This window comes from Alosa sapidissima, chromosome 19, assembly GCF_018492685.1.
Source record: "Alosa sapidissima isolate fAloSap1 chromosome 19, fAloSap1.pri, whole genome shotgun sequence".
Taxonomy (NCBI): domain Eukaryota; kingdom Metazoa; phylum Chordata; class Actinopteri; order Clupeiformes; family Clupeidae; genus Alosa; species Alosa sapidissima.
In genome coordinates, this window is record NC_055975.1 from 10,570,236 (window position 1) to 10,681,630 (window position 111,395).

Below are 111,395 nucleotides of genomic sequence, written 5' to 3' on the forward strand. Positions count from 1 at the left end.
CTTGCTCTTGGATTATATTTTGGGACGTTTCCGCTCTCGTTTGGAGCTTGCTCTTGAGCGTACACCTATCGACAGTGACTTCTTGGAGTTTATCTGCACACAGGAATTCATCTTTTTAAGTGCAATTTCAGAACAGACTCCGATTGATCCACGGATTGTATCTGAGCTTGGAGATGTTCTAACACATATTAGAGCGCAAAGGTCACATACAGAAGCCCCCACAGTTACAGTACAGCAGGTACAAGGAACTATGGGACGTCCACTTCTAGTGGTTTCACCTGAGCACATAGGAAATTTGTTAGAGGGTACCAGTGTCAACCATTGCCGGTCTGCTTGGGGTGGGCAGAAGAACACTATTCAGACGGATGGCTGAGTTTGAACTGTCGGTTCGTGGCAGATGCAGCCAATTGACTGATGAGTTGGACGCTGCTGTAAGAGCGGTGAAAGCAAGTATGCCTCACTGGGGATATCGAAGTGTAAGATCAGCATTAGTGACAGTGAATTCGAGTACAGTACGGCAGAGTATGAGCGGCAATGCACTGAGTTGATACGGTGGAGGTGATTGCTCGCCTGTCACAGCTCGGCTGTGTGGTCAAAAGAACCTACTTCGTCCCTGGCCCAAGATCCCTAATGCATAAAGACACAAACCACAAACTGATACGGTAGGCTATGTATGCTATCCTTAATCATTGCTTATTATAATAGCCTAGTTAGTTTTGCTGTTATTTTAAATGTGTTAATGCGTATTTTCAGATATAACAGTCATCTTTGGAGGCATTGATGGATTTTCAAGAAAGGTATCCAGACCTAAATATTTATAGATAAGTGACTTTTCATGAGAAATGTAGCCTACATCCTCTGCATGTGGGACGCCAAATGTAACGTGCCTTATTCCATAGACAGAAGGACTTTTGTGTGACGAAATAGGCTACATATATTCATTACAAAACCATGTTACATTGTAACACCTTTTGTCCACGGAATACAGAAATTGGTTTGCATTGTGTCCACGACACACTGAAGAGAGCACATTGTTTCGTGGACCAAATTGACTGGTGGCCTTTTCCTTTAGTCTATATAGAAATCAAATCTACATTTTAAAAATCCCATTTCAAACTTACCACTAGATATGAATTGTCTAAAATAAGAGCAGATCTGGATCTTTGTTTCAGGCGAACATTCATCCTCATCGTCACGGTCATCATCATCATCTTGACCATCTTATGGCCATATGATACACTTAAGGATCAACTGGAGTTTTACAAAAAGGGGGCACAAAAAGGGAGCCTGACACATTCAGCTGATAGGACATTGATAATGATTAGTTGTGCAAAAAAATGAAAAAAAGATTATAACTTACCTCTGGACTCAGGTTTACTGCCGCCTCTTTCGGAAACAGCAAGGGCACCGCGTCCGGCCGTTGAGTTAATATTTTTTATTTAACATGTAATTTTGTTTTGAAAACTTCTGGCATCTTTGTCCCTCCATATGGAATCGCGGCGCGCTCCCGTCAACTAGATCGTTAAGTGTAAGGTGCCAATCTTAGCGGTTTTAAGTCAGTCGGAGTCAGTCTTTTTCTAGTTTTGCCGTTACGACAATATCAAACATGTTTGATATTATCGCAAGTCTTTCTAGTTGTGGCTCATGCACATAGTGACGTGAATAATATAAAACCAATAGTGACTTCTCTCCAACACCTACAGAGCCATAATCACTCTTCTAGCCAAGAAAGAGTGACTGACTTAACGAGAACGACAGACCGAAGTGAAACAGGTGGGGGGTCTTGGTGTGAGAACGAACGAACGAGACAGATTGAAGAGACATTCATTAACCTGGCATGACACAGAAAATACAAAAGACAGCATGCATTTACCATTTGACAAATATTTAAATGTAAATGCCAATATTGAAATGCAAAATGGAATTGTTAATGTAAACCATTATCGTTATTTTTTTATCGTATGCTCTCCCACTAGTCTCATTAGCCCATTTGTTTTTTTTTTTCATGTAAAGGGTTGCTATGCGTTCATGCCTCTCATTGGCTAATTCGATGAGAACGTTTTAGAAACAATACAGACAACAGCATACGATTGGTTTGGCTCTCGCCTTAGGAAGCTGGGCCATAGGCATTCACAGCAGCACTAGGTCAGTGTGATTCAGCGACGAACAACAGAACGAACAAGAACTGGAAAGGCGAACCAGTTCAGGTCGTTCATTTTAAAGACCCGTTCGAACGAACTAGTTAGTTCGTGACAGACCCACCTCTAACTGACATGAAAAGAAAACTGCTTGAGAGGATTGTCACTTGTGCTCCAAAAATCGGACTCATGCTGGAGGCATGGCACAGGCTTAAATAAAAAGAACGCATTAATAGTCTATTTACGAATGCAGTTGCCAGAGATGGAGACCCCGTTTACACGAAGGGAAAACGCAGATATTTCCCTGCGGTTTGGCCTCTCGTTTACACCAAAACCCTGTTTTTAATCACAGAAAACGATTATTTCTAAAACCTCTGGCCAAAGTGGAGATTTCTGATAACGCCAGTTATGTGCTGCCGTGTCAACAGGGATAAACGGCGTTTTAGCTTCTTAAACGTCACATTATGCGCCAGAAAATCCTTAACGTCATGTGAGTGCCTGATGTTTACAGTTTCTTTGGCTACTGATCAGGATTATCATGGATGTTGTTAAAGTGCTACTAATTTTTACTTTTGTGCAAACGCTTCTGGCCTGTTTGCATTTGTGACTTAAAAACTCTACTACCTCTCTTTAGATGTGAGACTGTAGTCTTTCAAAAATCTTCCAAATCTTTGCAAATCTTTCCAAAGTCTGTCAGTGTAAGGAGGGCTTTTGAATGTTAGTTACTTTACTGTAATTAATTGGGAACACATCTTGACTGCGCACCACAGAGAGAGAGAGAAAGAGAAAGGCTGGCAGGTTCCAGGTCCGGATTTTCTCAAATCAAATGTGGCAACCTTACTAGCAACATCTTCAGCAACGAAAGACATTAGATCAGCTGTATCACCAGCCCCATGCTGCGTGGTCTAGGAGGAGACGGACATATTTGCGTGAGTTATTTTATTTTATTTTTTTGCTGTGGTACGGCGCGAAACAGCCATCTTGTTTCTGGTTCCACGAACGCAAGCCACTTTAAAGGCCTGCAGCTCAAACTCCTACTTACTGGTTCTTGGGTACCCATTTACTTTAGTTTAGTCTTTGCCGGCATAGGTTTTAGGGTTTTTATTTGCTTTTGAAACAGCAAATAAACAGTCGACCGATATGCATTTTTAAGGCCGATACTGATATCTATGACTTAGCATGGCAGACAACTGATATTTGGCCGATATTCTGGGCCGATATTCATTGATCTGTTGCAATAACAAAATTACATACTGAATTTGATTTGAATACTTCTATGAGAAAAAAGGGCAAATACGGAGTTAACAAAGGTTAATTGAGTAAATGTTTATCCTTTTACACCTTAAATGTACTAAAAGTAGGCTAAGACAGGCTGATACGGGTTAGGGTTCTAGGGTTCTCCACACTGACAGACTGCAGAGAAGAGGCATGCACTCTCTGGGGAGCACACACATGCAAACCTTGAATGCTGACAGCTTAAAAAGCTAGCAGCTAGCTAGCTTGCATTTATGGAAGGGGAGTAAAGTTAGAAATTGGTGTTATGTTAGCTAAGCTGCAGTTGCCCATCTACAAGGATACAAGGATGTTTATTTTGTCACATACATACTGTAGATTTACAGGTGCAAAACTGCTGTTGGTGAGCTAGCAAGCTAATGCTAACGTTTGCTAATGCTAAACTAGCTAGCTACCTTGGCAAACAAGCTGGTTTACATTAGCTAGCTAATGATTTGTAAATTAAGTATACCAGCTCTATGTGCTTCAACTTACCGAACTCTTCTAGTACTGGCGTCTGTACATTTACGTCTTTTTGGGCGCCATCACCGGCTTCAAATGTCCATGCTAAAGAGGTGGGTTTTGATTGGTCTGTCTGTGTTCATTCAGGGTTTTGATTGGATATTGAATCTACCGGAGCTAGAACCTTATAATCCCAACTCGGTTTATGTTTTGTGAGATGGAACCTTTTTATTAACTAAATAAAAAAAAAAAATGACAAAAAAAAAACCACCACACAGGCATTAATGGACACCTAATGGATCAGATTATGTCAAAAACTCAATTTCGACCAAAAGTGGAGATAGAACCTTATCATTTTAAGCTCACGCAAATTTAAAAATGGCAAAAATATCGGTCTAAGCTTACCTCTACTTGAGTGTTGCATTTGCATACATAAACATACATATATTTCAATGTGAATACATGAAGTCTATTTTTCAAAGTAAATAGTTAAACTTTTTTGTGTTTGCCTTTTTGAATAATTTATGTTGGTTCCATGTAAATGGGAATTGATAGTGTATTAAGTTAAATGTAACATTCCTGTATGGAATCAAAACATCGCCATAAATATGTTGTACCTGTGAAAAGATTTCACATGTGTAATAGAGTTTTGCAGCTGTATAAAACAATTGTTAGCCTGACGAGCCAGACCCACATTAAAATGTAGGGTCTGGGCACTCACTATTAGCAATGCTCAGTCCGAGGGGCGGGATAATCGGTTGTCTTTCAAATTCCCTCTGCACGCAATAGGACAGCGCTGAGTCCCATGCATTTTCCCACCAGCGGAGCTAGTTCAAACTTTTGCCATCTTAAAACAAGCTTAACTCGTGTCACACTGTTGGCTAGCAGCAACATCCATCTTCTTTGTTTTCAAGTAGCAGGGAATTCAAGTCAAACCGTTGCAACTCTGCCATCAATCATTACGTTAAGCCCGCCTAACGACTCTATACACGATTTAATTGGCCTGATGGAAGTTTAATTTTTCGAGCTCACAAGCCAAAGGAGAGTTGCTAGACTAGCCCTGGAAGCAAATGTAATGTGTTGCCGCTAGGGTGCGTCTAGATTTCTAGGCTAACAATTTGTGCTTGTGCACGGAAACTTTGTACTTGTTGAAATATTTTGTGCATGTGCGGAAATAATTTGTCTTCAAGGATATGATTTGTATTGCACATGTGTAGAACCGTTTTGTAGCTGTGGAATTAATTTGTCTGTGTAAAAAAAAATTAAAAAAAAATAGGCCTACCTGTAGAAATATTTTGTGCACATGTGGACTTGCTGGCCCTCAATCTGCCTGAACGGAGCTCAGACAGGCACAGAAAAGAGACTGACTGCAGAGCAGACAGAGAAATGGCTCAAGCACAAGTAAGTGTATTTGGAGTGGTTACCAAGGTCATTGTAAAACGCAGAACACAATCAGTGGGTTTTCACACCAGTTCTTTCCACTTGTTTCTCGTTGTATCGAGGATATGGTCCGATTTGGTATCTAGCTAGATTTTAAACGAAAGTTTGACTGAGGTACATTCACAAAAAGACCCTAAGTTGCATTTTGGTGAGAGTTACGCTTTAATGTTAATTAATGTTACCAATTTAATACTTTACTTTTTAAAATAAATAAATATATATTGTATATAGCACATTTCTTTTTTTTTTTTTTTTTAAAGGTACAATGTACTTGCTTTAACTTGTTTTGACAGATTTTTTTAAACAAATATTGAAAACTAAAAAGTGCAACAAAAAAACATACAATGGATTACTAGATTTTGCATCTAAAAATAAAAGATGGATGGATATCCAATGTCCTATTCAATATGTTCTAGGAGTACGAGGGTCTCAATGGGGTTAAATTCGCATGGTTTGAGGTGAATTATGTTGTGGTATGTGTCACAATGATGGATTTCAAATCTAGGAAATGTCCCTCAATGTCGTCAGTCGTGGTGTGATGAAATGGGTATGATGTTAGGCAGTGAGCTATGGCAAGGTGTGTCAGTGTAAATGTGACATTATTAATGAGGAGTTTTCCACTGTATCTTACGTCATAGGTGTTTGTGGGCATGAGGAATTTGCAGGTGTAAAGGAGTGTAGAAGAGATCGGCATACCAATAAGATGCTCTTCTGCTTCAGCCAGCCAGGAAGCTTGGTAGTGCGCATCAGCGCCTGGTACAAGGAGGCTCGCAGGGCACAGTAGTTGTCTCCTCTGACCCGCCGGAGGAACCCAAAGCTCTGGGAGAGCACGGCGTAGCCCTGGAGAATGGCCCACACAGAGAAACAGAGTGAATGAGGATTAGTGGCAGGCTGGACAGCTTCTCTCGTTAAACTTGTGAACAGTGAAAATGCAAAGCGCAACATGTAAAACAGACCCTTCTAATGATGATGCTCTTGGTGGTGATGGTGGTCTGCCTTTTCCATTCCCTCTCACGGTAAATTGAAATGCCCACAGGCAGCCCAAACCTGTATTGGTCCTGTTCTGTCTCCAATCATTTAAGATTTACCAGTAATTTCCATGAGACCTTGCCTCTCCAACACATTTTCAATCTCCTCCTCACTATAATAGATATTCTTTCACTCTAGAGAGAAAGGTTGAATGCTTTTGGTTAAATATTTTAAGGACTGACTTGATCTAAAACTCTCATCCATCTGCTATGGTAAATGATTGTGCAACTGACATACCAAGTAAACCAGGCCTCACTCCCATCTGACACCGGGCTCCACCTGCCAGCACTTCCTGGTCTCTCATCTCTCAACAGGTCACCCTGTGAAAACTCAGTGCACTGGCCAAACACCACATTCTGAGGGGCAGAGGCTGCAGCAGAGCCTCTGTACACAAACAGACAGAAAATGAATGCTGTAATTTACTAGAAACCTACTGAGATAAACTCATTAATAATTGTGCATTTCTGCAATCATGAAACAACTGAATTGTATTGTGAAAGCTGAAAGGCCCCTTTAAAATGTCTTAAACCTTAAAATGTGTCTGTTATGGAACTATGGTCAGGGGAGCTTGCAGGAATGAATGCTAGTTAATGAATGCCGGTTAGGTTTGTTCATTTATCAGCTGAAAAGTAGCCTACATAGTACTTAGCCCTTAGGGGCTCCGTATATCCATGACGAGTCTTGAGTCAGGTGAATTAGCTTAACATTGTGGGCTGATAACCAGCAACTATAGTTAGTAAAAGAAAACAACTAGCCTAGCCTAAATTATGTAATGTTACGTGCGTATCCTGTCTCCTGCTCAAACGAAAGGTGTGCGCGTGCATATAGTTTTCCATTAAGTTGATTATAAAAACGTTTTCAAACTTTGCAGAAAATTGTAAATAGCCTACTGTCATGCAGTTAATGGGATACTCTATGCAGAGTTGGGACGTTATGGTAGGCCAATTTGGTGTGAATACAATCACTATGGGAAATTCTCTCTTGTTGTTGAGTAGCCTGGTGGTACACACAGTGCTTACGGCCGTATACTGCAGGCGCGCCTGACTATGGTAATCAAACTATTCCTGACTCACCTTGCAGAAGCATCAGTGGAAGCAGAGTAGAGTTCAAAGCCACTTTCAGGTTGCTGTCGCTCCATGCTGAACGAGTGACCAGTATCTGCTGCAAGACAGTCTCAGCAAGCTTAGCATCATTCAAGGGAACATCCTCTTCCTTAGGGCTGCAGCTATCGATTCTTTTTGTAATCGATTAATCTAGCACTTTATCGATCGATTAATCAGATTTTTTTTTTTTTTTTGCATTTTTAAACAACCAAAACAAATAATGCATAACGAAAATGACATGGCTGTAAAATGATCAAGCAATTGGCACAGAGGTATTTATTCTAACTCCAACATCAGGCTACAAAACTAAGCCCATTTATTGCAATTTACCCATTTAGTGTTTATAAGTGCCAGTGCCAACAATTAAATAATGTTCAAAATGCTCTGTAAAATTGCAGCCTCATGTGCATGACTTAGCTGGGCGAACAAAGCTGTCCATACTATGTTGTGAAGTGCTTGGAGGGAGAAGAGGGAAAGCAATTTAATGTATTAATATGCACAACAAGTTTCATGCTGTAATCTAGACCTGACATCAAAGTAAATATCTGTTTTATGTAGATTTCTACACCTGCAGCATTTACCATTAGGCTACTAACAAATAATTTTACAATTAGGCTACTAAAAAATAGCCTACCATTAGGCTACTAACAAATAATTTTACTATTAGGCTACTAAAAAATAATTTCTAGGGTAAGCCTATTTGCTATGGTAACCTAGCAACCTGTGTGTGTATGTGTGCACGCGTGCGGTGCGTGAGGGAAGATGAGGATGCATGCATGTGTGTATAAGGGGTTCTTTTTTAGGCATACTGTCTTGCAATTGAACGTGAATAAGTTTACTACTTAAAAACATCAAAGCTAAACATTATATCACGACATCGCTACAAATACAGTATGTGATTAAAATCAGCCAACATCAATGTAGGCTATAGGCTACGTAGATGATAGATAGGCTACTTTATTGACGCTTGGGTGAAACAGCATGGAGTGGATGTTTTCGGTTCAGATGCTTGTTCTTTTCTTTTTTGAGTATGTAATGATCCAAAACTTTACTTGAAAACTTTAGACATTCTCTGCCATTTATGGAAATCTTGACTCCGACATAGCGGCAGCTAAATTCAGAATGTATCACGATTCACGCGCTAGTGGTGTGCTTCCTGAACAACGGTCCGTGTGGAACAATCAGATCCCTGCGCGAATAGTGCGCGTCATAGGAATTTAACGAGGCTTCGAGGCAGGGTTTTTGCCTCGAGTAATTTTTGTAATCGAGTTATTCGAGTAACTCGATGAATCGTTTCAGCCCTACTCTTCCTTTGGCTTTAGGCTACAGTGGAATTTATAGGTGGATGTGCTCAAACGTTTGAAGACAAGATTAATGAGGACTCAAAAATATATTTTTAATCTTCATCACCATCATCATATTCATCCAGACCGGCATTTATGTTCTCCTCATCCTCCTCTTCCTCCATCTGATTGCTACAAGTTTGTAACCTACACAATTCCGTGCACTTTAATTTGTTTGAAAGGCAGGAGCAGTCAGGAAGTTTGCTAACCTGATGAGCCAGACCCACATTAAAATGTAGGGTCTGGGCACTCACCGTTTGCAGAGCTCAGTCCGAGGGGCGGGATAATCAGTTGTCTTTCAAATTCCCTCTGCACGCAATAGGACAGCGGCAGCGCTATGAGTCCCATGCGTTTCCCACCAGCGGAGCTAGTTGGCTAGTTCAAACGTTTGCCAACTTAATAAAAGCTTAACTCGTGTCACACTGTTCGCCAGCAGCAACATCCATCTTATTTGTTTTCAAGTAGCAGGGAATTCAAGCCAAACTGTTGCAACTCTGCCATCAATCATTATGTTAAGCCCACCTAACGACTCTATACACGATTTCATTGGCCTGATTAAGTTTCGATTTCTGGAGCTCACAAGCCAACGGAGAGTTGCTAGACTAGCCCTGGCAGCAAATGTAATTTGCTGCCGCTATGGGCGCGTCTAGATTTCTAGGCTAGAAGTTTGCAGGTCTGTACACATTTGCAGGCCAAGTTAGTTTCATCTTTGTCTATGTCTGAATCTTCCTTTGTGTACGCCCTGTAGCAGGATCTATGGGAATGGCCTTCTGCTGCTACTAAGTCACGACTGGCTATGGATAGTACTCTTGTAACCTTTCCTGACGGCTGCTCTATTTTGTCATCAGGTCTTAACTCTGCTTTTTTTGTTAAACACTCTTTTGTCCTTTGACCTTTCAAATACTTGCTACATTTGTCACAGAATACAGGTGCTGGTCATATAATTAGAATATCATGAAAAAGTTGATTTATTTCAGTAATTCCATTCAAAAAGTGAAACTTGTATAATGTATACATTTATTCCACACATACTGATATTTTTCAAGTGTTTATTTCTTTTCATTTTGATGATTATAACTGACAACTAATGAAAACCCCAAATTCAGTATCTCATAAAATTAGAATATTGTGAAAAGGTTCAATATTGAAGACACCTGGTGCCACACTCTAATCAGCTAATTAACTCAAAACACCTGCAAAGGCATTTAAATGGTCTCTCAGTCTAGTTCTGTAGGCTACACAATCATGGGGAAGACTGCTGACTTGACAGTTGTCCAAAAAACGACCATTGACACCTTGAACAAGGAGGGCAAGACACAAAAGGTCATTTGCTAAAGAGGCTGGCTGTTCACAGAGCTCTGTGTCCAAGCACATTAATAGACACCCATTCACAAATGTGGGGCAGATTCACAAAGAGTGGACTACAGCTGGAGTCAGTGCTTCAAGAACCACCATGCACAGACGTATGCAAGACATGGGTTTCAGCTATCGCATTCCTTGTGTCACGCCACTCTTGAACAAGAGACGGCATCAGAACGACTCGCCTGGGCTAGAGACAAAAAGGACTGGACTGCTGCCGAGTGGTCCAAAGTTATGTTCTCTGATGAAAGTAAATTTTTGCATTTCCTTTGGAAATCAAGATCCCAGAGTCTGGGGGAAGAGAGGAGAGGCACAGAATCCACGTTGCTTGAAGTCCAGTGTAAAGTTTCCACAGTCAGTGATGGTTTGGGGTGCCATGTCATCTGCTGGTGTTGGTCCATTGTGTTTTCTGAGGTCCAAGGTCAACTCAGCCGTCTACCAGGAAGTTTTAGAGCACTTCATGCTTCCTGCTGCTGACCAACTTTATGGAGATGCAGATTTTATTTTCCAACAGGACTTGGCACCTGCACACAGTGCCGAAGCTACCAGTACCTGGTTTAAGGTGGGGTATTGTGAAGAGGAAGATGTGATACGCCATACTCAACAATGCAAAAGAGCTGAAGGCCACTATCAGTGCAACCTGGGCTCTCCTAACACCTGAGCAGTGCCACAGACTGATCGACTCCATGCCATGCCGCATTGTAATTCAGGTAAAATGAGCCCCAACTAAGTATTGAGTGCTGTATGCTCATACTTTTCATTTTCATATTTTTCAGTTGGCCAACATTTCTAAAAAAAACTTTTTTTGTATTGGTCTTAAGTAATATTTCTGAGATACTGAATTTGGGATTTTCATTAGTTGTCAGTTATCATCAAAATGAAAAGAATTAAACATTTGTGTGTGTATATAACATTCAAGTTTCACTTTTTGAATTGAATTACTGACATGATTGAACTTTTTGATGATATTCTAATTATATGACCAGCACCTATATACCTTTGGCCTCATAAACTCTTAGTCGTTGGACCTTCCCTTGCGGATTTTCTTAGGTCCTCTGACAGACGGTTCTGCAGATATGTCTTTTGCAAGGATCTTGTCAAGCAGTTTCTTCATAGTAAAGATGCTACGGCATTTTCTGTGATACAATATGGATGGTATTCTACCCTCAGGGAGACCTTTAGCAAGATCAAGGATGGGGCTCTTATTTAAGCTGCTCTCAGTAGTGTGTTCCATGACTTTATGTTCATACAGTAGGTGCCACAAGGTTTATCATCTGAACAATGTATTAAACACTCCCCCTGAATACCACTACTTCCTTCTGTCATGCTTCTCTATTCTGGGATGTACAACAATTTGAAAGCAACAGAGATATATCAGGAATGATGTGCTAAAATGAGGCCTTTTCCTACTCAGCAACAGTGTGTGTGTGTGTGTGAGAGAGAGACCGAGACCGAGGGAATATGAATGTGTATGTGAGGGAAAGAACATGTTTGTGTATGTGAAGTATGTGACGAAGAGAGTGTGAGCGCAGTGGCTTGATTGTGCATCATCAGTATTCTGCCACTCTTATCAGTATTCTAGCCTAGCCTACCAATTGAAACTGCTCTCTCACACATAGGCTACGTCTCTGTATATTATTTAAATATACATAAAAAGTATATATATACTCTTTTGATCCTGTGAGGGAAATTTGGTCTCTGCATTTATCCCAATCCGTGAATTAGTGAAACACACTCAGCACACAGTGAAGTGAAGCACACACTAATCCCGGCGCAGTGAGCTGCCTGCAACAACAGCGGCGCTTGGGGAGCAGTGAGGGTTTAGGTGCCTTGCTCAAGGGCACTTCAGCCATGCCTACTGGTCGGGGTTCAAACCAGCAACCCTCTGGTTACAAGTCCAAAGCGCTAACCAGTAGGCCACGGCTGCCCCTAATTTTTGTCCTTTCTTTTGTTCACACACAAATTGGGGAAGTCTACAGTACGGTTTACAGCAGACATCATTGCTTGATAATGATGTTAGTACCTTACATGGGCCAGTTGGGTTATTATATCTAGTCTTTCACAAGTAGCCTAGTCATTGGTCATATCCTTACTCATTCTCACACATCTGAATCATAACACAAATAAAAATAAACAGGACTCACCTTGTAATCTGTTTTTGACACTACAACAGCCATTGTTGTTCTGTAGCCTAACTAAACTGCTTCCATCCACATACTGGCCCAAACACCAACATCAGTGTTGCCAGATTGGGTTGAGTGATTTCCGCCCATTCACGCTCAAAAACCTGCCCTCTTTAGCAAAAAAACACCCCAACAACGATTTTGTCATAGAGAACCATTCAACTCAAAATTTTATTTGCCCGTCTAAAGCTTATTTCCCCCCGCCCGACGAAGTCAAAAGAAGCCCAATTGGGCGGGTTTGAGGTATCTTGTCAAGTTACCATAGCACTGAAATATTTCACAGGTCAAAGAACATAGACAAATTTAAAGTCTAGAAAAAAAACTGTAAAACACAAAAAAGAAAGGAAAATAGCAAACTCAAGTGTTGCAATATAAGCTTGTGAACTCAAATCCTTGTGCTGTCCTTGTGTGAGCAAAGGAGTGTGTGCTTTATAGCGAGTTAGATGCATGCCATCACAGTGTTTCACAGAAAGTATTTAACAGTATTTTGAAAATACAAAAATACACTGAAGTATTTTGATACAAAATACGAAGGCATTTTTATAATTTCAATAAAATACAAATTACAAAATAGTATTTTGTATTTTAAATACATGTATTAGAAATACTGCCCATCCCTGAATATGAGTTTATAAAAATAAATGTGACAATGCTATGTGGTTAAGAATGAACAAGTGTTAATTTGTTAAAGTCAAAGAAAGAGAAAGGTAGCCTTACTGCATGATTAAGAACATAGCAAATGTACCTGACACTGTAGTAGGCTAGTGTTGACAGAAATTAAGAATGACACAGATTACATGAGGTGTTGGCTACATTAGGCTAGCAGACAGTCTTGAGATTTATGTTTAGGATAATAATTTAATAATGTACTTAAGTGTAGCCTTGTACTGCAGCCTGTTTCTCACTCTAACCGACAGTTCTAGTTAGGCACGCACGATTCATACGCACATATAAACAATTCCTAGGCCTATACTTATGAACCATTTGAAGCTTGCAAAGATATTTCAGTTCTCTTTCCGACGAGTAGATGCAGGTTTTTGAATGTCTGTCTTCTGCTTATGCCGAATCGACCTGTCACTAATAAACAATAGGCCTACCCGTTCATATGCATATTCAACTGCTTCAGTGACCTTTTAACCAAGTAGGCCTTGGCTAGGCTATTGTCATATCTCATTATCACACATTATAAAAACGACTTTGGAAGTGAGACACAATTACGCCAATGTAGGCCAAGGTGATGTGTAATAATGTGTGTCTAGCCTGTTTCTTAAAAATGTGAACAGGGGTATTATTTTAACCATTTGCTTCATGATCTGCAGACCAATCAAAATTTGCAATTCATTTAGGAATCATGGACTCATCTGGGCTAAAGAGGACAGGGCCTATCCAACCTATTAAACTTGCTCAGTTCGAAACCCAACATCTATGACAGTGCGGGGGTGCCAAAATGAATTCTGCACAGTATTTCTCCATAGAGGAAGAGTCCAGGTACTAAATGGCCTGTCTGCAGTCCTGTCAAATTAGGTGTTTCATGGAATGAAAAACATGACATGAAGAGTAGGCCTATCCCATACTGTTGAGGAACTGAAATCCTATATCAGCAGGAATGGGACATTTCATTTTCAAAACGTCCCTGTCCCAACATTTTTAAACATGTTGCTTTCCATGAAATAGTAACATTTTTCATTTTCAACATTTTATATGTTGTCTATGTCCTTTTTGCTGCTAAATATGGGTTCACAAGACTTTTAATTTATCACATTCTGTTTTTAATTTGCATTTTACACTTTTTCTGATTTGGGGTTGTAGCCTAAATTCAGAATAGGCCTAAAACAAAGCAGCACCTTTTAAAAGACTCCTTTTTCATCTCTCTTTCAGCAAAATTAAATGTAGGCTAATTGTCATTAACACAAATGTTTGTTTTTTGGTAAACTACTCAAAAATAGGAAAACTGGTCCTATGAAAAACATTCGACAACAACCATATTTTTCATCTGATCAAAATATAATATAGGCCTATACATATTTTTTACAACCACGCAGTGTCAGATGACTTCTACTACGCGGGAATGACGTATTTCACAACTTCAATGAACAAGCAGACGGGCATGAAGCGGGTCGTCCTCAGATTGGGACTGGGATCCGACCGTCTGCCTCTGCATATTCGCCATAACCGCAAAAGAGAGATGCCGCTGTGAAATTCCCGATAGTCCCAGACTAGGCTACTGCTGTTGAACATGCAATGTGAAAGAGGAATATGGGCGATGTGGTGCCAAATATGTTTGTTCTTGGTCACCGCAGTCATAAGCCTGTCGGAAAGAACAACGCGTAAGTAAAGTTCGGCTACTTCAACTTAGATCTTTTATAATACGTGAGTTACAGTGTAGGCTATATCGTTCTTGAATTCTAGTTAGGCCAACATATTTGGCTATACTCTTACGTTTTGTTGCGTTCTAAAGATAGCATTGATGGCATGAAAACTTTATTTTCTATTTGTTTGAGGCTACTATTGAAGGTTATGTGTGTGTTATAACGTAAGGCTACCAGATTATTAACTTGTGTCCATTTATAACATTACGCCTTTAAGTTAATGCCTGCTCAAAAAGACGTTATAGGTTATACAACAGAAAACGTTTTTCAATAGCCAGTCTGGCATTGTCATATTTGGGCGCCTTTTCTGGCATTCATGAATGAACAAGAGGGGGCGTTCCCAGACATTTGGCACAGATGGATTACATTACAACCACATGGACTCAACGGAACCGTAGGCTATCAGATGAACGCACAGAATGTAAACACATGTCACTGAGCTAGATGGGGAAACTCTGGTCTGTTCAGAACTAATGTGTTCCATTGTATTGTTGATGGTCACATTAGTGTCAATTTTTTTGTATCTTTTCCAGTGTTCTTCTGTGTGGTTTACTTCTTCTTGATTGGCCGAACACTGTGGGCCTGTCTCTCGCTTGGCCTGATAGTATTAGGGTCAGTTGCGCAGGTCCTCAGTTTCAGGTGGTGCATGTCTGATGGAAAAAAAGGGAGAATGTCAATGATCCTCATCCATGTCCTTCACATGGGTATCTTTACAAGGTAAGACTCAAAACATTCTTCCACCAAGGTAGAGGCAGCTGACTTTAGCTAAATAAAGTTAAAGTAAAGTAAAGAAGAAAGATTAATCTTAATTTGGCAAGAAACAGTTTGTCTCGGCCATCCTGTGCATAGATACGTATATATATATTATATATTCATCGTTACCAGGAACAATTGCTTGAGGTTATTACTGGGCTTCAAGGGTTCACTTACTTTTTTACACCTGCACTGTGAATGTCTTATGGGTGTTTTTGATAAAGAGATGAAAGATAATTTCTTTTGTTAGCTTCAGCACATTGCGTTTGTCTATACTAGTGACTTAGATCACATTCTGTGACCAATTAATGCAGAAGACTAGGTAATTCCAAATGATTCAGATACTTTGTCTTGCCCCTGGAAAACAATAATTACACATAACAATCAATCCCATGATCAATTTTTAACAAATTATTTCCTGTTATTGCTGATAACAAGCACAGTCAACTTTAAACTTCCAATGTCACAGTCCAAGTCCCTCTCCTTGTGCAGGCTGTTGAAGTGTATGAGGACCCTGTGGCGTCAGCAGGACAAAGACGTGGGGGTGGGCAATGTAGTCATGCAGCAAGCAGATGTGTCTGCTCTTGGCCTGCTGGAGGCTCTGCTGGTTAGCCTCCCACAGACACTGCTGCATACGTACATCCTCTTCAGCTCTGACCAAGGCCTCTCCTCACCTGGTGAGTGATCACACTTTAAAAAGATGCCTTGGGGACCACTGTGGCACATCTGGTTACAGCGCCCATATCATATTCGGATCCATGTGCCCATGGGGACCTGGGTTAGAGTCTGACCCGGGTCATGTCCCAATCCCGCCCCATCTCTCTCTCCCACTCGCTTCCTGTCATTCTGTCCTGTCAATTAAAGGCATAAAAGCCCCCCAAAATATAAAACAAACAAAAAAACATGGCTGATATAGAAGTTATACAAGTGAATGAATTAGTAATAGATGAGGTATTTTTTTGCTGGAAATGTTGTCCAATGTAGCATATTTGTCTATTGAGTGTGTATTTATGGTATTTATCAAGTTGTTTATTTAATTAAAGTTCATTACAGTTACAGTTGCACTGAACACATTCACTGATTCACTGAACTGAAACGATTTACTGGGCGATTTACTGGACATGAACTCAGCGATTTACTGGACATGTCAGCAATCTTCAATGTGTGATTTGTGTATGTATACCTCTTGTACAGAACAACACCTGCTTCTTTGTGGTCCTCTCTCCTCCAGTGTCCCTGGCGTGTGGGCTCTGCCTGCTGTCCCTGTGCTGGGCGCTGGTCCTGTACGGCCGGGCGTGCTCGCTGCTCCGGCCCGGTCACGTGCCCATGCCGCCTGCCGCCATCGTGTGCCAGCTGGTGTGGAGGGTCAGCATGCTGGGGGCCAGGGTCACAAGCCTCGTCTTCTTCACCAGGGTCTTCACCTGGTGGGTCTGTGGGATCGCAGGTGAGGACACTGGGTCAAACCACACACCACACCGAAGCTCAACGAAGTTTTAACATGTGAATGGGAGTGCTTATTTTAGATTCTTTTTTTTTAATGATTTTATTGTTTTGTAATTAAGAAATAGAAAGACTTAAAGTAGGCTGAAAATAATGCCACTAGTAACAGGTAAACTTACTGTCTAAAGTAATTTAGAAAAAAAATATGATAGAACAGATTTCTATTGGTAAAAAAACATTGATAGTACACATCCCTATTTAAATATGAAATATATTCTTATGTACTTGGACTTTTTGACTTTGCTTTTGACAGGGTTCCACTGGCTGGTTGCATCCTTCTGGCTGGTCTCCCAGCAGACAGATATCTTCAGAAGCCCTGGGCGCTGGCGTCTCTTCAACTGCATCCTAGGAGCTTTACATGTCTTCTTTTTCCTCAATGTGAAGGACGGCCCCTGCCGGTTCCGCATGGCAGCCTTCTACGTGGTAGGTCTGTCAGGGTTCCTCTGTTGCAGGGGACACTTCCGGACATTTGCATTTGGTTGCTGGACCGATGCTTTCATTCAAAGAAATGTCATCTTATCTTTTATTACACATCAGTTTTGGTAGATAGCCCAGTTATGACCGGTTTGTGATTTGTTGATATAAGTGGTTTGGTTGCAAAACAAATTTCATTTTCAAGACCTTTATTTTCCAGATACATTCAATTAAACAAAATCAAATTTCCGGTGTTATATTGTGTTGTTGGTAACTTGGTGAATTTGCAAAGCAAACATATTCATGGCAGAATAGAAATATTGTCATGACACTAGTACTGATGTTTTTCATCTGTATTGGTTTGTATTTCAGGTGATGTTGCTGGAGAACTTTGCTCTGCTGCTGTCAGCTTCTGACATTTTAGCTGAAGCATCCTGGGCCAACCTGTGCATCCCCACAGCTGTTCTCTGCAGCTTCCTGATAGGTACAGAGCTCATGCTAACTGTTCTGTTGATGCTTGTTGTGTTAAATCATTAAATAAATAGTAAGTAGTTCATAGGAGCACAGGCAAATGAATATGTTGTACATTGTAGTGTTCAATCCTGTGGAGTTGTAACATCTCTATACTTTTCTTATTAAAACACTTGCATTTAAAATATATGTTTCACTGAGGCAGTAGAATCAGACATTTTTGCTCTCATAGGGATATCGTCTTGGGTAATGCTTTTTCTGCTTTGTGTTTCAGGTGTTATATCTGTGACGGTTTACTACCGTTTCCTTCACCCCAAATCCACTGAGATCCTGCAGAGTCTCCACCGAAGCCAGGCTGCCCAAGCCAGCCTGGAGCAAGGCTCCTTTACTGGGGAGAAAACTGCTCCTGAGCCCTCCGTCCACAGGCACGGCACCTTCTCCATTACTGGCTATGCCCAGACACTGGGCCAGTCAGAGCACTCCGAACTGAGCACAAACAAGCACAGTATGACTCCCAAACACCATCACTGGTGGTTAATCTGCCTTGCTGTCAAGACAGGAGACTGGAATAAGGTCAACCTTGTTTATGGTCCAGAGGGATTGGCTGCTCTGCTGGATGTGAATGGAGGTCCGAGGTGCCTGGACGATGAGCCCCCAGACTTGGAGGCTGCACCAAAACATGACAACGAGGAGCAGCTCTCGGAAAAAAGAGAGAGCCAATACTTCACTGTCAGTACGTCAGTTCGCCAGAGTCAGCCTTCAGAAGACCACAAGGAGGCCATTGAGAATGACCCAGACAATTCTGGTTCCATTGAGAATGACCCAGACAATTTTGGTTCTGGAACCAAACGGGAATGTCCAGAGGGGAGGTCAGGTTTGGAGGACAGCGTGGAGACTGACTGTGACGTCGATGACTCGGACACCACGCTGTACTTCAGTGCTGACCCCACCTCTCCTCACTGTGTTACCAACGTGCCTGCTGTGGCCAAAGACACACACCTGGAGGCCATAGCACAGCTGTCGCCCGTTCCCAACCGAGAGCCACTTCAGTGGGGAACCAAGGAACTACTAAGCAGAGAACCATGCTTTACGTCCACCCCCAAACATGACCTCAAGGCTAAGGAAAACATCGGACCTCGGCCATTAGGTTTCAGAAGGCAGGTCCAGTTTAAGTAAGGTTGCAGCTTAAAGGTTCTTATTCTCTTCTTATAGAATGAATAATTTAAAAAATAGTATACTTTATACAGAATCTGCAGCAGTGACAATATCATATGCAATTTTAGATTAGATTAGATTCAATTCAACTTTATTCACAATCCACACACAACCTCCTTTGTGCTATGTAATGGTGTAATAGTGACACTTATAGGTGTATGCAGTTACTATAAAGACTCCTTGGAGTACGTAAACATTACCCAGACCTGTTGAACTGGTGGGGAAGATTAAGATGAACATTTGTGGTGTACACATATTAGCACAATACACAATCAGAAAGTTCATAACATAATATACTGTCTATACCGTTCATAATATGATATACTGTCTGTACAGTTCATACTATGATATACTGTCTATAGTTCATACTATGATCTACTGTCTATAGTTCATAATATGATATACTGTCTATACATAATATGATATACAGTCTATACAGTTCATACTTAGATATACTGTCTGTACAGAGGTACTCTGTTTGAAAACAGAAAGACATGCACACTGAGAGGACATGCCACCTGTAGCGCTGCCCTGAGCTGAAACTATGGAATACTTTTGGGATACGGAATACTTTTGGGATATTTTTCATTTTGGGAAACAGGTTACCTATGTTTGCATATGTTTGGACATACCGGTACAGCTGCTACACTCAATAAGCTGCTTTTTGTAGTTTCTTTTTTTATGTTTGACTGTTTTCGTAATGTATTTGTATATACAAGGCACTTTTATTGACAAACTGCAAAATGCAGTGTAGACCCCTCTTTTGTATGAGCTGTGTGTTACATTGAATATGGGAAAAACACACATTCTGTGTTCAAATTTACTGTAAAATGTATATTCCGTCCTCCTGATACTCCTTCATGGGAGTCATATACTTAACGTAAAAATACATTACTTAAACTATACATTTTGGTATGTATCTATTTAATGGAGTGTTAATTTTGTATGATTTTGTACGTCTTCGCATTTTTTTGCAAGTCATGCCACATGTAAGTCATGACCACAGGACTTAGTTCTAAATAAAGCAAACTATATTTACCTTTACAGCGTTTGTTTCTGTTTGAGGGATATGACTTTTTGAACTGGAATAAATTAATGAGGGCGGTTCTGGAGGAATTCCACGGTAGAATAGGCACACTGCATCGATACAAACATTTAACCTGGAACATAGTTTGGGTGCAGTTATTCACATACTGTAAGAGAAGATTTAAAACAAAATAGTTGGCCATGATACTACTTCTATTACCACTACACTACTGCACTGTATGTGAACCACAGTGTGTGTGTGTGTGTCCATGTTAGCTAATGACACCAATAATATAGTTAGACTGCAGGGGGCAGCATGTCACAACCGGTATTAAATACAGGATACCCTCACGTTCAAAGTGTAATGTCAGTCACACACACAAACACACCTTTTCCACCTTTCATTTCATGTTCAATTTAGATAAAAAGAGATTATTTGCCCTCAAACCCCAAACTCACCGCACACAATGTAAACATGTAGCAGAGATTTCATCACCTTCAGAGTTTATTTCATGTGCAGAAACTATATTTGGTCTCCTCTACCAGCTTTTGGCACATATGACCTCATTTCCATACACGTCTCGCGTTTGTCTTCTGTGCCATACAAAAATGATCAAAAGGTTGAAAAACGTGCTACTTCACCTGAAGTGATTTTCCATGTCATCATTCTTAACTGTTCAGTACATTAGGTTTACCTCACCTGCCCAGCAATGGAGATATATGATGTCAGCCAGGTGAAATCTGAAAATTACATGAAACCTACCAGAAACCTTCTTCTGGTCTAACAAAGACAACAAGTGGAAGAAAATCCTCTGGTATTTTTTGTCAGCTGTCACCATGTGTGGATTTTTCTGTTGGTAATAGATAACTTATGAGAAATCAGCTACAGTGCTTGAAGGTCAAGTGAAGGGCTGGAGCCGAGGTCCTTTCTGAGCCTGAAACTTTTGGCATCTCTTCTGACAGTCTTCGTCCTTGAATCGAGACACACAGAACATTTTGTGTTTGCACAAAATTCAGACGGGACACATCTGAAGGACAACAGAACCTACAAAACTGGTCTGCCTGGGAGAGGACAAAAAGGCCCAAATGTTTTGGCGTTTTGCTCATCTTTCCTCTGAACTGCAGTGCTTATAGAGCTCAGGGACACAGAAGAAAGGGCTGGAGTTGTTTCCCAGAAAGCCAGATCTTATATATGGAATATGGTATAATAATATGGTATAATATATATGGTAATCATTGGTGAAAGAGGTAAATCAGTGCATGGGTCTATAAACACTAGAAGGGATGATTTCACAGGTGCTTTTTATAGTAATTTTGTGGAGAACAATACAATACTGAAGTTGTGGAAAAATAACAAAAGCAGTGCATCAATAATAGCCTGTCAATATTCCATGGATTCCATGTATGTTGCTTTTGTTTCAAATATTTCTTGCATTTTTTTTTTCACATCATGACGAGAGGAGTACAGAAACAGAGAAAGCATAAGAATTCTGACAAACTGTGTCTTCTGCATTACAGTACAGCACATCAAGCATTACAAACACTACACAACGTAGCCCATGAATTGCTCTCAACTAGAGCTCTGATGTGAGCCAGCCAAACCAACCTGGATCTGGTCCGCAGACTTTCACTATCCGGGACGCCATGAACCCTTCTGTCCTTGTGTACATATAGGAGCAGGACATGGCCCAATCCTAGACTGAAAGTTCTTACAGTGGAGATCTTCATTGAAGTCATTGCATTTAGTGGGGATCTTTATTGAAGTTAGTGAGGATATTTATTGAAGTTAGTGGGGATCTTTATTGAAGTCCTAATTGTCCTAGAATTGTTGAGAAAATTGCTTTAAAAAGCTTAAACTGTTAACCATGTTGTTAGTCACTTTGGTTAAAAATGCGTCAGCCAAATGTAATGTAATGAAGTTAGTGGGGAACTTTATTGAAGTCATTGAAGTTAGTGGGGATCTTTATTGAAGCCTGGTCTAAGACTTTTGGTCTGTGTAGAAAAAGACTAGACTTTTAGTTGAGGACCAGGCCTAATCCATGTCTGGAAACACGACACCTAGAGTATCTGTATGCGCTAAATAGAGCTGGTTTACATAAGCTGACATTGTGTTACTCACCATATTATTCTTGTTGTTTTTTTTTGTTTATTCATTTGTGATGGCTTAAGGACTTAACTCCCCTTCATCCCTCTAAGCATTTCTTCTCCACTTTGGGAATCAACACACAAAAATAGATCTATTTAAATAAACAGAATATTCATTAACAGATGAGATGTCCTCAGGCTGCGTTGTCTGTTGCGGTTCATCTTAAATAATCATCAGGAGGCCAAAGGTCAGTATGAATAAAAAGCACAGTGCACGAGCCATATATGTTTTCAGTTTTTCAGTTCACAACATGTTTCCAAGATAATACTGGAAAATGTTCTCAAAGCCAGCACCTTCAAGCAACGCCTTTTTACTTAGTTCCCCGAAAAAAAAGCAACATTGTTTTGAACAGTATATTTTATCTCTCTCTCTTTCTGTCTTCATGGAGTCTGTAGACTATGAGCTCTCTCTCCTCACTGGAAACTAATGCAAGAGCCGGCAACTTCTCCAGCACAGCACATCCTGCTGGGTTCTGCACACTGGGCTCTAGTTCTTGTCCCAGCTAACAGAGGGCCGGGTGTGACAAAGGTCCGGAACCGAACCGAACCGATCCCCTATCAGACAAACAATATGTCCCCCCTCTCTCTCTCTTATGTCTCTCTGCCCCCCCCCCCCCCCCTCAATCTCATCAGACACCCTGCAGTTCTCTGTCCGTGTGGGTGAGAGTGGGCAGCAGTACCAGCAGCAGCGCCCCCTGTTGGCTGGGCTCAGTAGTAGCGGTTGAGGCTGCGCGTGCCGGGGATGTCGGGCTGGCCGTTCATCCAGATCTCGCGGATGATGCGCTCGCGCTCCTCCAGCCGCTGGGCGCGCTCCAGCTCCTCGGCCGACGTGAACACGTTGGTGTTGAGCGTCCGTTCGAAGCGCCGGTGCCGCCGTGCCGACAGGTCCGACGTGGTGTCCCAGTCCGACTCCGACTCGCTGGTGCTGCTGTTGCCGGGCTCCACCGCTGCAGTCTTGCCCGGCTTGCGGTTCCGTGGGACCCGCCGGGCCCTGCAGTCCGTGCGGCAGGAGATCTGGACCACCAGCGCCAGAAGAGTGACCACCAGGCCCAGACAAATACCACACACAAAGTACAGCGCCGCTCGCTCCGGGTGGTCTGTGGGGCAAAATCGATATTACATTAACATTCACATATAAAACAAACTTCAGTATGCTTGCGACTGTTTTTACCTGACTTACAGTACATGATGTCATTGATATTACATTATCATTCACATATAAAAAAAACCCTTAGTATGCTTGGGACTGTTTGTTCCTGACATACATGAGGTCATGAGGACATTTGCGGGGCAAAAGGTATACAATACAAATCCACTATGAAGATTTAAGCAATATTTTATTGTACACAGCTCTTGTTACAGAGTAATTAAATCATAAAGCTTTAATTATGATCACTATCAGCACAAACTCTGCAGTTCCATAAACTTCACTCTTTAACCCCAGTATTTGTTAGCATCTTACACTCCAGGCCTAAATGTACAGTTACAGGGAGGGTACACCGGACACGTAACTAAAGCGTTCCGTTTGCATTGCATCTGCTGCAACCATTAGCTTCCCCTATAATCAATGGAACTGGCTACACCAGACGTGATAGCGGCACGTACATTTGAAAAAAATGCCTAAAACTATTTCTACGCTAAGCGAACGGAGCGCTTCAGTTCATTTCAGTTCAGTTGCGGATCCGGTGTAGCCTTTCTGTTATGCTCTTAACATGGGCTATGAGATGTGAATTGTGTCCCACAACTCAAATCAGCTTTGATTTAAGGAAGATGATCGGTCAATGTCAGAAAATGGATAGTGTATAGTGTACTCACATAAGCATTTAAGAACATTAAAGGATCTACAGTCAGTAAGAGAACACAATGAGGTTTTGGGGCCAAGGAATGCTAACGAAACAGATTCTATTGTCTGTGTGCAGCTGGGGAGGAGATCTGTTCTGGCTGCATGGCTTGGTTATCGTACAGGCAGCCACTCAGGACATGAGCAGGAACATGAAGAGCCTAGGGTGCTTTTTGTGTGTGTGTGTGTGTGTGTGTGTGTGCCGTTACTGTGGCACATGTAGCTGCCACCACAGCTGCCACCAGGATGCAGACGGGAGCCAGAGCTGAGCCAGAGCTCCACGGTGGCCGGTGTCAAAAGCACTCATCATTTTCAGATGGTAATGTGTGTGAAAAACAACCGCGCAAACACCCAACAGTCCAACAGTCCAACAGTCACCCAAAACATGACTACAGAACATTAAATCTGAGAATAAGTTTATAATGACAGTCTAATTGAAGCCAGAGCTGATACAGTATTTCAACATGAACACTGTCAACACTAGAACTGTTGCGATTCCAGTTCCACAATACAGGCAGCACACATATATTACATGCATAGGGTGTGGGCCACATGACACAAAGACAATACACATCGCATGGGTTCCATACATTGATTAAGCTTAGCTAGTTTACTAGGGCATATTGCTGGATTTAAAATGGTCAGGTCTGCCCTTCAATATCACCACGACCACTCCCCACATCTTACTATTTGGCAGAGCATCGCCAGACTAGAATCCGAAGGAAACCTAAAGTGCATTCTGTTTGAATGCATTCATTCGCAAATATTTAGACTTTTTGCACTCTGCTGTCAACATTATATTCTGCAGCATAACATGTCAGAATAGTTGTCATATGCCAACGACTGTCACCCATTCTTAACAGTGTGTTAGGTAGACAAAGTAGATCCACATTTGAGCACATTTAAACACACATATTAAGGAGCCGATATGTTTAAAAGTCAGAACTGGCTCTGTTCCCTGGGTGTTGGCCTTCTCTGTGTTAGGAGTACGGAGATGGAGCTACAGGGCAAGGGTCACACTCACCTGCTATGAACGAGCAAGCAGCCAGCGCGTTGCTAATAATGGCCATCTCCTTGTTGATGACCTTGGTGTCCAGGTCCGGGCTCAGCGTGCTACCGGACATCTCATCCAGGTCGCGGAACCGAGTGGTGTCCTCCGCAGCGTAGACCCCTGACTCCCTCTGCTGCTTACCTCTTCTCACTGTGGAACCACAGAAACATTGCAGAACATTAAAGCTGCAGTTGGCAAGTCTGACAGATGGGACTTAGCCAAAATGTTGAATGTTTACAACTCTCATGCCCCTCCCCCACTACCACCAAGCACCCTCTTATCGAGTTTGTGCTCGTCAATGCGCACCAGACTGCACCAGACTGTGATTGACAGTCAGATCTCACACAGCCCAGAAGAACTGGGAGCTATGGATTTTTGCAAAACAAATAACAGGCTCTAAGGAACCCACGAGAACAGACGTGTGTAGAGAACTTGTTGGTGAACACAGTTTCATGGGCAGGACATTCTCTCTTTCAACACAACAACATCTGCACACAAACAAACCATACGTAATTAATTTCTGATGCAGCTCCTCAATGTTTCCTCAAAACAGGACAGTGGCTCCGATGTCAATCAAAAAGGAGACAACATAAACATGAAAGGCAAACTATTTTTTTTTCCACTGCAGTCAAGAACATTGAGAACAAAAAGATGTTTTTTCATCCACACACCTCCCATATATTCATCAGTGACTTGATTGATTGTGGCTGTCAAGACGACTGCAAGTAAATTACAGGCTTCTCACAGGCAAATGCATAGAATACCCTCTAATCACGGGCTCCAACTTTCTTACTTGTGAAAATGCCAACGGTTGCGTCTTAACAAATAGAGCCAGAGCGTCTTTGAGCACATTTGTTTACCAAGAAAAAAACACAAGACTCAAAGAAGTTAAAAGAAGAGGAAAGTGCTGTTGATGAAACGCATTGTAAACACTTAATAAAAGTGAAAAGACTTGGCTGGTGGAATCTTTCCATAATTTGACTTTTCCAGTTGTTCTGCTCGGGGGGACAGACTGTGGTCAGATCTGGTCAACTGTGAGGCCACAAAGGCATGTGTGTCTGGGGTTCTGTCTCCTTCCGAAAGAAAAGAAAGACAGAAAGAAAAAAAACAGCCCTTTCCTTTCCTACTCCTCGGAAGTGCTCAGGACATTCAGACACACAGCTTCTGTTTCCAGATTCTCCCAAGACCCCTTTGGCCTGAATAAAAAAGTCAACCTCCCCTCCCTCCCTCCCTGAGATGCCTTGTCTACTTAGCCTGCATGACTTCCTCATATTAAGTCAAGGGTTCACCTTCACGTCTCCTTGAAAGCTACTTGGCACAAAACATCTCGGTTCTCCTGGAAGTTAAATTCCTTACAAGTACCACAGTTTGCACTGTACTGTTAAAAGATAATGAGCTCTGCAGACTGAATTCACATGGTCCAGACAACGTAACAGCCAAATTCTGAATTCAAACCGAAATGCACAGGTCACACCAGGTCAGTAACTGGGTTTTTGGGTCCAAAAGCAGTGACGTTCACTGAAGCCAATGACAATATCAGCTTTCCCCTTGATTGAGTCCTGATGAGTGTTTACACGTTGCAAGGCTTTCCTGTAAGCCTCCTTAAACACAGACAGTTACTCACAATACATTGCACAACACATCATTCACATCATTGTTCAAATTAAGATAAGGCTGCTATTGACCTCGGTAAATCTCTTCTGGCGTATTTTTGTTGTTTCTGTTCACTAAACGCAACATCGAAAGAGCCAGGATGAGGAGGGGCTCCATCACGTCACCTAAACATCATCACCCACTGGAGATCCCCCAGCTTCCCTGACACCCCCAGCCCCCCCTACCCCACTTCCCTCCCCTGGCTTGCATTACTATCCCAACAGCCTCAGGGGGTGGGAGAGGGGGATTCCAAATCAACTCCATATGCTCCCAGCAGAGAGAAGCCATTTCCCAAGTTCACTGTCAGCAGCTCCAGACCCCATGGATACCACAAAGGCCCCTGCCTGGCTCCCAGAGCTGTTTCTGAGGGGCTCCCCAGCCAGCGTGTCCTCACCTTAACACTATGTTAACTACCCACAGGTGGTCAGCACTGGGCAGTGCACACAAACATCCCAAATCTAATATCCCAAAAGCATCTGAGTGAAATTGTGAAGTATGAACATGTAAGCCTACAGTACACAGGCAGCTTAATAACAAGTACCCAACAGTAAGTAGAAGTCTGTGTTCAGGCCAAACTACATGTACAGTATGCATGTCTTTTCTAATGGCAAAATGAAGAACAGTTGAAAAAGAAAGACATTGAGTGCATTTTTCAAATTCATGGCTAAAAACATGGCAACATTCTAATGAGGTGTTTTCACGCGTTACGTCCTGAAGCTCTTTTGTACATTCATGCAGAGAAGAACCCAGGACAGGAAGTGAGTTGGAGAGATGAACGTGCCGGTGCAAACTGACTGGCAATGACTCAGCCACCGCATCACTTGGCTGGCGTAAGCAGATGATATAACTCCACCGAAAGCCATAGTGTGAGGGCTACACATCACACTGTGTTATTAACCCTTAAAGGTGTAGGTTTAGAAAACGTTCTAAGTTCCGCAACAATTGAAGGTTCTAAAATTCTATGTTGAATTCAATGAACCCAGATATTCTTTAGAACGTTCATTTCTCAACATTCCCTCCTTTAAGGGTTAAGTGTACTGCTGCACAAGTAGTTAAACGGGACACAGTTGCTTCCAATTGACTACGATTGTATAGCTGTGGTTATGACTAGTTATATAGGCATCATGTTAATTGCAATGACTGTGTTTATGGCTAGCCCCTACTTGACTCGCAGTGAAGCCTGTTGTGTTCGGTTGTCCTCGAGGGACCTCACCTGTTCTGGCGTTTCCTAAGAGCGGGGGTGGGGGGCCATCCGGGGGGGTGTCATCTGTTGCTGTGCTGAAGCGCTCTTGGGGGAGGAGGGAGGCTGCGGACAAGCGCTCATGGGTCTCCTCCAGCAGTCGTCTCAGAACTACACATACCAGGGCAGAGAGGACATGACCAAAGACAGAGGAGATGAAACGCCGTGAAGCCCCTGTGCTGAGTCACACCGTACCGACTAACAGAGAGAATCCTCTTACTGGCCCTTCTCTTCTCCTAATTCCTCCATGTGGACTCAGCTTGTCTGAGCCATGATTTTTAAAAAGGGATAAGGTGCATCTGTCTTTGCAATGATCATCAAAGCATGAAATGAGATTTTTTTTTTTTTAACTAAACAGCCCCAGTAGACAGTCAAAGCTCTCATTCAGGAATGAAAACATAAGAGGTGATACCTAATTTTCTTCATCATCAAATTTCTCCTCTGTGTCAGAGCACAAGACTAAGAAGACTCGGAGTGAGACAAGCAGTCAGTAAGACTACCACAGAAAGCTCTTAGAGTCCCAGGTCAAAGAAACTGGCATAACTAGCAAACTTGAGGTTCAAACAGATAGACTACAACCATGTTTTCTCTGGCCCTCAGTCAAGGGTCCTGATGCAGCAATCAGCTATACAGCCCAGAACAGAGCCATTTCATTAACAGTAACAGTTTTAAGGTTTTTTTGTTTTTGTTTCTGCTATCCAACCCTTTTTAAAATACTCCAGTCATCTATTAATAATACAATCAAGACGGCCAGAACAAAGTGAGGGTGCCGTTTGGCAGCAGACCACCGGGTCCCTGGGCCAGAGGCCTGTGGCGTTTCACGAGTTTGACCAGCGGTGCCTGGCGTCAGTCAGGTCCGCAGCCAACAAGCTCAGATGAAACTAGAACATCAAAGCCCACACAAACAATTTTGCTACAACAACCCCGCCCCCCCCGCCACACACACACACACACACACAATCTCCACACACACACACACACAATCTCCACACACACACACAACACAGATAACATTAAAATGGTAGACACAGCCAAAACGACATCAGCCCAAGTTGGGATTTGCTCCTTCACCCTACTCCTTCATGGTTCCTTCTGCGCTGTTTAGCTCATTACATGCAACTTAATCCGACAACATTGATGACAGGAAGTCCATACAACCTGATATGCATTTATACTGTATATTTTGGCAAAGATATAGTAGAGATATGTAGCTTATAATTGTATGTATACAGTATGACTGAAATGAGAGTCTACGGGCTGGAGAGTTTTGGTTGCACAACTGCCTTTCCTGGGGCTCCCTGGTGAGCACTACTTTCACAGTATTGCATTAGGTAGAACGTCTGGCACGTTTATATGGACTGTGTCTGTCTATTAAAGGTTAAATGTCTGCTTTTGATTTAAGTTTTATAGTGAAGTTTGGTGCACTGATGCCAGCCAACAATAACGAGCAGAGTTTTTAACCAGAGTTGGCATTAATCAGTTTCAGGTGGTGTCATTATACCTGCTGTATGAAACCAGAGTCAGAGTGAAATGTGAGGTTGACACTAACCGATCTGCCACTATTGCACTGGGTACCCAAAGCAGACCACCCACTGGGCAACACCGTAAACAGCGACTCAGCTCTAAAAACAGAAGGCAAAAGTCTAAGTCCCTGTTGACAAAGCGTGTCAGCTTCGAGCTGGCCCAGCATTCTTCAAGGCTCGCAGGTCCTCTGGTCAGCACCCGGAACAAAGTGCGGAGACAAACAGGTGGAGCAGCTGCCAGACTGGGGGAGAGGCAGCCCAGCCGGGAGGGCACGGGAGACTTTTGTGCTTACTTCAACTTCCCTCATTTTCAACGGGCTATGTCTACCCTCACATCCCCAGCCTTCAAAGGGTGTACACTTGGCTCGTAAGTAAAAAAAAACGCATACAGCACACTCATGGGTAAGACTTTGATATGGAAATAGGCAAGACGGCCTAATCTGGTCAGGCAAAAAAAACTGTGTGATGGCGGAGTTTTGAAATCATGAGGCTGGAGAACTATTAGAAAAGCTGTTTGCCAGGGGCAATGAGTTTCCTCATGAGAAAGTCAAGAGTTTTCTCAGAGAAACAGAAACACGACCCCTCTCCTATAGCCCCTGTTTCCCTCATCGGTCTGTCCGAGTGAAGAAAGCAGCAGGCTGACGTAAGGCCTGCTGGCTCCAGGGTCAGGCTGTGATGATGATGGGGCGCAGTGTGCGATCATGACACCCTCATCCCAGATAAACAAAAGGAGCGAGAGGAAGTGTAGGGAACCGGAGTCAAGAATAATATCGGAACAATTGGAAAATGTTATCTCACTGATGTCTTTGGCTCGTCGTGCTGGAATGGTGTTGAGCAGCTCAGTGAGGTCCCTGTATTTTAAATGAGCGGGAGAGAGAGAGAGAGCAGGAGAGGGAGAGAGAGCAGGAGAGAGAGAGAGAGCAGGAGAGGGAGAGAATTGAATCCAAATGGGAAACCTAAAGCCACGGAGAAAAGGAAACACTCAACGCTTTCATCTTTGTTTGCACAGCGGATGGAGATCAAACTACCTTCCACCAGAATGATCCTTTTTGTAGTGTTAGATGTCCTATTTTAAGGAGAAAGGTTTTTAAAATAGTGGGTGGAACACACACACACACACACACACACACACACACACACACACACACACACACACACACACACACCACAGGCTGAGACCTCGCAGCTGGTTGTGATAAAGGGAATGGCGACAGTACATTGGGCTCATAGAGAATGAGCTTCCTGCTGTCCTCCATCATACTAATGCTGACCTCAGTCATCCATCATACTCCTCCAAGACCGACACACCCGAGAGGAGAAAAGGGGAAGAGGACCAGAGGAAAGAATGACCGATGAGGACCTTGGAGAAGAAGAAGAAGAAATGGAGACGGGACAGTATGATGGAGAGACACAGAGAGATGTGGATGAAAGGAGAGAGAAACTGAGTATATCTGTTGCTAGCTGATCGTGCTATTTGCTTTGACACAACTGTCATAAGATATAGCCAAACCAGTGCAACACTGGAATTTAAGTTTGTTTGAGTGAGGGGTTGTACCAAGACAGAGACAGAGGGACAGAAACGTGTGGTCCACACATGACAGTGTATGTGTGTGTGTGTGTGTGTGTGTGTCTGTGAGAAAACACACTGTCCTCGTCTGTTGCAGTGTGTGACAGTTTGCACTTGATGTCTGAGCAGACAGCCCTGCCAGCACGATCCTCTGGCACATCCTCCAAATGAGACATAAACAGAGAGCCAGAGTGAACTCACACTCACCCACACACTCACAGTCACACACACACACAGCTCTCTCTCTCCCGCGCAGTGACAGTAGCTGTAGCCAAGGCGACGGTGGTGACTGTGTTTTTCTCTTGCCATGGCCAGCTCCACGCAGACTGCTGACTGAGCCTGTTTGCTTTGTGCGGGAGGACAGGAGATAGCTGTGCCACTAAGCACGCGTTGTCATCACATACCTACACTATGAGCACCCCACACACACACACACACACACACACACACAAACACACACACACACACACACACACACACACACACACACACACACACACACACACACACACACACACACACACACACACACACACACACACACACACACACACACACACACACACACACACAGCTGCTGATGATAGCATCTGATACTAGAGAGACTTTGGCCCTGATCTGGCCCTGATATTGGACAGAGTCTCGTCCTGATTCTCCCAGATCTGGTTTGGTCCTGATCCACCCTTCATCTGGTCCGGGCCTGACAGAAGCAGAAGCAGCTGATTCTGGAGAGAATCTCGCTTTGGCTCGGCCCAGATGTGGCCCCAGTTCGGCCCAGAGTGGCTCTCCTATCTAGGCCAGGGTCTGCAGCCCTGTGTGAGTGCAGAGGAGATCTTTGGAGCAGTGGAGGAGGCATAAAGAGGGAGTGCTGTGTCTGCATGATCTGCTCTGACGGGAGAGACGAGGAGGAGGAGGAGGATGAGGAGGAGTCAGGAGCGTGTGACCTGAGACAGAGCGTCTCCACAGAGATCTTGTGACCGTGACGACGAGGATGAGTAAAAGCTAAGCTCAGAGCGATGCCCTGTTACGAGATTAAGAGCAGCAGTCCATGCTGACCTCGTCTGTCGGAAACAATACGCCAGCAGAGAGAAATGCAGGCCAAACAACAAACCTCCACTTCCTCCGCACGATAACACTGGAGTCTTGGTTAGCCCACTACAATACACACACACATACACACACACATACACACACACACACTCAGAAACACTCGCAATCTCACAAAAACAGAGCACTCCATGCACACACAGATTCAAATACACAAGGAAACGGCACTTTTGTTATCTTGTATTTTTGGCTAACCAATGAGAAAGACACACTGGCCTCTACTTGCTGTGACACACTTGATTTATTTCCATTTCACTGCCCTGAGTCTGTCCACCTCAATCTCGTTCCACTCACAAAACACGGCTCTGAGATTATCCAGTCTCAGGAAAGAAAAAAGAATGGCAAACATCCTGTATAAACCCCCCCAAAACTACCACACACACACACACTCTCTCTCTCTCACACACACTCTCCTCTCACTCACACACACTTTTTCTCTCTCTCTCTCTCACACACACACACACACACACACACACACTCTCCTCTCTCTCTCTCTCTCTCTCTCTCTCTCTCTCTCTCTCTCTCTCTCTCTCTCTCTCTCACACACACACACACACACACACACAGCCACAGCCACACCACCACCACCACCGCCCTGCAGATTAGACATGGGAGCTGTATCCTGCATGCTAAGCTCCTGCATACTGGGAGAGTCACTGGCTGACAGCACACTCTGTCAAAATACCCCTTTAACAAACTCTGTGTTATGTTATTCAATGAAAATATGTTTTCAAATGCAGGTCGGCTTGTCTTTTGGAATACAGCATCCTTAACGATCATAGAGACCCTCACAGTGAGGGCTAACCACTGCAAATAAACAGCTCCAAATTTCAGACAGCTTGTTGTGTTTAGACAGTTGTGCAATTCTGGGAAAACCCATCACATGGTGAAATAAAAAATCCTTGATTTCTGCTCCATTTCAACCTTCTCTGGAGAAATTTCACCAACTGATACCATCCTAGCAACATCTTGGACACCGTCCCCTAGCAACATCCTGGATACCATCCCCGCAAAATCCTGGGTGTTGCTAGGATGGCATCAGAATCGTGTTGGTGAAATGTCATACTCTGGTCATGCAAGGGGCCAAACACAGTTCAATGGTTTGGATTCACATGGAGCACAGTGTGTTTACTAAGGACATCAATGATCAGATGAGGATTAGTAATGTCCAAGTGCAGAGAAATGTGATTGAAAATCCAGAAATACAAATATAGACCATCCACAGAGGTCATCTTCCAATATTTTTATCTTTTCATTATTTTTAAAAATAATATAATGCTATTATTTTGCAGCAAATCATATAATTTTATATTATTTGGTGCAAACCTCTTTTTTTGTGGACGTTAGACCATGTTATTTCTCGTTTGGAAAAATGCGGCCTAAAGGTAAAGTCAGAGGATGTCAGGAGCATGTCAGGCTGGTTTGATGGTGAGGAGCTGACTCTTCAACACACACACACACACACACACACACACTCTGTCTCCACCTGTTTCTCCTCTCTCTCTCTCTCTCTACCTGTTTCTCCTCTCTCTCTCTCACTCTCTGCCTGTTTCTCCTCTCTCTCTCTGCCTGTTTCTCCTCTCTCTCTCTCTCTCCACCTGTTTCTCCTCTCTCTCTCTCACTCTCTGCCTGTTTCTCCTCTCTCTCTCTCTGCCTGTTTCTCCTCTCTCTCTCTCTCTCTGCCTGTTTCTCCTCTCTCTCTCTCTCTCTCTCCACCTGTTTCTCCTCTCTCTCTCTCTCTCTCCACCTGTTTCTCCTCTCTCTCTCTCTCTCACTCTCTGCCTGTTTCTCCTCTCCCTGCTCCCAGTGTCAGGCTCTCCCTCCTCAAACATGCCAGGAATGCAGCACCTTGATCTGCATGTGGTGCATGGAGAGGGGGTAAGGGAGACATGGAGGAATGGGGGTAATAAGAAGAAGAGGGGAAAAAACTACAGAGGGCAACAGAGTAGACACACTGAGTCAGTCATTTCCTCCAGGCACAGCCAGACAGATAGACAGACAGGCACACACCCACTGTCTGTTCTGTTTTTTTTTTATACCTTAACCCAGACATAAGACAGACACAGAGAGAGAGGGAGAGAGAGAGAGAGAGAGAGAGAGAGAGAGAGAGAGAGAGAGAAGCAATGAGGGGCAAATGAGTAGAGGGTGGAGGGAGAGAAAAGGAGATAGGGGAGTCATAAGAGAACGAGTTCCAGAGACACTGAGCTCAAAGAGATGTAGCGAGCGATGGAGGAAAGAGCCAAATTCAGATAGACAGAGAAAAAAAGACATCAAGATAAAATGGCAGACAGGAAGAGATAGTGCAGGGACAAAGCGTGTGGAAGATAGAGTGAATGAGAAACAGAGAGAGAGAGAGAGAGAGAGAAAAACAGAGAGAGACAGTGACACAGTTTCCTCTCTTGGGCATCCCTGTTCAAACAGCAGCAGCGGTGGCAGTGGCAGCTAACATGTCCGTCTTCCCCTCTAGCATCACTAAACAAACACACAGGGAGTCTGGCTCATGCATGCATACACACACACACACTCACACTCGCACACACAATACCTCTCTGTCTTGCTTGCTCACACACATTCACACCCCCCCCCCCCCACCCACAAACACATACACAAACACACACAGCCTCTTCTCCTTCCTGACAGATCACATTCATAACACACCCAAACAAACAAACACATATCCAGAGTGGCGGCCCCCCTAGGCCCTTTCCAGGGGAGTGCCGTAGCGTAGCGTACTACGCTGCAGCAGAGCCACGCTTTGTGAAATAACACCCTCGCTGTGGGTGGACACAAGCTCCATCAAGCCCTTTAATGATATCATAACCCAAGTAGACATTAGTCAGAGAGGCAGTATAATCACTGAATGAGCACGGCTGAGTGAAGTCATGTCCGACTGTCTCCAACGCCTAGAGAGGCCTCTTTGATAGTCACGCCTAATGGTGACCAAATGTGGTCATCTCATGTCAGGATAATCAGGGAACTTTTGTCCAATCAGATCAAGGACGTCTCAATCAGTTTGTATATCTTGGCAATAAGATCCTTTTATCCATGTATCGACATACAGTAACTTCCCCCTTTGTGTTTAAGTTAAGCACGTATCGAGTTTTGTATGGGTGGTGAATGTGAAGTCTGCTATGTTCAAGACAGAAACTAGCAACATACAGTATGTTAATTACTCAATTTCAGGATGTGATGTGTGCTGTGCTAGAACACTGGGCTGTCTTTGAGACTCTAAACTCAGTCTCAGTCTCAGTCGGAGAGTTTTCCTGCTCTACAGTAAGTACTCCAAAAATGAGTAGCCTCCCATTGAATGAGATGACGCTGAACCTGAAGGGAGAAACACAACTATACTGCAATGCTCTTTATGTAAGAAACGCATGGGTGTGTTTCACACTGTGAACAACTCAACCACCAGCTCATTGAGTTCCTAGTGCACCTGTCCATAGCTGACGGAGAGGCAACAGTTTGAGCTTCTCTGTTTGAAAAGCACTGAACCTCATTTGGACATGTAGGATGCCAAAGAAAAAGCAAAATGTGATCATTTTAAATATTCATACAACAGTATCCCTAAACAATATACGGGTTTAATTTAAAAAGATCCTCAGAGGGGGCTATGCAGTTTGCTGGCTCTTAATAAAACAGAAGAAAAGAAAAGAAAGAAAAAACGTAAAACCCAAATGAAATGCAACGGACGATTAAACCCAGTACATCGCTGGACATGGAGAGAGCAGACCCAGGGATGACCCCAGCCCTGAAGGACAGGTCAGCGAGTGCAGGCGTCAGCTGAGTCTCTTCAGCGGGCCGGCGGGCCATGGTACACTGCTGGCAGACCTCGTAGCGCAGCAAGGATGTCTTGGGTGGTCGTGGAGGAGAAAGGAAAAAGGCCGGAGCTCTTTTAGTGTGAGTGCACCACGCTTCAGCGGCCTTGACGGAACTTCATCTTTGTGAAAGTGACACTTTCAGACCATCAAGTTCGCTAATAAAGACTGGGCTTTGTGAGGAGAGCAGCACAATGCCAAAAATGAGTCAGATTTTTTTTTTTTTTATCTGTGTTTCAAAAAAGTCAAAAAAGCTAACACACTGCACGACCTGATTGTAGCAACTTGTTGGACAAACTATACAACTATTAACTCAAATCCATCAGCACACCAAAGCAGCTACTAGTAGCCCACCCCTCCCCTCTCTCTCTATCTGCCTGCAAGCTCATTTCTCTTTAATTGCTGAACTTTCCCTCCCCTCTGGTAAAACTAGCATTGGGGAGTAGATCCATGAAAACATATTAGAGGAAAGCTTTTGGTATGCCCTGGTTTCCTTCCCCCCCCCGCCCCCCCCCCCCACGCACACACACAACCACCAACAACTCCCCTGCCACCACTGTAATGTGTGGTTACACACACACACACACGCACACACACACTGAAACCCCCTGCTTTCCCGAGCAAAATGGTATTTTAATGAGGGTATTGGGTTGGGGGATGGGGGTGTGTGTGGGTGCCCTCATAAAAGTGACCACATGCCCACCGCCGGGCCCCTGTGTTCTGCTTGAGTGTGATTCCTTCTGACACTGACCTTTCCCTAACACACACACACCAACCACCAGCTCCGGTGCTACATCTTCAGCTGATTAGTCTACTCGCTTGCCCCAGCCGACCAGCGCTGCCAAAGGTGCACTACACACACGCACACACAGAGAGAGAGAGAGAGAGAGGAGAGAGAGAAAGGGGGTAAGTGAAGTCACACACACACACACACACACACACACACACACACACACACACAGGAGCAAAGAAGGCGAAACCCAAACTACAAACATGGCAAAGTCTATCGTTTAGCACTGAGGACCTGTGGCCGGTTGCACAAAGCACCTTAAGTTAAGTTTTTCCCTTAAAATCTGATTTAAGGGTCCCTTAAAATAAAAACGGTTGCACAAACACCCTTACGTTTTCTCCTTAAGGTTTCCTTAACATGTTCCCTTAGTATTTAAGCGATTGTCCTTATCTTGTAACAAATCCCTTAAACTGTTGCACAAACGACCTTAGTAGTCTAACTAAGGGGAAAAACCTAAGGGACATCTGACTCTACCTTAACCATATTATTAACTGAATTGATGCTGATAAATGAAGTTTATTACTTGCTACCTGGATAATTTCCGCGAATATTATTAAGGTAAGATGAATGATAAGATCATTAAGCTTTAGGCCTACTGTGTTTGGTGGGTTAACTAACGTCATCGCGGCAAAGGCAGTTAGCTGTAGGCTACAGCTGTTGAACAATCTCCGTGGAAACTATAGAATGTTTGTGCCGGAAAATCCCTTTCAGTGCAGTAAATCCCTTGACATTTCTCCTTAACTAAGGAAACATTTTAAGGTATTCTGTGCAACACCCTTAAGTAAATCCCTTACCTAAGGAGAAATTAAGTTTTAAGGGTCATACTTAAGGGAAAAAACTTGAGGTGCTTTGTGCAACCGGCCACTGAAGGAGAGAGGGAGAGAGGAGAGAGAGAGGAGAGAGAAGAGAGGAGGAAAGAGGGGAGAGAGGAAGAGAAGGAGAGAGGAGGAGAAGAGGGGAGGAAAGTGAGGAGAGAGAGGAGGAGAAGGAGAGAGAGGAGGAGAAGGAGAGAGGAGAGAGAGGAGGAGAACGCAAACACAACTCAAGTAAGTCCAGCAGCTCAGCTGAAAGGAGCAACTCTTCATCTCAGCACTCCTGGTCCAGCAGCTGGATCACTACTCTGTCCACCCTGGACAAGCCCTGCCTCTGTGTGGCTCCTGCGTCCCTTTTCCACAGGCCAGTAGGTTGACCAATCCCAGCCCAGGGCTACCCAGCCTTGAACAAAGATCCCTCTGTGTCCCTGGTCACTGCCCCCTGGGCAGTGAGGTGAGGAGACAGAGAGCAGGGTGTGTGTGTGTGTGTGTGTGTGTGTGTGTGTGTGTGTGTGTGTGTGTGTGTGTGTGAGGTAGCCTCTGTGTCCCTGGTCACTGCCTCCTGTCTAATGGTAGCCCAGGGCGAGGTGAGGAGAGAGAAAGTAGGGTGTGTGTGTGTGTGTGTGTGTGTGTGTGTGTGTGTGTGTGTGTGTGTGGTGTGTGTGTGTGTGTGTGGTGTGTGTGTGTGTGTGGTGGTGGTGGGGTGGGGCTGGGGGCTGCAGAGGACGTGACACAAAGCTGCTGCTACATACACATGCGCACACCACACCACACACAGGCACTTACAGATTCGCACCAAGTAAGCATATGCAAAGGCAGAGAGATGCACTTAGTCACACAAAGATACACAATAGAGTAATATACACAACAGACCACACCCACCCAAAGGCACAAACACACTTATGCACACACTTGAACTCACTCATTCATACAAGCTTGTATACAAGAGGACAAATCCACTCACAGAAAAAGAAGCCACACACACACACATACACACAAACATACACATACACACCAAATGCCAGGAAGTAGTGGTTCACATCTGCTCTTTTTATCAGAGCCCCTCAGAAAAGGCACCAAGAGTAGGGAGAAAAACAGAGCGAGAGAGAGAGAGAGAGAGAGAGATATGGAGAAAGCTGAGAGAGAGAGAAGGAGAGAGAGAGAGAGAGAGTGTGTGACGGGGGATGGAGGAAAAATAAAAGGTAGAATGTGTTTATGAGAGAGACAAGTTCAGGAAGAGAGCCCTGGGAGAAGCGCTCCCTCCCATATGGATGACTGGCAGCTGGGTGAGTACAGCCCAAAACACACAGACAGAAGGTGAAACACACAACAAAGCTGTTCAGAGACACAAACTGAAGCTCTGCTGCGGGGGTGGGGGGGTGGGGTCAGGTGGACTAGTCTCCCACAGGATGCAGGAGAGTTTCACTCTAAGGAGAGCCTGTTATCAGCCACACAGGCCCAAATGCCTACTGATAGAAGGATCAGGACAGATGACATGATGGATATCACTGCATATGCCCCAGCATGTGGCTGTGTGTGTGTTTGCTTTTATGTATATACACACACACATATCATGCATGTGTGCGGTGTGCATGTGTGTGTGTGTGCGGTGTGCATGTGTGTGTGTGTGTGTGTGTGTGTGTGCATGTGTGTGTGTGTGTGTGTGTGTGCGTACTACACTGTACATCTGTGCTCCTCTGTGTATGTAGCTCTGGCCCCCTGGGGTTTTGTCCCTCCTGTCAGTTCTCCACAGAGCAGCACACAGGGAACGGGAACAGGAATGATTTAAGGGCACAGGGGGGCAAACACCTGAACTTTTTACACACTACACTATCTCTCATCTGTCCAAACACCCTGAACTTTTTACACACTACACTATCTCTCGTCTGTCCACGAGACAGACCCCCGCCCCCCAACATTCTCACAAAAAAAAAATCACTGGCAGCTGGCCTATCCCACCCCCCACAACCCCCTTCTGAGGGAATGTGACTAAAATTGACTCCCAGCGGGTCTCGGGAGACTTGACCCCCCCCCCCCCCCCCCACACACACACACACCTCCTTACACCCCACCCCTCCCCCAGCCCCCCTTCAGTAGACTTGCGTGAAGGCAAAAAGATCTCCATCTTAACATGAAGTGTTAGAGGAAGTCCTGATAGCTCTGCAGTGTGAGCAGACGAGCCCAGAGAAGAGCTCTCTCCCTCCCTCTCTCTCTCTCTCTCTCTCTCTCTCTCTCTCTCTCTCCCTCCCTCCCTCTCTCTCTCTCTCTCTCTCTCTCTCTCTCTCTCTCTCCCCTCCCTCCCTCTCTCTCTCTCTCTCCCTCTCTCTCGGAACCCCCCACCATGTTGTCATTACACGCACAAAACCACAGAGTTGAATGGCAGGGAAATTGGGGGGCGGGGGGGGTCCTGTCTTTTAAACTAACTCAGTAGGCGTGACGTGTCTGTGTCTGGTGAAACACACACACACACACACACACACACACACACACACACACATTTCCTTCCCTCACAGTTGTGAACAGTTAGCGGTCATCGCTTGTAGATAGATAGATAGATAGATAGATAGATAGATAGTCTCTCATGACAGAGGAACAGAACACTGGAATTCAGCATCTATTGTCTGTATGTTTGCAGTGTGGTTTCCCTGACCATTCATTTGGGTATAACTGATGCTAGTGACCAGGCTGAAGCCTTCTGTTTGACGTACACCATCAAACGCGTAATCTGTAATTCTCTCTTCACATTAAAAAAGATCATGAATGAAATGACCACACATTACAATAGACCCACACAGAACACTCAATCAGCTGAACTGAACTTGCTTAACATCATACCTACATGGAGATGCTGCATGACACAGACAACGAAGTTACCAACAGGAAAAAAGGGTATTATTATATTACACAAGGCTATTTTGTCCAAGCTAATCTACTTGGCGTCATAATCAAAAGCATCACTGTCATTCTGGGGCTGATTCAAACAGTTGACAATATCGTCTGACGGTGCAGGAGTATAGTATAAGTATAAGTATATATACTTTTTCGATCCCGTGAGGGAAATTTGGTCTCTGCATTTATCCCAATCCGTGAATTAGTGAAACACACTCAGCACACAGTGAACACACAGTGAGGTGAAGCACACACTAATCCCGGCGCAGTGAGCTGCCTGCAACAACAGCGGTGCTCGGGGAGCAGTGAGGGGTTAGGTGCCTTGCTCAAGGGCACTTCAGCCGTGCCTACTAGTCGGGGTTTGAACCAGCAACCCTCCGGTTACAAGTCCGAAGCGCCAACCAGTAGGCCACGGCTGGCCACAACAGGAGCAGCGCTTGGCCATCAGGCTGATTCACTGAACTGACTGAGCTCCCTGGGAACAACCTAAAGTCAATTTCTTAACCATGAATACCCTTATTGTAAAAATACAATCGCCGCTACAGTTGTTTACAAGTGAGAGCAGGGAAAACAAATCAGCCCTCGCACAGTACAGATTCCTGATGGGTGCTTGCTCGCTCACTCGCTGAAGTGAAAAGTTGAAACTTACACTTGGTCCTCGTCCTCACCTCTCCAGATGGTGAGCGACTGGGTTTGGAGCTGACAGCTCCACAGAAGAAGTAATCCACTCGGGCAATTCCAATTGAGTGACAGGGCGCTTTCAGCGGAGAGAGAAAAATTAAAAGCTAGAACGAAAAGATTCCCTCCTGATCCCCGATTGAAAAAACACAGATCTGGTCCTCGGAGAAGAGATAATAACACACACTCTCGCTGTTGAATCAACAGAGTGGTTCCCAGCGCTGAGACGGCAGGCGGCTATCCACGTTCGAGGGAGGGAGGGGGGGGTTAGTTGCAGCGGCACGGAGCGCGATCATGTCGACCCAACCTCAGGCAGCCTGTTTCGGGCTCAGCTGGCCCCGTGTGCGGCCGGTGGGGTCAAGCCACCGGGGCTGCAGGAATGTGACACAGAGAAGGAGGGAAGGAGAGACGCCGACTGCACGCACGCACACACACACACACACACACACACACACACACACAAAGCTCCACACACCGAGGAGCTGAGTGGAGTGTGTGGGAGCGAGTGGAGTGAGAAGCGAAGGGAAAGAAAACAACTAGTACACAAGCCGAGTGGAGAGAGATAAAGAGAGAGAGAGAGAGAGAGGAGGAGGAGAGAGAGGAGGGAGTGAGAGAGAGGCGAGGGGAAGTGAAGTGCACTGCTGACAGAGCGCACTGAGAGAGAGAGAGAGAGAGAGAGAGAGAGAGAGAGGGAGAGAGAGGGAGAGAGAGAGCGTGAGTGAGACAGAGAGACGGAGAGAGGGAGTGGAGTGAGTCAGATGGAGTATGAGGGGTTAGGGGAGGGGGGGCAGAGAGGGAGTGGAGTGTGTGTGTGTGTGTGTGTGTGTGTGTGTGTGTGTGTGTGTGTGTGTGTGTGTGTGTGTGTGTGTGTGTGTGTGTGTGGCGGGGGGGTGGGGGGGGTTGGGCAGCAGTGGTAGAAACACGACATGACATGGGAATTTCATTCAGCTCCGACTGGGAATTTGCTTGCTAACTTTCCTAGTAAATCTGCCCTCGGGCTGAGGGAAAACACACACACTAACATGCTCTCTCTCTCTCATACACACACTAACTCTCTCTCACTCTCTCTCTCTCACACACTCTCACACACACACACACACACACACACACACACACACACACACACACACACACACACACACACACACACACAGACACACTATAGCTCTCTCTATCTCTCAACAAAGACACCGACACACTCAAACAAAAATGGAAAGAGTAAAATGGAAGAGTATTTTCCCCACAGGCATCAAAAAACTAACACGGAACAACTGAAACTGAAGAACTCACTCAATATATACCATAGAATACACTACACCAGAACACACACACACACACACACACACACACACACACACGCACACACACACGCACGCACACACCAAACTGCAGTGCTCTCACCTTAGAAACAGCGACCTAAGAGAAGCCATAAAGGACATAAAAGTCAGCACCGACCCAGAGCAATTTTCCAACAGTCCTTTTAAAGCTACAAACTGGGCGCCCATGTGCGTCCATATGACCTTTTTTTTGTACTTTGCGGCCGCTCATTAAGTGCTGTTCCCAGTGCTTTTTATGGCCTCTTGAGGAGCCAGATAGGCAACAGCCAGACCGTGCCACGACCCTCCTCACCCTGCTCTCCTCTCCTCTCCTCTCCTCTCTCCTTCAGTCAGAGTGGCTGAAGCCAGATGCATCCAGGCAGAACACTTCACCTGGCCCCAGACGTCTGATTTTGGCTCTTTTGATCTTTCTCCCCAATCCGCCCGTCCTCTGTGTTTGGCAAAGAGGAGCACACGGTAGTGGTTGCGGCGGTAATTGAACGCCACCGCCATGATCAAAGGACTGATCAAAAGAGGTCTTGTTTCAATGGGCTGCTCTATTCTGCTGATCAACGTGACACAAGCAACAGATAAAAGCATCTCTCACACACACACACACACACACAATAACAGAACTCCTACGCTTGATCAACAGCATACCAGTAATACCATCAATATCAGTGAATACCTTCTCAGAACAGTATCTGAATAGCCACTTAGTTATCCCCCAAAACTACTGATCATATTATATATATATATTCCTTTCATCTAAACTATTGATTTAAGATAGCTTTTGGTCCATATCACACCATATCTGTATCATACAGAATTCTATCTGTCCATCTGGTACCCCAGTTTAACAATTTGGTGTTTGGAGGTCTTAAAGCACTGCTTTGATAGGACAGTGGATGGATGGATATTGGTATTCTGACCTAAACTCACTCTTCTTTTCAAATAAACATTCTCAACTAATAAGTGGATAATTTGTAGATGAAATACATCTGTAATCAATGTCCCTACAACAATCTAAGGAGTCTAGTCTCAATAGCATATTCTATTTTAAGACATTTCTTGTTGTACACAAAACAGCTCTTGCATTCTGATTATGTAAACTAGCAATTCAGGTTTGCTTCTTGAGCTACATAACCCCAGACACTGAGGTCATTACGTAACAGACAGTGCCATCATCCAAAGGCCAGTGAACCTTTCCCACCTCCAAAATAAAAACATTCACGTAAGACCACTTTTTTTTCAAAGAGAAAGAGAGAGAGTGATAACACTTTCATTTTCTAAAAGAGGGAGAGATAGTGAGAAATACTTTATGATGTGATCAGGAAAGACAGAGGAAACAGGAGGAAGAAAAAAAGATAGCGAGACAAAAGTAAAGGAGACAGAGAGATAGAGAGATAGATATAAAGAAGGAGAATGATAAGAGAGAAAACGTGAGACACAGCATGAGAGAAAAAAAAAGAGTTGGAGAGAGGCAGGAGTGGAGAAGGGTGTGAGGAACGAGGGAGAGAGAAAGTAGAGTGGAGAAGGGTGTAAGGAACGAGGGAGAGAGAGAGTGGAGTGGAGAGGAGTATAAGGAGCGCGGAGCAAGCAAGCGGGCCGAACGCAGTGCCGTGGCACACAGCAGATTGCCATAGCGACCGCGGCCCCGGCTCACTCATGGAGATCATTTGATTAGCAGGACGGTGCACAAACAAAGCCTTACGTAAGGCCTCCTTACGCATCTTCCCCATAATGAGCGGGGAATATATGCGGCCGCACTCACACTAAAAAGGTTCACATTGCAGCACAGTGTAAAGATGCTGAATGGATTCATATCAGCACACTGTATGAGTCACGGTGGAGCCACTTAGGGCTTTATGGTTACAGATCTAATCCTGGACGTTTGATGATGTCCTCTAATGCTTATTGACCAGACAGCAGGCATATTTAGATGAATTATTTCTGTTCTGAGTTTCATGAATGATCCATAGAGACGACATTAGATTAAAATAAGGAACACTATAGATACATTATGTGGAAATGCATGTCTGTTAGTAACTGTGTTTGTGTCTGTCTCTCGTTATGTACAGCATGTGTGTGTCTGTCTGGGTACAGTATGTCTATATTTGTGTGTGTCAGTGTGTGTGTGTATGTGTATGTGCATGTGTGTTTTTGTGTATATGAGAGTTTATGTCATTCTATCTGTGTGTGTGTGAGTGTGTGTGTGTGAGTGGGAGAGTAGATATCTGGATGTGCTGAGGAGGCAGAATCCCACGGCAGGAGCTCAGTCAGCTGTTGTGTGTCTGTGCCCTCCCTGCTGTGGGTCTGGCCACTGTCAACAAGGAAGGCAGCCCCCGAGACACACACACATACACATACATACACACACACACACACACACACACCAGAAGCATGACAAACAGCACCTGAGGGGACAAGAGCAACTTTTACTACTCACTTTCTCAACTTCGAACCCCTCAGCCTCAGCTCAGATCACCTTCCAGTGCCCTCTGTATTGCTACACTATAAAGCACAATGGAGTCACATTCAACACACACTGATTAGGAATTAATCAATATGGCACGAGTGAGAGTGGCGTTGGTAACAGATATCACCATGTCTGTGATTCAATTAATGAAATTCACTGATAATTACTGGTGTTATTACAAGGTATTGATGATACTATATGAAACATTATTGAGTTTTGTTTTCAAAGCTGGTTTAAATTAGATGTACTGGACTGGATGTTTCAGTTTACCTTGCGAGAGTGCATTCTCCAATACTAAACAAGCACTCCATTCACCTGGGAGAAAGCTTACCACTTTACCTCTATAACAATAGAGTTTTTGACGTTAGCATGGTTAGGGCCACGCCCCAGCAGAATTTCTTAAGGCTCATTTATGGCCTATGTAAGATATGGCTATGGATATGGATACAGGTGGATACTCAGTGCTCATTTTCTCTGTATTTTGCACAGTTTCTGCAAACTTTTCTGTAAGCAACGTTTGAAATGGATGTATCTATTCTCATACAGGCTTGAGCCCATCACTAACTGGTGAATGCTCACATTAGTTGCTCTTGAACGGAGCAATCTGCCACATTCCTATCTGTTAATGCATGGGGCTCTTCACACTTCAGTGCCCAGTAATATTCGCCTGGGCCAAGGGGGACAGAGGTGGACTTACGCTTAGCTTTGCTCAAGTCTGGGGAGATCCCTGCCTGATTTTTTCCACATGCCCTCGAAGGCTACAGAAAACACTGCCACCCATGAAAGAAATTACACAACCAGTTTAACGCTCAGTTTCAAACACAGATGGCATCAGTTATACACTCTGGGAATTACATTTTTGAGCGATTCACCGTAAGCCACCCATAATGAAATTTGGAAAGAAGAGCCTAGATACATGTGTGGCACTGTGATAGAGAAAGAGAGAGGAAGAAAGTGATAGAGAGAGACTGTGATAGAGAAACAGAGAGAGAGAGAAAGAAAACAGAGAGAGGTTTCAGGACGAGAACTGTCTAGCCTGGTATAACAAGAACAAAATTCACTGTGTGAATGGGGTCTGGCCTAAGAGGGGGCGAGAGAGAAAGAGAGAGAGAGAGAGGGAGACAGAGACAGAGAGAGAGAGAGAGAGAGAGAGAGAGAGAGAGAGAGGACAAGAACTGTCTAGCCTGGTATAACGAGAGCAGAATTCACTGTCTGAATGGGGTCTGGCCTACATCCACTGCAGACTGTTTCTAGTCACTGAATGCTAATGAGTGAGCAGCACTTGGAACCATTGGACCAGCCTTTGACCAATTAGCATTGACTACCACCGGACCGCTATACTTCTTACATTAAGTAACTGACAAGTAAGCTGATACAAAACCTGATACATTTTCCTAAACCCCCGTCGGCAATAAGGCAACAACGTATTTGCCCTCGATGAATAACTGTATTATTTTTGCTCCACTTCAGTTATTTCATGTACAAATACACTGAGTTCAGTTGTCTAATGGGTCAGGCTGGCAGCTGAACGAATACCAGTATTGCCACTTGATATTCCATATATGCTATGTGCTCTGTCTCCACCAAGCTACTGAATGGGAATCAGCTTAAACACAAGAGAATGTTTTAAAGGTTCATTTAAAAACTTTGCGAGAGTTCAGTGAGTGGTTTAATCGGCATTGTGAATACAGTTGGCTGTCACTCTATACGGGCACAGTCGGTCCCCTGTCCACTCTCCCATTCCACTGTGGACGCATTTCCACGTATGGCACGCGAGTCCCCTGAGTATTTTCTTGGAAACAAGAGCGACATCAACAGCCAGATGCCTCGGAGGGTGGCAGCTCTGTGGGAGGAGATGGCACTTAGCTGTCTGAGCGATCTGCACTCGAGCGTTTAGACGCTGTAATTACTCCCCTTCCTGCCGGCAGGCCATCATCTGGCCTCAGAAGAAATTCTAGTCATCTCCTCTTCCTCCAAGCCCTCCAACAACCTCCCACTCTAAACGGCCCTGTAACTGTTTGGGACGTTGGGTTTAGTCAGTGTGGAGGACATGGATGGACAGGTGCATTCCATGAGTGCCATACAGGTGTGTGTGTGTGTGTGTGTGTGTGTGTGTGTGTGTGTGTGTGTGTGTGTGTGTGCTACTGACATGCAGTAGCACGAGAGTCTTGGCTCAATGCTCTGGCAAAATGCTGAGGCTGTACCTGTAGCTGGTCAAATGTGTGCAAGGCTAGTTTCTGACAGCTCAAAAAGCACCCAACCAGTCAATACTTTGTCTCACAATTTCAAGTTTTATAAGCCCAAGTTATGGATATGATATACTAGTCCTATTACTTCCAGAATTGTGCCTATTTTGGAGTGTTCCTCAGTGGTGCATCAGCTGCAGCTGCAGTGTGCTGCTTGTTTTGATGCCCAGACCTCCCCTGACGCTCCAGCTCCTTGCCCCCGTGTGAAGCCTTCCCTCTGGGGGGGAAGCAGATGCACGCAGCCTGATATGACGTCCTCTCCTGGAGCCCTGCGGGTGTTTCCTCACATCCTCACGCTGCGTGATATCAAATCAGATGAGACCGCGTGATCAAACTCCCATCAGCCCCAGCTGACTGATGAGTGAACGAGTGGGCACGCTCCCTCCCGCGGCCTCCCACTACCCGGAGGGGGCGAGGAGGGCCTTCCTCACGTCGGCCCGCGTCAGACGAGACGAGGATGCAACGTCTCCGCTAACGTCGGACAGCGCGGGCATAAACCTGGAGCCCACATGGCAACCATCCCAAAATAGGAACTAGCTTTTCATATCGTACAGTTGCACCCTGCCATCCGTGGGCATCAGTGGCGTCCATTCCACAACGAGGAATGAGATGAGGCAGGACAGGATCACAAACACAGAAATGCCCACCACCACGTCCATGTTAAATCTATCGTATTGTCCTTTTTGGTGTAAGAATGGACGAGGTGAGATGGTCATGTGACTGTTAGCCACCACACTACACAACCACAATCCTAGTCATAAACTAGTCCGCTAAACAGACTGTCTGTCTGTGGCAGAGGCCAGTTCAAGACCATTAACCATCTGATAAGCTTGGCCTTACCTCTTATCTGACATCATCTGTGTCAACACTCCAACGCTCTGGCAAACACCCCAATGAGAGACGAAGGCCAGACAACTTCAGACGACACCGGATTTTAACGAGAAAAAGTAAATCAATCACTTTGCTGGCCCTGAGGGGTGGAGGGCGGCACAAGAGTCTTTGAGGCTGAGGAGAGGCAGCACTCATCAAGCCCTTCCTCCCTGACAGACTGAAAAAAAGAGAGCGCCCTGGCTCTCCCGTTCCAAGGAAACACGCAGTCACGGGAAGCCGCTGGCTACAACATCCCAGCTGACAGAGGAGGAAGAGCGCCTTTGATGTGAATGCCGTGTGACACTCTGATATATGTCATCCCGATAGCATGTTCTCCTCTCACATGCATAGTCAGAGGGGGCGTGCAAAGCCTATCTTTTACACTCTCACCCTAATCACCAAGGATCTCACAACATTTTTCAGATAATTTCGACAGGATTTGAGCAAGTTGATGCAAATAACTTCCCACGTGCAATGCTTGAGTTGATTATCATAAACTCAACACATTTCATGCTGCAATAGAGCCTACATACATACTTTCCATAGATATTTTTACACCAATAAAAGAATCAGAACTTGTCGAGCTACTTTAAGGTTTCTATAAAATTCTATGCTGGTTCGTCAAGTCATACAGGCGATCTTCCCTTTCTAACACGTAACGGGTAGACGCATCGGTTTCATCTCTTTGGAGCCTTCAGAGCAGACCGCAGTTTGATTTTCTGCCTCAGACCAGCGGCCTGTAATTAGCATGTGATTGGGGGCGCTCAGCGAGTGGAAGAGCTATATTTGCGGTTGAGGCAATAGGCTGCTGAATAATACCCTTGGTGGAGCAAATTGCCCAAATTGCCGTCGTTGAAATCTGGAGCGATCACCCTGGGTCACCGTAAAGTGAATCACTCGGTAGGGCCAGCACACACAGGAACACTTTATTTCAGGACTTGCGATGACTAATGTATTACCAGATGTGCTCCTTTTTCATTTGCTGCCTGACCAGGTAGCCAAGGACTTTGGAATGCCAACCTTGAACATATAGAATGGTAGAATGGTATGTGCACATAGGTATGTGTCTACAAAGTTCTGTGGTGCATTATTTATATGTCTGCCAAAGTGCTGTTTGTGAAGAACTTCAAGGCATGGAGACATTTCATGGATAAGTACTGTAAGTGATCTATGAAGTTGTAAGAGAAATTTGAGAAATGACCACCCCCTAGTGGTCAAAGCCAAAAATGCTCTCACCACAGGTGTAGATGATGCTGAGATAGTTGTGGTAGCCAGGGGAACAGGCTTCTCCAAATTCCTGGCTGGAGACCAGGAAGGAACAGCTCCCTTTGCCGTGGCAGTGAGAGGCCACAGCCTGGACGCTGGACAATGACTGGCAGTCTGGCAAGACAAAAAAGACAGAATTCTATAATCACATTTCTCCACGTCAATGTGCTTAAGAATTAAACATGTAAAACACAAAAAAAGACAGAATTTGAGTCAGTCACATGAACTCTCTAGCACACACCCACACACCCACATCTAAATTCAACAGTTGGCCGTTTTTTAATTCTTCCATTTGCTGGATGGGATTTCCTTTGGGAATGCCGAGGATTCGCACGGACAAAAGCGTATTTGATTTAATGAAAAAAGAGCCGGGTATGAGGTTCATAATAAAGTCTCATAAGGTCTCAGATCTACCTGTCTTTGAAGGGTTTATTTGGCATCAGCGCTTCGCATGGACAACTCATGCCAGAGCAAATCCTAAAGACAGAACCCCGCGCTGGCACGCCTCTCCACCTGGCAGCACACTGCGCTGCGTTTCACAACCCACCCTCGGGTGCCCTGCGGTCACTGGGTTCACATGCAGACGTTTTCACAGTGGGGTGCGATTCATCGTAAATGTGAGTCAGGATGTTCTGGCCACCGCGTGTTCCTCTTCCCACTGTTTGCATTTAAATTTAATTTCAGTGATTTATAGGGCCAATGCATCACACACAGGAGCACAGGAAGTACCTTTTCAGGCGCACAGGAAGTGAGTTTTGGTACTCTGTGGCCTGGCCCTCTCCGGTGGCTCTGGGATAGGATGGGGGTGGGAGGTCAGAGGTCAGGGGTCAGTTAGGGTTCTTACCTCCGGCGTGGCCCAGGTGGGCAGGAGGGGATGGCGGCGTTGGAGGGCACTCCTGTGTTGCCCGCGGCAACCCCTCGAAAGTGGCGGACGAGACGGCGATCAGTGTGCCACGCCTACAGCTCAGCCTCATCCTCTCCCCTTCACACACCACTTTAGTACGGTAGTCATCTGCACACACACACACATACACACACACACACACACAGATGCAGTCATGGGGGACAATAAAAGACACTCATACACACACACACACAGATGCAGTCATGGGGGACAATACGTAAAAGACAAACACACACACACACAAAGACAGAGTAATAAAGAACAAGAACACACACAAACAAATAATTAAAACATCATCATTTTATAAAGAGACATAAATAACACACAGGCACAGAAAGACACTCCACAACACATACATGCAGTTATGCACAATAACATTCAGCGCAACAGACATCTGTTGCCTTGAGACCTCTCCTCTACACATAATTAAAACATACACATCTAGCTTAATGCATATGTCAACATGCCATTAAAAAGATGCAAAGTATGCGCCCCCAAGGCACATTAAAGTTCTGCAAATGGCACACAAGAGCATTAGTGGACTAGCATACAGGACAAGATGTACTGGTCGGAGGCGACCCCTGCTAGAGGGGCTGGGGTAGGAATGTGGGGCAGTGAGGGGTAATCCTGACAGGAAAGGGCAGGAAGAGGGGGCATCTGGGTCCTATTTCTGCTGATCTGCCTCTACACAAACACTCAACACTGCAACAGCACACACACACGCTCAGATCTTAGGTCTCACCTGATCCTCAGATCTCAGGTCGGTTTGGAGTATAAATACACAGCAGAGAATGGAGCATGCGGAGAAATATTGAGAGCGAGAGAGAGAAAGAGAGAGAAAGAGAAAGAAAGAGAGAGAGAGGGGAAGAGAGAGAAGGAGAGAGGGAGAGAGAGCGAGCAGGGAGGCAGGGGTATATCCACAGATTGATACTAAAAAAGGAGATGCAGTAGGGGAGGAGGAGAGCGGCAAGCAGGACACGGAGGGCTGGGGGTCACAGGAGGGGTCCTTACTTGGCCTGCATTTGTACCACACAATAAGGTATTTGCTGTGAGTGGGACAAGGGTCCGTCCCAAAGACACGGCCGCTGACTACTAGATGACAACTCCTTCTGTCCTGGCATTCATCCAGAACCTTCTGCGAGATGGACAGAGAGGTGAGGAGGGAGAGAGAGAGAGAGAGAGACAGATGAAGAGAGGGAGAGGGGAGAAGTGAATAAGAGGGTGAATAATGGCAAGCCAGAAGATAAAAGGAGACAAGGACATAGGAATAATGTTGTTGGAACTCTTCACCCACAAGATCCTCCTCACTCCTCTCCCATATTTGAATCCAAATTACAAGCTGCCATTTTGTATTTAAAGACAGAAACAAAATTAAAACAACAACATTGTCCATTTTTAATGACATACAGTCCCGGGCCACCCAGCGCCCTCTCGGATCTATTTGCCATTCAAACGACATGCAGAAAACAGCCCCTAGGAATGCAGCTGGTTTGAATGGCCATAGACAGCATTTAAATCGACTCTCTCTCGCTCTCTAGTCATTCTAATGAGAGCAGGGGCTCAGGCCAGTCAGGCACTCCCACATACCCATAGAACTCAGACATATGTCATTTGGACATGTTGGATTTCTAAATGCTATCTTCATGCCTTACCGTGATGCTACAACACATGTTTATTTATTATATGTTATTACTTTATTCAAATAAACCCACACAACACACTATTTGTGAAATATTTAGAGAAATGTAATATTAATTCATGCAACACGTATCGAGAAATAGATCCCGCTTCAGATGCCTGACAATATCATGTCTTAAAATATATGTAACATTTTGTACAGCCATGTCCTGCTACTATAACATTTCCATGATGCAATGTAAAATCAGTTCATATAACACACATATAGTGAAAAGATGCTTCAGTGTATCATGTCTTTGCATATTACATATTATTTTGTTAAGACCATGTAGTGCTACCATATTATTTCCATATGATCATCGGTGAGCGTTACCTGCAGGACTGTCTGCACAGTGCTACCACATTATTTCCATATAATACATATTCCAAATGGTCATCGGTGAGCGTTACCTGCAGGGCTGTCTGCACAGCGCAGTAGAGGTCCTCTCTGACCAGACCTGAGTGGGCAGAGGCGGTGGGGTCGTTGCTATGGACACACTGGAGGGGGATGGAGACCCTGCGGCCGTAGAAGGCCGACTGGACACTGATGGTGGAGCGTGGTGGGCAGCGCATGGACAGCAGCTCCCCGTCGCATGCCAGCTCAGAGTAGTTCCTCTGAGTGCTGGAGAGGTAGCCTCCTAAGGTCAGTAGAGGTCAAGGGTCAATGATTAATGATCTTTAGTGTGGTGGGTTAGGGCAGTGTTTTTCAACCACTGTGCCGGGGCACACTAGCCGCAGAAAATTACCTCACTGGTCCAGAAAAGCAACTGTTGCATCAAAGAATTTATAACCACATGCTCTCATTGATTGTATGATTGCACTATTTGTGGTATGCAGGCATTGTACAACGGGGGCCCCATATCCAGTATTCACAGAATCATCACATATCCAGTTCATAACAACAATTAAATTAGATATAGTCACCTACAAATGAAACAGAGGGCGCTTGTTTTATTGAGCAGGTCTTGCATAGAAGCCATAATAAGGCCATATCTGTGTATTATTTGAAATATTAGGCTATGGTATGTTTATTTTTTCTTCACACAGGATGTTAGTGTGCCGTGGGACATTTTAAGTGTCAAAAGTGTGCCGTGGCACAAAGGTTGAAGGTTGAAAAACACTGGGTTAGGGGGTGAGGAAGAAAGCATATCAGATCAACACAAGGCTGTCACATCAGCTTGGCTGACTTTTTAAAAAGAGACAAAAGTTGATGACAATAAATCCCAAGCAACAAGACAGTTAAAACACTTCGTATTGGGTCTAACAGTGCATTGCATCAAGTTACATCTGCAATAAAGTGCAGTTTCTTAGGCTTATCACTTCAGTCATACAGATGTAAACATGTTTCCTCTACACTGACTTTATGATTGTGTAACTAAACTGACTAAACACTGGTACATTCATGGACACCATGAAGACACTGCTGTCATAACTCTGCTTGACTTGTACATTGCTTGTTAGTTAGTTGTCTGCTATTGTTAATCTTGTTTTATGTACTTAACTTATTCTTATTTATTAGGGACCATCAACCTGCTCAAGGGACTAAAGATGGAAATTAGCCACTGGCTATAATCTTACATATTTAATATTTATTAATATCTGCTGTCCCTGTTTTAAATAAATAAATAAATGACAAATTACAAACTACACGGTAAACACACATTTACCCACAGGTGATGCACTCGTGCTTTAGAGTGGAGGCTCTCCATCAGTGTGTATTAATAACATGCAGTACAGTAGTCATATGGCCGTCTACACAGCTGCCTTTCAGTACAGTAATCATATGACGCACATCAGCTGCTTTACCTCCCAGGGCCGGCGTTTCCTTTACTGTCCAGTCTCATGGTATACATTCAGTATGTAATGCCAACATACACGCAACATACAGAGACAGATGAGGACAGGCCACACTAAGTGTCCATTAGGGCGTGTGGTTATCTGCATTCACGCCAGCGTCTGATCAGCGAGACATAATATTCACCATATATTATGTTCTTTCGAATATGAATGACTGACGAGATATATCATTTTGATACAAAGTTGAGGAACTTTTTATCTGAATCTAACGTGAGGAAAACAAGCCTCTCTCTCTCTCTCTCTTTCTCTAGTTCCCATAACATTTACTGACATGACTGAAGTACTCTGCATTGGCAAAACCTTCCCTAAATCAAACAAATCTTAATTTAACAAGACTACATAAATGGCATTAATTCATTATAATACTATAGTATGAAAGTGTAGATCCTTTTTTTTCTCTCTCTCTCTCTCTCACACACACACACACACACAAAAACATTACAATTTAATTCTAGGTCATAATAAAAACTAAAAACAATGTTGCTAATCCACTTTTAGGAAATGTTACACTAATCTCCAGGTAATCTGGGAAACTGGGAGAATGATCAAAGGTCTATGAGGTAAATTACACAGGAAATAAATGGCAGGACTGAAACATGAGCTTACAGTATACTGTATGTTGACACTAATGCCAACAGGAAATTAACCATTTGCTGTGAGCTTACATTCAACCGTGTGTACAACTACAGTAGTTTGTAATAACTACAGTGTAGTGATACAGAAAACAAAGCAGCTAGTATTTGTATTTAGTATAATCTCAATGATTCTTTTAAAGAAAAGATTATCATGGAGAGTATGAAGCTGCAAAAATTAATCAACAACTATTTTGGTAATCCATTAGTCGGTTTGTACCAATTTTAAGGACAACACTTCAAGTTTAAGTATTATATTTTCAGCTTTACTTACTCTTCAATGACAGTAAAGTCAATATCTTTGGCATGTGGACAGAGCAAGGCATTTCACGACATTATCTCTGGCAGTGGGAAACACATTTATTCACTATTTTCTGACATTTTATCAATCAAACAATATCAGATCAATCGACTATGAAATAGACTACTGATCCTGGTAAGAAGTGGGTCAGTAGTCTGAGTAGAAACCTTTAATGGCTACAAATGACCACACTGTTCCATCTGCTCTCTGTGAATGACACTGGTTCTTAGTCAATAAACGACAAACACAGGGAGCAAAGATGTGTTGACGGGCAGATTTACTCCAACTACATTTGAAGCAAACCAGAGCAGACTTTTCAGCAAGTCAGAGTGCCAAAGCCGTAGCTAAACTTCAAAGGTGAGTGCATGATGAACAGGCCAGCTTGCAGGATAACCCCACTCTGGCCAAACACCTCTGGGGCAGCATGTGCGTCTGCCCGTGACGCCTGGTCTTCGTTTGCATTGGAGAGGGCGCGGAGGGTCTGTCATCAGCACTGGCAGCGTCTGAGCTCTGGAGCAGACCCCAGTGCAGTCCAGCCACCCCACCCCACCGGCCAGACCGTCCATCACTTTAATGGCGGAGTTTACTGCCTGCATAACATCACCTCGGGGACAGCCAGACTGCCTACTCCGAATCAGCCGGTGGGAGACCCACAGCTCTGTGTGTGAGTGTGTGAGTGAGAGAGAGAGAGAGAGAGAGAGAGAGAGAGAGAGAGAGAGAGAGAGAGAGAGAGAGAGAGAGAGAGAGAGAGAGAGAGAGAGAGAGAGAATAAAAGAGTGAGCTGGAAAGATTTGTGGATCTGTTCCGGCAACTTGCCCAAAGATTTACAGCTCAAATTCACCTTTTCCAGCCTAATGTCTTTTTCATTAAGCGGCTTGTTTTATTCTGTCACTTAATAGAATAAGAATTGAATAAAAGATTATGGCCCTGGTGATGTAACACGTCGTGTAATCTGCCTCAGGAAGGCCAGGATGTGTCAGAACAATACCGAGTGCACTGATGAGCAACACTACACCGATGAGTTATATCACCTCTGTCCATTCAGGGGCGCCATGACGCAGGCTCCCCACTTGGAAAGTTCTAGAAACTCAGACGCCATCTTTTAATACCTTCGCAAGTTGACAAATGGAATATCTGACCTCTGGACTTACGGAGGACAACTAATTGAGGTGTGTATAATGCCAGGCGGGGATATGGAGAGTTTAATGAAGGCATGGAGGCATTCGTCCCCCTCCTGTGCTGGAAGAGTTGGCCAGCTACAACCTGCTGGGTTTCGCCACCACTTTCTCACGCCACAGCGACCCAACGATGGCTACACTCCACACACACATACACACACACACACATACACACACACATACACATACACACAGACACATACACAGACACACACACACTCTCTCTCTCTCTCTCTCTCTCACACACACACTCTCATACACACACACCCCAGTCTTACACCTTCCCAGTGACTGGATGCCTCACTGTCACAAAACTCAAACGTCGTCTCTTTTTCCCTTTTGTCTAAGGGCAGAGTGCACTTTGATAACATTTCATGGCTACTTTTAATCCTGAGCGCTTAATGGCAGAAGAAGTTAAGAGTGTGGCAGCACAAGCTGTTCAGCGAGGACAGCGGCATAGGCACGGTGTGGTGCTGCCCGGCGTGGTGCTGTGCAGATCTAACAGTATGGCAGCAGTGGCATTGTTCCGTCTCCGGAGTTTTTCAGAGTCACAAGAATGTCTGTAAGCTGCGATGTGAGGAGCACAATGACATTCTCCAGTCAAATGGATGAGGCGAGAAAAAAATGCCTCACTTGCTGTTGCCTAGTGACAAAAGAGATCATACTGGCAGCCCGATCATGCATGACTCTATAAAAAAAAAAAAAAAAAATGTTTACTCACTGGAAATAATGTGCTGGCATTTCAGCACTGTCACACACTAAGAATGATACAGTCGGATATAGAAAAGCCGCAATGAGACGCTGCTAGGCCACTGAAAACAATGTGATCACATTCCAGTGTTTTGGCACATCATAAGACTATTTTGACAGCCGTGACCTGGGGATTCTGCCATATATCGCAGAGCAGTGGCAACCGGAGCAAAAGGTGGAAGGCGTACAGTCCGCCCACATCACAGACACACACACAGTGTTTACATTTTACAGGTTGTCCAGCCCTGTGTTCTCTGTCCTACCTCTGGCTTAGAGGTTCTGTTTAACACTTACCAGACAGATGAGCATTATAGCGAGCAGCACAATTCTATAGGAGGGATCCTCTGAGCTCAGTTTCCCCCCGAAATGGTCCAGTTATGTGTCAATACAACACAGAAAGACAGTATGAGAAGAGCTACAGTATATTTGGAACTCAAACTCATAGGCCTATATGGAGTCTCATGTTAAATCTATCAGGGAGGAATTTTTAGCTTTGTTATCTTTTATTTTTTTTAATCAAAATTTTAGCAGTTATCAAATGTTAACAAGCTATTCTTCTACAGATGAACAGAACTTTCAGAATTGTGTCAGACATGCTTCTAAAATTATTTGATTTGACCAAAATTCTCAATAACATAGCTAAACGGGGTGGAATTCTAAGAGTGCCTTAACATGAATAAAATTTCAAAAACTACTACAGTACAAGAAGGTAGGAACTGCACAGTTGAATTCCCACTGCAAATAATGTCTTTTCTGGAAGGTGGGAAAGTACATACTGAAAGTACATAAAGTTCATACTACTAACATGGTGGAAGATGACCTCAAGGGGACACGGTAAGTGAAGAAAATACTGAAAATAGAAAATAAGCTGTAGTTACACATGATTCATTTGTTTGATTCAAGACAGTTTAGACTAGTCTGTAAAACATATTTTAAATATTTTGAGGTCTTTATTATATTATTGGTTCATAGTTGTTAAGAAGTGCATCATTTAAATGTCAATTATTTCTGTTGTAGTTCTGAAATGAAAACACCTTATTTGTTATAAAGAGTGGACATCAAATGTTATTGCATGCCAGGAATCAGGTAAAGGACTCAACATGTCAGGATTAAACACTCTGACACTTCTTTGTCTGAATATCTGTTTAAAAAGGTGAACTGAAGGTGCACACAGCAGGGTTTAAGTGGTCAAATCCACTTATAGAAAACATGGATGTGATGATTTGCAACCTGACACTGGCAGTACTATGTCCACTGAGTTTAGCTTACCGGTATTTTACAGAGACAGAAAAAAACATGCAGCTGCCTTGAGAATACGAAAGCTAGGCTACTGTTTGTTGGTGAAACATTTTGGATAGAATAAGTGTCTGTTTCTCAAGACACTTGCTATCACACACAAAAGCAGATACTAAAAAGACAACAATCATTAGATCCAGAAATTTGGATGTGAGATATAAATATAGGACAAACATTTTTAAAAACCCACATAATAAAATGAATCAACATATTAAATTTTAAATATCTCCAATGTGGGATAAAATAAATAAATAAATAAATAAATAAATAAAAGACTGCTCCAGAAATTAAGCAGTGATGCACAAGGAATATATAGCACAGCCCTCTCAGATTTCATCTTGAGCTTTCATGCCAGGCTCTCATTTCACCCAGAAAACATTTTGCAAGGCTTTTGTCATTTCTGAGGGTGAAACCTTAAACCTAAGTCACCTCCAAGATAAAGGATGGAATGGTGGCAATTCTAAAGGGGTCAGATGATGAACTGACCTTTGCCACTTTGCCACTAAAGTCAGATCTTCATGACAAAGTCCCATGGCTGCCTGCTGCCACCATCAACAAGGACCACTAAAAAGGGATGAAAAACGTAGCACTTACCCTGCCTAGCCCTCCAGTCTTTTGAATCTGAAGTAAGGACTGTTGCCTACAAACCCAGAAAATGTTACCAGAATGTAGCTATGGCCTGAAAATACTAAGGTAATAAAACGGGAATTTCTTGATGAAGTTGGCCTAATAAAGTTTAGCCTACTTATTTGTCTAATGAGCAGGCACAGGGGGGGGGGGGGGGGGGGGGTCTCTGTTGGTGGTTCCAACACAGAAGACCGAAGTTCATGACACGGTCATGCCTGCTTCGGTGGTGAAATTACATTATCGCGCAAATAGGATGATTTCAACGTAAATACGTCAATCTGCGCTGAGCCTTTTACAAGCTTCATATTGAGCTGCAGCAGAATGTCGGTAGACTGAGAGATCTGTCAACTCTACTTTTCAGTAACATGAGCACTTCAAGTTTAGGCCCGTTGACAAACTTCAGGGAGAAAGACATTTATTCAAAAATTATTGGATATAATCGCTCGTAATGAGGTCGTGATCGGTTTCTTCAGAATTGCAAAAATAAGTCAGTGCACCCACTACATAAAAAAAGAAATCTGTTAGGCCACCCATAGTAGCCTATCAGTGCCCGCTCAACGCAATCAGTGAAGGGGTTTTCCCCATATACCTACTCATTGTTTAATGTGTTAATTAACTTAAATTACACACTAAATAGCTTAATACATTCAGAATTTCTCTATTTATTTATTTTTAAAAATCACTACTCATTTCCAGATTCAGGCAAATTCATGAATTTGAAGACATTAGTGACTGGCTATGACGCAGTCACTTCATCCATTCCAGGAGACAATTAGGTACTGTAGGCTAAAGCAATTTAATTTATTACTCTTTATAAAGAGTAATTCGACAAACAATATTCATCCGTTTCTGCATACGAATAACTGTTTTCACTAGGCTATTCATCGACAGAGTTGACTTGTTGGTACTGTAGTTGCAACACGTGAGATTTTGTTGTCGCAATATTTAGCCCTACCTTTCAAACGACAACCACAATTAGCCTGTTTCAACAAAACAATGCGTCAATTAGGCTACACATTTCGTCTACAACTTAGCGTAGACTAAGACAAAACAAGTTGCAGAAGTTTGTCTTAATAAGGATGCTGGATTACCGGAGTCCTCGAAACTTTGAGAGTCAATGGATGTAGCGCACAGCATTCCGAGCACACACGTATAATAGGCAATCGACGATGAGGTCACATCGTAAAACGACATTGTCTCAGCCGTTGGAAACACGGAGATATAAATGTGCGTTTCAAGCTGTTGTTGTGAATGAGTTGTGAAATGAGAGCACGTCCATCACACCAAGGGCTTCAGCGGCGCACGTGAAGGAACGCAGTGAAACAACGCTCACTCTGCGCGCACTAAGAGGTGCACCATGGTCCTAAAGCTACTCAGATGTGTTGCAGGCTAATTATCACAACTTTTCTGCTTTACATATTGTCCACGTCCATTGTTTACTGTTGCAAAGTATACCTATTCCTATCGAACGGTTCTTGGTGTACATATAGTACAATAACATTCCTTAATTGGTCAAAATAAGTGTGGTTGTATCAATGGAAACAGATTCTATGACAAAAGGGGCATATTATAAAAAATAATGTTTATTTTCAATTAAAGATTTTTCCATAGACCGGTACAAAAGTAGCATTTATGATTCTTATGAGGACTACTAAAAGGTGAATATTTTTTCACCTTTTAGAATAACTGACTCATTAAGTCTGTGTGGTGGTACTTTTCTGCTATTGTAGTCAGGTCATCCCATGCCTTGACATCTGCCATGATGGTGAACAGAGTTTTCAAAATGTCCCTGAAAAATGAAAGACAAACTTTATATTCAATATGCTTTATATGCTTATTTTTCTCTCTTTTTGTCCAGCTCTCTCCACTCCCGCGCCACCATGAGCCTTGCTTCTGCTCTTGGTTTTTTTTTTTCCGGTTACATTTTTTTTTGCTTTCCCCTTTCACTTTGCTTGCTACAGGATAAAGGGTCTGAGCTCTAAAGCGCCTTGAGACCATTTCAGTTGTTTCTTAGAGATACATACATAAACTGGACTTGAATTGAAATAAAGACAAATCACACAGCATATTACACAGCATGAGGATTTGAAACAACTACATCTCTCATTTTGTAAACCTATAGGGCACACATGTTTCCATGTAAACTAATAAAAAAAAAAATGCATGATCAAATCTTCAAGTCATAAGTAAATATAATTATGCACCGAGTAAACATGTTGCTTGTTTGCCAACTTTGTGCTAAATGAGTGCCAATGAGCACAGAGCAACTGAGAGCAGTGGTTACCTTGTCCTGTCTGGAGGAGTATTGTCTTTGCAAACAGAGTGCCCAGTTTGCAGCAGATGACTACAGAAACTCTTCAGCTGAGGCAGAGATGATCTTGTGTCCAAGTCCTCGAACCAGGACTTGGGAAAGCATGCTGCCACCTAGTGGTAAAGATTGGACATTGAAACATGACTTCAACAAAAGCTTTAGTAAATTTAACATCATTGTATCGGCAGTCAAATTAAAAGAAAGAGAAGCCGCACCTTTTTGCATTTCTCCACGGTGAGCTGGCTGTCGGACTCGTTGAGCAGGGCCATCATGAGGTAGCGATTAAGGAGTTTGTCCAGAGCCAGCTCCTTCAGAGTGTGCTCCGTTAGGATATCATCCCACAGGGTGATGTTACCGAGAAGCTGGAACATAATCCAGAGTCCATTTCAAATGAAGTAGGTTACAGAATATAATGATGCACTATTGTGTGTTATGAATTATGATTGTGAATTCAGAAGGAAAATGGTTGAGTGTTACCTTCACTGCTGACCAGAACTGCTGTGTTTGAAATCTGTACTGTGGTGAAGCCCGGTCATCCAAGTACCTAATAAATAATAAAACAATCAATAAAAACAAGAAACCAAGATCAATACTATCTCCATATCATGAGAAGTGATTTGTACAAAAAAGGGAAATGTGGGGAAATATCTAATCAAATGGAAACAGCCTGGTAAATTACAGAATTACAATGTAAATGTGTTAAAAAAATGGCTTTACTTCTTTGGATAGAGAGGGATGAAAACATCTTCATCAACTGCACTTTTCAGCCGCGAGGTGACCGACATCAAGAAGGCCTGCCAGGGAAGCAACGCCAGCTACATATTACACACTAGGACTAAGCACGTTACAAACTTGGTTGAGTCATTTATCAGTCTTCATCTGCAATGTTTGAGTGAACTCTCAACAGTCAAATCAGAATTGTCCATCATACTTCGATCATACTTCATAAGACGATCTTACACTGCCTTCTGTTCAGGACTATTATTGTAACCAAAGCTGAGAATAAGGACTGAGAGCCTTGGCATGGTTAATCAAAGTTACTCATCGTGTATGGTAAACCGGGCTGACATCACACATATACATCCTATACCAGCAGCCAATGAATCACTTTTTAACTGCCTCAAAAGCACTGAACAGATTAAAAGTGACATTATCATACCTTGACAGGCTTGCTCTGATCGCCACTGAAGATGGAGTAATCGTCCTGTAGTCTCCTGCAAAGGACTGTAAGACACTGGGTCTGTCTCAGAGATAAAGGGTCCCACACCAACTCCACAAAGCCTAGGAGTAATAGGAACAAGTGGCCACGATATCATTTAAATAACAGAAAAGTACAGTAAGACACAGATAACATAAGACAGATAGATACAATCACTGGTCTTGAATTATTCCAGATGTTTTTTAATTCTGGAATTAGAATTACTAGTGCAGTGCCCATTCAAACATGCTAACCTGTAGCCCAAATACATGCCTGCAGGTAGGCATACTTTAAAAAAATAGGATGATAGGGAAAAACATAATTCCAGCTACATTCAATAATGAATACTGAATATTATATCATAATATAATAAATGTGCAGTGAGCAGAATTTAAAGTATATATTTTTGGGGGGCTTTTTATGCCTTTAATGACAGGACAGTGGAGGAGTATGACAGGAAGTGAGTGTGAGAGAGTCGTGGTGGGATCCGGAAAGGACCACGGGGCGGGAATCGGTTATATATGTTTATATGTTATTTTAAGAGCGCATTGTCAACAGTCATATTGGCGGGTGCACAACGCACCATCCCTCTATCATCCATGAACGCACACCAGCGCACATCCATGCAAAACCCTCCCAATATGGACTGGACAATCCTACTAAATTTGAATAAGCTTTTGACGAGTGACGATGCGCTTTTGACTGTCATGATAGGGCCCTGTATGTTTAGCCTATTGAATAACTTGATGATAGAACAGACAAACTGTAAAATGATGCATCATCATATGAAATTTGCAACGATGCAGCTCAAAAACTGGTCTCTATAAGTGACATCACGCTCTATCTGCCTCTCGTTGTCTGTAGCTGATCATGCTTTTATGTCTGGCACTCTGAAACGTCTTTAAATTCGGGACCATTATCACTCATCTAAATTTGGGACCTTGCAGTCGGGATTGTCGTTTGTTTATTCAAAATCTAAAGACTGTCCAACGTAGCCTGGGCTATTGGAAGTGTCAGTTTATTGCACATCATGTTTTACACCGTTTTGAATAGCCACTGCATACTTGTGTTTGTTGGTGTGTTGTTGCAAAATCCGCTGACTTATTTTAATGTAAGCAAACCGCATTTAGCAAAATCCACTGACTCATTTTAATGCAACGGAGTCTTTATTGTTGAGGTCAGACATGATAATCACCCGCATATCTTACACTCGCTTTTTACCTGCGGATTCAATTCTACCAAAAGTCCCGGTTATCCTCTCAGATCCCTGTCAAGTTTGAAATCAATCGGACCATCGGTTCGAGAGATATGCGAATAACACACAGACAGAGTTCCTGCAATTTATAGATAGATAGATTTAAACGTTCTTGTTTTTGTATATTCCAGCCCTGACCCCATTTGCATTGCAGAACACAGATTACTGTAAGCGAAGACTGTGGTGGACAATTCAGAGTGTTAGCTCTGTGATATTCTGAAGATGATGGACAGACCTTGAATCTTGGGCAGGACAGTCTTCTCTATGATTGCAGGAATGGTTTTAATGTCCGCATTCTCAGACTCCTCGTGTCCTTGTCCGTGGCAGAACTTCTCAACTGCAGAGTACCAGGGCCGGCCCTCAAAGTCCTCACCATCTGACTGGAAGCACATTTCACAAATGTAAACAGATTCAGCCCTAAGAGTCCAATGAAGCCGAGAGAACTGGCATAAAAGTAAACTTATTTCGAATGTCAGTCAATAACAGCGTCAAAGTTTCAAACCGTACCTGAAGAGGGTTCCAGCCAATGAGCTGCTGCCTGACGATGGGGCTCAGGAGTTTGGGCAGGCACAGGCCGATGTACGCATTGTTGTAGGAGTCTGCGTAGGAATGTCTCCACTCATCAAACCTGGAGAGGATCTTACTGATGTCGGAGAAATCCTTATGGACGTCTGAGAAAATGGCTTCCGCTCTCTTCAGGATGTCCGCTAATTAGTCAAATTAGACATATTTACACATTTGCTTATTTCTACTAATGATCTTTGCTAGGTTTATAGACCTCTTTGGAATTCTTAATTAAGCCAATGAATGCCTCAACTTCTACAATTTGTCATCACATTTGGTTTGAATATTGCTTACATGACCACACAGAAACATGGTAATATAGGGAGGGAAAGTAATCTCATTGCCACCTACTGGTTGCGTTCCTAGAGTTCAGCGGAGTGGATGGGATTTTTTTTTAGAAAAAATATATCTCAGTGCACATTGGGATCTTAATTTAATGCTTTCCACATGTTAGGCACTGGGGTCACCTCTATTGCTTCTAGTGGTCATACCTTATTTTTAGGATCAGTTGAATTGTTTTGAGTTTTTGTCTTAACATGGTGATAACTAACTAAAGTTGCATGTGACATCACAGGTTTGGGCGCTTAATCTCTAACTGATCAATACGGCAATTTGCTTAACTGGCTTAACATATTGTTGTAATAACTGAGCGTGATGTAAACCGCGTGGTGATTACCTTTATGTCTGGATAAGTGGTGTTGTGTTTTGACTCACATGAAGAACTGGAAGAAAGTGTTAAGTGTCAATGCTAACTAGGCTAATAAACAAACCATGCTAGCGTGAGTAATGTCAAAGGGTAAAGTCACGTCACTTCTTTAATTGTAGTCCATTTATGAAACAAAAGGAGCAATTTCGATTTTTTAAAATAAGGCAAAATAGGACCTGACATTTGCACAGTTAGAAGATTATTACTGTATACACACTGAAAAATATTTTTGGTGGATAACTTCGCTGATTTGGCTTCACAATATTTAAAAAAATTTTTTTTTTTTTTTTTTAAATGGGACTTAACATTGGAGCTGCTCTTCGATAGGAACGCAACCACTTGGGGCACTGGTTTTCACTTTCCCTCCCTATAACCACACAATGGAATACACAGAAAGCAAACCAAACATGCAAATGTTACACACCCACGTTTTTGAATATTTGCTAAACTTGGGTCACAATATCTGGACTTATTTTCTATACCACTGCACACATTAATCTTCATATGATTATAGTCATGGTGGTAATGTTCTGCAGCAGCATTAGATAGAATTACACACAGTACAGTACTATTAGACATTATTCTCAAAAAGAAAACATAAATAAACATATCATGTTCATGAATTTGCATAATAGAATGGCGGGAACAATTTAACCCGCCATGCACATTTGGTCTCCCCCAATGTTGTCTCCATGCCTACGGCCTTGTAGTGTACTAATGAACGTGTAAATATCTCTCTCCCACACACACACACACACACACACACACACACACCTTTCTTCCTCTGAAGCTCTTCCTGCTGTTCAGGTTTGTCCTCTGTGTCGGCAGGCAGGCACGCAAGCTCCAGCTGTCCCTCCGAGATGCTCTCCTCTCTGCAACAGTTCACAAACAAACCACCTAAACAACCACATTTACAGCTACTGCTGCCGCTGCACATACAGTACAGTGCACTTCCCCTGTTTGATTACTTCAGTAATGTCACAGTGAGTAGATTGAGTGAAACAGCAGAAGTAGATAGAAGTAATTACAAGGTGTCCAGTTTCTAACTTAATGGGCACATCAAAACTGAGACCATTCATGAATTAAATGTTAACACTGAAGGCAATTTATATAATTAAATGATAAAAGTCCATACCTGCCCTGAGCTCCCATGGGATCGTCACCAGTTGTATCTGTGTTAACTATGGAACACACAACGCAGATGGTTTAGGTGAACAGGACAAGATAATACTCAATGGAATAAACTCAACAGATCGAAACAGGTCTTTACATGTATAGGCTGTGCTTTGCGTTGTAAATGCTGATTGCAAATTACTTTTAGCAGAATTTTGCTGGAGTGAAAGTTCAAGTCTAAGTATAAATAACTAATAACGTTTATTCTTCACTGAAGGTTGAGGTTTAGTCCCTGCAAGTGTCCACTGCTCCGGGATCAGTGTCTTGCCTACTCACACGATAGCTGCTGGAGACGAGAGGACTCCTCCCTCACCACCTCCTTCCTTTTGGTGAACAGTGCATCCGCTTGGTCGATGTACAGAGAGTGCATGTCCATCTCCACTGAGTTGATCAGCACCATCTAGCACAGACAGGTAACACACAGGAAGAGCAAAGACATATAAGGTCAGACCATCAGCCAGGACTGGTCACATTCCACAGCGACAATGAGGGTCCAAGCAATGACATTAGGGACACCAGCATAAACAGTAATGATATAGGCTTGTTTATAAGTAGGGCAAACTACTACTATTACTATAATGTCCAACTACTATTACTATAATGCTTGGACAAAAAGTGACCATCGTCACAAGGCAATAACTAACCAATTTCTGTGGGCCCTCAACAAGATTAGAGATTAAGAAATATTAGGCACACCACAAATATTCTCTCGATTTCAAAAGGCTCAACATCCGACACAGCCTGCAACGATTACAACAATCATTCTGCGTGTGCACCTTCTCTGTCAGACATTCGATCAGGTTGTCGGCATAGACACGCATGTTCCGGTAGAACTTGAGCTGTTCCTCAGCAGTGGTGTTCTCCAGGTTCTCCAGGGTGCTCTTGGCCTCGTCCACATCAAACTGGAGCTTCCGCAAATCCGCCTCATGGGCCCGGTGAACACTTCTCAAGGACTCCAGTCTGTGTTAAAGAGGGGGGGGGGGGAGAAAGACAAAGAGAGAGAGAGAGAGAGAGGGAGAAAGAGAGGGGGAGAAAGAGTGTCATAAGGCAAAGGAAGCAGAAAGACAGCTCAAAGTTAGAAGAACTGAGCCTTAAACACTAAACTGAGACTTAGAAATGCATAATATATATTTGTATCAGAGCCAGATCCAAGCTATTTTAAAACTATGTGCATATTAGCCACCATTACATTCAGCAATCACACACACACACACACAAACACAGACACAGACACAGACACAGACACAGACACACAGACACAGACACAGACACAGACACACAGACACAGACACACAGACACACACACTTCTGTTTCTAATTAACCTCTGCTTCTATGAACTCAATCATGGTTGAAAAGCTGTGAAATGAAAGGCGCAGCTGAGGTAGTTCCTACTTTCCAGTAATCCTCTTCTTGATGATGCTGAAGCTCACAGCAGGAAGTGATTCAGGGATTTGCAGTCTCTTCCTCTTCCCTGACTCTTTTCCCGGTTTGGAGATCTGAGCATTCACACAAAGAGAACAAAAAATAAGGATGAATAAACACATGATGGACAATGCAACCTCACTAATTATAAATGATGATATTTTACCACACCAGTACTAAAACTCTGACAACTTCCTTCTGGTCTCTGGTAAACCTGAATCCGTTTGGTGACAGACAAAGTAGTGTGAACAGGGGTAATGCCTTATATGACAAAAAGTTGTGTATGTTCACATTATTTGACAGGCATGTTACCAGGTCTGCCTCACTTGTTCTGGCACCCATGCATACACCCAACAGGTGATTTTGAATTACTTCCTGTGTTTAGACACCATCAATTAAAAACAGCTAAAAGCTTACCTTTTTGATGACATCGAAAAATTTGACATTTGAGCAAAATGACTTCCATGAGTCAGACAATAGAACAAACACACACATAGTCAAAAATGTGTATGCCTTACCTGCAAAATATTCTGGAGCAGCTCATTGAGAAGCTCACATTCGCCTCTACTTAGCTAGAAAAGAGATGCGACAGCAGGAATCAGGGATTCATTCAGATACACTCTCTCTTCAGCAGGACAGAAGAAAATACCCATATCAACAGCTAATGGCATGATAGCTAATACTGAGGGCTGGGAGTGGACATGCACTCAGTGTCAATTAACGTACTTCCGTCAGAACATTTTAATGCAGTACGCTGTGTGCTTACTCACATAGTGTGTGAATTTCAACAGAATAGTGTTGCTTTAATCGAACACCAACTCAAAAGTGTCCATCGTTCCACACTAAACCTTTTGATTTGCAAATGAGCTTTCAGGGGAGAGAATATCTGAATATCCCAGTCTGACTGTCACATCTCTGTGTACGTAATGCAAAGTTATATATGATATGATGTCCATAATCAGACTCACCTGTGGCCTTTTCACACCTTTCTCAATTTGCTGGGCCTCCCACAGGCTCTGGGCCTCGGCCTCCTCGCTGTCATCAGAGCTGTCCTCACTGTCACTTTCACCTGGGGGTCAAACAGTAACACATCATCAACATAAACAGAGAGTAGAACTGAATAAACATGCGGAGTCTAATTTTTTTCTACATCTCACAAAGGAGGGCCATTAGTTTAGTGATAGGGTGGTGGTAGTGTAGTGATTAAGATGCTGGGCTAGCATGTAGTAGCCTGAAAGTTGTGGGTTTAATTCCCGACTTCCACCGTTGTGCCCTTGAGAAAGGCACAAGGACATTGGCCCTCGTAATATAATCAATATATGGATATCACTTTAGATAAAAGTGTCTGCTGAATGTACAGTATACAGTACATGTAAATATAGCGGCAAATAAGATTTGATACTCTGATGCCACTAAATTCTGCTGAAAGGAATGTGAAGCAGCCCGTTGTTCACTAAGGACACTTGCATAACATTTGTTTCAGTGCAGTCCAGTATCCATTTCACCGAACTTAAAATGCTAAATGGCAGGATTTATATAGCACCTTTCTACTCTTCCAAGTACTGAAAGTGCTTTATAATTTCATGCTTCAAATTCACCCATTCACACACACCGACGGGGCAGGCTGCCTTGCCAGGCTCCAGCCTGCACATCGGGAGCAGTTTGGGATTCAGTGTCTTGCTCAAGGACACATCGACAGGCTCAGAAGGGGTCAGGGTCGAACCAGCAACCCTCCAGTTACTGAACATTTTTGCAAAATGTTAGTGTCTTAACCTCTTAAACTGTTCCTTTTAACTTCAAAATTAGAAATATACAAAAATGTTGACAAAAAAATGATATTTAGAGGTAGCTCAATCATGTGAAAGATTGCCTATGTTAAGCTGTGCTGCGTTATTGTGATATGCAAGTAATATTAAAAGTTGCTGCAAATGAACTACATTATTGAAATCAGCAACACTGACATGACAACAATGACAACAATCTCAAAAAAAGCACAACGTTTTCAACAATCCCTCATTTCTGATGCTCAGCAGCCAGTGTTGACTTTTTGCAGTCTGGATAGATCCATCAGTGATCTTCCATTCTAATACATGGCAGATTTGATCCAACTGGTAAGGTGGAACCAATCAAATAAACTTCTATTCTTGTTTTTGCCATGATTTTTCTCTTGGTACACAACACAACTGCAAGCAAAGCTGAGCAAGGAATGGTGAAGGTGCCTTTTCATCATACAGTTTTGTGGCACATATTTAGGGTTTCGTGGATACAATTGTTTGAATATTTTAATGAAGACTAAAAAAAATGTGCTCTAAACCCAAACAATAACCAAGGTGATCATCAATAGAAATATGTATTGATTTTACCAGGAAAGGTAAATTGGCATGCTGTATTTTCTTATATAAAGGAACAATTTGAAGGGTTAAGAGCATGACAATTGGAGACTTAAAAAATAAGGACCACCCTACTGAACAGCTCCTCTACCTCCTTAGCCGCCACCACCGCCCTGAAAAGCTAATGGACGAACACTCGGAGCTGCGACGCTCACCCATCTTTTCCGCTATCCTCTCTCTGAGCGTTTGGGGTCGGGGTGCAAACTCGATACGGCGCTCGTGGTCATCAAACTCGTTGTCGCTGTCTCGCTCTCGCTCCACGTCGTCCAGATCCTCGTCCTCTCCCGTGCCGGGGGTGCTCTCTCGATCTCCGTCCAGAGAGATGTAGTCCCTTTGGGCCCGTGCCCGCTGACGTGCTTCCTTGGCGGCACGGATCTTCCGAGCATCAGGGATGGAGACTGGCACTATGCAAAGTGATAATGACACAAGTTAAAGGAGAATTCCGGCCATTTTTCACATAGATCACTGTTTCTCGAGGTCACCAAAACTAGCTTGAGTTGCTGCAGCCAACAGCTAGAGTAGCCAGGAAGCTACAGTGCTACACTCTGGGGGCATGATTTGACCTCGAGTAACAGAGATCTATGTGAAAACTGGCTGGAATTCTCCTTTAAGTCACACTTATTCACACTTGTTATTTTTGTATTTGATGGTTAAGTACACAAATCACACAGACCTGGAGACCTGGGGATCTGGGCAGGCGCTGAGGACTGAGAGGACATCGATGTCATAGAGCTGATGTCGCTGTTGTCACTTTCACTCATTTCCTCTTCTGCAGAGTCACTCTCTGACTCTACTGTGGGCTGCTTTTTCCGGGAGACATCTTTTGCTGTAGTTTAAGGAGAGAGAATTGCAACTCTGAATGAACTGGTCTCACAAGCAATTATGAAAGATCATCAAATGCAGAGCAAACAACCCCATTTACTCAGCGGCAAAACTGAAGGTTTACTAATCGGATACTGATTAGACTTTACCTTCAGAAATCTTGATTGGTGAACCTTCTTTTTTCCGAGAACTGAATACAACCAATTTGTCTTTGGCTTTCTTTATTTTGAATTCAGACTCAGGGCCTGTTTATAGAAAATCAGATAAAAAATGAGTCAGGTTGTTGTGTGAAACAAAAGGCAAGTTGAGATTGCGAGGTCAGATAAGTTTCCAAATGATGTCTACTCATGACATCTTTTTTTCACTGTGTGCTCTGTGTGTTCACAAATTCACAGATGGGATAAATGCAGAGACCAAATTTGTATAGCCTACTTGTATACACAAGTATACTTCGCCGAGAAAAAGTTCCTCTGACCGCAGTTCCTATAAATATTTAAGCTCTTACTTTGGGGTAGGGTCTTTTCCCTGAGCATAGGAACCATGGCTGATTTGCATTCCAAGGCAGCAGACAGCAAAATAATTCAGCTTCTCTTTAAATTGGCATAACATAACTGCATGGGTAGGCAGACTGCCTAATGTCATGCAACAAATGCCTTCAGCTTCTGGACAGATAAGAAAGTTATGGAGCTAGACTATTACTTAGGCTACCAAATACATGTACATACCCTCCTGCAACTTTTGGAAACTACTATATAGGAAAGGTGAGCGTGATATTATCTATGGCATTTACAATGATTACGTTTGACACATAATATATGAGCATAACGACATCTTCCAGAGATAACCGTAACAATAATGAAAACAAATAACATTTTAAAAATGTCAGATATGGGGACAACGCCACTGCAGCGACTGGGGAGTTTGGGGGGTTAAGAGTTGTTCCATATTTGATTCATGGTTTGTCCTGTCAATATAGGCCTATCTATCTGAAGCATAAACACGTTTTAACATGTTCCTACTTACTCACCTTCGTCATCGGAGAAAGTAAGCGTCTTTGTTTTGGTTTGCTCTTTTGGAGGACCTGGGCTGCTAGCAGAGTAAACCATTCCGTCATCGTCCTCTCCACTAGAATCCGATTTTGCGGGAGCTTTTTGAGCCTTGGAACTACAGGTTATTCCTCTGGTTTGAGATAGTTTTGATGGTTTGATCTGAAGAGAAGGTATTTCACTCTCATCCTCGTCTTCTTTTCGATCGTCTTCACTGGAATCGTCTTTCCTTTCTCTAATATTTCTCCGCGTTGCCTTACGAAACATTTTTTTTTAAATGTGGTTTGCTAAATGATTAAGAAATGTTTACACTCGAGTCTTTTTACCAAACCTGAACGAACGGCGTTTTTGATATTACTTCCAGGTAAAGATTTCTTTCCAACAAAATAAAAGCCCCCATTTTCAAAATAAAAGCCCTTTAGCTAAAAGAAAATAGTGGCAAAGTCCTTTCATTTAAGCTAGCCTTTTCAGTTCTATGGCAAAATGGATATGGGTTAATGTGCTGATGGTTAATCTAATGCCAGAAAGATGGTGTGGCTCTCCTACTCAGTTTCATCAGATAACATAGACTGATAAGCAAAACAATTGTGTATTTTATGACTAAAGCATGAAAGTTTCACATGTAATCTTCAATCTTCAGGTTTAATTTCAGACGTGGAGCCACTTCATATCTGACTTCTGGGGCTAGATATTTGCTGTATAATATACACATGTTTGAGGAGTATAATATTTTTACAAGTCATTCCAGAATTCTACTGTGATTAATATAAGATCTAGAACTTATATTAACTGCCATTCAAACTGGTTGCTTGAGTTCATTATGACAGTTTCAAATGGAACCTTTAACTGGCAACATTCTAATCACATACAAATGTGATTTCTTTTTTCACCTTTACAGATAGATACATAGTGGAATGGTAGATAGTAGGAGCAATTTAATAAGGAACCCCTTTCAAAAAAATACACAAGTAGCCTTTTTGTCTCAACAATGTTTTCCTTTTTTAATGTCATGTCTCTATTGGCTGTGTAGCCTTTATCCAGGCTAACAGTCTCCTGAGCAAGAGCAAAGATCAGTGCACTTGAGGGCAGCCTTTTTGCACCTGCAATGCATAGTACACCCTTTTTTGCAGCAACAATGGATCAGTTCATAACAGCCATGGGAGGCCTCCGGAAGAGTGGTCTAGAATGGCTCCCATCCTGTCTCATCCTTCACCCATGCTTTGGCCTATAGGACACTGACTGGATCTGCTCCCTGCTATCTTAATTCAATGATCAAGATATTATATCCCTAACCGCACTGCAGTCTTCTGATGAGCGTCTGTTGTGTCGACCAGCCATAAACACTAGGTCAGATTCAAGACTTTTCCTCGGTGGTTCCTCGTTGGTGGAATAAATGCTCTCCGTTCCTGTGATGGTTTTGGGTCTTTCTAAAGGCATATCTGTTCAACATGCACTTAGTTTATTAAACCTTTCTTGTGCGTTATGGTTTTATATTATAGTATTTATTTATTTTTATTAGGATATTGATTGAATTGACATTGTTGTTTATTATTGCTATTCTCCTTAATGTAGTCTTAAATTGTTCACTGTTACTTTGTATTGTTGTTGTATGTATGTCACTTTGGACAAAAGCGTCTGCTAAATACCATAACCATAACCCAGCCCCAATCAGAAGGCTTTTGCTCAGGATCAAGCACTAGGCCTAAAGCTTGGTACCAGACACTGGCTTGATAAGTGGCCCGCTTAAGTTAATATGTTGCTCAAGTGCAGCCTTTGTGGGTGGGATGTTCTCTAAAGCTCTAGATTTCTGTGTGAACAGGTTTTCTGGCCTCATTCACCTCCATGATGTCACTTGTCCTATCATACATTAGTACTACAAAGCGCTCCAGCAGTGACATGGATAGTTCACTCTGATCATTCTTCAATTGCATGAGCTCATTGAAAACTTCAGTTACTTCTGTGAAAGATTTCCATGTCGCCCATGCAGTTTGATGTCTTTGGTATCAAGCACTAGCAGATCTTGGCTCTTCAAGAAATGGGTTCCCCATCTCAATTGATTCACTGTTAACAGGGACCTAACATGCTTCTTGTGCTGCTCAATGCTGCTCATGGTGATGGTTTTCAGGTTGTGGTGACGTTCCATTTTCAAATTCAGTAATTATTCTGGCAATTTCAGGGCCAGCCACCATCCAGCATCACAGTGCCCCGGGATTCTCTGTTAGTCCAACTGCTCCACCAGATCCTTTGATGAGTGCATTGTTCTGTTCATGACACTGGTCTATTGCCATGGCTGAGAACTTGTTGTATGTCTTATGCACAATGAACCTCCCAGCATGGAATTCTTTCAGGATTGCTGGGTGTTTCTCTGAAATGTTTGCAGTCATGGTGGTCTGTGTTGAGCTTGTTCAAATAATGGCCATAATAATCTATGATATGACCTAATTGCTTCGAGAAAGAAGTTTTTTTTCACAGACAAGGCATTTCAGGCCACAGATATAACCTACAGGTAGGGGACACAATGAAAATAAATTAACATTTCCCTCAATGTCAACACTATTTCTTTGCATTGATGTGCGACTTTAGAGTTGACGAACTCCGGTGATATGCAAATTCCTTGCTGCAGACATTGTAGAGGACTATTTTAATCAACACCTTTATTTTTATCAACACCATCAGGCCGTTTTTTAAAAGTAAATGTTCCAATCAATGATCTAGTCAGCACATTTTCTTCTCTCTCCTTCATTTTACAGTCTAATGGTTACTGACTAGGATGGCTCGGGGTCAAAGGTCATACGGAATCGATTAATCTGCGTTATTTTTTTTAATCAGTTATTTTTTCTCAAATTAATTAATCGAAATTAATCAGTTATTTTGACAGCCCTATTAAGGATAAGTTGGACAAGGGTAATGTTGTGGGAGCTGTGTTTATACAGTAGACCTCAAAAAGGCCTTTGACACAGTGAACCACAGCATACTCTTTAACAAGCTCACCAATTTCAACTTCTCTGAACATGCCATCGGTTGGTTTGCCTCATACTTGGACAATCGAGAGCAACGTGTTAAAATAAACACAGGACTCTCAATGACACTTCAGTCGACAATGGGTGTTCCACAGGGATCCATCCTGGGGCCTCTGCTGTTTAGTCTGTATATCAACGACCTACCAACATGCTGTCAGTCAGCAAACTGTCAAATGTATCCTGACGATACAGTCTTATATGCACCAGCTAGAACACCAGGTGCAGCAGCAGAGGTCTTGACCAAGGAAATGTAGGAGTATGCCAATGGCTCAAAGATAATCACCTGATGCTTAACATTAAAAAGACTGTTTCAATGTGCTTCTCTATAAGAGGTAAAGCCAAATGTACCATTAAAATAGACCAAGAGGCTATAGAGGAAGTGGATGAATTTACATTTTTAGGTATTATTTTAGACTCACAACTTAATTTCAAAAAACATGTTAAGAAACTCTGCAAGACTGTCCGGACAAACCTGAACTGCTTCAGAATGATAAGACATCACATCCCGGTCAAGGCAGCTTTATTGTTCTTTCATGCAATGATACTCTCTCACTTATCATACTGTATTACCGTATGGGGACAAGCCTCCCAGACAACAGGCACTGAAAATAATGGACCAGAAACCAATAACATCACATCACTGTTTAATTCTACAAAAATATAAGTTATTAAGTTTTGATAATTTCATTAAGCCTGGCTGTTTGCATAGGTGAGAGTTTGCGGGCGGTTGGGTATCTGGGGGTTGTGTAGTACCTGATGTTTTGTGTCTGTGTTATTGCATGTTGTATGTGACTGGCTGTTCGCATAGGTGAGAGTTTGCGGGCGGCTAGGAATCTGGGGGTTGTATTGTATGTGATTTGCTGTCTGTGTTATTGTATTTGTGTATGTTGTGACTGGCTGTCCGTATAAGTGAGAGTCTGCGGGCAGTTGGGTGTCTGGGGGTTGTGTTACGTGACTTGCTGTTTGTGTTGTTCTTATGTATGTTGTGGTTGTCCTGATGTGCATGATTAGGGTATGAACACTAACATTTCATGTTTTGTTGGTCTCTATGTGAATAGAGAGGTGTATGTACACATATATTACACTTTTTAGAATACTTTTAGATTACAATATGCTTTTAGAAAGGTCTGACCAGGGACTGGGGTTGCAAATTAGCCAACTGGCTAGAAACCTTTTATGTAACACATCTACAGACATTGTTATGGCATTGACTGTGATAGCTATGTATGTAATAATGTGCGCTACATTGTCCCTGACAAATAAACTAATAAAAAATAAATAAAAGTGATATTAAAGATAAGCAGAAAAAGGGAGAGGATAGGGCCAATAAAGAAAAGCTCTTAAAGACACTACTCTTCCAAGAACACCTCCTCTCCTAGCACTTCTCACAACCTCCTCTACCTCCTTCCTTCTCTTCCTTCTTACTTCTCCTACCATACTTTGACTAGTACTTAAAATGTAGGCACTCCTATCCTCTAGTATTGACGAATGCAGTGGTAATTCCTATAGCTGTAGCTCTGTAGTACTGTAGCTTAAATGTTATTCTATTGCTGCAAGTTATGATAAAACATCGCCAAATTAATCAATGTAAATGTACAGTAAAGTCACATTTAAAAAAAAAAAAAAAACCTGTGTTATTTTAACAGTTTCTGCAGTGTAGTATTATGTTGAGTCTTGTCATGATTCAAACAATAGTGTTTACTCTACTTAAAACTGTATTTTACATTTTAATAACAATCTAAGTATTATCATCTTTCCCTTTCCCTGTGATACTCAAACTATAACTATTGTTTTACCTCAACCTACTGATGAAACTAGGAAGCTTTTATTCAAAAAGGGATGCTTACATTATGTAAAATGTAATACGGTGACATGAAAGAATATGCAAATAGCAAACTTCCTTTTTCCTTTCAAAGAACATGCTGTCGGGTGACCTCTTCCCTGGTACGCACATTAGTCAGGCCTGTTGTGCTGCTTGGATGACATGACTGAGTTTCTGTCAACTACATAACAGATATGGGTCTTTTCTGGTTTGCTGTGAGCCTGTGGAGCTGCTGTGGACCGTCTGTGTCCCTACATCTGGGAGGAGAGACCTCTGAAGTATCTCACCCAGGAGATGTCATGATTGGCGGTCTTTTCCCTATTCACAAACAAGTTTCTTCAAAGGAAACACATGGCCCTATTACAAATTGTTCTGAGTGAGTATATCTTTTGATTTTATAGGTTATATTACAATCATGTATTTTATTGCTGTATATTAAAAGCACTAGCATGTGGACATGTAGATAGTGTTTTGTTTGAAGTGACATTTTTGCATAAAGTTGTCATTGTTTGGTGTCATTGTCAGAACTTGGTGTTCAGTTTTGTTAGTGAATCTTTTGTGGTCTACTAGCTTTGGAAAACCCCACTGCTCACCTGAAAGAAAACATTTACATCATGCTGTGAATATTTCTTTCTGTCTGCAGCGTTGACGTGACCATGTTAATCCGTGCCCAAGCCATGATATACGCCATCGAAAAGATCAACGAGTTACAATATCTGTTGCCAAATGTGTCCATTGGCTATAAAATATATGACACTTGTGGGGATGTATCTATAGCAACTAGAGAAACGCTAAAACTCCTTGAACAGTCCCTTGGAAACCAAAATATGTGTCCTCTCTTGGAAGAGACCCCTGGCACGGGTGCAGAAGGGGTCAAGGTAGTGATTGGAGAGAGAGACTCTGAGACCTCTGCTGCTGTGGCCCGCTTGCTGGCGCTGCCCAAAATGGCACAGGTACACAACCAACATCACATTGGCTGTGTTCCAATTCACATACTTCTGTACTTACAATACCTAATATGAGGGCACAAGGTATCATAGTACATAAGTATGCAAATTGGAACACAGTTATTGACTCTATCTTGTCTGTCTGAGTGAGTGGAAATAATGGCAGCAAGTCTATGTTGGATTGGCTTAATTTGAGTCAGAAAATGTACAAATGACCAAAATGATATTGATGCCTTGGCTTTAACCATTTCATTTGAGCACAACATGAAAAGTGTAAAAAGACTTATAGTACTATACGGAATTGACACTGAATTAATGTGAAGAGACCTAAATCAAAATGAAGTACAAAAAAATAACACCATGTTCCTCTCTCAGATTAGCTATGCTTCGACAAGTGAGCTACTAAGCAGTAAACTGAAGTTCCCATCCTTTCTCCGCACTGTCCCGAGTGACAAACAGCAGACCAAGGCCATGGCTGAGTTTGTGAGAGAACAAAGGTGGGACATAGTAGGTGTCATTGGAAGTGATGATGAATATGGCAAATATGGCTCTGAGACTCTCATCGATCTCTTCACTCAAATCAAAGCCTGCATCGCATTCAAGGAGGTTTTACCAGCTGAGTTCACTCAAAATGAGTCGCTCACTAGGATACAACTTGACAAGATCTTCAAGAAGATACAAACCCATCCAACTGAAGCTATTGTGATTTTCACCAAAACGAGAAATGTGAAAGCCATCTTAGAGGAGGCCGTTAAGCGTAGGGTACACAGGACCTGGTTGGCCAGTGATTCCTGGTCCATCTCCACAGAGATATCTGGACTCAAGAACATCACACAGATTGGGAGAGTCATTGGTTTCATTAACAAAAGAAATGTAATCCCAGATTTTAAGAAGTATGTCCACCAGCTGGTATCCCAAAAGAGAAAAAGCACAGGAGACAGTTTTCTCTTGAACTACCTGTCACGGTATCCCATGTGTTCTCATGCTTTAGAGGAAGACGACAGAGATAGTCCTTCATTGTGCGAATCCAGTGATTCTGGACAGAAGTGTCTGCAGTTGCACTGCTTACGAAATAGTATTGACCATGATGAATCCTATAGTGTTTATCTAGCTGTGAATGTAATAGCCCATGCCTTGAATAGTCTTCTTGAATGCAACAATAGAGATGGATGCAAAGGAAATACACCCTTTCCTGCCTGGGAGGTAAGCCATCTTTTGTATCAAAACCTGAAGCTTAGCTATTCTCAACACATTTGTTTTAAAAATCTACACAGTATGACAAAAGCAATGTGTTAGAAATAACACAAACTGTTTTGTCCCTATCTGGGCATAGAGATGTGTTAAAAAAAACAACAACACAAGTTGTGTTATTTTCAACACATTCGTTTTAAGAGTGTAGTTAGACTGTTCTGACCAAGATTTAAATGAAAACGTGAAGTACTCATGGTCATACATATTCACAACTTTATCAGCTTATGATTCTCTTCTGATGTTTGCATATATGCCTATACTGTTGTATTTTGTTTTCTTCTAGCTGTTACAAGAGATAAAGAAAGTCAACACTACAGTGGACGGAAACACTCACATATGGTTTGATGAGAATGGGGACCCCAGTACTGGGCAAGAAATTCTTGAGTGGAACATTGAAGGTTCAAAGGTTAACATCAGCTCCATTGGAGAGTATGACACATCAGGAACCATAAAGCTATACTCTAATCACTCCATGGACAACTCCATAGTATGTTGGCTATTTTAAAATTATAAATGTATATCACTGTTGCACTATGTATGCTATATCAAATTATAAAAGTAATGCAAGTTAGCAGTCACTTCAGCTTACCCGAAAATTTTTAAATCCTGCTAACTGCTATGTGTTATAGTCAAATTATGTACCCAATATTATAATGTCAACCAATTATTAAACCAGTCAAAGATACTAATACCGATGATAAAATTGATTTGGCATACTTTTAGGAAACAAACTGCTCCAAATCCTGTGAGCCAGGCTACGAGCTAAAACAGTCAAATACTACCTGCTGCAAAACATGTCTTCCCTGCAAAGACAAGCTTTACTCTAATGGGGGTGGTAAGTACTTGGCACCAAGCGTTCTGTGCACTTGGACATACAGTAGGCGTAGGTGTATATGCTTCACTGCCATATGTTTCATATATTTATTTAACATACTTTACTTTTTGGAAGGAAAGGTGGTTAGTCTGGCTGGCATTTGACTGCATGTAAATGTGTGAAGAGTTCAATTTGCATCATCCCATATCAACAGTTTTTCATTAAGTTTGGTTTCCCTTTTTACCTTCATTTAGGTTTTTCAATTTGCACATGGTCTTTTTTTATTCTAGAAGCCTTTGTACTGTATGTTTATGTAAACAAGCAATGATTGACTGACATATACATTATCCATACATTCCATATTCATATGGTCTGTGTAACCAATCAGAAGCGGAATGTCAGGCCTGCCCCAGTGGCCAGTACGCATCTCCAAAGAAGGACTGCTGTCTGCCAAAGGAGATCACCTTCTTCACGTGGGGGGACGGCATCGTCATAGCCCTGGTGGTGTTCGACAGCCTGGGCGCCGTGCTCACTGTCCTAGTGGCTGTGCTGTTCACCGTGCAGAGGAGCACCCCCATCGTGAAGGCGGCCGGCGGCTACCTATGCTTCCTGGCCCTGCTGTCCCTACTGGTCTGCTTCGCCAGCGTGGCCGTGGGGCTCAGCGAGCCCTCAGACGTGACCTGCATGATCGAGGTGCCCCTCTTCCTCCTGGCGTTCACCCTCTGCATCTCCTGCATCCTGGCCAACCTGCTCCAGGTCTTCGTGGGCTTCAACTTCCGCCTGACAAAGACCAGCACGCTGAAAAGCCTCTATAGGCCGGCTGTGGTCATTTGTGTTTGCTTCGGGGTTCAGGTGTTACTGTGCTCACTGTGGCTCATCCTTAAGCCCCCAAACAAAATCACATTGAATGACCATGAAACCCAAATCATAATTGCATGCTTTGAAGGGTCCATGTTTCTGTCCATGGCTGTGTTTTTGTATGTCTGCCTGCTTTCTGTGGTATGCTTCATATTTGCCTACAATGGAAGGCAACTCCCAGACCTGTATAAGAATGCTCGATATGTTGCTGTTAGCATGCTGGTCTATCTTGTGATGTGCATCATTTTTCTGCCATTCTACATGACTTCTTTTAACAAGTACAGGCAAAGCATTCAGGCTTGTGCACTCATGGTGACTACATACAGTGTCTTGATCTGCCACTTTGGCCCAAAATGCTACATCATGCTGTTTAAGAAGGACCTGAACAATGAGAGTGCCATAGCAGAGTACATACGTAACCATTACAACCAAAAGAGCATAAGGGTTTTAAGCTCCTAAGGTCCTGTCAGTCAGTCTACAATGTATAGTCTACAAGAGAGCATAGAAGAGCATATATTGTTCTATAGATGCAAGACTGAAGGACCAGATACAATAGCATCTACGTGCCCTTTGTATACTCTACACAATTGCTCACACAAAATGCAAAATGCCTCAAATCTCCAGCAAAATGACACACAACATTCAAAATGTCGTAAACACATCTTTAAAGCAAACATTCGCCTCACATTCTAAACACTTTTGTCATAATATGACATTTTGGATACATCATGTACACACTGTTGCTCAAAACCTAAAGGTATTCTGTCTTTCATAGGCTTTATGTATTTCCATACAAGAGTGAAAGTTACGGTATTTACAAAGAGAAGTTGAAATACACAGTAAAAAAATTGAAATACACAGTTACTGTGAAATACACAGTAAAAAAATTGAAACCAAAAATAGTGATTTTTCCCAAATAATTTGCTGTTAAAATACAATGACCACCAGATGTACTGTACATGGAGTTTTGAAAACACTGATTTTGCCTAAGACGGAAATGACTGACTACTATCAAATTGCTTTGCTTTTTCCAAAGAAAAGTTTGTGTGTGTGTGTTGTTTGTGTGTGGAGTGTGTGTGTGTGTGTGTGTGTGTGTGTGTGTGTGGGGGGGGGGGTTGGAGTTGTGTACAGTATGTATTCATAGGCCTATAGACCCTTTCAACTGCAGAAACAAACAATCCTAAGCGTTCCTAAGGCATTTCTGGAGGCACAGAAAAATGTATTGAGCTAATGGTAACATGGGGACAAACAAAATTAAAAAAAAAAAAGAGTAAAAAGACAAGTTTTACATAAAGTCGACTTTTTGTACAACATTGTAATTTTCCTTTCAAAGTATCTGCATTGGTTCTGAATATTTCAACTGGAAATCCTATAGGAGCAGATTGAAAGGGTCTATACCTGTATAGAGAGTATAATCTATTCATAGGTCTATGTTCTATACTAAGGCAATGATTGGATGGAGTTCAGTAAAGTAATGAGTGTTTACACATGTGAAGAGAGAGAGTGAAGCACTGGTGATTTAGTGTGGCATTTTGATGGGTTGTGTTTGAAAAAAACGAAATCAAGATACTTCCTGTTAGATTTTTGTGTGTTAGGTGGAAAATTGTGTGTGGTGTGTTGCAAAATGTGTTTTAGTAAATTCAAACACTGATAATTAGTGGTTTTGCAGATTTGATGTGGGGTCATGATGTATGGAGGACATGTTTAGAAAATTGTGTGACAAGCAAAGATTTAGTGTGTAAGCAGCTGAAAAAAGCCATTCCTCCTTTTGGATATTCCCACTGCAACATCATAAACACAGAGCTATTCTTTTTATGAAAATGAGTAGAAGTACAAGAAAGTAAGTAAGTAAGAAAGAAAGAAAGAAAGAACACATTTTTGTTATCAGCGATTGACCAGCTTTAATAAAGACCTTACAAGACTATGGGCCCTATAGGCCTACATCATCGTTTAAATGCATAGGATACCTACTGCACAAAATAGAAATGCCAAAATGCTGGCTGATTGCCTCAGATTTCTTTCCCTTATTTTTTATAAATAAAAGTAATTTACGAAGATTATAATAGTCTGACAATGATGCAGTTTCACCTGTAATATTCCCTATGGGTTGGGTAATGAGGAACTTGCTCAGACAGCGTTGTAAAGATTTATTAGCCTACCACTAGATGGCGCAGCACACTATGAGCGTTACATTACCAATCTTTATGTGGTGATAACGCTAACTGTCTGGATAATGGTAATTATAATGAACTGTTAATTAACTGGCGACAGTGCCAAACCATACCCATAAATATTTTGATGTGATGGAAACTTCAAAAGCTGACATTCAATTAATTCAATCAATTATCTTGATTACCTCCCCCCTTCAAAAAACAATAATCTTGATTAATCTTCTTTTTTCTTTGACTTGCTGTCAAAGGAAAAGTGCAATCATTATGCGAGATGCATTAGACCTGTTTTAATTCTAACCCGATTGTAACTTTAATTCTCACCTATAGGCCTACCTCTTTTCAAGTTCACGTTAAGTCTCAAGTAAAACAGGAACCAGAGAACAAATAGCAACCACAAATGCTGGATAAAGTATAGTTTGCATATAGCCTAGCCATATAGTCTAGTCTATTTGAGGCCGACAGTCGTAAGTCGTAATTCATTTGACCTGCTGCTGATCATGTGGTAGGCTTAATATGCCTACAAGGTTTTGATACATTTGTCTAAGATTCCTTGTCTGAGAACTTCCAAGATCAGTTCATAAGACAAATAGGATGTAGCCCATCCAAGTCTCGAACCAGATGATAACATGGTCATGCTGTTTATGTTAAAATGTCTATAACAATTGCACCCTTTCCAAAATCATATTTGACTTTCTTAATTGAAGGTTCTGAAGTTTGCTGAAGATCTTGTTCATTTGATGTGTCTTTTCTCAGTCGCGAGGGGGCGCCGATGGCATTCAGTGCAACAGGCAATTTACTGACTCAGTGTCAGTCAGATCCATGATATTAACATTATCTATAGAGCAAAGGGGAGTTTCCAAAGTCATCAAACCCTTCCAACTTTCCCATTTCGGCCAGAGACCACTGAAAATGAATCCTACGAAGGCTGCTGCTCTGTCTCTTTGTGTTTCCTTCCTCTTTGCGAATGGTCTTTACGCAGCGGTCCTTGGGTCACTGAAGTACCCTTTCGCCGCGGATGACCACGGGCTTGTCTCGCATCTGGATGTGCAGAATCGAGGACAATCGAGTGCTATCCCCAGGAGTGAGACTCCGCGGAATGGTACTGCAGTACACATACCGTCGTATATGATATCACTGTACAGGACTCTGTCTCAGCTGGAGAGGAGAGGTAATAACAACGTCTCCCGTTCAACGAGGCACGCTAACACGGTCACCAGCTTTATGGACATTGGGAAAGGTATGTAGTAATGAAAATGGACCGTTAATGTTTGTGTGAAATGAAAACGATCCAGTGGCTATTCATTTTTGTCGCAAAAATACTGGCGAATGTTTTTTTTTTTTATTACTCGTTAAATTAATACTAGATTAATGCGAACAAAAGTAGGACTTTCATTAGGTTATCTAAAATAATAATAATAATAATAATAATAATAATAATATATAATTATATATGAAAACATTAGGCTTAAAACATTAAGCAATAATTGGCTGTAGACTTTTTACTAATTTGATGCCTTTTTACTCTGGATCGTAGAACATTAAAATAAGTTGTTTCAATATTCTTCTTAGTGTTTATGAGCGATTTGCTTTTAACAGGCCTACAATGTGATCAGTTTTCAGTAATTTGTTGAATTCAAACTTAATTTAGGAGCATTCTGCCAGAACGTCCACAGACTTTTTCATATTAGTTGGGGAACATTTTCTGGACAGCAACTGTTTTTAACTGAAATAGATTATTTGTCTTGCTAGAATAGATATTCCCTTAACAATCTATTTAGGTAGCTTGTTTTATTTAGCCTAGGCCTATGTATAAATATGAGCATCTCTAATTTTCATGACATAATTTTTTAGAGTAGTTTACAGGGTGCTGAAAGGTCGTCTTATTTTAGGGTTTGATGGTTAAAATTCGCAGAATTTCAGTGACACTTCTTTAACATTTTTACGCCCTGGATATTTACTTACGTAAAACCCTACCTTTAAAGAAATGTGAAGTCAAATGTCTCGAATTTCCAACATCTGTGATAAATAAACGTCCCTTGCACCTAGAGCTAAACAGTGTGCCTTGCCCCGCACAGGTGTTGCTGATAAAGACAGAGCAACATAAAGTGTAATTTAAAACCGATGCTCAAATAAAGATTGTCACGTAGAGTATGTATTTAACAAAATACTCTTTGTCAGCCCTTTCGAGTTCACCGAACAGACTTCATAGAGTTTTATGCAAACTTCACCATGTACTGAAGTCATTGTGAGGAGAGGGATTGTGTGGCATGCAGCCTATCATAGACACCTCTACAATAACAGAAAATAACTGTAGCCTAGGCCTATTGGCTACTCTTGTCATTTTTAGTAGGCCTATTTCAGTTAGAGAGAATCGTAATTTTGTTGCATTGTTGTCTTTAGCGGTACAATGACAATAATCTTGAATTTTGTACTGGCTATATTGAACCGTCTTTTGGACCTGTCGAAGTTGGAAACCGCGTAATGACAGGCCATCTTGAGTTTAATGTAGGCTACTGTAGCATAAAGCATGAATGTGGACTTGCTAATACAATGTAACAAGGGTTCACTATGGTTTAGTTGAGCTATGGAGCCATCAATAAGACTCAAGTATATCACTTTCACTTCCGTTTGTATTTAGGTCTTCTAACAACAGGGGCAGACAAGAAATATATTTTTTATTTTCGATAAAAAACGATAGTAACTGTCTTTTGGTATTCCTCTAATGTAGGCCTCAGGCCTTTCTAACAAAGTATTTCTATATTTCGTAGACTCCAACCCCCCCCAACAAAGCAAGCCAATCAGTCTGCAAGGTAGCATATCTAAAACCAGACAGACCCTCTTGATCCAATCTGTAATCATTAGGTAAATAAAAAAGGAATCCAGACAGAAAATGACAGTAATAACAGAGCAGCGAAACCTCATTTCGAAGAGCACTTTTGCTGGTTATGTCACAGTTTAGTGGACAAGCGGATATGAGAACCAGTTGGATGGTACACTGCCCTGCATGCTCTCTCGCTTCACCTTTTACTCGAGTAGCATTCCATTTTGTTCTGTTTTTCTCTCTTTCTGTCTTCACCTTTGTACTGGACTATCTTTCCCTTCTATGCTATTCCTCTCTCTCCCCCTTTTGCCTGAGTGCTTTTCCATTCCTCTCTCTCCCTCCCTCTGTTTCTGTCTCATAGATACATATTCACCTAGTATCTGAGTGTCATTTCTTTCCTATTCCATTAATCCCCCCCCCCCCCCCTCTCTCTCACAAACACACACACACACACACACACACACACACACAGATACAGAGTTTCAGTCTCTCTCCGCTGTCAATGTGTCATCTTCCAGTCTCAGTGTGTGTGTTTCCTCTCTCCTCTTTACACATCTCATGTCTCTGTCAGTGCTACAGGCTGACTGCAGGTACACACGTCCTGTGTGGCAACTGGTTGGAAGCAGTTCCACTCGATTCCGTTGTTTCTCTTTCTCTCTTGTGAGCCCTTGTCTTCCACAACAGCCCGATCTGGCCTATAGGTCTCCATCTCCCTGCGTGTGTTGAAGCGATTCCCTTCATGTTTTAAGCATGAAAACTGCGGTTTGGGTTTCAGGTTGCGTGGCTCTTTTTTTAAAAAAAAAGGGCCTTGTTTGAGTTGGACGTCAAGATGTCAACATCAAAATTTGTTTTTCTCCAAGACAGTCGGTCTGGTCTGCCTTAGCCAACCTTTCTCTCTGCATCACTTCAGCTGTCCAGGGGACTTGCAGTAGAGCAGGGGGAGAAGTGGGACCAACACACAAAAAAAAGTAGTTTCTGGGAACCTGTGTGCACAAAGGTGAGGGGAGAGGACAAGTATAAAACATCGACAGCCTGTCATACTTTGACTTTCATTACCGGCGACAAAGACAAAGCGCTCAGTGAACGCCGCATATGGCAATAGCGCGCAATTAAACGTAGCAGGCATCCATCTTCATCGGCAAGCTCTTTCTTGTAAATGTCTCAAATTTAGAAGCTCACAATCCCCCAGCCACCCACCACTCCTTTACGATTTACAACCGCTTCATGAGGTTAGGGAGCACAAGAGGAGTGTGTGTGAGTGTGTGTGTGTGTGTGTGTGTGTGAGGTACAGGAGGGAACAGACCCCGAGGCCCCAGTGATTTCCAGCATCCCACCAAAGCCTCTTCTCACTCAATCAGCGTAATTAGCAGACACTGCCAAAGGCTGAGAGGCCGACCGACGGGTCAGCCAAGTCCTCCCCACCTGGCTGTGTCCAAGCGTCCCCCCCCCCCCCACCTCCTCTCTCTCTCTCTCTCTTTCACTCTCCCTCTCTCTCTTACTCCTCTCCAGTGCTTGCATTTGGAGAAACAATTCAGGCCCCAAATGTTATTCTCATTGAGGGTGGAGAGGGCTTGCCATGTGTATGGCATTTTCAACAAAGCCCCTTCGGCAGACTGTAAATAGTGCTGGCTGGAGAATGTGTGATATGCTCTCTGAGTCACTGTGGGAATTGTCTCTCGCAAGCACGCAGACTTAGACAAAGTCCTGATGCGTTGTTTTGGTTTGGGAGGATCCCTGGCGACTCGTTTGTGCGCGGCTTATCATTCTGCACCTTTGATTTTTCTCCTTTTGTCGTCTCACTTTTGTTTTGCTTTCACTTAAATGATCATTCCACAATTTTCTCTTTCTTTTCTCTTTTCTTGGACTGTTCACAGACTACATCCCAGCTGAGAGCAGGCAGCGCTACGTCTTCGATTCGTCCAGTCTCTCCAGAGCAGATGACCTGGTGGAGGCAGAGCTGCGTGTTTTGCGGAAGGCCCCGCCGGACTTGCTGCGCGTGCTGTCCAGAGGAGGCAGCCTGTACCGTGTGCTGCTCTTCCTCTGCTCGAGCGACCCGGAGGGCCAGCGACAGCCAATCAGCTCGCAGACCATCGACATTCTGGACTCTGGCACAGGGACACAGTGGGATGTCTTCGACGTCAGCGCCAGTCTGAAGATGCAGCGGAAGTCGCGCTGGAGCAGCGGAGGTGGTGACGGCGCGGTCAGCCCACTGTGCTTTGACGTGGTGGTGGTTTCGGACGCGACGGACGAGGCCGCCGCGCCCTGGGCAGTGGGCTACGGGCGGCATGGACGGGAGCCCCAGGAGAGGGCCCTGCTGGTGGCCTTCACGCGCACCCGCCGCAAGGAGAACCTGTTCCGGGAGATCCGCGAGAAGATGAGGGTCATGTCGGGGGCCAGTCTGCTCACAGAGCTGCCCTTCGACCCCGGCATGGAGGGCCGTCGGCCCCGGAGGCGCAGACGCCGGAGGACTGCCCTGACCAGCCGCGTGGGGGGGACCGGGGGAGGGGGGGGGCGGTGGAGTTGGGGGTGGGGGGGTAGGAGGTGCCACCGGGCCTGGAGGCGGTGGAGGAGGTGGTGGCCGAGGTGGTGGAGGAGGAGGAGGAGGAGGAGGCAGCGGTGGCGGAGGCCGCCGGCGCACGCGCTGCAGCCGCAAGCCGCTGCACGTGAACTTCAAGCAGCTGGGCTGGGACGACTGGATCATCGCGCCGCTGGACTACGAGGCGTACCACTGCGAGGGCGTGTGCGACTTCCCGCTGCGCTCGCACCTGGAGCCCACCAACCACGCCATCATCCAGACGCTGATGAACTCCATGGACCCCGACGCCACGCCGCCCAGCTGCTGCGTGCCCTCCAAGCTCAGCCCCATCAGCATCCTCTACATCGACTCGGGCAACAACGTGGTTTACAAACAGTACGAGGACATGGTGGTGGAGAGCTGCGGCTGCAGGTAGCGCTGAGGGACGCGGGCTGAGACACGGGGACGCCAGCCCTGGACTCAGACTGTCCCTGTCCCTTTCCTCTCCTCCCTCCCCTCCTCTCTTCCCCCTCTCTCTCCTCCCTCTCTCTCCTTACACTTTTGACACATGGCATGCCTATGCTGTGGAGACGGGGCGCGGTGTATGGATCCACACGTGTGTGTGTGTGTCTATGGTAGTGTGTGTGTGTGTGTGTGTGTGTATGTGTCTGTGTGTGGGTGTGTCTGCGTGTGTGTCTGTATGTGGGTGTTGCTGTGTTTATTTGAGAGTTTGTCACTGGGCATTCTGATTGTGTTTGAAACAGGCATAAGGTCATAGACAGCCCCCCCCCTCCCCCCCAACATTCCCCCATTTTTTTCTGCCTCCCCCAACCAAATTTACTGAATGAAAAAATAACGGACAAGTCCATACGAGAGTTAGGTCTGGAGTTCTTAATGGCTACAAAGCATACTGTCAGAGGTAAACTGCGTGATCGAGTGCTAATGTCTCTTGGCAGCGGCAGAACATTGCTGAACCATCTGGAACATAACCATCATTCAACAAGGGCAAGCAACTGTAACATATATAGTTTGTAAATGGAGGAACTTTGCTCCGTGAACTTCGAAAATGAGCTGAGATAAAAAGGAAATGAGAAATGTAGCTGTCTGGAGTTGGTCAAAGCTCAAAAAATCATTAGTGGCATTTGAGCGGCATTCGTTATCCCCATGCTAGTGTGTGCAGTACAGCATGATGCATCGCGATCGTGGAGCATGTACTTTTGTCAGTTTACAAGAGCACAAGCAGTGTGTTAACCAATGTGTTAATGTGTTAATTAGACATTACTTTAGATACTAATATTTATCCGTGACCAAACATCTATTCAACAACAGATTTAAAGATAATACGTTGTGAAAGTATACTAAATCATTGGTTAGTACCGATGATTACCACGATTACAGCAAAAATTCTATTCCCAACCATTTCTTTTGGTTAGTACATTCAGAGACATGGTTTAGTGTTGCCACTGTGCTTGCTTGATGAAATCACTAGTTTTTTAAGCTTTTTTGGTGGTCTGCTGTTGAGATGCGAATTTGAACCAGATTGGTCAACGCTGTTCGGTAGTGAGCAGAACACGCTGTGTGCAGTACTGGAACTGATTATTCCGACTATGCCACTTAACAGGGTAAAGTAAGCAGTATTATGCTACCATGTCTCTTATTTTTGCCTTTGTTTTTATCATTCCTTTTTGCCAAGGAAAATGCCATGTGGCTTTAGAAGCATTAATGAAATTCCAGTGGCAAAGATTTATTTCTTATCAAGTCATCGAGTCGTTCTGGTGTTGAGCTTAAGTTTACTTTCCTATTTCTTTCCCCTTAGGAAGTAGCCTACATACAGTACACACATACAGGCCCTGTTTTCTTCAGGACTGCTCAGATCATTTCTTCTCTCTTCTCTAACTAGCATCCAATTCAGCTTTTTTTTCTCTTTTGTTCTGCATCATCATAATTCATAACAGCTCTTGTTTTTTTGCACATCTCCATTTCAACATGCATTACATTGAAAAAAATTTTTCTTTTTCTTTTCTAAATACAACTAAAAAAACTGTTTACTGTGGCATTAGGAATTAGGATCCATATCCCCAAACGAAGTGACCACAAGCCAATCAGTGTCTGATCCATGCACAGTGGCAGAGGACAGTGAGGGTATTTGGCATGAATACTGACGGCTAGCGCCATCATGCCTTTTCTCACAATAGAGCCTCACATTGATGGGCTAACTCCTTCTGCTTGGGAGCTCTTTTGGTATTAAGAAAAGCGATCAATCAGTTTGGTATACATTGAATGGCAAACACATTGTTTTAGAGAATTGTGTGGTAGGAGCAGGCTTCACTCAGTCTGTTGTTCGTCTTTTTAGAGTGCTAGGCCAAACGTATAACTGATAAGAAAGGAGAAAAAGGCTGCAGTTTGCACAACACTGCCATGTGCGCCATTTTTTGTCCTTTCTTAAACACATTGCTTTAATGAAAAAATTTGGAGTGGCAAAATACAATGTTGACCTTTTCTGCTAATGTGATCAGGAGCCATACGTGGGCAGAGGAGCACTTTTACATTTGTATGTGATAGAAAATGTGGCCATAAAGTTAACATTCATTTTGTGAGAGGTGTACAGAGTATACAGGCATACACTGCATATGGATGTTGCTTCATTAAAAAAACAAAGGCATATGACCTGGATATCCCATCTGAATTAAAAACGCTCTGGGGCCACTAGATTCCTAACTGGGAGCAAGTAGTAGCATTAGCTACAGGGCCTATTTACAAAGCCCATTGCCTGAACTCAAGTTCTCAATGGAAGTGGGAAGAAACGACTATGAGCTGAAAAAAGTTCATATTAGCTTATTTCCGGAGAGATACTTTGGATGCAGTGGAAAACTCATTTTGATGGAGATGGATTTCTGTCTCCTCCTGAAACAGACAGAACACCCCGCCACCACCCCCAACCCACCCTGCCCCGTCACCCCCCACCATAGGTGTAATTTCCTGTCACGGCAGGTCGCCGCATCTTTTTCATGCTATCTTGTGTAGGCAGCACTGTCGCCATGGTGACTCGCCAGCCATACTTCCAGCCCCTTGTGAAGCTCTCCCATGTCATTCAGATTTAGGTCAGGGGCCAGGTAGTCGAGAGTTGTCCAATTCTCAACATGTTTCACGCTGCAATTATATCCTAACTTTACCCGAAAGATAGAAACCCGTTTCCTACTAGGCCCATGTGGCATAACGGGGGTGTCGGTGTGGGGGGTTGGTTGCGCATCACTGGTTTAAAGCAACTCTCAGAAGGCAGACGAGGTTATCAGGACTCTACCTGCTCCAGGGACCTCTGCCCCCCCCTCTCTTTCTCTCTCCTTCCATCTCTCTTTCTTTCTTTCCCTCTGTGTTTTGCTCTGCTGAGGACTGGCACAGAGGAACCATAATTAAGCGTGCCAAGACCTCTCTGGTAGCGTAATGTAAAACATGCATGATTGACACAGTCCAGCAAAACAATTAGACACACCTTCGTGCCGCTGGCTCACTGCCGTTTCCAACAGTTAAATGTCAAACACACATTTCAGCAGAGTGTTGTCATCGCTGCCCTTTCATGAGCTATTTAACGGACTCCACAAAGAAGTTATATGTGGCCTTTGGACGGTTATGTAGTTTTGTTGTGTCTTTTTATAGGAAACAATGTTTTGCATTATGTCTTTACATATGGTAAACGTGTATGAATGTTCATTCACGTCAGAATGTAGAGTACGCTGAAAGGTTCTTTTTATGATGTGGTATTTAACGAAATTAGACCAGCATTTTCTCCAGTCTGTTTATTTATAGTATGTTCATCTCAACGAAAAAAGAAACAACACATGACATTTCGAGCCCCATCTATTGAAAACATTAGGACTATGCGCCAATGAATGTTTGCCAGAATCTCAAAGGAAGTTTGTCCCCATTGTTTATAACTTTAAAAAATGCACTGTGAGAATGTTTTTGTTGTACGATTTATAAAGAAGTGTATATAATTTAATTGTAAATTAACTGTAAACAGCAATGTATTTGTCTCTCCTCTGGAAATATTATTTAGTAGTATATATATAAATATAAAATATAAATATATTTGAGACGAAACACATAAGCACATTGTACCCTCTTTTTATGTTAAAGTTTTCAGTTGTTTTTTTTTAGTTTTTTTTTTTTTTATTGTGGTACACATTTTGTACAGATGTTATAAAAAGAAACGTATTGACAATAAAAAGGTGCCCCCGCTGTGAATCTCTTTTCCTAGACAGGCATGAGAACAAAACCCACCGCTGCCGTCTCACTCCAACAGTCCTGCCATCGTTATTATTATTTGCTTTGGACTTTGTCTCATTTTTTTGCCAGCAAAGCAAAGGAGTCAGGAAGTTTCCAGGTGATTCAAGATTCCATATTGCATGCTATGACAGAGAGAGAGAGAGAGAGAGAGAGAGAGAGAGAGAGAGAGAGAGAGAGAGAGAGAGGCTAAAAGAAAAAGAGACCGAAAGCAAGACAGGGACCGAGATAGAGAGCATGGAATGTAGAGGGAGACAAAGTCAGACAGGACAAAGGAATGAGAGTTAAAAAAAAACAAAAAAAACGGGCGAGACGGGAAAGAAGGAAGTAAGAATAAAGGCTATCCAGTATTAGTAGGGGAAGTAATGCTTTTGGAATTATTGGATTCTCTTGGGTCGTTCGGCCACATCGCTCCATGAGAAAATACAGTGATGTAGGAGGCTATGGCAAGCTGTCATAGGTTTATAAAAAAAAAAAAGTTGACTTGCTGCCTGAGCAGGAAGTCCTCTTCCCACAGCGGATTGTGATGCTCGTATAAGAGATGTGAAGCTTAAAAATACATTAGTATTAGGTGACACTCAATGCGTCTGAATTGGTATAGCAGTCACAATTTTCTTCAGAATGATGCCATTTTCAGTGCTGCATTTATTTTTGTGGATACTCTCTTAATATACATTAATAATAATAATTTACGTCAGACTCCCTGTGGAATATCTATTTAATCCTGCAAAGAAATTTGAGCATTTAGATGAAGAAACAAATGACGATGGGTGTTTAAAAGATCATTATTGTCATAGACAGATCAACTAACAATTCAACACGCAGTTGCTAAAAGCAACTGACAAAAAGAAAAAGAAAACAACAGTTATTCTGACATCTGTGAGAGTTTGATTACGAAAGTAAATTTGCTTGAAATGACTCCAGTGCTCTAGTGGACGATGAGACAAAGTTTCCAAATTTGCAAATCCATCACGGATAAAAAATGGCCCATTTAAACTGCTTTATCTCCAGCCAAGCTACACGACAAAGTAACCGATTCCTTGTTAGAGGGTAAAACCAGAATCAACAGACAGAAGGGTGGGTGGGTGCATTTTTGTTATTTAACCTTAAATTGACATTGTAAACACCTTTGTATGTTTTTGTTTGTGTGGTTAAAGAGCATGTGAATGTGTTTTTTTGTTATGCAGCTTCCAGTAATGAAAACTAGAATTGTAATCATAAACTTCATCCAAACAAGTTAATTTAGCCTAATGTAGATTGACTTATATATATATACTTAATGTTCTTATATACAGTCTAGCAATTCCTCCGAGGAAGACTGCTAGAAGTCAGCAGTTAAAACATGTTAAGATAAAAGCTTTTTTGTAACCTTTTTTCTAAACTATAAAATCCTAGAACTTGGGTAAGTGCTAATGATTTCACTGTATGGAAACATAAGTTGTTTGATACTATTGTTGTAAACAAACAGTGGCCCCTGACAAACATTAAACATCCCGTTAGTGATTCGGAAAAGGATCTTTCCAAAGGGAAGGCTTTTTTTTTGTTGATGATATCTAACACTCACTCACTCACACCCAAAGTGTTGTTTAACGACTTGCCATCGTTTGGTAAACACGCAATTCTGACTGCTGTTTACCTCAAAACCACCTACAAACAAACACACATGACAAACATGAGGTCATCTACAATCAGGAGCAATTATTTTGTCTAATAAACACGACCATGGCATCACAAGAAAAGGGCACAGCAGACTAAAGTGGTTCAGTATGTGGTAGAATCTTCATGCCTTATATGTCCTTCATGGTGATGACATTTTACATTTTGCAGCTATCTAAAAATGAAGTCACTCTTGAGGACTTGACTCAAAGCTACTTGGGAGACAGCACAATGGTGGAACATGCACTTTTTGTCAAAACAATAGTTCTTTAATAAACATGCTCTGAGAATTTTGATCTGCAGTTCCAAAATGTCTGTGCTTCTAACTTTGTAAAAGAAAAGAAAGAGCTCTGGAAGAAAGCTCAAAACTGTAAGAGTGATGTCTGCTTTGGCTTCTCATGCACTTCATCCTCGTGATCGCAGAATCCGCAGCAGGGCGATAACATTTTATTCACCTGAGAGGGAGAAAAATATACATGCGACCCTGCTGTGCCAATGTTCGACCACTCAGGATGTATCGAATGATCCTCCACCGGTTTCAAATTCACGGGAAGGCCAGGATAAGAGATGCTATTACAGTGTCAAAACAAAACATAACAAAGGACAGAAAAATATGATCCATCGCAGATGATGCTTCTTGGAAGGAGAGAAAAAAGCCCCATCAAGCCAGAATCTCTCTGGACGGGATCCTCGTCACCACAAGAGAAAGCAACCCACTCTGGAGACGTAAAACAGTAATGCTTGTTTGCTTTGCCACAATTCAATCCACGCAGGCGGGATTACTCCGTTTCCTTCTATGAAATGCTTCTGCCTCATGGTTTAAATCATGAATAAGCAAATTAAGGCGCTTTGTCGTTCTTTTTGATGAGGCCTGGGAGGGAGATTAAAGGGACTCGGCTTCATTGACTTCTTTTAGCTTTACCCAGCCAACAGCAGCACTGAGTGACACGTCACAGGACTCTACAGTCAATGTGGAGCGCCTATCTGTAGGGCAAAAAGTCAAGAAAAGTGAGTGGGATTTATTTTATCCAAAGTGTCAGGGACTAGTGATATTAGGTTTGTGACTCGACGGGTGATGCTACCGCTAGTTCACCACGCCCCTGAATGCTCACGGTGGCAGAACCTGGCTCATGGACAACACTTCCTGACTAAGCCTCGTGTTCAGTCAGTGCAGGGGCTAAGGGCTCAGGGTCTGTTTATCCAGAAGTACGGTAGTTTGTTTAAAAGACCTGATCGTCCTTTCCTGTTGAAATCTCAAGTCGTTAAAGGATTTGGCAGTATCATTCTTCTTCTCGCTCTCCAGCTGAGTTTAATTAGGGATTGACGACCAGGAACCCATTCTGGAGATTTAAACAGAGAAAGACAAAGTCGTGCCATGTAAGAAGCTAGCCTACTTCCCTGACAGACAGCCTCCAGTAGGCAATATCTAGCATGCTCACAAGAGACAGCCTCCAGTTGGCAATATCTAGCATGCTCACAAGAGACAGCCTCCAGTTGGCAATATCTAGCATGCTCAGGGGTGACAATAACCAGAGAGGCCGCTGATCTTCTGACTTTTTGAGATAAAAGATGTCCTTTCAGGTGAAAGCAATGTTTGTGTGAAAAATCTGAACAACTCTTACAATGTGTTTTTTCTTCTTCTTGAGGACACTGATATGAACTATAGGCATGGGCAACGTAAACAGTGTGATTTAAAATCTTTAATAATCATATATGACATCTTAAATATTTTGTACAGTGTTTTAACCACGGCGGAAGTACAACATATACATACAAGTGCTCATTATTCATGATCTTTTGGAACACAAAAATGTTAGGGGTTTAAGTAAATTCGGCAGCTACAGTGTCACAAAAAAAATCTTTCATCACTTCCAAGACACACACACACCACTAGCTTAATATGAGCCCCTTTCTCATTTTATTTGACCATAAAAAAGGCTGGAAATGTATTTTTAACCAACAGACTTGAGGGTAGGGGTTCACATGAAGGCCACAGGTTGTAAACGGTGACCACCATTTTAACCCTGAGGAAATGACTTGTGTCAAGCTGTGCTCTAAACCACACAGTGCGCCTTTCATATGATGATCAAATGTCCATGGGTTTTCATGGTCTTTTCTGGACAAATGCAAGTATTGGAAAAAACAAACTAAAAAAAAAAGAGAGAGGGAGGAAAAATCAACCAAATGACTACACAAATGGCCATTTGCCTACGTTTAAACTTGTCAAAAGGAGTTCAAATTAATGACTGAGAACTTTGATGCTCATAATTTATGATTCACGAAGGCTGTAATTCTTAGCCATGAACTTAAGCTGTTAACCTAACACTGTGTGCTGCGTTGCCTGATGGCTGGAAAGTTTAAGCCCTTAAAAGATCCAGCGGGTGCTCCTTACAGTAATGTGGGAGACACAGTGAAGAGTGAGCATGCAGCATGTGTTGACCAGCTCCATCTCTCCATCTTCTCACACAAGTCATTTCCATGGAGATAAAATGGAGCTGTGACAAAAGGCTACATGTGCATGGTAAACGGTCCTGTTAATAGTAAACAAAATACAGTATAAATTGACTACACAGCTTCATATTACACAGCCACTGTCACAATGTAACGGTACTATTTCAGTGTGTAACATATCGCACACACTGGTACTTTATAATAGCAATAGCATAGAACTAAGATTAGGCTTTGAGCTACTAACACCAAACTAGGGTTACAGTTAGAGCAGGGTTATGTATTGCAAGTCCAGTATCAAAGTGTTGCTGGCATGTTATACTGTATTTGATGGTATAATTACAATGTAACAAGAGCTTTGTAATATTCAGTGATAGCACAAAAAAGATCTATCTAAAAGCATTGTTGAATAGAATGTCCTATAATGGCCACAGCAACGCTATAGGTCCTTGAGGTCAGTATGGAGCCAGTCAGTGACCATGTCTGCCATTTGTTTCCCCGCATCCAGAACAAATGCGTGACGAAGTCCGTTCTCACACAGGCGGATGTCTCCAGTGGGAAAGTCTCTTTTTATATCGTGGTAATACTGCACCGGGCACCAGTGGTCAGTCGCTCCGTAGTAGAATATAAGCTAGAGGGTAGACAGGACAGGATTAAGGGTACAGCAGAGGGCTTGCTGGGTAAAGAGGAGAAGGAAAAAAGCACATGCTAAACTGGAGATCCAATTGCGATCCCAGTGATTTAAACTCCTAACCAGATTAGGCTTTGAGAGAATGCTATGCTCTTCCATGGCCTGCAGGCTTATAGCTGTACTCCGCGGTGGCAAGTCTATCTTTATGATTAATGTCCTGATATCCAAGCGGATTAGGTATCAGTGTTCATGTGTGAAAGTCAGACAATTCCAAAATCACAGTCCAGTTAAACAAGACGTCAGGATGAGATTCAACAGTCAAATCCATTTCATCCATCTAAATACTGTTCAAAATTTAAACAGGAAATAAGCTTGTGAATGTCTTTGATTGCTAGCATTGTGCACTGTAAAGCAAAACGATGACTCCAGCAATCCCCCTGGTGTAAGGCTGTGCAGTCACAGCAGTTCTTAACAGGTGGCTGTGGGAAGAGGCTGTTTATATAACAATCAACACCTCCACATGGCTCCCAGGGTCACATGGATCATGGTAAACATATACAAGATTACATGAGCAGAGAGCCCAGCCTGCCCGGCTGCCAAGTCTGCAAACCAAACCCATATTTCTCATGTTTTGGCAGCTATCTGCTCTATTTCACTCTCCTTTTGCTTCCCCTCCCTCCTCATCTCCTGGTAACGAGTGCCCCCCCCCCCCCCCCCCCCCCCCCACCAAGAGTCTTGCCCTGACGGGTGAAGCTAGCCAGGGCGACGGCACGCATCAATGGGAAAAGACTGCCATGCTATCACCTTTTTAAGCGACAACAGATCAAGTCAACAGGCCATCAACAGCTGCCCCCACCAACACCCTCTCTCCGCCCTCTTCCCCTGCCTGTGCACGTGGTCTCTGCTTAGCATCAGAGAAAGGGCGTTCCACGCACACCACGGCGAGAGAAAGACAGAGCAAAGGGTTCGGCGCTTCCATGCACTACCCAAAACTTGTCTCAGACAAAGTGGAACGCCAGGGAAAGCTTGTGCAGTTAGAGAGGGTTGTGGTGTGTGTGTGTGTGTGTGTGTGTGTGTGTGTGTGTGCGTGTGTGCGCATATGTGTGTGTGATATAGACCCTTCACATGGAGCTGTCGGAGACGCTGGGCCTCCCCTGACTTAGCCCCTGGCTCGTTATCTGCTCCTGCTGGAGGGGTCAGTGGGGTCGCCGCCTCCGCTGGAACATCTTCAGTGAGTGCCAAGTTGCCTTTGATCACGGCGGGTATGCACACCGACAGCACTCGCTCCTTTTTACGGGCAACTTTAGGGCCTTTTCCGGTTTGGGATTTTCCCTCAACTTGCTGTGTATGTATGTGAGTGTGTGTGTGCGTGTATATGTGTATCTGGCCTTTGTAAATGCCAGCGTTGGTTTCCATGCCTTCCTTGTCTGGTGTGCATCTACACGCTTGCTTCGGTGGGGACAGATTAGCGTCCGAGGTTGCGAAGTCCAAGAACATATAAGGATGTGTGTATGGGGTAAGAGAGGTAGGCAGACTATACTTTGTTTTTTAAATCACCTGATCCAGTGGCCTACTAGATTGAAAGCCACAAGCGTAAGAGGGCTAAACAATAAATTACATTAAAAATAGCTTCAAAAGCATGACGGCAATCCCAAATGTGTGGAGAGTGTTTGTTACCTTGTTCAGGTTTTGCCGGATAGTTGCGTTTTCCCTCTCCAGGACCATCCCCATCTCCTGGCTGCCCATATACATGGCGTTAGCTGAAGACAAACACAAAACAACAGTGTACCAATTTGCATCACTCCCAAATTCCACAATCAACTACAGTAACATCTCCCACCGCATCTTCCCCCTGGCCAGCTTTGTGTCCAGATGTGGGCTACCCCGTCCGTCTGGCCAGTGTCTCCACACCCCACGCGCTCTGCCAACCATTACTCTCCTTGTCACCCCTTTTGAGGCCTGACTGGAGAACACTATGAGCCCTTTCTTAGCTTGAGCAATTGGCCATTATCGGTTCCCACCAATGTTCCCAATCAACTCTAACTCTCTTATACCGACGCCAGTAAGTTAACCAGAAATTAGAATAATGACATCCATGCTGTTCTCCAAACATTGCTGTTGGGTTTTGCGCTAAATTATAGCATCTGCAGCAGTTCTGGGATAAATGTTTTTAGATGGGAGAGAAATGTAATAATGTCAGAGAAATATGAAAATGTCAAGACATGTCAGACTACCTCATAGATGCCTGACTGGCCTGAGACAACAGGATTAAAGGCATTCTCACTGGGATTTGGTCCACTTGAAGTGACTAATATTCGGATATAGAGAAGACTACATTGGTCATTAGATTAAGACTCAGCGATGATGTCTTGACTGTAACATTAAAATAATATTTGCCGTGACAAGAAGCACTTGAGACGACTCTACGTATTTCCCTACATTTCAATGACTCAGATACACGCAGCAGTACAAAACTCTACAACCCTTTGGTGGTCCAATTCAATGATTGAACTTATTGTCCAACTTAAATAATTAAATAGTTCATTGTTTTCCAGTACTTTGAGTTCAGGGAATTTAGTGATCATCCTCGTCGGGAGCTTTGAATATCTGTTCCATTTCTGTGTGCTTGAATTGGTCATTAAAATCAGAATATGTCTGAAACAACAGGAAAAGATACTGTATCTCTCAGCCTTGGAGTTGTTTTCCCCTGCATATAACCCTGGTCTGACACCATGACCTGTTACATCTGGCAAGCGCTCGATTAAAACAACAAGACTAAGACACGAACACGGCCGAGATCTTTGAATTTGGAATTAATGGTTCACAACAAACTGTAAAAGCAAACAGAACAGAAAAAAAGGTGAAAACACAAAGAAAAACGTCCCTCCCCAGAGTAGCCTTGTGATTCCTTTGATCCTACGTTCCATCAGATCACAGTATGTTCTTTTCTTTTTTTTTTATTAAAACCATTAGCGGATGCACACATTTTTCGAGCCCCATTTTCCCCCCTCCTGTGCACGAGAGAACATAGCTTGCTGCCATTTCCACTTTCTCTGCGGCAGCCTGAACATAAGGCAGAATCCCCCTGAGCTGCCTAAGGCACACGGCCCACATCTATGGGGCTCGTGACAAGATGACCCCAGAAACATCCCCGGGAAAAACCTTTCGCTCCGAGCCAAAAAGCGGGCTGGATGCGAGGGTCTCATCATTCACCACCGTAGCCTCACATTCCGCTCTGTATGGTCTGCATATTATACTGTCCTCCCTGATCGGTTTGGGTCCGCTGTGGTCTGCTCTGCTCTAGTCTGGTCCATCTTGTAGCTCCAGTCGGGAGTTGTTAACATAGTTTTCCCAGGAGGTGAAGAGCAGGGAGGGAGAGAGGGTGAGAGGGAGAAAAAAGAAGAGAGAGAGAGAGAGTGGGTGTCGGGGGTGGGATGGGGGTCCTCAGATTACCGGCTTTGTGGGGTTGGCCTGGAAAGGAAGCAAGGGTGATCTTGCACATCCAGGTCAGACCCCCCTTCCGTAAATTAATCATAATATGTGCGTTGTGTGGTGCTACGTAGCTGCAAGACGGCTGTTCAAAAAGGTTGGATGTCAAAAGAACGGAGAGGAACAAAGAGAAGTCAGAGAAAAAAAAAAATCCCCAGCTTTTACAACCCTAGAGGTGGTGAAGTGAGAAACGTGAAGATTTAAACTGCGAGGGCCACGAGCGTGTAAAAACAGAGGGAGGGTCAGTCATATATCACGGCGCTGTTAATCCTTTCAGGTAGTTTCCCACTTCTTCTGAGACTGTAGCGCAGAGTTCAGTGGCACGGCACTCTCTGGAGAACTGGGTAATTGTGGTGGGGTAAGGAGCTTGGCATTGGATCAGTGATTTACAGCAGAGCCAACTGCATGAATATGGGCTTTGTATGGCCATATGTACATAAGTCTAGATGTCTAAATGTGGCATGTGTGTGTGTGTGTGCACGTGTATGTGACTGTGTGTATGTGTATGTATGCGTGTGTGTGTGTGTGTGTGTGTGTGTGTGCGTGCGTGTGTGTGCGCATGTATGTGTGTGTATGTGTGTGTATATGTAGAGGTCAAAGACTGCTATGAAAATGGAAACTCTACAGATGTGAGTCACACACACACACAATATGGAGTTTACTGAAAATCACGCAACAGAAGTTCTGTTTTCTCTTGATGTAAAGGAGTCACAGCTCTACCGAAACATGGATTCCTAGTGATCGCCATCCCCACATCGCCACAAGTGTGACACGCCACTTTAATGGTGTGATGGAGGAGGAAAGGAGAGAAGGTTGGAGAATCCTGAAAGCAGTTAGTCTCTCCCTCTCTCTCTCTCTCACACACACACACACACACACACATACAGTACACACACACACACACACACACACACACACAATAACAAGACACAAATTCCCGGCATTGTCTCATCTTGCATCTCTGTGTGTGTGTGCAGTCTGAGCGCCACATGGTTTCGTTTTTCTGCTACCTGACTGGGTTTGGCTGGCTAGCTACTCGAGTGTGTGTGCGTGTGTGTGTGAGGCTGTTCTCCAGCAAAGACAAAGCCAAATTACATGGACACAAGTGCACGCTAGCCAAGCTGAGTGACCCTTTAGACATCTGATGGGGGCCAGGGGGGATTCATGCAGTGGCCATCACTAAAGTGCCCATTGCGTGTGTGTGTGTTGTGTGTGTCTGTAAACTCTGTATGTGTGTGTGTGTGTGTGTGTGTGTGTATCTGTTTGTGTGTGTATCTGTGTGTGTGTGCATGTGTGTTTGTGTGTGTGTGTGTGTCTGGTGTGTTTGTATTTCGAGAAACAAAAAATGGTGTGCAACATGCAACATTACTCTCTTTATTTTAGTGCTTGCAAATACCTATCTACAGTGACAAGAAAAGTACACTCACATACACACACACAATGGTCTCAGTGTTTTTTTGGACACACATACACCTGATTTTTAGGGTCTGATAGCATTCAAGGGTAAAGTCAGGAGAGCTAAAGCCAGCATGGCCCATAACAACCATAACAAGCACAAATATCACAGACAGAAACCCATTTACCTCATTTCAGCCCCTTAACACGAATCACACACACACACACACACACACACACACACACACACCTTCTGGCCTAAAATGCACACACTCTATTTCAAGTACACCGCACACAATAACACAAATGTATGTGTCTTCCAAAGCCCTATGTGATGTGAAAGCCATACAATTACTGAAATAGAGAACACTATCAGAAATGACCACATATTATTTCTCTCACTGAGTAATACTAGAAACGGGTCTTGAAAAGGGTATGAATGAGGCCCCTATGTCTAACTTTAACGCTATAACACAAGAGTCCTTCTGGTCTACTTCTCATGACTGTAGATCACACCCCAAATTAGTCAGAGTTGGGGGCAGGGGTGGGGACAGGGGTGGCACAGGGCAAATTCATAGTCATCCATGTAGGAGTGAGAGATTGAAAACAACAGTGAGTTTTCTATGATGGGTTCCAGTAAAAAAAGGCATTCGGGGGCGGTGTGGCGCAACTGGCTACAGCATCCGTACCACATTGGGGTCCAAGTGCCCATGGGGACTACATTGGGGTCCATGTGCCCATGGGGACTTGCGTTCGAGTTCGACCCGGGTCATGTCCCGATCCCACCCCATCTCTCTCTCCCACTCACTTCCTGTCACTCTCTTATCCTATCACAATAAAGGCAAAAACGTCTTAAAAAAGACCTTCACCTGTAGGGGACAGTCATGAGCAAGCAAGAGAAACCTGCTAGTCAATTTCGAGGGCAAGAGTGAAGGCGACGGACACCAGTGCGTGAGTAGAACAGAGGAGATGCACATCCTGAAGCCAGGCTGGGAAGTGAGCATGGCTGCATACTCACAGTACCACAATCCAACAGGGGTGCTTGATTCTGAGAAATCCACTGGTCTGTATCACTTATCTTGCAGGGGGGGTTGGGGGGGGGGGGGGGGGTAGTGGTGGAAGAGAGTGGTGTGTGTGAGCGTGTGTGTGTGTGTGTGTGTGTGGGTATGGAGGGGGAGCAGGGCAAGGCATTCCAACGCAATTTACACCTCCTCACACATGTGCCTGGTTAGCTGTTGACAGAAGGCACAGTGGAGAGGGGGGAGGGGGGGGAGGCAGGGGATCAGCGAGTGCCATGCACTGGGCTCTCCTCTTCTACCGTCTGAGCTACCATGCACTTCTGGTCTGGGCTCTCCTCTTCTACCGTCTGAGCTACCATGCACTTCTGGTCTGGGCTCTCCTCTTCTACCGTCTGAGCTACCATGCACTTCTGGTCTGGGCTCTCCTCTTCTACCGTCTGAGCTACCATGCACTGGGCTCTCCTCTTCTACCGTCTGAGCTACCATGCACTGGGCTCTCCTCTTCTACTGTCTGAGCTACTTGAAAGCCCAAGAAGTTGCAAGAAGGATCAGGCCAGGATCACTCACAGGGCATGTCTGCTACTGGGTCACACACACACACCGACACACACACACACACACTCACACTAATTGGACTTTGAAATGCGGACACGATGACTTGCAATTGGACGTTATAATAGCTTCCTTGATTTTCAAATTTTCTGACCAAACATGTATTTAAGCTTGGAAAAACTGTGACTACACATCATAGACCTCTGCACTCTGCGTCAATGCCTGTAAAAGTGTGGAAATATATTGATGGGAAAGTTACTATTGGGTTAAAATATGCCAAGCGTGGGGCTGAAAGTGCACTGGAAAATAGTTGGAGCGGCACTGCCACCCTAAGTTCCAAGGTGACCAGACAATGAAGTGTCTTTAAATGAAGCCAGTCCTTCCATTATTGCTCATCCCCCAACAATGTGTCAATGTGTTTCCATTTAGCCTTTATGTTAGCGAAGGAAGGGCCGATTAATGAGACAGTTATGTTTGTTCATTTCAATAACACATGCCTCCGCAAAGGAGCCCGCAGTCAGCCACAATAAGATCCCAAAGTCTCTTTTCCTCTGTTTGTGGCACATGGTGGGTGGCCCCTCCTCCCTCGCGGTCCTTCCATGCTGAAAACAAGCTGTCCACAATAGCAGAGTCCTGCGCTAATGCTGTGAAGCGCTACGGAGAGAGGTGTCGACTCCATCGGTCAACGTGAGCCCTCTTTGGGCGACGACAGCTGATCCACTAATGACAAATCTACAGCTGGTGATGTCAAACGTTTGCTGTGTCATATTGGGGGGTCATGCTGTTTTAAACTAAGCTGTAGGTTTAAGTGCAGTATTATCTCCCTCTCTCTCTCTCTCTCTCTCTCTTTCTCTCTTTCTCTCTCTCGATGTATGCCATCTTGTAGCGGGGTCTATTCTGTGCCAGGGTGCTTTGTGGGCCAATAAAAATCCCTGAAAAAGACACAAAGGCATAAAACATACCTAAACAAACACCTTGCCCCCAGATATGAGGTCTTGCACAGACAACAGTCCAATATTCTCCAATATACTCACGGCGGAAGAATCAAAGAGGAAAGAGTGGTCTGTGTGTGTCTGCTAAATCAGGAATTTGTGTGGTCAACTTTGATATGACATTCTAAAAATGACTCCTCAATAGCGACCATATTTCAATCATTATATCTGCTTTCTTTTGATGATTTTATCCCCTCTAGTGTTTTTCCAGAGAGGTATTAAATTGAGTGGTCTGATTTTTATACAACCGTTGCGTGCTTTGGTCACTGTACCTTTTGTAGATGCTCAAGCAAAACAAAAAAATGGCTGTCCAATATGGCAAACAAATGCAGTATACGCTAAACCAAAAGGTATTTGTTAAGTAACGGCATGACTGAATTTAAGAGTCTCTATTCTTTTATGTATCGGCTGTAGTTGTAACATTCACAACTAGTACTGACTCTATCCAAGTCAAAAAATCACTACACAAATGATAAAACATATTTAATTCTAAACTACTATATAATCACACCAATACTTACTGTATAACAATAGTAATATACATCAAATATTGTTAAACGGCGAAAGCTCTGCATTTAACTAAGGTCTCCTACTGCAATGTTGATGTGTGTGTCTGTGTCTGTGTTTCTTTCTTTTATGGGCTATCTGGTTCCTTATTGTGCAACCAGCGCTGTCTGGAGCTGCTCGCCCATATGCCTCTCCCCACGCGCCCGTGGAGGAGACATCCTGTGGGAGCTCGGCTGCTCCTGGGCCCTGCGCTGCGCTGCGCTGCGCTGCGTGAGCCGCCACTCTCTCTCTCTAGGGGTCCACAGACAGATGCTCGCAGGTCTCCCCAAAAAGGTGAGAGCCACTGCTGACAGACAGACAAGTTGGCTTGGGAGTTTTACAAAGAGAATGTGCTTGTCGTATGGTGGTATAAAACTCCCTACCTACCCCCCTTCCCTCCCTCCTCCCACCCACTAAACATATTTGGCCTGCTAGTGTTAGCTATTATTTGGCCATCATCTTATCAAGTCCATCATGGTCTACCACAGATGTGGAACAGCAGAGTTTTGTTGTCCACTTCAAAATTAGCTAGTGGTGGCGAATTGTTGCCAAGTTTCAGAACAACAGTGACATTATTGTGTCGTAAATTGCGGCTCACCGCTGGTTTGGTTGGGCGATTGTCGGTGAAAGCTACGGATGTTCGGCATCCATTTGGAAATGATATAATAGTGAGCGATGGCCTTTTTGATAATCATGCTGTCAGGGCACTTCTGAAACAGTTATCACTCAGTCAGTCATTGGCTCGTGGTAGGCCAGTACGTTCCAGGAGGTCTCGTGGTGACGGTCTTTGACAAGATCAGAACCCTGGGTTTCCACACTTGGACCGGCGTCTTGGATCCAGATGAATCGGGGCATAATGGGAATATGTTTTTGTCAACAGTTCATTACAGGCCTGCCCTGCGTGTCTTCATTGGTGATCTTATGAGGGGCTGTGCCAGCTCGGTGGACTTGCATGTGAACGCAGGCTGGGCTTACTGCCTTGGACAGCCTCGGAGGGTAGAGAACGATCTGCTCCTGTCTTGACTACATTAGAGCAAAATATAAAAGAGAACACACATACACACACACAAATCTTAACACTGGCAACCCTGTAGGAACCAATAATGCTCAGTTTAGCTGATGACTTGCAGCCTTGTTTGTACATGCAATAGCAAGGCATCAATGGGGAGCTCAAAGCACACACACAAACACACACACACACACAAACACACACACACACAGGCACAGGCACACACAAACACACAGGCACACACAAACACACAGGCACATTGTCTGGTAATTATGAAAGACAAGCCTGTCAACAAACTCACACATGGCTTTTCTTTTCACCGCACTCAAGCCCAATGCCGCAGAATGTCTAGCATACTTGTGCATGTGTGTGGGACGATAAACTGGCTGGGTTTGTGTAAACACATCAAGGTCAGCGCCAGAAAGAAGGCCAGACCAAGCTGAATGGGGGTCAGGGAGTGGGTACACAGAACGCTAAAGGGAATGGTGGTAGCGCTTTGTGCTGCCGTGTTGATTTGCTAAAGGAGGAACATCATAAAGTCGTTTAGCGGAGGGACACGGAGCAGGGCAGAACCTTTTGCATCCCTACTTCAATGGGTACCATGGCAGAAAACGCAACCAAGAGCAACGGCCCAGCTGTAGACAGCTCCATGCACGAAGACCAAGCTTGCGATACAAAGGAGCGTACACACTAGTGATGTTAAAAAGGAAAAAAATAGAACAGAACAGATCAATTTCACTTGATCCTAGTGCTGATACATGTTTTAGGAGCACTAATCAAAGCGTTCTGCTTCTGCTGCATTAAGTGCTAAAAAACAGGGCTTGTTGGTCTATCATTCAAAGCATATGGTACACACACAGTGGACTGTGTGTGTTGGCAGGTGTTTACACATGTACGGCCATGTGTGTGTCAGTATATATTCACAAATGTATCATGTGTGATTGTATTTATGTGCATTTTGTGTGCATGCACACGAATGCATGTGAATATGTTCACACATGTGATTGTGCGTGCATGTAAGCACACGTGCGTTTGTAAATGAGGGAAAGCAAGCAAGCAAGCAAGCGAGCGAGCAAGCGTGTAGCTCTTGCTGTTGTTCCTCGAAGCAGAAACAGGTGTCTGGACGAGTTCCCCAGGCTGCCTCAAGCCAAGGGGATGGGAGGGGGGAAATCACACTCATACACAGAACGCAAGGTGCCAGGCTGGAAGCTCCACAGCTTTCCCCCGCCAGGCTGCATGTCAGTGGGATACCGTCTCCACAACCCCCCCCCCCCCACCCACCCAGCCACCTCCACCTTCCTGCTCCAGTCCTCCAACTCCATCGGGGCGGGGAGTGTGAACTCACCTTCAGTTTAATACTGCTTCCATACTCTCTCTCTCTCTCTCTCTCATGATCTCTCCCTCTTTCTAGATCTCTCCCTCCATCTCTCATGATCTCTCCTTCTCCCTCTCTCATGATCTCTCTCTTTCATAATCTCTCTCCCTCTTTCTCTCTCTCTCTCGCTCTCTCTCTCCCTCCCTCTCATGATCCTGTCGAGAGATAAGGGCGACAAGACTAAGATGCGAGGAGGCCGCATCAAACACAGCGCAGACAGAGAGTAATGGCCTGCCCTGCGTAGCTCGCCCCCGTGAGCAGGCCAGCTGGTGGTGGTGGTGGGCTACACCATGCTGGATCAGGCCCCCATGCTGCACTGTACATTCTCTGAATAATTACTGCGGAAAAGGTCGTGGGGAAGGAGTAAAACCATGTGTGAACGCTAGCGGAGTAATGTAAAAGGACCGCGCTGAGAAAATGTTAAGCGAAACAATCTCTGAACGATGTCCAAAGTGCTCAGCCCGAGCACGGTGGGATTGGGGGTGGGGGGGCGGCTTTGGTGGAAGTGGACGAATGAGGACAACTGAATTTCTTTTTTTTTCCCTTTTAGAACACTCATCCACTCATTTGAAGGCGATCTACCCGTGAGCAAAGGGGGTGCTGAACGGACTCTTAACAGGCAGTTAGCGAGAGCGTATCAACATCCTCCACGAGAGATGGTATTTCAGAGAAAATAAATATTGAAATGTACGCAGGAAGTTCCATTTAATCGCAACATGTTTTCTTAATTATGTCTGTCAACTCACCATTAATTTTGTATGTAATATAAGACAGAGAATGAGTGCAGCTTTTCAGTTCTGTAGTCAAAGGCCACTGCTCAATAGTGCAAAACCCTCGGAGAAAAAAAGAAAGCCGAGAAAAAAAACGACATAAAAGGAGGAACAAAAGGAGAAAACAATGAGTACCACCTGGCGTTTTCAAAGAATGCGAAAATATTTCTTAATCAAACCTTAGTTCAGCAAAGACTCAAATGTTTTGAGTCTTCTTCTGTGAGAACAAAACAAAATAGAATTAAGAAGAAAAAAACACATCTTGGACGTTCTCCATAGATGCAATGGGGAAACCCAAAAGGTAATTAATGTAAAAGGGGGTATTATTAATTACTATTAAAACCATGTTGATGGGTGAAATTGGGAATGGAAATCTTTGGAGAGAGATGGAAAGAGAAATTGGAAATACATCCCCTCCTACAGAAAAAAATAGAATCTCTTAGTAATATTCTTGCAGTTAAACAGAGTGAGGTCTTTGGCAAAGATTCTTCGGCCATCACACCATCAATCATCTCCCCTCCCTCGACAGACAAGGAAAACAGCACACGTTTCGCATGGAGGGAGGACAAAGAAGAACAAGGGAGGAGAAGAAGAAGAAGAAAAACAAAAGAAAGAAATTAGAAGAGAAGTGCAACGACCCGCAGTCCAACTCAACAGAGGCTGCGCCCAGATGATCTGCCTGCCCAAGGAGTGGCATTAATTACCCTGGCCTCTTATCTCTTCCATGATCTGGTTGCGACCGCTAGGGATGCGCACTACAGAGCTGTGATAAATATGCAGGCCTAATCTGCACAGCTGAAATATGCATGTCCTCTTGGCTGCCACTGCAGACAGATATCCACCCCCATCCCCACCAAGAGTCCTCCGAACGCCTCCTTTCCTGGCTGAGCAGAGTGCCTGGATTAAAAACAATCGCTCTATCGTCAAACATTTAATGTAGAGACTGTACAGACCTTTAATACGAAGAGAGATTTCATGCTTCCCTGAACTGTCTGGCTCAGGAGGAGATCTGGTGAGCATGAACCCAGGGTCCCTGCTAAATTGGAAATGAGGGAATCTGACATGTTCAGCATTTGTGATATACACTGTGCAGTGCTGCTGTATTTCACAAAGCGTTTCCATGAGTTCGGAAAAAAAAAAATAAAGTTGATATGAAATCGGCAACTACATAAGGTGCTCATCACATGTGGAGAGATTTATAGCAACGATGGGTTTAGAACATTGCGGCAATCAAGCACTAGAATGTCTAATGAATAAACACTTAACTCAACCTGGGACATTAAAAGAGAATTCTGGCTATTTTTCCACATAGATCTGTTTCTTGAGGTCACCCAGAACTGTCGGTAGGAAAAAACCCCGAAAACAAACGGTTTTACCTAGCTTGAGTTAGAATCTAGGTAGAACCGATTGTTTTCTTTTTATTCAGTACTGACAGTACTCTGTGACCTTGAGAAACAGATCTATGTCAAAAATCGCCGGAATTCTCCTCTAATGGAAAACCACACTACATTTTGCAGTGACATCTTAGGAACCAGTAACAGGCAGAAAAAGGTGTATCAGGGGTTATGGGGTCTTACTTAAACGGCAGGGAACTTTTTAAGCTTGCCATGTAAGCCTGAGTCATGTAGTCTTTGGTTTAACCTGCTAACACAGAACTGCCTCACTCCTCTGATTGGGCTTTCACTGAACCATTAAAATTCTGAAACCAATGCCAGCTCAACAAAGCAACCAAAGGGGAAGACCCAGAGGGTCTTTGGAAAAACTTAAAACCAGATACGAGGTCATGACCCGACCGCGGTGGTAGCAAGAGCATCTTCCTTCAAAGGAAAAGGAGGCTTTATTTATAAGAGGGAATCAAAGGCATGCGATGGCACAGCCGGGGTCGATGATGTTAACACAAGCTAAGCGTTGCGGCAGGGTTTGGTTCTAATGGAGCCTCCGCGCCACACTGCGGTTAGCAGCTCCAGTCCTGGGTCTACTGCGTGTTCACCCTAAAGCCTTTCATCACTGTCCAACGAGGGTTTCCCAATCCATCAACAACCAGTCAGGCAGTTTCCGATGTTGTCTTAAGGGTTAAACACTTGGGGATGTGGTGATCTGGAACTGCTTTTTGAAGTTCGCTTGCTGTGGTGGAAAAATCATAAGCGAAACTCTCCACTCTCTTACCAACAGAAAGGATTGCTGCTGCAAATGGTGGTTTAATGTGAATATGATGATTAGTGATAGACTGTTTGGTGGAGTGCTGATGTGCAAGGTTGACACTCATGGATGATACTGCAGATGAGTCTGCACATGTGGTGGCGTGTTCACACAACAAAACAATTTTGGAAATATTTACACAGTCCACAATGTGCCAACCATAGATTAATATGCAGGTTTATCTGTGCAGTATGTCATCATGCATCCTGGACATCCCAGCCCCATGCATCAGTAACATGTGACCCTTTGAGTTGAAGTGTATGTCAGCATTTGGACAAGCCATGCAAACATCACTGAGATAGTGGACCATACCATTCCTGCACTTGTGGATGGACTGAATCTCAATTTGTAAGATATACTGTACCTCATGTATACAGTGATGAAGCCAATGTACGTAAAGTATTCACAGTGTTTCACTTTTCCCACATTTTGTTATGTTTCAGACTCATCTTAAAATAGATTGAATTGTTTTTTTTTCTCATCAATCCACACACAATACTCCAGCATTCCACACAAAAAAACAGGTGTTTGGAGTGTTTTGTAAATTTATAAAAAATAAAAGACTGAAAAATTCTTCTATCAATGGTCCTTGAGAGTTCCTTTGAGAGGATGAGAGAAGTGTAGGAGAAGGACAAACATCAGTGCAGCTCAGTGCCTGCTTTCTTCCCCACACACTGTTGGGAATTGTGGCCAAATAGTTCAATACTTTCTGTATGCACTGTATGTGTGTATGTGTGTGTGTGTGTGTGTGTGTGTGTGTGTGTGTCTCACCTGCACAGTCCAAGCTGAGTGTGTGTGTGTGTGTCTCACCTACACAGTCCATGCTGAGTGTGTGTGTGTGTGTGTGTGTGTCTCACCTGCACAGTCCACGCTGAGTGTGTCGTGTGTCGTGTGTGTGTGTGTGTGTGTGTGTGTGAGTGTGAGTGTGAGTGTGTGAGTGTGTGAGTGTGTATGCGCGTGTGTGTGTGGGTCTCACCTGCACAGTCCACACTGATGAGACTGACGGTGGCTGGTATGGTGGCGTGGTCGAGGGCGCGCAGGCCGCCCAGTACCCAGCGCACGGCACAGGCCTTCAGCCTCTCAGGCAGTAGCGACAGCAGGAAGATAGGAACGTACGCCACATAGCGTAGGTGGCACAGCACCGGGGTCATGACCTTACCCTGAGGGGTCACTGCCATGCGTTCAATGGTGGGGAAAAGCAACACTGACTTCAGCACCTGCAAATATAAACATAAACACACACACACACACACATTGACTTACAGTAACTCAATAAATTGGAGTGAATGTACATGAACCTCCATAGATGATGTTTGTTCACAATATCAGTATGTTGCAAA

At 43.4% G+C, this 111,395-nt stretch overlaps 7 protein-coding genes across 15 annotated transcripts in view; 3 read left to right on the forward strand and 4 right to left on the reverse strand.

Annotated features, from left to right (window-relative positions):
- Positions 1 to 5,718: 5,718 nt before the first annotated feature.
- On the reverse strand, positions 5,719 to 7,489 carry LOC121693518 (ubiquitin thioesterase otulin-like). Its single transcript, XM_042072988.1, has 4 exons — positions 7,415 to 7,489; positions 6,579 to 6,725; positions 6,269 to 6,375; positions 5,719 to 6,152 (listed from the first exon to the last, which is right to left on the reverse strand). Exons 2-4 carry the CDS (start codon positions 6,643 to 6,645, stop codon positions 5,940 to 5,942), a joined length of 387 nt encoding a protein of 128 aa, XP_041928922.1. The 5' UTR covers positions 6,646 to 6,725; positions 7,415 to 7,489; the 3' UTR covers positions 5,719 to 5,939.
- Positions 7,490 to 14,365: 6,876 nt separating this feature from the next.
- On the forward strand, positions 14,366 to 20,104 carry xkr5b (XK related 5b). 2 transcript variants are annotated; one of them, XM_042072296.1, is made up of 8 exons: positions 14,366 to 14,656; positions 15,232 to 15,415; positions 15,944 to 16,128; positions 16,683 to 16,895; positions 17,205 to 17,374; positions 17,738 to 17,849; positions 18,111 to 18,641; positions 18,672 to 20,104. In XM_042072296.1, the coding sequence occupies exons 1-8, from the start codon at positions 14,566 to 14,568 to the stop codon at positions 19,010 to 19,012; spliced, it is 1,827 nt and encodes a 608-aa protein (XP_041928230.1). In that variant the 5' UTR covers positions 14,366 to 14,565; the 3' UTR covers positions 19,013 to 20,104. The 2 variants fall into 2 exon arrangements, with proteins under 2 accessions (XP_041928230.1, XP_041928229.1); XM_042072295.1 differs by having other exon boundaries at positions 14,367 to 14,656; positions 18,111 to 20,104.
- Positions 20,105 to 22,844: 2,740 nt separating this feature from the next.
- Positions 22,845 to 59,858, reverse strand: LOC121693254 (protein eva-1 homolog A-like). 4 transcript variants are annotated; one of them, XM_042072561.1, is made up of 8 exons: positions 59,678 to 59,858; positions 52,357 to 52,583; positions 51,280 to 51,403; positions 50,209 to 50,376; positions 49,335 to 49,478; positions 27,980 to 28,117; positions 25,087 to 25,263; positions 22,845 to 23,319 (listed from the first exon to the last, which is right to left on the reverse strand). In XM_042072561.1, exons 1-8 carry the CDS (start codon positions 59,778 to 59,780, stop codon positions 22,931 to 22,933), a joined length of 1,470 nt encoding a protein of 489 aa, XP_041928495.1. In that variant the 5' UTR covers positions 59,781 to 59,858; the 3' UTR covers positions 22,845 to 22,930. The 4 variants fall into 4 exon arrangements, with proteins under 4 accessions (XP_041928495.1, XP_041928496.1, XP_041928497.1 ...); XM_042072562.1 differs by lacking the exons at positions 49,335 to 49,478; positions 50,209 to 50,376; positions 51,280 to 51,403; positions 52,357 to 52,583; positions 59,678 to 59,858 and adding an exon at positions 41,159 to 41,855; XM_042072563.1 differs by lacking the exons at positions 27,980 to 28,117; positions 49,335 to 49,478; positions 50,209 to 50,376; ... (1 more) ...; positions 52,357 to 52,583; positions 59,678 to 59,858 and adding an exon at positions 41,159 to 41,855.
- Positions 59,859 to 60,149: 291 nt separating this feature from the next.
- gcfc2 (GC-rich sequence DNA-binding factor 2) lies at positions 60,150 to 71,839 on the reverse strand. 2 transcript variants are annotated; one of them, XM_042072558.1, is made up of 19 exons: positions 71,456 to 71,839; positions 70,578 to 70,673; positions 70,280 to 70,432; positions 69,762 to 70,010; positions 68,185 to 68,285; positions 67,735 to 67,788; positions 67,187 to 67,290; positions 66,570 to 66,753; positions 66,070 to 66,193; positions 65,756 to 65,801; positions 65,395 to 65,492; positions 63,858 to 64,057; positions 63,586 to 63,730; positions 62,057 to 62,178; positions 61,615 to 61,691; positions 61,375 to 61,441; positions 61,113 to 61,259; positions 60,871 to 61,010; positions 60,150 to 60,375 (listed from the first exon to the last, which is right to left on the reverse strand). In XM_042072558.1, exons 1-19 carry the CDS (start codon positions 71,739 to 71,741, stop codon positions 60,264 to 60,266), a joined length of 2,505 nt encoding a protein of 834 aa, XP_041928492.1. In that variant the 5' UTR covers positions 71,742 to 71,839; the 3' UTR covers positions 60,150 to 60,263. The 2 variants fall into 2 exon arrangements, with proteins under 2 accessions (XP_041928492.1, XP_041928493.1); XM_042072559.1 differs by lacking the exon at positions 67,735 to 67,788.
- On the forward strand, positions 71,049 to 81,338 carry LOC121693251 (G-protein coupled receptor family C group 6 member A-like). 3 transcript variants are annotated; one of them, XM_042072555.1, is made up of 8 exons: positions 71,049 to 71,189; positions 76,509 to 76,692; positions 76,960 to 77,269; positions 77,639 to 78,466; positions 78,798 to 79,001; positions 79,238 to 79,349; positions 79,717 to 80,704; positions 81,308 to 81,338. In XM_042072555.1, the coding sequence occupies exons 1-7, from the start codon at positions 71,144 to 71,146 to the stop codon at positions 80,643 to 80,645; spliced, it is 2,613 nt and encodes an 870-aa protein (XP_041928489.1). In that variant the 5' UTR covers positions 71,049 to 71,143; the 3' UTR covers positions 80,646 to 80,704; positions 81,308 to 81,338. The 3 variants fall into 3 exon arrangements, with proteins under 3 accessions (XP_041928489.1, XP_041928490.1, XP_041928491.1); XM_042072556.1 differs by lacking the exon at positions 81,308 to 81,338 and having other exon boundaries at positions 79,717 to 80,796; XM_042072557.1 differs by lacking the exon at positions 71,049 to 71,189 and having other exon boundaries at positions 76,444 to 76,692.
- A 1,928-nt stretch (positions 81,339 to 83,266) lies between these two features.
- On the forward strand, positions 83,267 to 88,349 carry gdf7 (growth differentiation factor 7). The gene is made up of 3 exons (XM_042072565.1): positions 83,267 to 83,594; positions 87,053 to 87,661; positions 87,720 to 88,349. Exons 1-3 carry the CDS (start codon positions 83,267 to 83,269, stop codon positions 88,127 to 88,129), a joined length of 1,347 nt encoding a protein of 448 aa, XP_041928499.1. The 3' UTR covers positions 88,130 to 88,349.
- A 6,963-nt stretch (positions 88,350 to 95,312) lies between these two features.
- Positions 95,313 to 111,395, reverse strand: part of ldah (lipid droplet associated hydrolase) — a 61,152-nt gene continuing 45,069 nt past the window's right edge. For both annotated transcript variants that reach the window (XM_042072961.1, XM_042072960.1), the window contains exons 5-7: positions 111,032 to 111,272; positions 98,387 to 98,469; positions 95,313 to 96,709 (exon numbers count right to left, since the gene is read on the reverse strand). In XM_042072961.1, coding sequence (XP_041928895.1) covers positions 96,518 to 96,709; positions 98,387 to 98,469; positions 111,032 to 111,272 — 516 coding nt within the window. In that variant the 3' untranslated portion in view covers positions 95,313 to 96,517. The remainder of the gene's footprint in view (positions 96,710 to 98,386; positions 98,470 to 111,031; positions 111,273 to 111,395) is intronic.

Bases quoted from the DNA above. Each gene is read 5' to 3' on its own strand.
- LOC121693518 (XM_042072988.1), bottom strand. From the start codon at position 6,645: ATGAGAGACCAGGAAGTGCTGGCAGGTGGAGCCCGGTGTCAGATGGGA. The intron at 6,376-6,578 runs GTATGTCAGTTG...GATTGGAGACAG, and splicing joins AGTGAGGCCTGGTTTACTTG to AACAGGACCAATACAGGTTT. The intron at 6,153-6,268 runs GTCTGTTTTACA...GCCATTCTCCAG, and splicing joins AGAGCATCATCATTAGAAGG to GGCTACGCCGTGCTCTCCCA.
- xkr5b (XM_042072295.1), top strand. From the start codon at position 14,566: ATGCAATGTGAAAGAGGAATATGGGCGATGTGGTGCCAAATATGTTTG. The intron at 16,129-16,682 runs GTGAGTGATCAC...TCTCTCCTCCAG, and splicing joins CCAAGGCCTCTCCTCACCTG to TGTCCCTGGCGTGTGGGCTC. The intron at 16,896-17,204 runs GTGAGGACACTG...TGCTTTTGACAG, and splicing joins GTGGGTCTGTGGGATCGCAG to GGTTCCACTGGCTGGTTGCA.
- LOC121693254 (XM_042072561.1), bottom strand. From the start codon at position 59,780: ATGTCGTTTTACGATGTGACCTCATCGTCGATTGCCTATTATACGTGT. The intron at 51,404-52,356 runs GTAACGCTCACC...TCCATCTCGCAG, and splicing joins CTGTGCAGACAGCCCTGCAG to AAGGTTCTGGATGAATGCCA. The intron at 50,377-51,279 runs GTAAGGACCCCT...GTGTGTGTGCAG, and splicing joins GTGGTACAAATGCAGGCCAA to ATGACTACCGTACTAAAGTG.
- LOC121693251 (XM_042072555.1), top strand. From the start codon at position 71,144: ATGTACATACCCTCCTGCAACTTTTGGAAACTACTATATAGGAAAG. The intron at 79,002-79,237 runs GTATGTTGGCTA...GCATACTTTTAG, and splicing joins ACTCCATGGACAACTCCATA to GAAACAAACTGCTCCAAATC. The intron at 79,350-79,716 runs GTAAGTACTTGG...GTAACCAATCAG, and splicing joins GCTTTACTCTAATGGGGGTG to AAGCGGAATGTCAGGCCTGC.
- gcfc2 (XM_042072558.1), bottom strand. From the start codon at position 71,741: ATGTTTCGTAAGGCAACGCGGAGAAATATTAGAGAAAGGAAAGACGAT. The intron at 67,291-67,734 runs GTAAGGCATACA...GTGAATGCTCAG, and splicing joins TGCTCCAGAATATTTTGCAG to ATCTCCAAACCGGGAAAAGA. The intron at 66,754-67,186 runs GTAGGAACTACC...TCTTTAACACAG, and splicing joins AAGAAGAGGATTACTGGAAA to ACTGGAGTCCTTGAGAAGTG.
- gdf7 (XM_042072565.1), top strand. From the start codon at position 83,267: ATGAATCCTACGAAGGCTGCTGCTCTGTCTCTTTGTGTTTCCTTCCTC. The intron at 83,595-87,052 runs GTATGTAGTAAT...GACTGTTCACAG, and splicing joins CTTTATGGACATTGGGAAAG to ACTACATCCCAGCTGAGAGC. The intron at 87,662-87,719 runs GCGTGGGGGGGA...GGGGGGTAGGAG, and splicing joins GAGGACTGCCCTGACCAGCC to GTGCCACCGGGCCTGGAGGC.